Source organism: Necator americanus, chromosome IV (genome assembly GCF_031761385.1).
Source record: "Necator americanus strain Aroian chromosome IV, whole genome shotgun sequence".
Taxonomy (NCBI): domain Eukaryota; kingdom Metazoa; phylum Nematoda; class Chromadorea; order Rhabditida; family Ancylostomatidae; genus Necator; species Necator americanus.
In genome coordinates, this window is record NC_087374.1 from 1219847 (window position 1) to 1364025 (window position 144179).

At 37.1% G+C, this 144179-nt stretch overlaps 10 protein-coding genes across 20 annotated transcripts; 4 read left to right on the plus strand and 6 right to left on the minus strand.

Moving 5' to 3' along the window:
• Positions 1 to 2394: 2394 nt before the first annotated feature.
• Positions 2395 to 15382, minus strand: RB195_000113 (uncharacterized protein; the record flags this gene model as incomplete). Its single annotated transcript, XM_064196270.1, has 12 exons — positions 2395 to 2436; positions 3035 to 3128; positions 3190 to 3237; positions 6125 to 6347; positions 6435 to 6519; positions 9824 to 9981; positions 10075 to 10172; positions 10245 to 10324; positions 10666 to 10804; positions 10970 to 11089; positions 11297 to 11406; positions 15311 to 15382. 12 exons carry the CDS (start codon positions 15380 to 15382, stop codon positions 2395 to 2397), a joined length of 1269 nt encoding a protein of 422 aa, XP_064052151.1.
• A 3783-nt stretch (positions 15383 to 19165) lies between these two features.
• RB195_000114 (uncharacterized protein) lies at positions 19166 to 30413 on the minus strand (the record flags this gene model as incomplete). 3 transcript variants are annotated; one of them, XM_064196273.1, is made up of 19 exons in its annotated part: positions 19166 to 19287; positions 20093 to 20239; positions 20495 to 20602; positions 20708 to 20816; positions 22022 to 22030; positions 22110 to 22118; positions 22184 to 22186; positions 25191 to 25266; positions 25334 to 25401; positions 25596 to 25710; positions 25767 to 25836; positions 27202 to 27308; positions 27374 to 27514; positions 27576 to 27672; positions 28150 to 28238; positions 28530 to 28629; positions 28996 to 29085; positions 29142 to 29226; positions 29799 to 29849. In XM_064196273.1, 19 exons carry the CDS (start codon positions 29847 to 29849, stop codon positions 19166 to 19168), a joined length of 1596 nt encoding a protein of 531 aa, XP_064052152.1. The 3 variants fall into 3 exon arrangements, with proteins under 3 accessions (XP_064052152.1, XP_064052153.1, XP_064052154.1); XM_064196272.1 differs by lacking the exons at positions 19166 to 19287; positions 20093 to 20239; positions 20495 to 20602; ... (2 more) ...; positions 22110 to 22118; positions 22184 to 22186 and adding exons at positions 28327 to 28409; positions 30372 to 30413 and having other exon boundaries at positions 25095 to 25266; positions 28526 to 28629; positions 29799 to 29867; XM_064196271.1 differs by lacking the exons at positions 22184 to 22186; positions 25191 to 25266; positions 25334 to 25401; ... (8 more) ...; positions 29142 to 29226; positions 29799 to 29849 and having other exon boundaries at positions 22022 to 22111.
• Positions 30414 to 34353: 3940 nt separating this feature from the next.
• RB195_000115 (uncharacterized protein) lies at positions 34354 to 37072 on the plus strand (the record flags this gene model as incomplete). 3 transcript variants are annotated; one of them, XM_013443780.2, is made up of 5 exons in its annotated part: positions 34354 to 34423; positions 34479 to 34565; positions 34895 to 35028; positions 36752 to 36899; positions 36966 to 37072. In XM_013443780.2, 5 exons carry the CDS (start codon positions 34354 to 34356, stop codon positions 37070 to 37072), a joined length of 546 nt encoding a protein of 181 aa, XP_013299234.2. The 3 variants fall into 3 exon arrangements, with proteins under 3 accessions (XP_013299234.2, XP_064052155.1, XP_064052156.1); XM_064196274.1 differs by lacking the exons at positions 34354 to 34423; positions 34479 to 34565 and having other exon boundaries at positions 34897 to 35028; XM_064196275.1 differs by lacking the exons at positions 34354 to 34423; positions 34479 to 34565; positions 34895 to 35028 and having other exon boundaries at positions 36761 to 36899.
• A 1590-nt stretch (positions 37073 to 38662) lies between these two features.
• Positions 38663 to 48292, minus strand: RB195_000116 (uncharacterized protein; the record flags this gene model as incomplete). 2 transcript variants are annotated; one of them, XM_064196277.1, is made up of 12 exons in its annotated part: positions 38663 to 38826; positions 38890 to 38941; positions 39452 to 39544; positions 40165 to 40317; positions 40421 to 40546; positions 40603 to 40663; positions 40968 to 41071; positions 41681 to 41832; positions 41994 to 42076; positions 42625 to 42672; positions 46903 to 47059; positions 48163 to 48292. In XM_064196277.1, the coding sequence occupies 12 exons, from the start codon at positions 48290 to 48292 to the stop codon at positions 38663 to 38665; spliced, it is 1323 nt and encodes a 440-aa protein (XP_064052157.1). The 2 variants fall into 2 exon arrangements, with proteins under 2 accessions (XP_064052157.1, XP_064052158.1); XM_064196276.1 differs by lacking the exons at positions 42625 to 42672; positions 46903 to 47059; positions 48163 to 48292 and adding an exon at positions 45559 to 45590.
• Positions 48293 to 50522: 2230 nt separating this feature from the next.
• RB195_000117 (uncharacterized protein) lies at positions 50523 to 60135 on the plus strand (the record flags this gene model as incomplete). 2 transcript variants are annotated; one of them, XM_064196278.1, is made up of 15 exons in its annotated part: positions 50523 to 50567; positions 50730 to 50752; positions 52340 to 52408; positions 53814 to 53940; positions 54025 to 54093; positions 54271 to 54355; positions 54555 to 54644; positions 55198 to 55319; positions 56644 to 56815; positions 56919 to 57018; positions 57569 to 57709; positions 58228 to 58334; positions 58612 to 58790; positions 59832 to 59899; positions 59964 to 60135. In XM_064196278.1, the coding sequence occupies 15 exons, from the start codon at positions 50523 to 50525 to the stop codon at positions 60133 to 60135; spliced, it is 1569 nt and encodes a 522-aa protein (XP_064052159.1). The 2 variants fall into 2 exon arrangements, with proteins under 2 accessions (XP_064052159.1, XP_064052160.1); XM_064196279.1 differs by lacking the exons at positions 56644 to 56815; positions 56919 to 57018; positions 57569 to 57709; ... (2 more) ...; positions 59832 to 59899; positions 59964 to 60135 and adding an exon at positions 55659 to 55700.
• A 2555-nt stretch (positions 60136 to 62690) lies between these two features.
• On the minus strand, positions 62691 to 67024 carry RB195_000118 (uncharacterized protein; the record flags this gene model as incomplete). 2 transcript variants are annotated; one of them, XM_064196280.1, is made up of 9 exons in its annotated part: positions 62691 to 62810; positions 63453 to 63533; positions 64373 to 64484; positions 64560 to 64742; positions 66042 to 66118; positions 66190 to 66256; positions 66493 to 66673; positions 66729 to 66851; positions 66922 to 67024. In XM_064196280.1, 9 exons carry the CDS (start codon positions 67022 to 67024, stop codon positions 62691 to 62693), a joined length of 1047 nt encoding a protein of 348 aa, XP_064052162.1. The 2 variants fall into 2 exon arrangements, with proteins under 2 accessions (XP_064052162.1, XP_064052161.1); XM_064196281.1 differs by lacking the exons at positions 63453 to 63533; positions 64373 to 64484 and having other exon boundaries at positions 62691 to 62799.
• Positions 67025 to 71063: 4039 nt separating this feature from the next.
• On the plus strand, positions 71064 to 74451 carry RB195_000119 (uncharacterized protein; the record flags this gene model as incomplete). Of its 2 annotated transcripts, XM_064196282.1 has the most annotated exons (9): positions 71064 to 71163; positions 71648 to 71770; positions 71838 to 72018; positions 72102 to 72168; positions 72315 to 72376; positions 72468 to 72650; positions 72724 to 72835; positions 74224 to 74304; positions 74362 to 74451. In XM_064196282.1, 9 exons carry the CDS (start codon positions 71064 to 71066, stop codon positions 74449 to 74451), a joined length of 999 nt encoding a protein of 332 aa, XP_064052163.1. The 2 variants fall into 2 exon arrangements, with proteins under 2 accessions (XP_064052163.1, XP_064052164.1); XM_064196283.1 differs by lacking the exons at positions 72102 to 72168; positions 72315 to 72376.
• A 6556-nt stretch (positions 74452 to 81007) lies between these two features.
• On the minus strand, positions 81008 to 82954 carry RB195_000120 (uncharacterized protein; the record flags this gene model as incomplete). The annotated part of the gene is made up of 6 exons (XM_013443786.2): positions 81008 to 81064; positions 82017 to 82116; positions 82375 to 82436; positions 82530 to 82613; positions 82670 to 82735; positions 82877 to 82954. 6 exons carry the CDS (start codon positions 82952 to 82954, stop codon positions 81008 to 81010), a joined length of 447 nt encoding a protein of 148 aa, XP_013299240.2.
• A 7342-nt stretch (positions 82955 to 90296) lies between these two features.
• RB195_000121 (uncharacterized protein) lies at positions 90297 to 95852 on the plus strand (the record flags this gene model as incomplete). Of its 2 annotated transcripts, XM_064196285.1 has the most annotated exons (7): positions 90297 to 90310; positions 90411 to 90633; positions 94960 to 95003; positions 95075 to 95178; positions 95301 to 95449; positions 95522 to 95600; positions 95698 to 95852. In XM_064196285.1, the coding sequence occupies 7 exons, from the start codon at positions 90297 to 90299 to the stop codon at positions 95850 to 95852; spliced, it is 768 nt and encodes a 255-aa protein (XP_064052165.1). The 2 variants fall into 2 exon arrangements, with proteins under 2 accessions (XP_064052165.1, XP_064052166.1); XM_064196284.1 differs by lacking the exons at positions 90297 to 90310; positions 90411 to 90633; positions 94960 to 95003 and having other exon boundaries at positions 95088 to 95178.
• An 878-nt stretch (positions 95853 to 96730) lies between these two features.
• RB195_000122 (uncharacterized protein) lies at positions 96731 to 120861 on the minus strand (the record flags this gene model as incomplete). Of its 2 annotated transcripts, XM_064196287.1 has the most annotated exons (21): positions 96731 to 96868; positions 96971 to 97111; positions 97167 to 97292; positions 97422 to 97592; positions 98079 to 98195; positions 98259 to 98386; positions 98446 to 98513; positions 98587 to 98669; positions 98748 to 98841; positions 98910 to 99004; positions 99393 to 99527; positions 99595 to 99770; positions 99857 to 100001; positions 100820 to 100921; positions 101767 to 101952; positions 102723 to 102906; positions 113958 to 114034; positions 116464 to 116540; positions 116603 to 116682; positions 116774 to 116848; positions 120746 to 120861. In XM_064196287.1, the coding sequence occupies 21 exons, from the start codon at positions 120859 to 120861 to the stop codon at positions 96731 to 96733; spliced, it is 2514 nt and encodes an 837-aa protein (XP_064052167.1). The 2 variants fall into 2 exon arrangements, with proteins under 2 accessions (XP_064052167.1, XP_064052168.1); XM_064196286.1 differs by lacking the exons at positions 113958 to 114034; positions 116464 to 116540; positions 116603 to 116682; positions 116774 to 116848; positions 120746 to 120861 and adding an exon at positions 103654 to 103694.
• Positions 120862 to 144179: the final 23318 nt, after the last annotated feature.

Genomic DNA, 144179 nt, shown 5'->3' on the forward strand with positions numbered 1-144179 from the left:
TGTAGTAGAGAAAAGCTAGATAAAAGAGAGGTAAGACCAAGGTAGAGGAAAATGAGGACTAAAAAAATACCAGGAAAATGAGCGCCAGATTTTGCTGGAAACTTTGGTAAATTTACTTGAAATTTGCAACTTCTTCATTTTTAACTGTTTCTCTCCGGAAAAACTGTAAAGTTAAGCTACTGTTAGCTATTTGAAATTATTTTTTGTCTCATTTTCTGATTTTTCAAAGCTCTTGTTGTTTAATACGTCATCTACTAGAGAAATTTGTTTCGACCACAATTAGAAATTTTTCATCGTAATTCTGAGGTAAACTGTCTACGAGCGGACAAAAATTTGCTGTTAGCGGCGAACAGACGCAATGTGTCTCAACCCGGAGAGAGTAGGCACGGGTTTGCGGCACAAAGAAATTGTGTACATCAGTTGGAGAATCGAACGAATGCGAGAAGTTTAAGTAATGATAGATTGTATCACATTTCTTCACGGATTTTTCACATGAGCGGCGCCCGATCCTAGGCTCATTAATTAAATGACTTTCTTTAAAAATGTGCAAATATAGAAATGATATGAAAAATAGTGAAGCTGAATCGATTTGAATAGCAAGAACTCAGGTATACCGCCCAAAAAGACACGACACGAAGGGAAAAAATTCACAAACAATGGTTTTACGAATAAACCAATCGATCTATAGTGGGAACAAGGCACGGAGCTGTTGGACAACTGACAAAACACGGCACCTATAATGTACTTTGCGATAACAACTCACTGGCGGTCTACAATCCACCTGGTATTTGATTTAGGAACAGAACAACTGTTCCTGAATAATGTGCTAGGCGGATTGTTGGTAAAAACACGAGCCGATCGAAAAAGAATGGCTATTTGGAGCAGTAGTCAACATCTGGGCAATGCCAGTTTCTCAGACTCCTCCTTACATCCATGACAAAAACAAAGCTTCGAGTTTGAAAAAAATTAGCAGAAAATTTAAGAATAACTGAAAGTAAGATGGTTGATTTATTAATTTAAGTTTTGGAGCCTTCTGTACAATTTCATAGGAGATGTGAACACTTCATATTCCATCTAACCCATTCTGTAGGCGTGGTGACCAAATACGACGATCAACAGTGCTCACAAGTATGTACAGACGTGTGATTGTAGACATTTTAAATAATTTTATGCAGCGTACGATAAAACGAATGCAAAATGGAGAACGAATAAGCCTATGAGTTGATGTTTGGACAAGAACTGGTTCACCGATCAAAACTGTTCAAAAACTACGCCAACTGACTTCTATTTCGCAAATAATCACAGACTTCTGAACGAATTCGCTACAACTAAAGCTCCTCATCTGACCAAAACCTAATTTTGGACCAAATGATTGGTGTACATGAAAATTACTTGAAAAGTCAAGAAAAATTTGAAATCCCATGCAGAAAAAATAAAAAACGAAAAACAGACCTACTCTAATTATCAATTTAAATTTTCTTTTTTAAATTAATTTTTTTTCAAATTAAAGTAAATTTTTCCAGGGGAATCGCTAAGTTAGGGTCATTAAAATCAGTGAATTTCTTGAAATTTCAATACCAACTCAATAGTAAAACAATTTGAAACCAACAAGAAGAAGAGGAAAAAAGGGGGAAACAGGCGTAGCTTAGGCAATTTTCAACACGTACCTACTACAATACGTAGATAGTGGAAAAATAGCAAATTTTTGTCCATTATTTATTACACCAATAATTAAACCACTATTGAGCTGGTTTCCAGACAAATACATAGAGCTGCTGACTATAAGTTTTGAGATGATAAACAGTGAGAGTGTAACAAATCTAAAATCTATAAAATCCACCTATGTTGTTTGCAGTTAGGAAATAATGGTCCACAAATAAAATTGACGTAAAATTACCGTACCGGAACGCAAAGAAGCGAAGAAAGATGAGAGGAAGCGAAAAGAAGAAAATAAAGAAGTTTAACTATATAATTAATTATTAATAATAGTATGTAATTATCAACACAGAAAGTACTTCACTTAAAACAAATGTCAAACAAACAACAAAACAAACACAAACAAACAAACAACATAAAACAATCGCAATGAAAGCGGAAAGATTTGAAGGAAAAACAATTACCCTAATCATAATCGATGTCTTAGAGGTCCACTATCACATGAAAAGCAAACGATTTGTGATAACGAGGACAGGAAGAGGCTGTGCGGAGAAACTTTACGAAGAAACTGTACAACCAGTTTCCTCTGGATGGTTCGGACAACTGGATAATAAATCACAAAATTGCTGATCTGACGCAGAAATCTCTGCTCATTAATTTTACAAATGAGAAAAGTAGCAAGTTCATTTCCTGGAGATGTTTTAGCGAGCGTTCTCGAGTACAAACATTTCTCAACAGTCACTTGACCGGAAACATGACATGATCAGAAGATAACGTGAGCTACAATCGAAAAATCTAGTACATTGAAAACTTTTTTGAAAATTGATCCAAGCAAATGATTATTTCAAAAATATCTCAGCTAAAATAGCTAAAAGACTCACAGAAATTGAGTATAAGTGGAACGGAGAGAACTGAGCAAATTTTGATTAAAACAAAGGTTTGAGGGAAATTTTTAAAATTTCATTTAAATCAGAAACATCTGAAGACCCTCTATACCAAAAAACACTTTTACCTAATATATTAAAAATTTCTTTTTGCGGCGAGAACGATCTGCAGATGTATGTAACTCGCGTGATGATGAACAAGTACTGATGTCCAGAAAAAATCTCATGTTAGATTTCTGGACACAAGTCATGAAATGTGTAATATCACAGAGAAACTGAAAGATGACATCAAAGCAAGTCTAAAATACTTAATTTATAATTATTAATCTAATTTATAAGTTTAGCTCAATCTAATTAAAAAAAATAGTTTATGCGATTTATCTTTAAAAAAGCAAATAATGCTGAACAAACAAGACAGAAGCAAAAGGTTGTTTTCAAATGAAAATTCCTGAATAAGCGATCAGATCAACACTCTACGGTACAAATCTGCTTACCGTCCATATAAAATACATCCTCTGCGGTGAATTATTCCAATCACCTAAAAATCCAGAACGAAAAAAGAAAATCCCGTGAATGAAGTAAACATTGCTGGAAAATGACAAATTAATGGTTGGTGGAGGAGTTTATACTGGTGGCAGATGCGGCTGACCCGGATGTGCTTACAGCAGATGTTAGAGTCAGCTTATCGATTGAAGAGCTATGGTTAATGCATTAGGAAGAAGACGGGAACAGAGAAATCTTCAGGATTAGTTGGTATGTGAAGAGCGTACGCCCTATCTAGTACCACTAACTTCAAAGCCTGGAAATAGAGATGAGTCGTTTCTTATCTAGGTAAATAACCATTAACTTTTTCCCACTTACGCTCTACAACACTAGCAGGCGTACAAAACCTTAATAATACCGAGGAACAAACTAAGCTAAGGGAAAATTTTGGAAGTTTCCATGATTTGATGTATTTGTCGGTCACATCAACTACACACAACAGCATAATCCCGGTGGAATGACCTCCTCTATCCTCAACTGTCTGAAAACTTCGTTTGGAACACAGGGCGCGGGCGGCTTTATCTTGGTTGGGTGAGGATTTTCTTTGACCGCCTACATTACTTCTAAAGATATGGATGGTTGGCTACATCTTTATTAAATGGAAAAACTCACGCAGCAGCTTAAAGTCACATCAATAAGGACGATCGCTAAGGTTCGGAGGGAAAGCTAAGCCTAAACCTAAGCCAAAGTGCTAAGGTTGCAATTGAAAAGAAATTTCTGCAGGGGCGTGAAGCGAAACTACATAGATCTCGCGTTTTTTATATTGTTGTCATATTTATGCAGCCGCTGACACCTGTGTTGACCTGAATGTGACTGATTGGATCGAGTTGTGGCCGCCAATCGTGCCGCAAAACCAAAACTTCGGATTGGTGAGTGCGAAAGGAAATAAATAATAAAAGTACTCAGCGGCTAATGCGTTGGCGCATCCCAACGTAAGGGCGCTTCGGTCGGTCGCGTTCTAAATTACGTAGCAACGTCGCATAAGCGATCAGGGTAACAGGTCGGAAGTGATTGCAACCATATTCTTGCACTGCGCAGCCATTATATGACTTCCGCATCAAATTCGTTTTTAAGTGGAAACACCACAACCTTCTACAGAAAATCCATTGGAAGTACACCGGAAACAGCTACGAGAGAATTTTTACGTAAAAACTCCGGCTTGAAAATGCTGTTGATCTATTCGGAAACAATAATCGAAGCTTGAAATAGAAAAAAAAAACATGAACATTACAAAACTGTGTTAGCCATATCGGACAGTTAGTAACAGGGAGCACTTGACGTCACTACAAAATCTCTTTGAAATTATTTAATCTCTATAGAAATCATAAAGCATCCGCAATAAATAAACACCCACATAACGAAATCATTGAAAAACTATCCCAATCGTTATACAACACAACAATAAAATCTATGAAACGAAGATTCTCAACTGATTCAACTACAATATCACAGCGAACTTAACACATTGGAGCGAAGAAGAAGGCGTAGATGACCTTTCAAGGAAGGACATCCTTATAACGAGATAAATGGGTTCATATGTTTGATAAATTCGGATATATCCATAAGGGGAAAAAATTATCACGAGATTTCACGTGTCGTTTCAATACAAACAGATATGCGTTTCTGCGCAGAGATTGCAGGGAAAAAAAAACAGAAATTGTTGCGCGTAAAAAAAATCGAAATAAACCCAATGACACTTACATAAACAAAACAACACCAGATTAGGTAGGAAACGGAAAGGAACCAGTAGGTGGTTCACAGTTGATGATTGTTGATACCCGAAAGAGTAGCTGATACGTACATGTAAAAAATTTGAGACATTTTGGCGACCAGCCGTAGAGAACACCCCACCCCCCCCCCCTTGTTGTAATGATGCGTAGCTCTTGCCGGCGTGCGACCTGAGCTGTAAAACAACATCGTCATTTCATATAGGATATGAAATGTCGCTGCTGATCACACCCACACCCATATAACGCGAACAAATTGAAGTCAAGGGTTGTTGGGAACAATTTCAAGAGTTTAATTAGCCATTGTAAGCAGATGAAATGAGCAAAACGTGCACATATCGAGCAGTTGGAGACTTGAAAGCTGAACAATTCAAGCTCCGGCTTCTCGGAACCACAAAGCTGAACAAACACGCCTGCATGCAACAAAGCTATTGAATTTTTCGCATAGTTGGCGGGCGAATCATTCACAATGTAAACTTAACATATTTCTGATTTTACAGCTAATTAAGTTTAAAAAAGATGAAAAAGCAGAACCATTTAGTGATAGAGAGAATAAATTTCGTAGATAAATAAATTTTTGTTATAAAGTTCGTAAACGCTATGCACTAAATCTTCACCGACGAAATGTTTCCCACTTCATAGCACAGGAAATTAAAAAAAAAAACTTCCTCCAATTTGCTTACGATGTTGCGATAAAAATTCTTAGTCCTAGAAAAATGTACAAATTTGAAAAATAAGCTAGATATTAATCAGTGATAGCTTAAACTTCGTGTGCTGGAGAGCACCTTCAGAAATACAGGCTGGAAAGGGAAATTTTGAAAAAAAAAGGTGTGATAGATTAACCGAAGACATTTATTTACTGTCTATCATCAGGTTTTAGCGCAAATCCCTGTTGTGAGCGAAACTAAAGCCATTCAGTAAAGGTAGAGAACAGATTTGCTACCAATGATGGATGTAATAATGTTGTGAGCAAAGTCATTGCAGGTGAAATTTCTGTAATTTCTTTTCCCGAAAATATAAGATAGGAGGTCCACATTTGTGACCACGCGTATGTTATTCTAAGCGAAAAACCTCTAGGCAAAGGCGGAACAACTGATCGACTGGAGCAAAGTAAACAGCCGCGCCGCATGGCATAACATAAGAGATCAAAGACCCCAGAGCACTGAAGTCTGTGTTGTGCAGAGGAGAAGTCCCTGGCTGGTCGCCAATCTTGCAGTCTAAGTTTCTTTAAAACAAAAAATTAAAAAAAAGAGAAAGAAGCTAGGAAAGTCTGCTATATGGTTCTAAGAGATGGATGAGGAGGCTTAGACGAACATTTCAGTCTTTACGATCCGCCGGAAAGCTGATATCATTGACTGCGATGATGAATACATAAAGATACTAAAGATCACTAGAGCGGCTCCTAATGTGAATAAAGGTGATGGTTGGAAGTTGAAGATAACCATGGAACCGACGGTGGCGAGGATAATTGCTACAGAAGTTGCGAAGTTCTTCGCTATATTATCTGCATATTTAATGCACACAGCTACGGATAATCCTGAGAAAAGGGAAAAGAATTCACATGACGAAAGAATGTTCTTACTAAAACACAATACATAGCAAAAATATTACGTCTAACACCTACCTCCAATACAATACCAGAGAACCGTCAGCCATACAACCCAGTCGAATCCGTAAAGCAGCCCATGTTCCATTACAACTTTTCCATCCTGGAAAGAAATGTTTCTAATCAAATACCGAAATCAAGAAAACATTATGGCCTTTCATGCTTAAAAATTCAAAAATAAACACGAAAAAATAATTGGATCAAAGCGGTGCTGATTAAAAATTAAGCGCAGGAGACTGGTAAGGTTTACTTAAATGAGACTAGAACACGAAAAAATTAGATCTACATGACTTTTGGAGCAATTTCAAATTAAAGATACACGCACAACCACGAAGATGTTTCACAGATGTTGAAATCTCTGCAGGAAAAGAAGGTTAGGGGTGTAGATTACGATTTTGAGTGTGTTAACACTCAGCTCCCCTTAATCTTCCTAAAAGACTACGGGAGAAACGGTCTTTCTGTGCGATTTAGGCACCATATAACATCTTTGTATAATCGTCCACTCTCCAGCAGCCTAGCCATTTCTTTTCCTTGAATTATCCACCCTTTTCTTCGGAGCGCCAGCATGAACCCGTTGGAATGCGCACCACGTAGAATTTTGTCTCATGTGATTTTTTTTCTCAAACTGTTCCACAATTCAATTCTGAAGTTTCCACCATCACGTGAGAGAGAGAAACCGATTTTATCTCCAGAGGATGAACAGTATTAAACTACTGAGGCTCCAATAGAAAAACAGGTCTCGTAGGTCTCTATTTACTGCTTCTCCCCTCCCTCCGCTATTTACATATACTCATCGTCTTCACTAGCAACAGTAATCACTGTAGTTGAAAGCACGTATACACAGTTTGCTCAGATTTTGGTTAAAGGACTTGTTTTGATCACCAAAATCTCCAAAGAACGACGAAAAGAGCGAGAGCAATGGTTATAATCATCATGAATTTCTAATAATTCCTATAATCGACTTACTTCCATATTTTATATTTTTGTATTTAGTTTCCTCAAAAAATAATGACGCTTCAAGCCGAAAATGATAAAAATGAGGGGGATATGAAAAAAGGCAAGAGATCGAGAATGTTTTTTCTTTCTTTGCTGGAAAAAGGAGAACATTTGTAACAGATCTTTGTAAATTCATCACTAAGATTTAGAACACAAGTTCCTCAGAATTTTTCAGACTGTTTTCATCTATTCAACCAACATTTCAATCTGGTAGATCCGCGATTTTTCCAGAAATTTAAAAAAAAAACCCAATTACAGCATAGCAATCGAAGAGCGAGTGATTCTAGTTAGCGCACGTGAATTTACAATGACCTAAGCGATGTGATCCACGGATGACTAAGAAGTTCTACTGCACTGGAGAGTCTCTCGTAGATAAACAACTATTAAATCGAAATTTTGGAAGGGTTTCGTTTTTCTTGTGGGTTCCATTTTCCTAAGCTGAACTGGAAAAAATGGATAAGTAAACTCCAAACAAGGCGCGTTTATCCTAAATGCTCAGTTTTATTCTTGGTAGTACGGTTGAGCGTAGGCAACAGTTATTAATTCGTAGGCGGCTAATTCTTGAGAGATTGTGTTCCAATGTCAACATTCACGGATAGATGCAAAGAAGAGATGCGCTTATGAAATCAGGGAAGATATAGGGTAGCCGATAGTAAACCTCTAGAAGAGTATTTCGATTTGAGGAGTTATTTAATTGCTACATATAATTAAGTTATTTTTAAGACTATTATTAGAAAAACTCCTAGTCGATAACGCATCCGAATTTTGAGGCAGCATTTAGCATATTGCTTAATTTTTTTCGTATGAACACATGACTTATTCAATAAGCTCAAGATCCAGATCTAGGAAAGAATTGAGGTGGTTTATAACGAACGAAGCGAAATGGAATCTGGCCTTTCCTTAATTTACTAAGCTCCTAAAATACCAGCACGTGCTATTCTTGCGATGCGCTGATAAAACCGTAGATATGCGGGTAGTTTTACTGGTATTGAATGAAATGAGAACGCCTTTTTTCAAACACAGAACATTGTCCACAAATTGATATTTGCCTTTTCCAATAGGGCGGGTGTAGCGCAGTCGGTGAGAGGTTATGCTGTGACTACCAGCTCGTTCCATAGTTCAAAACAGCCCAGCTGCCAACCAAGTCTTTCTTCTCTTCGGGGTTGATAAATTGGTACCAGAGTTGTCTGGGAGGATAAAAACACTGACTTGAACACATCGGCTAGCCCCTGCAAGTCATTGTTTACGCCAGTTACTCGTTTGTAAACCTTAAACGATTCTGAATTGAAGTGAACGTGGTGGCGCATCCCAAGCGGATTGATTATCGTCAGAACTTTATCCTTTATCCTTATATTTTGATTAATTTAATGTTACTAAATGTTAAAATTAATGTTATTTTTTGATTGATTGAGCAAGCGGATTGATCAACGGGAGACACTTTATCCCTTTTTTCTTTCTTTTCAATAAATCTTTTCTTTTCCAGACACTCTTGAGACGGGGCTCATAAATAATGGAAATAAACCACATAAATGACGTTTATCATAATCCACGAATATGCCAGAAAGATTGCAGCACTGAGTTGCCGTAAAATGACGCCCTATTAATAACAGTCCAAATGAAAACGAGAACTACCGAAAAAGAATTGAGTACAGTCTTTCAAATAATTTTCCACATGAGTGAAATCTTGGTACGATAACTGGATTCCGTTCGCACTACGTGACCCGAAATGGAAAACACATCTTTGAAGAAAGTTTTTTTTGCACGTCAAACTGATCCTTTCAAGGCACAAATACATATTGATTCCAAACACTTTAGATAACAACGAAAAAAGTAGATAAATAATTTAAAAAGTCCCAAATTCTGTAATCAGTTCTTGTTTGGCATGAAAGACTATGCATATTTTTCAACCACCATTTCAAACTGTTTCGGAACTTTCTATTTATCACTTTAAAATTTTTTTGGACACACCAAACATTTTGAAAAAAAAAACAGAACATCTTCCAGCTTCCCCAATCCCTTGATGATTAATTAGGGGAATCGGATTAAAAATAGACTATACGGAGCTGGAAAAATCCAGCGATGCGATTATAATCGACAGGCGACATTCTCCAAATAAATCAAGAGAGCAATCCTGTTCACACGGTTCCATCATGAAAAACATTAGCTGATGATGAACTGCTCAACAAAAAAATGACATCTCCATGTAAGCGTTTCCTAATGAAGCCGATACGAATTGACAAAAATTAGTAGGAAAAAGAATCAAATAAACCGAAGTAGCGGTCTTTTTTTGCTTCTAAGGAGCAAGAGACTTTGAAGTCTTCATGTAACCTGTCATTATTATTACTTCATCAGCCATTACTACCAGTTAGCCTTCATATTATTTACCATAATACGAAATCCACTGAACTCACCTGCCACATGACACCACCGAACGATGCGGGAATAGCAAAAACACACATTTGTACATTTCGCATCCACAATGAAACGGGAGCAGAACCTTTGAGAATTTTTTCAAAGTAGATTCCAGCAAAACCAGACAGACAACATGCAATTACTACGGCGATAAACCCTAAAAAAACATAAAAAGGTAATTTAAGGAGGAAGAATAGTAAGAAGGAAGATTAAAAATGTTAAAGATAAGAACAAATATCAAATATCACACCTATAAATGGTTGTTGACCATCGATCCCATCTGAATCTGCTTTCGAACTTTGCAGTTGAACTAGGGAAACACCAACGAAGAGTACGGTCAATGCAATCCTCAAAATAAACAAATACTATTGATAACAGCTGCGATAGAAAAAAAAAATGCTATGGACGTAACAGACACACCATTGAGTCCGTGTCAAAGACCGCTTTAATATGATGACTGTGAAAATAGCTGCCGTGAATATTTTGAGTTGAGATGTAATCTAAAAGGGAAGAAATCAAATTTCAAGGAGTAGTAAACGATAAGCAACATTTAAAAGAAAAGCTACCGCAGCAAGAAGACTGTGTCACCAAAAAAAAAAAACTGTCTTTAGTAAGTGAAGAGGATTTCGCTACGAGACGAGCAGAAACGATTAGAATATTTATGTATCAGACGCTCGATTACAGTCTCCATTAGTTTAATATGGAACAATATCAAGTGTACTGGCAAAACAAAAAGATAAAGAAAACGAAGATGGAAAATTTCAAGAGGGTTATTGTTTTCTCGAGCTCAACATCCAGAATTTTTATTCTTGACTCAAATAATGTGGCAAAGAAAAGTTACCATAAAAGTGGCAGCATCCAAATGCGAGGCAGCAACATAGAACAAGTTGTTTTGAACTATGTACACCATTGCCGGAATACAGACCTTTAACGTATCATAAGGTTGTCGAACCACTTGATTCATTAACGCCGGAAAGAATCTAAAAAGAAGTTGTCCAGGGTACTCGATAAACCGAACTCTAACGTTGATTTTCAACGCCTTCCTTACTTTTATTCGGAGATGTACTCCTATTTGTACCATTTGGGATAATGAATAATAAAAAATAATCGTAGGAAGTAAAGCATGAAATGCTGCAAACGCTAACCCTTTCATAGACTCGTCGTGTAGAACCACTCCTAGGCACACCACGCACTTCATAACCTCGGTAAAAAACACGGCTACCGTCGATAAGAACATGTGTTCAACCTCTCTAGCTCGAGAGTACCTGAATACAATTTCGCTAGCAGACATTCTAACAAGCAGTAACCACGAATATGATAAAAAACGACTTTAAACCTATAATATTCCGGGAGGAGGTGGAGCAAATTCAATCAAAATTAGAATGATGGCTGGCTAAGGTGATAAAAAGTTGATTTTTAAGGCAAACCACAAATTTGTGAATTTCGAAACAGAAAAAAAGCAATAATCTCACCGAATTAACAGAGTGTGGATACTATTTTGTAATGTTAGCCACACAAGTATTGCCGTTCGCATTCCGCTAGTTGATTGAGGTCTCTCGTGGGAAATCGTAATACGGGATGCCTAAAAGTGTAATATTCTAGAAGTAGCCATCGCAAATAATTACGGAGATTTAAAAAACCTTTTTTATTGGTACATCTACAAACATTTAAAACGTGATAGTTATAAATTTCGTTTTTATTTTTTAAAATTTTTCTTTGGTAAGAACGAAAGCTGAAAAGATCTTAAGTCTTCAATCCTAGAGTCGAAATGGAAATCGACAAAAGGGTAGTATTAATGGCGCACATAAAGAGTAGTACAGCAGAATAGAAAGGACAGAAAACAGAAAGAACAAAATTTGTAACTGATTGGAGCGTTTATAGCGATTTGGTTAACGCTGTTACCGTTGGTACAGCTTCTGGATGAAAAAAGGCATTATATATCGGAAATTCTCTTTCTTTTTACGTCAAAAGAAAACCTAACTTTTCTGAGGGTTTAGACAAAGTGGCCTCGTAGGCTAGTCTGTGAACAAAAGTTAGTATTGTTATTCCTAATCATATACGAATTTGATGAGTGTAGAATGGGATAATAGGAATTTATTTATTTCAAGAACTGACAGAACTGAAATACGCGCATATGTGAAAGATCAGATTGGGAGAAGAGCGGACGAACCGGGAGTGGTGCTCCATCCTGAATTCGCGCTATCGTACCCCTGCATCTTTTCCGAACATACGGATGCGTTGCTAAAGCGGCAGAAAAGGTTCGCATAAAACTTAGACCTTTCAAAATTTTCAGATAAACTACGCGGAGATCGTATCAAAAAAGTGAACGATATCCTCAAGCAAACAAAAAAAATTCGAAAAAGAATCAAAGAAACGAGAAGTAGCAAAAAGAGCAGAGTTCCTACGTCAAAAGCTACTACAATTAAAAATTCCCTTGCTCCTTTTAATTTTAAAAAATCAAATAAAGAAATTCATCAAACAGTGAAACAGATGCAAACATTTAGTCAATAGTGCTCTGACGCAATACGTTATCATTTTCATAAAAACATGGAAATCAAATCAAAAAAACAGAAATCCTAGCATAAATTAGGATCCACAGTACAACGTAAAAAGTAGATTTCAAAGAAGGGCGGCGAAGACTTATAAAATGATGTATGGGAATACTTGTTCTTCTTATAAATATAATTCCAAAGAGAACCGGTGCTCTTGGAAACGAAAGTCATAGAAACTAGAAGAAAATTGTATTCACTGTAGCAATTATTAATATAAATATGTTTGTAGATACGATCAAACCCAATCAAATTTTTACTACCAAGAGCGAACGTAATTTACAAAGATTGATGTTAAAAACAAGGCCAAGAAACGAATTTATCGTTAAAAAAATATTTTGCATTCATTTTTGTCTGATGTTTAGTTACACTTGCATTTTCATTTAAAAGTGGCAGCAAACAATTAATTGATAAAAGTAGTGATTTGGATGGCTCTACTGGAGATAACGGTGAATAGGAATATTGTCACGTGTAGTAACATAAGCAGCAGATGCTCAGTAAAGCTTTTCCCCCACAGATTGCCGCGGATTGCGCGAACAGATGGTAATAGTAAACAATGGGAGAATGTTAAAAAGTGAGGGGTATTCCGATGAATGGAAACGATAAACAAGCAGCAGCTATGAACTGGTTCTACGAAGCTTGTAAGTCATCGTATTGTTCATAGATTAAAATCTTATAGCACGATAGAATAATAACTTTTCATTTACATAAAATCTTGTCATAGTTATCAGTTCATGTACATTATTAGCATCGAGAAGTGGCCAGCATTATCTCAAATGGAAGTAATCCGTGAAATAACAACAAATTTGAGAGATAAAGACAGTAAATAGGAATCTAATAAAACATCACGGTTACTAATTGATGGAAAAAAAATGTTTTCAAAGTGTTTTCCGACAAAAAGAGTTAGTTGCGAGGAGAGAACTAACTCTTTTCTTTTTCTTTTTGCTTTGTTTGTTTTTTGAAATGTCTACAGAATGCTAGCGCCCCGTGCGTAGTGAAACAAAGTATAAACTTCAAATTGCACAAGAGAGCTCACAAAAACCCAAATCACGGTAATAATCAAACATACCAAATAGGCAAGGAACATAAAAGAAAGGTTAGAAGAATTCTCGCCTCTGTCACTCTTTTAAATGTCATTGTGATTTCGATGAAGCTCACAAAATTCGAAATTCCACCATTAAATCCTAGCAAATCTGCTCAACACGTCCGATAATTCTAGAAGAATAATTTCTAACTCTAATAAAACATGATTATTACTGCGAAAAGAATATTGAATAGAATAAACGAGGAAGTGCAGTTGCCGGTGAAAAGGGTGAAACATTGTTTTAAAGTACCGCAACAAATGTACCCTTTGACGAAACTGGTTTCACTCGGGTTTCATCGTTGAAACGGCATAACTGGGGAAACACCATGTACAGGCTCATAACGAGCCAAAATGAGGCTATTCGAAACAACTTTTTATTTTCCGCGAAAATTTCAAGGTTTGTCGTTAAAGAATGTTGTTAGTTGTTCTGCGCCATGACCATTGGAATACTAAAGAATCCGAAAGAAATTTCAACGTTTCTCATTCTCGTCAACTTAGAAAACAAGGTATTTTTTCAACATGGAAATTAAGCTCAAATTTGGAATTCAAAATAAAAGGCACGAGAGGCCAGGTGTCTGTAGATATATAGATATCTGTAGATATATGTATGTAGACCTAATTCACTATTTTATGACCTCAATGTTTCAAACAGTTTTAAACACTTCTGTGACCTTACAACATCATAAATTTGAAAACTTTCTGTTTCATCGAAATGCGTTTTCACAGCAACTTGCATTTCTTCTGGAAAAACGTTGAATTAAGGAAAGATTCAAGAGAATTACGATATGTATTCAGGAAGCACTAGAGCAGTACAACTTGCCATAAAAATCCTATAGTTACACGAAGACATTAAGACACTGTAATGAGGAGGGAAAATTTATTACTTCATAGTTACAGTATTTCAGAATCATACTACTATGTCGGGAGTAAAATTGGATTTTCATTCACTTTCAACGATTATATTGCATCTGACTGAGAAACAACTATGTAACATCAAGAAACCGGTCTCAAAATTCAGCAATTCCGGTTTGTTGCGTAGTATCGGAGAGAAGAACATGGAAAGAGTGCATCAAAGTAGACATCTCAATATTGGTGGTAGGCAAATTTCAACGACTCATTAATTTTATAGTTTTCAAACAATTTTTGATGCATGTTCATGTCACATTTGGGGTGAACACAAAATTAAACATCCTCGTTAATATTTAGATAGAGCCGTTCTTCTTTTCATCAAATGCTGACGTTCTTAACAGTTTCAAAAGCGAAGAACGAAAGAAAGAAAGAAAGAATTCGGCTTGACTCGGACTATTTCCCCGATGGTTCTAGTCACCCTCTAAAATGACAATAGAGGGAGTTTCAAGAGTAGTACAGAACCTAATGCATTTCAAATTCAATTTTGAAAAATTTGAACTCATTTCTCAAAACTGATAATTCAGTTTGAACCTGAACGCCTATGAATACAGGAATGAAGTGATATAACATATGCACCGATGTGCAAAGAACTATATTATGCAAAATATGCAAAAAAAAAGTGAAGTGGACGGAAAAAAGTGAAATCCGAGGAAGGAACAACTGAAAATTAGTGCTAAATCAATGGGCTAAGGAACACTTAAAGGAAATATGAAAAAGTGAGAGAATTACAGCCTTTTGTAGATTTGAAAGAAACTTCAATAAATATTTGAACAGTGTTCAAAAACAATGACATAGACGGCAGATACGTCTGGGAAACCGCATAGAACTCAATCAATTCAGCACATACACCTACTAAAGAGGTGATTTGTGCGAAACAATGTGAGATTATTCGAGAAATACGTCGAAAAAAAAACAATGACGCGTAAATAACTAAAAGTACTCACTGGTATTTTAGCCGGACCCGTTTGAGCATGGAGCAACGGCACATTGTCAGGATCATCTCTTCTGTTTGCCATGAAGAAGAAAATAAAATGTCAACCGAAGGAATGTTGACCTTGCTGAGCAAGTCTGTATTCCAGAAAAAAAATTCATTAGTTTTATGAACAACTAGGCTGATTCAAGAACAGAAATGGATATTATAAAACGATTGGCTCGATAAAGCGACAATAACAACGTTCCATTCTACTTAAAAAGGAACCTCTACATGTGTATAGGACCAGTATTCTTCAATATTTAACCACGGACGTGCCGATAACAATCTGTACGAAAGCGAAGATTGTAAACTGCGAGGGCGTTAAATTTGTCCCAGTTTTATTCATACGCATAATGAACCAAAGAAGGAAACTATGTTTAACAAAATGAAACAATCTGGAATCTGAAAAAAAAAAACAGCTGTCTAAACAGAATGATGTAAAGCCATTTTTACGCACGAATCATGTCCCATGTTAAGTTCAACGTTCAAACGGAACAAAATAAGCAACAAATTTGTCAGAACAACAACATTCACACGCACACATACCAAACACTGAGCTACGGCCGGCGCCGTCACACAGCTATACACACATTCCACGTCGGCAAAGACCATCCGAATGAAATCCATTCAAAAGGAAGTACTACGAACAAATATTGTGATCAATGATAACGAAGCACACAAGGAAAACCTTTTCACCTATTAACCGAGAAAAAAAAAACAATTAATAAAAAACCGTCGTCTGCACCCGACTTTCAAATGGTCTAAGGTCAACTTGTATCAGCTCCATATCAAGTTCCCAATGAAAAAATATTCACAAATTTATCTGATCCACAAAACGAAAACACTATAATGTCTTATTGGAGGAGGAAACAGCGGAATTTCTAAATGAGAAATGACATATGATTAGAAGAAAGACATAGGAGAAAACAATAAATAAGAAAAGTTCTCTGAAATAAAAATAAAAAAATGAAAATCTCTATGATGTATAGAAAAAAAGCATTGCACTGGTAGAACAGATCCCATCAAAAAATCAGACTACTTATAATTTCTTGAAAATATCATAACTAATACTAAGTTTCAACTCGCATAATAAGATATGTCGACAGCACTGACCGATCGGGTGACCATCAATATTTTTCATACGAGAACATCGATGTCGAAAAAGAGGGTGCTTCATTAGTAGAGTTATCAAAATCAATCGAAGACAACAGTCATATGTGCTTCATAATGAAACTTCAGAAAATCGGAAAATAATGAAGAGATATGAATTTTGGTCACGTTATCGCCTCTGACCAAAGCTATGAATTTTGAAGGGCGGGTGTAGTGTAGCGGTTAGAGGTCCCGCTTACTGCACAATCGATCGGAGGTTCGAATCCGCCCTAGTGCTCACCAAGCCTTTCATCCCTCCGGGGTCGATAAATTGGTACCAGACTTGTCTGGGAGGATAAAAGCACTGACTTGACACATCGGCTAGCCACCGCAAGTCATTGTATAGGCCAGTTACGCGTTCGTAAACCTCAAACGATTCTGAATTGAAGTGAACGTGGGGGCGCATCCCAAGCGGATTGATTAACGCCAGAAACTTTATCCTTTATCCTTTATGAATTTTGGATCCGAGCATGCCGAAGATGGCTTGCAGATATTAAAAATCACAAAACTACCTGTCAGCATCCTGTGCAACCAGTTAATGTAATCACTTTGATGAGATTCACAAATACATATTCCGGTAATCATTATGAATTGTTGCGAAAATGGTTGGCTGAATGACAGGTGAGATTAAAGGTAGCGATTGCGAACATTTTCAATGTTGGATTCGCACCAGCACTTTTTCACCGTGTAATAGCGAGAACTCAAAACATCTTTCACAAATCCAAAAAAAAAAAAAAGTTGGGATCAACAAGCTGATCAGTTTACACGTCAATGCAACTCTTCATATAACGGGAAGAAACCGTGCAAGGTGGATCTCGTTACTCAGGTGTAAAGAGTCGATTCATCGCTTAATTTCACTTTCAACATAATTTGCGAAGTTTTAGTCGGTCAGATTTAAAGATCTGTTTCGTTGTGTAAAGTGATCAGCCCCATATTCCGTGATCCTTCGTTTTCATTAATCGTAAAGAACTTCACGTCATCCACTCTGATGCTTAGGAACTTTACACTGAACTCTGATGGACAGCAGAACCCAACATCAATTACTTCTGTGAACGATGAATTTAGATGTCACTAAACATGTGGAAAGCACAAACTGCTTAAAAAAAAAGATCGATGAAATCAATGAAGATTTGTGAGGACTAAGGAAATTCCTATTTTCTCGTTGCCAAGAAGCTAAAAAGGGAACTTAAAGGCATCACCCCACGAATCTGAGGTGGTGCAGATTTCAGGTGGAGTATTCGTATACGGGATGGGAGACTATGGAGAGGGGTGATTCCGTCCATTTCTTCCTAATTGCCGTAAAAAACGGCCCGGAAGATACGGCTTCATTCGTTTTGGCGCACCATTTTGTACAAGAGGTTCGATTGGAGCGCGCCAGTCTTGTGCGGCGCCGCATATTCCGGGCCGTTTTTTACGGCAATTAGCAGGAAATGGACGGAATCACCTCCCTCTCCGTAGTCTCCCATCCGTATACGAATACTCCACCTGAAATCTGCACCACCTCAGATTCGTGGGGTGATGCCTTTAACAATGCTCTTTTTTCGTTATTTCCAAAACGAGACATGAAGGAGAAGGAAATAATTAAAGAAATTTCATAAGAGAGTAACAGAAGTAATATCTCACATGAATGTTAAAATTGTTTAGTATTTGACCAGAAAGCAATACAATTACAATATCGTGGGTTTTTTTAGAAGAAAAATACTTATAAGAGAGTCTATAAGTGTTAAATATATGTAATATATGCATTCAAGCCAATTTTTTTTCCTTTGCACAAGCCGCCAGTTGGCACTTGTTATCCTTCAAAAATCCTGCCACTGCAGATCTCTGAAGTATTGCTGGAAAACCTGCTGGAGTTCCGCTAAGTTGATTTCGGTCATCTAAGGAAAACCCGTCATATCTGTTCTCACATCTTCATAATTCAGCAGTGGAACTACAAAGCCATTCGCATCTAATTTTTATATCTCGTAATCAAATGCTCAACATAATGAGCGAGCGGCGATAAAAATGTTTCAATCAAGAACAACTCAATATGCATATACTTTCGATTTTAAGCCATTTTTTAAAAGTAGATTTTTAGTAAAAAAAAACGAAAAAAAGAAAAAAAAAATGAATTGATTAGTGGAAACAGAACTGGTTGGCGTGCCGAAATTGAAATTCCTGCTAATGGCTGTCTAACAATATGACGACAGTTCGACTTACTGGTAAGCCGCGTACTTTTCAAAGATAACTTTTTTTTTGATGTTTTGCAGATTTTCTAAAAGTTTTCCGTAGTTAATGGGTCTACTATATTCGAATAGTATCATACACAACATGGACTGCGTCAGATACGCAAAAATTACGCTGTCGTCAAATTTTTACGAAATGACAGCTTGAAGATAAATCTATAATTCGTTAATCTCAGGCAAGACCTTTCGTAAGGCCCTTATTATATTCACTGTGATAACACGCATAAACTTCTAGAAGCATCTCCCGGTAACAATGTTTAGCATCATGCAAACAAGACTTAAATGTTTGGAAATGCTTTCTTTACCGAGTGCGAGAAACCAAATTACAGAAGACGACAACAAGCAGAGAAATATCAGCAGAAACTAAAATAAATAGGGCATTTTATAACCAGAACCACTAACAAGAGAACTTGAAGCAAAATTCAATTTTGCCTAATGTCAAACCAATTAAGTTAAGTGAATTTATTCGGAACAAACGGATTGTTTGTGACGACTTCTGGTGTGATGCCCAATACTTTGACACAGGACACGTATTTCTTTCGATTTTGTTGACAAATCGGCCCGCACATTCGCCCTAACAAAACAATTTGATGTTATAATCACAACATTGCAATGAAACTTAATTTAAAATATAGAAAGGGCTGAATAGTGAAGGCAGGCATGAATTCAGGTCAAAAACGTAGGGAAAAAAGCAAATATGTGGCAAGCGCGTTTGAATACCACAATCAAAATGAAAGCCACCAGCAGAGATGAAGAGATCCAGAAAAGGCACAAAATGAATATATGAACAGAATATTTATGGAAATCGCAAATGAACTGGGCTGTGAAAATGAACCCATTAAGGATCTCGATTCATTGCTAAAGTAAGAACAGATAGAATGGATAAGATAATGCATTAAGTTTCGCAGAGGTAGTTTCATAAGTTTTAGTGATCGCTAGGGGGAAAGTTGATTAGTCAACAGATGTGAAGACTCGACATAGGGAAGGAAAGAAGGCTTCTAAGTTCCAGAAAGCGAAAGTTTTATAGTCCGTATTTTAAAAAAACCGGGCAAACGACGCAGACAAAATAAGATGAGCGGATAATTTAAATAAGCTGCAAGGATGTAAGTGAAACTCTGGGTTTGAATAATGAAAAGCGCTAAGACAAAGGAGATCAACGTTACCAAATGCAACAGAAAGGAAAGTGAAAAGAGTGAGGAGACCTCTTGTGATAATACCAAAGTATTAAACTACGTTACCACAGGAAGAAAAAAGAATGAGGCAAAATTGAAGTACGACTTTAACCAAAAACCTAAACAGGCGTTCATACGAATGGAAAAGGGACTAGAACTTCGATGAATTTGGGGATTTAGGCAGCATCAGACAGTAAGTAAACTAACCTCCACAGTTCTCACAAGGCCAGTGACATCCATGACATTCTGGGATCATGCAGTCACAAAGAGCTACGCTTTCTTCACCAGGAACTATAAGCTTCCCTTTTTTGTCATGGAATATGTTCCGTTTCTCTTGGATAGGCTCCTTATCCTCTGTAAATTCTTCGCGTTAGCAAACTAGATGAAATATCTGACTACACCTCATCAAAAATGACATTTTACACATAGGCACCGGTATTTGCTTGCCTCATGATGGGTATCCGGGTTCGGTTGGGACCGAGCACAGGGCAGGCAATGCATGACATTTAGAAAAAGAGTATGATATTCAGGATGCGTCGTGGTCCCCTGACAAACATAAGTACCGGCGACTACGGATATTTTTGCAGAAATTGTTCTACGATTACATACCGTTTATCTTTCGTCGAGAACGGCGGCTCTTAATCGGCTGAGACATAGACCCTCCAGGATTTATGAACTGTAATTTTCCTAATTCTCTCTGCATTTGTCTTTGACGACCTGGAACATATTTACATTGGTGAAGCCCAAAAAACGGCACAAACACGAAAAATTCATATCGATCCAACATCATAATAAAAATCATCATTTAAAATGTAAACTGACAAATCTCATCAGCTGTCATTGGAACACCTTCATCATTGATCTCGTCAAAGAATACAATGTTCGCCGAGCTAGCGTCATGACGTCCTGTTTCAACATCGGCACCTTCGACCTTAAAATTAGCTGAATGAACTGCGGTCAAAGCTGATGGCTCTCCCTATTTCATTACTCGGCTGATCAACAATAATAGAAAAGTGAAAAATAATAGATAGTACAAAAATGACACCAAAATTCGTTCTCAAGCAGTCGTCAAGACCATTATGGTGTTAGCTCGCTCCCTCTAGTTCCAATTGATATCCTGTTTGCAAAAATAATTGCATCAATTCACTAAGTGAAATGAGAACCGTCTAAACCGATTTTCCCTCTCATCCTTTTTCTTGTCACTGTTTTGTTCCTGTTCCACGACAAAAGCGTTCTGTAGTTGCAATGCTTTTCTTAGTTGCTAACGTGAAATGTTATCGATCAGTGGGATTTTCGCAATGCGACTACTCGAAGACCCAAAACATTTACTAAGGACTACAAATAGCTTTGGTTGTGATCTGACAACAAAACAATGCCAATTTTTCGTTCAGCAGTCGCATATGATCCCATGTTCATGTATGAACGTCGAAAAAACAGGTATTTAATTCAAGAAAAGAAAAATTTCACCTGAAGAAGCATGTAAAAGATGGTATCGTGCAGAAAGTGTGAAAAAAAAAACAAACAACCCACAAAAGTCAAAAACATAGTTTTCAAAAGTAGGATGAACATCAAAACAGGCATCGTTTCATAAAATACTCAAAAAGTGCCTTACTACTCGCTCAAACAAACTAAGAGGAACGAAATTACCAATGAAATGTACTTCAGGCACACCAACGTTGCAAACGCATACATTAACGAAGCGCTTCTTTTCGATGACCTTATGTATTTACGCAGGAACCCCAACCGAGCTGTTACTGTTCTTTTGAGAAGCACACGTGCTGTTAGCATCGTATGGTTTTCTTTCGAAATGTGGCGAAAAAACAATTCTGGAACAGAACGCCTTTCTTTAGCAATGAAACAAGAGAATTGAAAGAATATTGTAGAAATGAACAACGTTTACAGTGTTTTTTTTAATGTAGTGAAGCTTCAATCTTACACCGTACCCATGGAAACTAGAAGCGCTGAAAATTTTCGCAGTGATCAGAGACCAACCCGTGCTTTGCGCACCTGAACGTAATTCGTATCTGTTTAATACAGTTTGTGGGATTTTCAATTACTCAAATAAATACTCCTATTCTTCAGTTTTTTTCAGAAAAAAGTTTGGTAGCAAGTTCTGGAAAGCAGAGGAGGACTAACATGATGCTCCTGTGTCAAATTGGAATTGGCGGCCGCTCTAGCGTGTGCAAGCCCGACCAAAAGAGAAAGCGCATCGTTGGTAGATGACATTATTCACCTGTATGAAAAAAAACATTAGTACTTACAACCTAACCTAGAATCATATTGCGCTATGGCCATTACCTGCTGGAGCAACTATCAACGATCTACTAGGGTTCTTCAGGTAGGAGCATTCGACGCACTTAACCTATTCCTAGAAGTGAGAAATAGAAATATGACGGTTCAAAATCAGTTTTTAAGAAAAAGAAAACAAAATCCGAGGTGGAACAAGATAGCACCAGAAAAATACATATAGAAATTTTGTTAAAAGTGGAAACATTATGAAAGGGAAGACAGAACAAGCGCAATGTTGATGGTTCAACTGGAACTAATGGATGGACTAGGAACTGAATAAGAAAGGGGTGGTGAGCCACTTAAATGCGCTATTATTTCCGAAAGTAAATAACTAGATTAGTGAAACTAAGAAAAGTGAAAGTGAACTGAGACCTAAAAACTAGTTTCTTGGATGACAGCATGTAAACTAAAGTTACTAAGAGAAAAAAAGTAAGATAGAGCTTCCAGAAATAAAGGCGCGGTTCGCTCCCCTCATCAACTACGTTTTCCGCAATCAACGGCGTCAAACCTCCTAGCAGAGAAAGTTAGGGCTACCGAGTAAAGCAAACTCTCAAATAACTGCAATTCAATAAGTAAAATTCCATGAAAACTCCTTCAAAATTCTGAAAATCAAACGAAACAGGGTGGATCCGCACACGATTCAATGCACGGTATCTTCACTGAGATGCACGCCAACGTGTTTTGTCTATTGGATTGTCGTACAGAAAAATAGATCCTACTGCGGGGCAACGTTCCGTGTTTTATGTGATTGTTAGTGAAGGCTGTGGTTTTTTTCTTGGACTTCTGTCCCAGGTTACGTCAGTAAAATAAAAAACAAAAGCGGATAAAAGATTCCACATCAATAATTGTCCGAATTTGTTCGTTTCAAACCGAAATAAGTGATATTTTCGAAACAAAAGCGGATGAGAGATGGACGGACTCTCAGTCTATGAATTAGACTGATTGTAGTTTATAGGTTTCTTCACAAAGCGCGTGTTTTATCTCATCATCTTTAAAATGTTTTTTAAAACCGATTTTGTCTTTAGGTGGAAAGGGGAGGGTGGGGGAAGTGGGGAGAGGGGAGGTGAAGAGAGTTGACACCAGTTGAAAACGATCATATCTCTTACATGTCCTTTATACTCTACTAAACAACCAGAACTTTTCGAAGAAGAAAATGATGAACATACTTGGGACTCAGAAATGGTAAGATTGTTCCGGTAATAATAGGATTAGTTTAAAGGCATCACCCCACGAATCTAAGGTGGTACGGATTTCAGATGGAGTTTTCGAATACGGGATAGTAAATTATGGAGAGAGGGGTGATTCCGTCCATATGTTCCTAAGAAAATAGAAAAAAAAAACGGCACGGAAGATGCGGCGTCACACAGGGCTGGCGCGCTCCAATCGAACTCCTTGTAGAAAATACCGTGCCGGAACGCTCGAAGCTGTATCTTCCGCGCCGTTTTCTACGGCAATTAGTAAGAAATGGACGGAATCTTGTGTCGTTACCTTCTGAAAACCCTTAAAGCCCTCATCCACAGCGATCCGGATGAACTGCCAGCCAGTTTAGGCTGGCTTAGGCTTATTTTGCCCTGGGGGAGGCCGCCTCTCTACAGATTGCTCATTTTCGGTCCGGTTGAGGGAAAATTGTGAAAGTCGCGCAATTTTCCTTTCGAAAACGTTCAAACCCCTCATCCACAGCGATCTGGATGGACTGCCAGCCAGCTTAGGCTTATTAAGCCTAAGCTTAAGCTTATTTAGCCTATTCTGACACCTACAGAAAAGAAATCCACTACTGATGTTATGTCCCGTCTTATACATTCTCCTTTTTCCATGATTTAAAACTACGGGACGAGCGCTACCAGACCTCGCTTGACCTTAAGCGATTCTGAATTGAGTTCGGACGCGTGGGCTCATCATTACAGAAGGAATTCTCCTAATTCGGTTAAAAAAAGAGACTGGATATCACGAAAAAAGGAAAGCTACCAAAAAGAAGAGGAAAACTTAATACAGAAGTATCGCCACTGAGAAAATACTGATGGTCATAGGTTGGAGTTTTAAAAAAAAATCGCTCTGATCGTATATCACGAAAACTGAAGAGCACGCGATTATCAGTGAGTTAATGGTGTTTACACTGAATGAATTCGAGTATGCATGCAAAGAAATTTTGTCGGATAGGGACCACACAAAGTGGTGTCAATGCTAAAAAAAAAATGTGTAGAAATTAATAGGGGAGCTGGATTGGCCTGGAAAACGACATAATTCGTACTACTCAGCTTCTCAGCTGTATTTAGACGAGCATAACCATATAATGTACATAGTATTTTTATAATGTATTTAATTTGAATACAATTTCAACAGTGAATACAATCTCAATTCTTTATTTTGCCTCCTTAAAATTGAAAAGAGCAACTATTTTTTTCAGTCAAATATAATTTTGTACACAGAATTTTCAATGAAATTAAGCATGGCCGCTAGGAGGTATTTTCTCCGGAGCTTTAGAAGAGGATTAGTTTCGGGATTCGGAACAAATATTCACTTATGGAAACTACAGGAAGATACAGTGAACTGAAACTGTGACCAACGTGAAACGAATTCCCTACTGTTCCTATACGATATTTATCAGTTTATATGATTATTCCTTGTTGGTTATCCGGAAAATTTTTGTTTGTCCTCTGTTAGTAGTCGCGATTCAAGTGCTAAAATACTACAAATTCGTATGACAATACTTCATTTGAGTATAAAGTAAGATGTAATTTTCTTTTTTTTCCAAACATATTTTCTATTTATTCTGAAATATCACTACATAGAGAAGAAAAGCATTTCTTCATTTCTTCAAACTTTTTTGATTTGTCGCTACTCATTTGAAACGAGTAGTACACAACCTTATAGCTCTTCAAAGCAGTAGAGCAATATACAACAACCAACGATTCAACGATTTTCACATTCTGTAGAACGTCCCCCGTTTATACTTTGTCGCCTTGCCAGCTGTCGGTACAAGTTCGAGTGGGACGAGTCTTTTCCGTAGCATGAGTACCATGAAAAATGCTAGCGCAATAACACAAAGATGATAGACCATGATATATTTGTAGCCTGATGATTCGAAAAGTGCCCTAAAAAATTTCTATTAATAAGTTTTGATGAGGTCCCAAAATGAACAAAAATTGTTAATGAACTCACGTGGAAAAAATAGGCACTACAAACTGTGCCATACTACCGGTAAAAGCAAAAAGACCTTGTATGGTGCCCTGAAAATCTACGAAAAGGTGAGGTATTCTGTTAATAAATGTATAAATGAGTGGGTGGAGTGGGATACTACATAGATTATTACTGTTTACTACTACTTTTTACTATAATTATTACTATTACTCAATGAGGCGATGAAAAAAAATGTTAATAACCGCGCTCTATAGTTTCAGTGGCCTGGAAATTATAGAAGAACCTGTTTTCTTGGCCCAAGGATTTCGGACAGCAGAGTGTTGCAAGGTGCAGAAATGAACGGGTAGGATACTCCTTGAATGATTCCAAAGTTGAACAAGTACAAAAACATGGGAACTCTACAAAAAAAAATCGTATTTGAAGGAGAAATTGACGAGAAAAACCACCAATGTACCTGGGTGTATAGTCGCACCAATCGTATTCATAAGAACAGCCACCAACATCCTTTGAAACCGTGCCATTCACTTAAATATATGGAGTTATTATGTATTCGGTGTTGTTTGTTAATTCCTTTAAGATACACCGGCGATTCTAACTTCAAAATTATAGAAGTTAATAAACGCATATACGATTTCCACATTCAATAACTTTCGGATGTAAGTTTTGAGTTTGTTTTTACTTCCCGTCCCTTTTCCCACCAGTTTTGGTGTTTATTTGCACCTAACATTTTATATTGTTTGATTTTTTTATTTAATTTTTAATTTTTATTTTCTAATTTTTAATTTTTTTAATTTTTTTTTTAATTTTTTGAATTTAATTTTTTAAATTTAATAATAATTTTTAAATTTTTTAAAATTTCTGCCTCATTTTTGTCTATTGAGTACGATCCGGACCTTTCATAGCCATGATACTGAGAACATCAAATGTTCTTGTGTCTTGAAACCTCGGCACACTTCTCTCTATGTTATCCACTGATGTCCCAATGAGGTTTTAAGAGGTGGGACCTTTATTCGCCTAAATTTTCCGCTTTTTAGAAGTGTTCAGAGGCTTTATATAGGGTTTTATTGGAACAATCCTTGCATCATATACCACACTGCAGCGGTGAAAACTGAGTCAAGTGAATAATGCCAGGGAGTTCCTTGTAAAAACCTCATAGGCGCTCTAGTGAAAAACGAAAGGGAACGTTTTTTTGTTTCTTGCTTAAAAGTTTTTTTTACTGATGCTAGGACATCGCTTCACAGGCTTCAGTTTGTAGCATTTGGATTTCTGACTTATTTTTCGGATTACTGTGAAATATTTGTGGCACTTTGCAGTTAATGGGAAGAGTTTTACGTGGAAATGAATTATGTGAAGATGGATGAAATTCAAGCAACCTTTCTTAACGTTCTTCAAGAAGACGGATGTTGGTGTTTTACTAGGACAACGAGCACAGAAAAGGGAGGACAGGGACTGTTCGACAAGGAAATGGAGAAGAAATTCAGTCTGTAGATATCTAAAGATCTCAGTGACGAGTGATCTGGCACCAATACAAGCGATAGAAAAGGAGCTTCGTACTGTGCCCAACACAGGTCCCAGTTTTAGCAAGGAGATAAGAAATAAGTCATTTCTTATAACTTGTCGATCAAGATTTAATTTTTCTTCCCTCAGTCCTCTCCACACACACAAATTCACCGGTGTCATTGTGATCTTTCCCGTGAATGCAGAATGGAAAATCCCCGGCTGTGCTGCTGATTATTTAATCGAATAATGGGAAGATTTTTAGATGAAATTTTTGAGATTTTGGAGATGAATTATGTGAAATTGGATGAAATTCAAGCAACCTTAAGCTCTTAAGCTCTGGTATAACATTTTGTTGCTGAAAATAAGATTGATCTCAATCGCTAATTTACCTAAAGGAGGCCTTGTAAGTGGTCCTTCATAGAATGGTAGAGGATAATGACAGAAATGAAAGAAAAAGAATCCGGTGAGTCCTAAGACAAAAACAAAGCGTCGATCCCTGTAAAACAACCTCACACATTAGATTAGTACTAATTACACGTTCCTAAAGATATTCAAATGTACCATTTTTTAATTCTTGTGGATCCTATCAGAGCGTACGTTACTGTCGACACTCCACAAGAAGCGATTTGTACAATTCCATTATAAAGAATAGCTTCTTCATTATTCCAATTGTACATAGCAATGGTAATTGGCGCAGCAAGCCTGGAATATTGATTTTGATAACAAAAAAATTATGTAATTAAATAATCAATTGTATTGTTACCCTTCGGTGCTGGCAACACCACATAACATCCACCACGTGTAGAATAAGAAGAGAACTGCTATTCGGTCGAATTTCGGGATCACTAGGAAAGGATCTCCTGAAATGACGAGTTTATAGAATGAAAAGAAATGATGAGAGCACCAATACATTTTATAACATAAAACAGAACTGAGAAGTAGTCAAAATAGAAGGAAATAAATAAAATATACTCTAAAGTCTGCTAGTAATAAAATAGAAATAGCCGAAATAGAAAGAAATAGATAAAATATACTCTAAAGTCTGCTAATAATGATGATAACATGATAATGATTACAAAGATTAGGTGTACTGAAAAAAAAACTAAAGGGAGGTTAAAGCCGAGAGAAATTAATGAAATTTTCCGTCAATGTACATATAAGTTTCTCTTTTTAAAAAAAGAGTTAAAGAAACTTCGTTTTCAGAAAAACAGCTCTAATTGTACATGGCAGAAATTCAAACTCAGACTGATTATTAAATATTACGAGTGTCGATATCGAGGAATTTTCTAAGTCTTGAAAAATCTTCCATTAAAATAAATTAAATTCATTAAATTTACCCTTCTTCTCATCATCGCTGATAATACCCACATAATTTTCAACGAAAAACACCTGGACAAGAAGAATGGAAAAAATACTGACAGCAAACCTGAAAAGAAGAATTTTTGCCCTATTAGAGTCGAGTTTCGTTTCAAAATCAGTTCTTTTAGCTGTCATATAACGTTTCTAACACTAACATAAAAAAAGCTGCAGATGTGTACATGTTGAAAATCACGGATCCGATGAGAAATCCTTCGCTACCCAACGGAACAAAGCATATCTGCAAAAACCGACTCTATTTCCACCATTAATTCATCATTTAATTCCTCTTTTTTTCAGAGGATCATCAGAATTCGAATCGAGCATCGCGAAACTTCCCTGAACAGCTGGGCCTACGCACAATCCAGAAGTGAAACCAGCCGTTCCGAATGATACGGCCCGAATGCGACTTTTTCGAGTACTTGATGTAGCAACGAAACTTCGTAACACTCCAAGGGTTCCTTAATAGAAAACACTTTCGAAAGGTGATCTTGTGAATCTCATCCAGTTACCTGTATGTAGTTCCGGGAATTCTTCTAAAAATCCACTAGCGCGTAAGTTTACTCCAATAAGAGCGAGTGCTAACTTTTTTAAAGTTGCTTCTCTGATGTTTTCTTTCAAAAAGAAGTGCCACATATGATTAAATAACAACTAATTCTACTTGCACTATTTTATTTTGGTGGAATCCATTCGGTGCAATCGATGCAATTTATGAAAATCCAAAAAAAAAATCCTTACTGGAGTTTCTATTTCATATGCGGTCGATTAGAATTAAAATCTCAAATCTCTTAAAAAATTAAAATCTCAAGTATAAACATTCCGTTAACCTGCACCAAAACCTGTCGCGAATCGTGCGATCAACATTGCCCATTTCACATTTGACGTTAGAGAAGGAAGTAGAGCGTAGACAAGATTCCCTAGAAATTTTATTTCTTTTTTTTTCAGTATAATCTTCCTCTGTAATTATTCTCACCCACTGCACTGATGGCGAAACCGAAACAAACAGGTGTTTTAGTGCTGCCAGTTTTCTGATTCCAAAATCCGAAAAGAGGATTTGCCTAAATCAGTGCCTGGGTGAAAAGAAGCGGCTAAAACAGCGTTAATGTTTCTCCGAAAAAGAAACCATCAAAAAAGTTCTGTACATTAATAGTTCTACCACTAATATCTACTAGATTGCACATCATATCCAAGAAACTTTAATGGTTTGAATGCTTGGATTTCTTTGTTTAATAACAAAGTTTTAATTTTCAAATAGTTTCAGTTCCAGTTCCAAAGTTTCAAATATGTGGAATGAGTGTTTCCAGCTGAGTTCGCTGTGCTCCTCTTCGCGTTATACATGGAAAAGAACCCTTGGTACAATTTTTATATTGAGCTCAATTGAAGTAAATGAAATGAAATGTAAATGTGAAGGTCCAATAACAATTAGTAGCATTAGTCGATTATTACTTCTATTTTTTTCCAGAGACAAAAGCATTGGAGACAGACTTTATTAAAGTTTTTAAAAGCAAATAAAAAATTAATTAAACGAGAAAAATAAAAAATAAATTGAATTCGATTAAAAAAAAGATTTTAAATGTGTTCATCCAAGAAATACTGCGTGGTAGATACAAATATGTATTGTGCAACCAACCAGAGCACATCCCAAACTCCCAGCTGCCGCAACCCATCCAAAAAATTCCATTGTAGCCGTCTCGTCCACCTGTAAAGAACGTTTTTTTAAAGTAAATTTTTTTGAGAAATTTATTCCTGTTACTACCTTTCTTCTGTGATTGGAGAAGCAATCTAAATCAATTTTTTTCTAGAATTTTACATTCCGGACTTTGTTTCTTTTTGTTCTTGTGGTTTACTTTTTTTTGAATAATAGTGCATAAGTAGAGCTATATAAATTCAGTAATGTCTTTTTTTCATAATTTTCTTTTCGTTTCGTTGATTTTTTTTCGTTTTTTTTTTCAGAATTTTCCTTCCGTTTGTTTTCTTCTTCCACCACAGTATAAGGCTAAAACATGTCTGTCTGACGGGTTCTTCTACGGGCAGTCAATGATTAAAGACACCTCAAATCTGAGTTACTGAACCGATATCTACAGGAGAATTGAGGTTCAACAAAATGATAAAACAAGGGAGTAAGAAATTGTAAAAAAAGTAAAATATAAAATAAATTTAGTGCATGACTTTCGGTAAAACACTGCAAAAAAAAACCTCGAACCTCGCTAAGGTACTGCCAAGTGGACATGAAGTAAATGCTCATTTGTACACCGGTCAAACAGTGAACAAATGTACATGCATAGATTGCGTTCCATGGTGTTTTACGTGATTCCAATCCCTCGTGAATTTTTGCATTACTGCTGTTGTTATGGGAATTTTTGATGGTACCATTGGTACTCTGTTCCTTTTTTGTAGAGAGTGATGAATCCCTGAAATAGCGTGAACTGTGCATAAATTAAAAAAAAATCCAATCAAACCGTAGTGGCAGAGAGCAAATAGCAGAGAGTGATTACAATCTTATCGAATTCTTCCTACGTAAGTGGAAAAATAAAGGAAAAAAAAATAAAAATGGGAGAAGTAACGATCTCCTCTTCGCAATTTGAAGGGATTTATGTTCACTGCGTTAGCCGACCAGATAATTAATTAAATAATTAATTAAGCGATTTTCAATGACCAGCTCACTAAAGGGCAGCTTATCACGATTTTGACGAGCTGCGGAAGGAGTAGCGAAAGCGCATAGTTCGCATTGCAGGTTGCGGAACCCAGGCTCGCGATTGAATGCTGCGTGAGATTAGGAAAAGATGAGCGGGACCGCGCTAGGATTCGGCTAGGATTATTATGCGAACTCCATGCTTTCGGTGTGGGTTCCGCATCACGTGCTATCAAAATCATGATTCGCTGCCTTTAAAGGCACCACCCCACGAATCTGACGTGATAATTTCACGATGGATTTGGATTTCCGATGGTCAAAGACTATACGGGTGCGTAGATTGCAAAAACAGGTGGGATTCCGCTCATTTCTTTCTAATGGCCGTGAAAAAGGGCCAGGAAGAAGCGGCTTCAAGCGTTTTGGGGCGCTGTTTTCCACAACGAGTTCGATTGAAGCGCGCCAGCCCTGTGCACACGCCGCATCTTCTAGGCCATTTTTTACGGCAGTTAGGAAGAAATGGGCGGAATCGCCCTCTTCCCCATAATCTACGACCCCGTCTAGGCATAACCCACCTGAAACCCGTACCATCCCTGATTCGCGGGGCTGATGCCTTTAAATCTGTTGTTGTTTACATGCATGAGATATTCTCTCTATGTGGCTTTTGTCTAATAAACAAGGATTATCCTCTCTATTTTTTCGTTTTTTTTTTTCGCACTATTTCGATCTTGGCTACTATATCTCACTATTCATTCAAACTCAGACATAGAGGAGTGGTTTTCTGGAAAAGAGGAGTACAGTTTCCATTTGCATGCCTACTAGTGCATTTATCATTTTCAGTGCATTAGAAGTATTAAGGTCAAATCCCTGTTTCTGACGAACTCGTCCTGAAATTTACATCTGTCATGACAGTTCCGAGCCGATCGCTGTCCTCACATTAAACACCTAAACGTACTCTTCTACTCAGTATGCAATTCACTCTGAAATAATTCCAATATTTCCTCTATCGAGTAGATTGAGAGCATTAAACTTTTGAAATTTTGAAAATGCTCAGAACTAGAACACGGGTTGCAAGTTAACGAATACTTGGAATATACACTCGAGATTCTTATTCAAACAACTGGAGTGAAACAATGTTTAAAAAACGTAAAAGTACCGTAACCGAAAACGGCGTATTTACAGCCAAACCTCGATATTGAATGGTTGAAGAAAAGGAAAGTGATAATCAAAGGTATGTCAAACCAATAAGAAGGCAATGTTTATATAATAATTTTTTATATAATTTATAATTATATAAAAAATATAATAATATAAAAAATAAAAATAAATAAATAAAAATAAATACAATAATATAAAAAAATATAATTTATATAATTCTATAATTTATATGTTTATTAATATGTTTATATAATGGGAAAAGCACAGCGTTCGCCTACTTGCTTAATAAATTGAAACTTTTCAAATAATCCGCCATCTAAGAACAAATAAATCTTTTGATTTATTAAAACAACAAAAGCAAAGTAAGTAATACACAGCGAAAAAAAAACAATAAAAAGCGAAAACAAGTAATAAAAAGAAGTAAAGTCAATGAACAAAAGCCATGTAGTTGTCGAAGGTACCAGTTTTTTTTTCATTTTCACATCCACAAATCTTTTAAAGTACTCACCTTGGTGTTGTTTTGGGAGAATTCATGAGAGAGGAGTTCGAATAAATGAATGACCAAATTTTCTGTGCAAATTCCCAAGGATTACATCGGTATGTCGCCGCTTTGCGTATTACCATAAAAGTTCAGCATTGATTCTGATAAGGTAAGGGAAAATTCTCTGAGTACAATCTGGAAAAGGCGAATAGTACATGATTTTCAATTTTGGAATTTAAACGTTTCTAAAACCTGAAACATTGTCACAAGTTGTATTCCACGGGGTGCCACAGATTCTTATCTACGTCTTATCGTTGGAATATTTTGCCTGTACCTCCGGTTTTTTCACGCTTCCCTGTCCCTGTTTTTTTTTTGAGGAAATGAGGGAAATATATTCGCACAGCGGTTTATTTAATGTGATCTAGTGTGCCCTTCTGTATTAGTATGGTAATGATATTCAGAACATCCTAAGTTAGGGTATTTTAAGAATAAGTGGCTAACTTTGTCCTCTGAATCCAACACCATTTTTGGAGCGTGGAAAATCACCTTCAGGTCATTTTGGACTGTGATATTGTATTTTTGGATTTGAAAAAAAAAGTTGGAAGACTTGCACCAAGGCGGAAATTTTTGTGAGAGGCAACCATAGATAGTGTTGGCTGTTGTGATTCTTTACAAGAAAATGCCATGAGGTGATGGGTCCTTCTTCTTGATAAAGGACCCACGTCATCATCATAATACGAGAAAAACAAGAGTAATAAAAAATCTGATAATCCGGTGTGACTGGTTTTTAATAATCACGGTAATAAGCCGTAAGAACGTGATCTTTTGATCACCTCTGTGGTACTTCATACGTCAAACGCAACAAAACCTGATTTTTCGCTGGACAATCGAAAAATGATGACACCAAAATTCTCAGAAATTTAATGTTTTGGTGTTCCTAACCAAGTAAATTTTTCCTGCTAGTTTTGGATTTTTTCCAGCTCGCTCTGGAACGATATGGAATTAAAACTTTTGCGATCAGGAGTTTCCCTTGATGGCCTATCAAAAAACAGAATTTTCTAATCGTACCGCCGAAATCGCGCCGTGAAAAAATGTGAGAATAAATTCAGATTTTTGACTTTGCTCGAAAATGTGTGCCCTCGAACAAAGTGCAACAGTTCAGCTCATATCTTACAGAAATTGATTCAGCTTGGAATATTTGATAGGAAAGGAGCCTCTCTAAAGAGAGTTCTTTTATTTTTTCGGATTATCTTTCCTTCTCTTAATATCTTTTTGAGAAAAAATTGGAGAAATTTGTTAAAAATTCCCAACTTTTTCCGAATTAATTTCCAGAAAATGAACAAGAATACTTCAAAAAGGGTAGTTCGACTATTCTGGAGCGCACTTCTTAATCTATAAAATACACTCCCTTCTTCCCACTAAATCTCTTTTGCACCAAGACATAAATGCTTATTTAATCTGTCAAAATTCTTCCAGAACTTCCAACATTCTTCGATTCCTGTGCTGATTACTGTAAATTTATTTTTATTCATCTTATTTATTTTACTCATCGTTCATCAATTCATTATATTTTAATTCATCAATTTATTTTTTTAAATTTTATTATATTTAATTATTAATTGCTACATAAGCTGATTATACTAGAGGGGTTGAGAGGAAAGAGGGAGGTGGAGTGGTTTTTTGGAGCATCGTATTCCAAATACACGCTTGTCGCTGGGAAATCTCGTTATTGAATCCACCTGGTCCATTTTCATACTACTGTAGGAGACTGTATGCTTGTCAAACACTATTCTCGAATTTGCATAAGCAGCGTGACATTGATGACCAGTAAAGTAAACAGCATGGCCTCATTAGAATACAATCATACAGATTCGAGGTCAATCCACAATCGCTCTTCTTGCCGCAACAAACACGTCCATGAAGTCCATTGTTATTCTTTTCCTGTTGTTCACTATGGAATCAAGTGCTTGGAGTAGTCCTGGTCCTGGTATGTGCTGTGGATTTTTTTTTCTGGCAGATATTATTTTAGAGGTTCTGTTTAGGAAGCGTGAACACCACTCTCTCATGTGCATGTGTGCTACGCGATGCGTTAATGGAGTTGAATCTGAAGGCGGCAGAAACGTCAAGAAGTATTTTATTTAATGTTCAATTTTTAATTTTTCTTCAAAAAAAATTTCCGAAAAATTTCTTGACGTGTGACAGATAAAAGGACCTATTTGTAAAGGAGTTGATTTTTATTTATTATTATGTTTTATATAATATCATCAAATGTTATTACGTTAATGTTTTCTCGAATTTAATAATTTTTAATTTAAGTTAATAATAAATTAAAAAATCAGGTTTTGTGCGAATAGTTCATTTACGTCATTTTCATTTTATTTTTCAATTCATTTTAAAAATCCTACAGGTTTTTTTACCCACATCTTTTCAATTCAAAATAAAATCACAAAGTGTTAAGGCATGACAACAACTCAGTCTCCAACGACCATTGCTGATGTAGAAGGAGACGATGAAGAGACGAACAAAAAATTCATTCCTTCAAAGTATTGGACCCTATACAAAAGCAACATCCTCAGAGCCAAGAAAAATCCCGTGAGTTCACCATGATCACCTTTACTCCCGTTTCTCCTCGAACTGGTCAAGCAGGTGTCAGTAATTTTTCCACTTCTATCGATCGTGCGCCAAAATCGCCCAATAGTTTCTCCTTTCGCGTGGGATAAGAAGAGCGTAAAATTTTGCCCTCTGAGGACCTTGTGAACCATCGGGTCGGGGGTCATCCTGTAATGCGTTTGACATCATGTTTTCCTAGTTTTTCTTAGTTTCCCCTAACCAATATATGATCTTATAGGCATCACACAAAAATCAGAGGTGGTACGGATTTCAGGTGGAGTATTCGGATAGTAGATTACGGAGAGGAGGGTGATTCCGTCCATTTTTTTCTAATTACCATAAAAAACGGCCCAGAAGATGCGGCACGTGCACAAGGCTGGCGCGCTCCAGTCGAACTCCTTGTAGAAAATAGTGCGCCAGAACGCCCAAAGCCGTATCTTCCGGGCCGGTTTTTACGGCAATTAGGAAGGAATGGACGGAATCACCCTTCTCTCCATAATCTACTATCCCTTATAAGAATACACCACCTGAAATCCGTACCACCTCAGATTCGTGGAGTGATGCTTTTAAACTTTTCGAACATACGATTTCGGCTAAATAACTTCGAAAAATGCGTGAAAATGGACGAAAACATATAAGAGAAATGAAATAGTCTATATTTAACCGGCAGAAATGATTGATTTTGAAAATCAGAAATGTGCGATGTTTGATTTCTCGAACAAAACACACTTAGATAATTTTCGACGTTCACAACACCACCCTAAGGAAAAAGAGGCCATTTTCGCAAGCCTTGCTACCTTGAAAATACATCCGTGAAGTGTTTTCAAATAACGTCAACATCTTCTCACTTCTCACTTCGCATTTCGCGTATGCGACTGGTTTCATACATTTATGATCTTGCAAATAGCCGTTCTCGGATGTGCCGCCCCAGCGCGTTACGTTTTTGACGAAGCACCAGTAAATTGAATACATGCAAATTTCAATTGTAGTAAATACTACCAAATTTTAATTATAATTACTCAGCTACGGTGGCTATCCCCGGCCATAGTTACACACAAAATTGTCAACTTTCTCAATTTTGTGCCTGTTCACGGCGGCACTGCTTGTAATTAAAGGCATCACCGCACGAATCTGGGGTGGTACGGGTTTCACGTGAGTAATGCCTATACGATATCGTATAGGGACTACTTGTCCATTTGGTCGAAAACCCATTCGGACGAATCGCAGGCGGGGGCGGAGCGCAATGGCTGCGCAGTGCGTCAGAAGCCATCGTAAGAAACAACGTTCCGCGGTCGTCCGTTCACATTGGTAAAAGGAGAGATGAAGGGAATCACCCTCTTCCCCACAATCTACGACCCCGTACAGGCATTACCCGCCTGAAACCCATACTGCCCAGATTCGTGGGGTGACGCCTTTAAATTACTAGTAATTACTCGAATGCGCCCAGGCATTCAAGTATACGCTCCGGAGATACGAAGCTATATAATATGAGACAAAGTCATTCACATGCTAATCAGGAATATCAGCAAGATTTTACCAAGCCATGAAAGGAGAAGAAAAAAAAAACTAACAAATCAATAAATCGAAAAATCGCTGTGGTCCATGATGAGGGTGGAAGAAATGCCTTGAGCCCTAATATGCAAAATATCAGGCGAAACATTTTCTATTGAAAGACTTGGATATAGCAAATATTCCTGATTTTTAGGGGTCCTACATGGATCGCTTCCTGGCATTGTTCCGCAAAAGATCAACGACACCTTCTCCTTCTTTCCTTGTTCAAGAGGATTCTCCATTACAATCCACTATTACCAATTTCGGGAAGACGATGATCAGCAAATATTTGAACAAACTTAGTATGTAACACTACAGGAACGGGCTGGAAATTCGAAAAATTCTAAACTTATAATGAATCCGTTTAGAATCTCAATGGAATCTCCTGGATCGTTTCGTATGTAGCTGTGATGGTGATGTGCTTCCAGTACTGAATGCGAAGACGTACATAACGATGAGCCTCATGCACGATTAGTATCGTCTCCTTCAAGGCATCACCCCACGAATCTGAGGTGGTACGGATTTCAGGTGGAGTATTGGTATACGGGATCGTAGATTATGGAGAGAGAGCATATTCCGTCCATTTCTTCCTAATTGCCGTAAAAAACGGCACGGAAGATGCGGCTCTGCACAAGGCTGGCGCGCTCCAGTCGAACTCCTTGCAGAAAATAGTGCGCCAGAATGCTCGAAGCCGTATCTTCCGTGCCGTTTTTTACGGCAATTAGGAAGAAATGGACGGAATCACCCTCCTCTCCATAATCTACTATCCCTTATGAGAATACTCCACCTGAAATCCGTACCACCTCAGATTCATGGAGTGATGCCTTCAACATATATACTATTGTAAAAGCATTTGTTTTTTTTTGCGAATAATCTAGTCACGAAGTGTATTTTACTGTTTTCTAGTCTTCAATATTTTTAAAGATTCATGTGTACCCACTTAATCTTTTCGTCCAACTCTCATTTGTTTCTTCAAATTAACCAACTAATCATTTGTGTGATATTAGATTAAATTAATTATTAATGTCAATTATTATTGAGTTGTGGATATTAGGTGTGGATCTCCTTGGGTGTTATTGGTTTCCGTTCATTCCGCAGTAAATCCTCATAACCTTTTGTGCAATACATAAATTATGTAGGAATAAACGTAATCAGAAGCGAGAAATCCAGTGAAAAGTGTTGAAATACTAAGCGCTCGGATACTAGGTAACAACTTTCTGTTAAAGGACTATTCTTCCCGGAGTGGCTAAAAAAGAACTTTAGAAATTGTTCGCTAAAAAGTTATGGTAGCTTTGGACCTTTCAGTGGTAGCATACTACGAAATGGAATCGTTGTTGGAATCTCTCCAGGAAAAGATAACGTTAGGGTGTAGGTGTGACGGTTACCCCACGAATCTGAAGTGGTATGGATTTCCGAAGGCCAAAGACTATACGGAGGCGTAGATCGCAAAAACGGGTGGAATCTCGCTCATCGCTCCCTGCATCACTGTAAACAGACCGCGAATGGAATGTGGTTCCTTACGACGTCCCCAATTGCAACGCGCCACCCCTGCCTCCCGCCCCCTCCTGCGATTCGTCGAATGAAAAGAATTGCCTATTGGGGCACCCGAATGGATTTTCGACGAATCGCAGGCGGAGGCGAGGCGCGTATACAGTGATGCGGGGGAGATGAGCGAGATCCCATCCGTTTTTGCAATCTAAGCCCCCCCCCCCTATAGTCTATGGCGCTTGGAAATCCATATCACAATTATTATTACTAATTACAATTATTATTTTACAAATCCATTTAATCATATCATCATCATTCATCTTAATTGTCCTAAAAACGATGCAAAAGCCACGCTAAGGAACAGATGTAGAAGCTATGTAGAACAACCTATTTGCCGAATAGCCATGAAACATGACGAACGAAATTCTTCCTGGATACCCCCTCTGGTGTTTGTAACGCACAGTAATCCACAGGTAATAGTTCCTAATCGTAATCATCGTTTATTCCAAGCAAACACAAAAATTCCGTCCGGACCGTTTTTGTAGACAAAAATCGTGTTTATCGCCTTCTTTCACTTTCAGGGGTGAATGGTCGTTCCAGAAGTTGACAGTGTAAGAGTTATTTCAGCCTCGATGCAACCATTAGATCCATACTGGCTCACGTCTACATCAAAGTAGTGCAGGTGGTCGTAAATTGACAGAGCGAGGTAGAAACGATCGCTGCACTCGGAGCTCTCATCAGCTGAAAAATTGCATAGTCTTGTTATCTTGTGTATCTTAAACAATTTTATTAACTGGCATTTACCATCACATACGGTAAAATTTGAACCTTTTCCCATACCGTATTGGTAGAATACCTTAAATAGCTCAGCTTAATTGATATATAATTTGCAAACGGAGGAAAGGATGCAAAGTTTTGTACTATTTTTGCGTTTTCATCGATATTTTCGCTCATTTACTTTAACGAAAAACTGATGAGTTAAAGGCATCACCCCATGAATCTGGCGTGGTATGGTTGGAGTATACCTATAGTGAAATGACATCGAATAAAATAAATTCCCCATCGAGGCGCCCGAATGGATTTTCGACGAATCGCAGACGGAGGCGGGGCGCAAGGGTGGTGCGTTGCAATTGGGGACATCATAAGGAACCGCATTCCGAAGCCGTCTCCTTACAGTGATGCGAGGAGAGATGAACGGATATTCCCCTGTACTCATAATCTACGACCCGCTATTGGTATACTTCAACGAAAATCCATACCACGCCAAATTCGTGGATGCCTTTAAAGCAAATTAAGGTGTAATTTTTATACATCGCTATGTATGTGCATTATACTAGATATTAAAAAATAATGCTACTAGAAGTACCTCGCTCTTATGATGCCAATAACCTTCGAAATCCTTCATGAGAATATGTGGAACAATATCGCGCCAATGTACCACACGAAACGAATAAGGGATCTTGAACGATATGATATCAATTGTTAGAAAAAAGATTAAAGGAAAGTTGTTAAGTTAGTTAATTGAAAAGTGAGTAAGAGTACCAGTAATAATCGCTATTTTCCTCTGTGGACTAATTTTCGCCACCTATTTACAGTAGTGAAATGATGAAAATTAATTGGCTTTGAACGCTAATTATGAACTCTACGAAAAAGATCTAGGATACTTAAGATCATGTAATGCGATTTCTTTCGCAGTTCACTGGGATAAATCCAACCTGGATCTAAAAGATCTAAAATCTAAAATGAATTCGATACATACACAAAAGATAAATGATAAAATATCTGGCGTCAATCAATCCCGGTTGGGATCTGCCACCGCGTTACCTCAACTCAGAATCGTATGAGGTTTATGAACAGGTGTCTAGCCTCAGAGTGACTAGCGGAGGCTAGCGCCAGAGTGCCAAGCTTTTATTCTTTCACACCAGCTTGGTATCAATTTATCGACTCCAGAAGGATGAAAGGCTCAGTTGGCACTAGGGCGGATTCGAACCTTCAATCGATCGTGCAGCCACGGCAAAATCTCCTGTCGACTGCGCTACGTCCGCCCATATCAAGCATAAAAGAACTATTATCACTCACTTGGTTGTTATGAACAGTGGCAAAGGTAAAATCGCCTGTCCTTGGTTGACCATATGTTATTAGTCTCACTCTATCACCGTTTATACTTCCACTAGTGACTATGTACGATGCCGCTAACGATGCCATCGATGCTCCCAATGAATGTCCAGTAACCTGCGAATCTGCTTTTGATCTATGAATTGTAAAAAAAGAAAACCATTGAGACATTTTCTGCTAAACGTAGGTGATCCTTTTTTACAGTTTCCTGGATATTTACCCATATTTGATATGTCGGATAAATTTGCTGCAATTTTGCAAGGCTTTCCCCAATTCCTCCATTCCAAACGGCAAGGAAAGCTTCGTGGAAGTAAGCGGATACATATCCGCCAGCAACCCATGACATCTTAATTTGGAGTTTTTATTACATTTTTCAAAAATTTTATAAAAAAAATTAAGCACCTTTCTGTGAAAGGCACTTAGACGTGTTTCCTCGAGCAACTGCACAAATCTGTTTGTCCCTCTACAACACGAATTATTTTTGATATTTAAGAAAACATTCGCATAGAATTCCAATAATGGGGTTATTGATTAGATCAATTCATTCTTTCTTCCAAAAAGTATTTTTTTTCCTTCAAGTGATTTGGCTAATTCAAGCGATGTTAGTGCTTAGTTTTTTTTTCAAACGAGGTTCTCAACACAAAACAATTTGTAAAGTAATTTTTAACTGACACTGTTGAGGGAAAACCATTAGTTTGCACAAAAATTAGTTTTCAATAAAAAAAACGTGAATAAACTGAAAAATTCACTTACTTCAGTTTACATACCTGAAACTGATAACAATCGCATTATCATCATGAAGTAGAGCAATGAAACCAGCGCACGAATCGTATGGATCAGGATCACAGATACCGACGAAACGATCCACTAACTAAATGACAAAAATTTTTAAAAAATTAAAAATAAAAATAATGAAGTGACAAAATTTTCAAAAGAGATAAATCCAGAAAAAAATGCAAGTGAAACATCGGAACGTCTTTCTCTATTCAGTTTTTTAAAGGCATCACCCAACGAATCTGGCGGAGTGGTGCGGATTTCAGGTGGAGAGTTCCTATACGGGTCGTAGATTATGGAGAGGAAGAAGGTGTCTATTTCTTTCTAATCGCCGCAAAAAAAAACGGCCCGGATGATGCGGCGCGCGTGCACAAGACTGGCACGCTCCAATCGAACTCGTTGTAGAAAATAGCGCCCCGGAACGCTCGGAGCCGTATCTTCCAGTCCTTTTTTTAATAGACGGAATCAACGTTTTTAATTTTAACGGAATTTTTTAATTTTTAACAAATTTTTTAATAGACGGAAATAGACGGAATCACCCCATCCCTCCCTAATCTACGACTCCGTATAGACATAACCCACCTGAAACTCGCACCGTCCCCAGATTCTGGGATGATGCCTTTAAGGAAGACGGAATCTTTGAAAGCATAGCGGTGAGTTCTATTCCATGACATTTTGTTAATTTGGGTTGTAAATTATCACTCACGGATGCGTTTCTGAATTTATTACTGATACAGTCTTGAGGTGTAGCAGAGTAAGCAGCTGCAGCCAATGGGAAAAATTTCCCTCGTCCTATATCATCAGTGTATTCACCGGAATCAGTTCCAGCCGAGCAATTCTTTGCTAGGAGGATGAGAACTGAAAATTCTGCTCTCGATTACTTGACATTGCTCGAAATAATGGGTTTCCTCCCAGCTCCTCGATACCTCAAAAAATATAATTTGCGTGGAAAAATAGTTGTGAAAAAAACGAGTTCTATTCCTATTTTCAGTGTGAACCTAGTAGAAGATTAGTTTTACCTGCACACTGCAAGACTGCACGCTCCTTGCTACATATCCATGATAGACCAGGATTCATCCTCGTTGCGTCTCCAAGGTTCAACCTAAATAAAATTCTCGATGAAAAGTTTCAAAATTCAACGTCAGCGTTCAAAGATTAGAGAATTCAGAACAAAAAATTCTAAAAAAAATAAAAATGAGGGTCCCTGATGTGAGGTCGGACATATTTTTCCTCTTTCTAACTGTCGTTAGCTGCTTACAGTAGCACTTCTATTTCTGCTTCATCCAGATATTTTGGCAAATTCGCTAGAAAATCAAATCGGTATGGGACACAATATTACTAAAATGCATTTTTGGACGTTTTCGTTCATCCTGAGTAACTGTAGTTTCGAAAAATCATTTATTCTGTTCCTGACCGAAGGTCAAAAGTGTAATTTCAAATATGTTCGTTATCCTTATTCCCTTATCTCTTTTCTTCATGTTTACAAACATCGGCGTGAACTAGCCGGACTATGATTTTGAATGAATTATGACAACATTTTATCTGATTTCATAGAGAGGAGCTTGCAGGGATTCCTAAGAATGCTCCTTCTTTTTAAACTTCTTTAAGGTTATTGAAAAGAAATTTCAAAAAAGAATTAAGCGAAGTCACCTCAAAATGCTGCGAAAACCACAAACTGCCAATGGAGGTTGCCTGCTCCTGACTTATATCATAAGGACCATAAGGAAAAAATGGTATTATGGTAAACAGGGGTTGTTGTGAGCCGATTTGGACGACTAAAAAAAACTGACTTAAAAAAAGATGACTAAAAAATGGCACCCTTGAAATATTCCTGAAACTCCACACTGGTAGTAAAATTCGGTTCCCAACTAAACCTGGACAGGAGAGTGTTCATGTGGAACGGGTTTTCGATTCACGCTCAAAGTAAGGAATAAACCTGAGTCAGGATCAAGTCTACGTGAGAGACAGCGGGAATTTTCCCAACAAAAGGCGGTAAGAAATGGTTGGGGAGCAGGAAACAGGTCATATGGAGACATATTCGATAGTTGTCTTTGAAGTAAAATCGTGGAATCTTTCAATAACTCAATAACTTTGAGGATGCGAGTTCGTATTGAGTCCGTGAAAGATCGTAAGCGGAAAAATTCTTTTCCTGCGTAGCTTGCACATTCCTTTGTCGGACCTCCGTTACGGCTATTTCGATATTTTGACGATCCGCCCATTTACTAAAGTAGCTAATATACATTTTGGTATGACTTCCAGTGACAAACAGTGGCGTGACCCAATATAGCGCCGTTTTTTTTCTGTCGGAAAGGTTGGGGATAAATCCCTGAGAGAAATAAGTTTTTGCATTTTTTTTTGTGTTTGTTCGTTAATATGCGAAAAAAACACGAGCAACGAAAACAAAGGGTAAAATTAGTACAAGGTAGGCTGAACACGAATCGGTGGACAACGATGCTCACAGTGAATCAGAGGCAGTGCAAATTGTCGGGATTGTAGAGACTGATTTTTGCTATATTACTGTGCAAAATTTGTTTTTTTTTCCATCTTCCCTAAGTTCTTTCGAACCGAATTGAGAAAATAGTAATTTTTTACTACTGTTTTTGCGTTTGGAGTAGGTGTAGCCGGAGTCGGCCGGAGGTCTGCTGCAGCCGCAAGCTCGATGGATCGAAGCCGCCCTAGTGGAAACCAAGCTTTTCGGGATCCCCTCCGGGATCGATAGATTAGTACCAGACTTGTCTGGTTGGATAAAAACACTGATTTGATCATGAGCTGGCCCTCACAGGCGTCATTGTAGATGCCTGTACGCGTTCCAAAACCTCAACAGCTACGAATTCTAGTAAAACCCAGTTGACACAACCGGAGTGAATTGATACGCCAGTGACTTTATCCTTTATCCTTTAATTTTGAATTTAGGGGTGGTTCCGCTCATCTCTCCGTGCATCACTGTAAACAGACGGCTTCAAAATGCGGTTCCTTACGACGTCCCCAATTGCAACGTGCCACCCCTGCTTCCCGCCCGCTCCTGCGATTCGTCGAATGAAAAGAATCGCCTATTAGTGCGTCCGAATGGATTTTCGACGAATCGGAGACTTTATCCTTTATCCTTTAGTTACTTTACCCTTTATACTTCTCCCAACTACTTTTAGAGAGAAGCAGGTCACTACAGGAACCAAAATTTACAGTCAGGGATTCTCTTTGATGCCCTGTTAGAGGAATGCGGCAGATTTTTTTTAAATTGCACTACAGTTGTGCAACCAGCAAGGAAGAAAAGTGCGAAAGTTTGGATTTTTGGTGAACTTGGCGTCAAAATGTGTGTCACTTTTAACAACGTTCAGTAACTCTTATAGTAAGTTTATATTCAATAAAAAAACTTATTCGTTTCCCAAATATGTTATTGAAAAGGATTTTTTCTGGCAGGACCCTGTTTTACTTTTTCTGTGTTCCTTTCCGTTCTTTCGAATGTTAGTTGAAAAAAATTTTCTGAAATTCCCATCCTTTCTCCAATTAACTTCCAAAAAATCCAAACGACCTCTGAGAAATGTACTTCAATTATTTCGGAGCGCAAGCCTATCCCTAAAGGATGCATCTTTACTATTCTTTCTAGGTTTTCTTGGCGCAAAGTTATGAATGTTTAGTTCCTTCTACCGCAATCTGCCTCAGAACTGCATTTGTTCATATTCAGGGTCAGTATTCATCGCTAAATCAGATCCGAATTGTGTGTAAACTTGCTGTAAACCTTTTTTTACCTGTATTTACCTTAGTGTTGTTCAATGCGTTGTTTTGTTTTTATATTAATTTATTTATCAGTTCTATAACATGCTTTCTTGAATTTTACTTATTATATTTAATTTTCAGTTGCTACCTCAACTACATTAGAGAATGTAGTTGATAATAAGTAATACAATGAGGAGCACGGAGAGTAAAAGGAACCCCAGGAATCTGAGGTGGATTTCAGATGGAGTATTCTTATACGGGAGAGTAGATTATGGAGAGGGGTGTGATTCCGCCCATTTCTTCCTAATTCCCGTAAAAAAAGGCCCGGAAGATGCGGCGCCGCATAGGGCTGGCGCGCTCCAATCGAACTCCTTGTAGAAAATAGTGCGCCGGACCCTCGAAGCCGTATCTTCCGGGCCGTTTTCTACGGCAATTAGGAAGAAATGAACGGAATCACCCTTCTGTCCATAATCTACTATCCTGTATACGAATGCTCCGCCGAAAATCCGTACCATTCCAGATTCGTGGGGTGATGCCTTTACATGGTGGACGACCTGATCTCCGGTCTGGGCAGGAGGAAACGTACTGTCTGCCAGGCATACAAGAACATCGAGGACTTTTTTCGAGCAGCGGAAAAGTGCAATCAGAGTCATGGAATGCCTATTCATTAGAGTGATGCTGGAAGTACATACACACCTTTCCTAAGTGAGAGAGGAGATCTACTCCTACGTCAGCGGTCCGAGATCACGGATGCTACCGCGTATGTCGTAAAGTAAGTAAAATTAGGGGGGTCGAACACTGGTGGATTTCAACGAGATTCGTTGGACCAGAGCTAAGAGCGGCTTGCGACAAGATGCGGATGAAACGAACCGCATAACGACCGCCAATCCTGTAAACTTCATTACTCCTTTACCTAAAAATATTTACGATGACTATTCGAGCCTCTCGCAAGAAGAGAAGCTACTCGACAATCCTAGCGCGTGATCGAAACAAATAGGAGTATTTTTGGCGTCTAGTCGAAAAAATCGACAAACAACGTCGGCACAGGTGATGCAGGTGTTAAAACTTATTTTAGTACGCCACCAAGCTTTTCAAACTCTTTTCTGCGTACATCGCCGTCGGCGTTGAATTTAACGCCTACGCCTTTTTTCCCCTTAATTTTCACTCGATTGTTTGCTTGTTTTTTTTTTGTGGATTCAATTTTCAACTGATAATTCAAAGACGCCACGGAACGGCTACGGTTTCGAAAGAGGAACAGGTACAGAGCACGTAGACCTAGATCAATTTTATGGTCCATTTTTTAATAGCGAAAAAAAATACTGCAAAAACTGAATCGAACAAAAAAAAACTAAAATTAATGTACAGTATATCTTTAGATATGAATCGATAGCGTTTATTCACGAGAGCGTCATAATTAATTAGAATAAAAACGCCATTGTTGTGATAAGGAGAGTACAAAATAAATTCGAACAATGATAACGACCACCACACCTTCTCTTAGCGTCTAGCATCCGTCTGATAAGCTGTCTGTCTGATGCCTCTCCCTTCTCCATCTTCCCAAAATTAACTCCCTTACCGCTTACGTAAGCGTAGTGTGTCGCAGTGGCGTGTAGGGAAGTACATACTAGGATTCTCTTGATGTGTTATTCTAGACTTTTTGCTGAGTACACATTTTTACTGTGATTAGTTAGAGCCAATGAAGCTAACATATCATTTTGAATCTTACTGATTTTTCTTCAGCTTTTTCAGCTGTTACAAATTCTGAATCAATATGTGAGTTGTGACAACACCAGTGTGGATCATACGTGAGAGGGGGTTTAGAAAAAATTCATCTTCGCAAATGTTCATTGCCCGCGAAACTATCCTGATGTTTGCTTCGTAGTGCACGGCTTAAAAACAAAAGGATACGATGAGGAAAATCGCAGGCTCAAGATTTCGAGGGAAATCGTGTTTTGATGTGAGATCGCTGTGGAAGCTACCAGAAGAGGGACATCGACCTATTCGGTCATTAAATGCAGCGAGCGTATCACGAAATTAGGCAGTGAGAGACAATGCCAGGAATAGTTTTTTCTTCAAATCTGGCCACACTAGCTTGTAGGATAATCCAACAAGAGGGCGCCCATCGGACTTCGACGATCAGGCACTTCTGGGAGCCGTGGATAGAGATGAAAGCATAACAACCCGAATGTTGGCCGAAACCTTTAATGCAATCACACATCAACGGCGACGTCTACCCATCTCACCTTAACTGTCTTCATGTTGCAATCGAGAAAAGACCGTCCAGGAAGAGCCATGTCATCTTCCATCAGGAAGATGGGCATCCGTTTGTCATGAAAAGAGGTTCCTAGAGGTGCTGGAACATTGTCTGGATCTGGAGCATAGCGCGATTATGTGTCACGAAAGCGCTCCCTGCCGCAGGTCCTGAGCAGAATCTCTGTGGCTCCTGGACAGCGAGAGCCTCTTTCTCACGTTCTCCACGAAATGAGCGATGCTGCATTCTCTCCACGGTACGGGTTGGGGTTCAGTTCACAACGACTACGAGCGTGATCGTGCTCACACTCGTGGACTACACCTTTACCGCTTCCATTCTTAGAGCGACACTAAATCGTCAACTTCGCGGTGTACCGCCTTAAAGGCATCACCTCACAAATCTGAGGTGATACGAATTTCAGGTGGAGTTTTCTTAGAAGGGATAGTAGATTATGGAGAGGAGGGTGAATCCGTCCATTTCTTCCTAATTTCCGTAGAAAACGGCCCGGAAGATACGGCTTCGAGCGTTTCGGTGCGCTATTTTATACAACGAGTCCGATTGGAGCGCGCTAGCCGTGTGCACACGCCCCATTTCCGGGCCGTTTTTAACGGCAATCACGAAGAAATGGACGGAATCACTCTCCTCTCCATAATCTACTATCCTTAATAAGAATACTCCACCAGAAATCTGCACCACCTCAGATTCGCGGGGGTGATGTTTTTAAGATATGTGTTCGATTCGACCTCAAGAGTTCAATTTGACGCTTTCAAAACTTCGACAGTTTCCGAAGCTTTGGCAGTTCTTTGTTTTTTCTTCCAATATTTGCTAAGGTATTCACGTTATCAGCTGCAGTGTCAAAGGTGTGTTTCTTCTGAAATATCTGTCAAACTAGCTTTTAGCGTGCAACATTTTGGAAACCATGAATAGATCAAGATGTTGCTCTTAGGGGTTTAAGGTGTCATGTAAGTGTTTGGCGAGGATATAGCTATTGGATGCATAATAAAAATAAAATTAAATTAAAGGTGTGAAAAGTACCGGCAATTTGGCAATTTTGATCTCCAAAATGAACTTTTGGGCAAAGTGGACTGTATGTTGAGCTCACAAGTGCAGCGGAAGCGGATCAATCTCAAGCTAGGATCGTATTAACATTGATTAACAGAATTTGAGATTACGGTACGATGTTAAAACACTTGTAACAATTCGGAAGGGTTAAGAAAGTGGACCTCCACAACGATTTACCGCCTCATAGTGGCGTGGAGTTGACTCTGGGCGTCGTCGAACTTCGAAGCACAGCGGAGGTTCGCCTTCCGGCAGGGTCTCCCAAGCTGAGACCGAGTTCGACACATCCGACATTCCGACTTCTCGGAATTGGAAGCCTAGCTAAGAGTAAACCTCTGCTAAGATTCACCATCGTCTTAGCAAAATGTCGTAAGGTGGCTCCCTGATCCATATAGGTTGGGCGACCACCTGTGTATCTCTTGTATCAATTCACTATTTTTATCCTTCCAGAGAGCTCTGGTACCAATTTTGTTAACCTGAAATTTTGCTTGACGCTCATACGGTACCGAACCGTCAAACCGACCGTGTAGGTGTAACGAATCTCTTACCACTACGTTACACTAGCCTTCAATAAATTATTATGCTGTTTAATTTTCACTTCAAATTTAACGTTTTTCGGCTCAGTCACTGAAAACAAGTGGAATATTCTTCAGATAAAAGTTTATGTAGTTTTTTTTTTAGCAGTTTTGTCATAAAAATACAACACTTTACAAAAAAAAAATAATTTGTACATTTCCATGAAGCACAAATTATTCAGGGTATTAGAAGTTTTTCTAGTTGTCCTGATAACGTTGGGACGGCCTCCTTGGAAAGGGTCTGCGGTCTCTGTGCGGATGGAAACTGTTTCAGCAATTGCTGATAAACATCGAAAAATTCGACAAAAATCGAAAAGCAGCGAAAAGTTGAACGATCCTACTCTTAATTATTTATCTTGAATGTGGTGCTCACGCTTAGGATGTTGATGAAAATTTATTTCATTCTCATTTAGCCATATTTGAGCCGACAAACCAGAAAAGAAGTGTGTTCCGTTGTGTTCAAGACTTGAAAAAAGGATAAAGGATAAAGTACCAGGCGTTTATGGATGCGCCCCCCACGTTCACTTCAATTCAGAATCGTTTGAGATTTATGGATGGGTAGCTAGCTTTAACAATGCCTTAACAATGATGGCTAACAGATGTATCAAATCAGTGTTTTTATCCTCCCAGATAATTCTGACACCACTTTATCAATCCATGAGAGATGGAAGCCTTCGTTTGCTCTGGATCGATGGTTCCGAACCATCGATCGATGGTTGAGTCAAAGCGGAACTTCTTAGCAACCGCGCTTGTGACATACATTAGATTTTCTGGAATCACTCAATGCATTGGAAGAGATGTACATGCGAGCCAGAAGTAAACACGTATTTCTCAAAATCAAAGAAGTTGAACTAATAAAATATGGATTCTCCTTGGCTGCACCTGAAGATATTCCACGTACCGTTCATTTACAACACAACAAAAAGCGGGAACTGTAACAGGATCGCTGTGGTGCAGATAAACAACTGTCAAGATAAAATCAGTGAAATGTTGGCGAATTATCACTCCACCAACAGGGAATATCAAAAATCAATATAGTATATTTGAAACCTTTATTGGGTACGTATGAGAACAGCATCTCTGTTCCAGAGATGAACAGGAAAAAAAACATGAGTGGTAGTGTGTGAAGGAGCGGTAAGACATTAAATCAAAAGGACGTGGTATCCCTATGATCGTCCGGAATATAGTATACGATATGGTCGATCAGCCGTAATAAAGAATTAGAAATGGCAGGAAGATTAGATGCGGGAAATCGATGATAGGTCAAAAACGATGGAAAGATGGCCATTGCAAGACGGTAAAGCGACAATCCTTAAAGGCTTCATTCAACGAATCTGGGGAGGTGCGGATTTCAGGTGAAGTATTCGTATACGGGATCGTAGATTATGAGTAAGAGGGTGGTCCCGTCCATTTCTTCCTAATTGCCGTAAAAAAACGGCCTGGAAGATGCGGCACGCGTGCGCAAGGCTGACGCGCTCCAATCGAACTCGTTGTAGAAAATAGCGCCCCAGAACGCTCAAAGCCGGATCTTTCGGGCCGTTTTTCACTGCAACTAGGAAGAAATTGACGGAATCACTCTTCTCCCCATAATCTACGACCCCGTATAGGCATAACCCACCTGGAACCCTCACCACCTCAAATTCGTGAGGTGATGCCTTTAAGGATGTCCTCAGCTCAGACGACCACGGAGCTCGCTGACGGTGGTGGAGATCACGTCCACCTGTGACCCGCATTGAGTGCGGTCTCTTCCTCTCACCGGATCGATCCGTTCGTGACATTTTTGCTGCCGAAGAGTATTTGAATTTATTATTGTTATTATTATTTGAATTATTCGTTATTTTAATTATTTAGGTATTGACAAGACCCTCCAGGTCCTCATTTTTTTTATTCTTACCGCTGAGTCTCTAAGTCCATCATCGTATGTTTGTTAACTGAACCTCGACAACACAATGAGAGAATTTGAAAATGGTTTTCGACAGCAATCCGACGAAAAGGTAAAGGTTAAGTTTGAAACGTTCTAGTTTTTAATTGATTTTCTTCTTTTTTTTCTTGAACTGTAGCCAAGATTAGTATTGATTTTCTTTAAATTTGACGTTTTTCTTGTAATTGAAATCGGTTTCGTATTGTTTCGACAGATTTTAAACCACATTTTTCAGGATCGAGTTTCGGAGACGAAAGGGCAAGTTCCTCTTCTATACTACAATCATCACATGCATATTTTTGCAACATAGCAAGAGTTAAGATTAGAAACTATCCAGAAAATGAGTAAATTTCTTGAATTCCCTACAAAATAAACAATTTACTTTATATATTCTGTTTGATATTGAGTTTAAACAGGATATGGGACGTATATAAGGCTAATTTGAGAAGAATTAAGGATAAATGCGGAAATCAAAGAGCGCGCTGTTGTTGGTTTGCGTCATCGGAACTTCCTTTTCCCCTTTTTCTGGAAAAATTCATCTCCTTTCTTTATTATAGAAAACAACGCATTTCCGCTACGTTCAGCGTCGCTTTTACATTTTTTCCGGACGAAATGAGCCAAGAATCAGCAGCATACGTATTTTCTTTAGTCGGTTTGCTTCTGTTTGGAATTGCACTACCGAAAAATGAAGGAATCTCTCCTAAAAACCCAGAATTTTCTTCAATCCCTGAATGTTTTCAGTGAGTGAAACTGTCTTTTTGATGAACTCTATCAGATCATTTCATTTTCATCTGAAGCACGGTGTTTTTAAGTATGGTAAATTTGAATTGAAAGAAAAAGCACCTCAGTTCTCGGGATCAGATTTCCCTACCTCTCTAACTCGTTTTTCGCCAGCATTGTCCTTAGATTTGGATTATTCTGCTGAATTTTCCATTAGGACATGTCTTTTCTAAATTTTTCCATTATGATAGTCATATATTATAAGTAAATAAGTATGGTAGGGCTATATATGTGTGGATTTCAAAAAAATGCGAGACCTCTTCTGCAAAAGTATCCACCATATGATATTCAATATCGGAATTCATTTTTTTTCCGCATTTCACTCTCTATCCTTGCTTTTCCAGCGAAAATGGGAGCAATTTTTTCCCCGTCAAAATTCGAAATCAATTTTAGTTGTATTAGGACTCGAATGGGTCTCGACAGCCGTTCCATAGTCAGAAGGAGCATATTTGGATGCAAAGCTCAGGCTAGTTTAAAAAAAAAAACTGGGAAAAATCGAGTTTCTCTTGCGTTAATGTGAATAAATTATGTTTTTTTCTCCTAAAATTACTCTCACGGCTAAGTATTCATTGCACGCTACCTGATGCTTTTTATAATTTAACGAAATCACAAATTATCTTCTGGAGAAGATTTATTCTAGATAATTAGATACACTGTTTCTATCGTCTCCTTTATTACAGCGCTACTAACTATGAAATCCTTAAAAAGAGAGAATAATTTGCTTTTCAGGACGTCTAGCCTTATTCTAGAAGCTTTTAAATAAACAAAATGAATGAAATATAAAAATAAATATAAAATAAAGATAAAAAATAATAAACGAATGCATAAAAATATATAATAAATAAAATGATAAATATCTTTTTTTCGTGTCGTTACGAAAGCTATCATAATAATTATATTAGGTTGAGTCGAAAGTTCTTGGAAAAATTGACAATATTTTTATTTATTTTGCAATTTCCAAACGACAGCTGTAAATCATTTGAAGTATGCCCTAAATTCTCTTAGGAATTACTTAGCTGGTTGTTTTAATTAAATTTAATATTATTTGAGTACTATTCCTTTTAGACATGGTAACAAAATCGATGATGGAACTCGTGCAGTTGAAAAGTCGGAGAATGAAAAGGACGGTGCCAAGTAATGTTTTTTTCTTTTCCTTTCATTTTTCCTTTTTTCTTCTAAGATTGTGAATAATTCTATTTTCTACTCAGAAAACTACATAAGTAACATCATTTTCCTCAAAATGTATTCGCTTTCGGATACATGCAATATCCTTAAGTGGTTAATGCGAATATAAATCTTATTTCCTCTGAAATCCTTATGCCCTCATCGATCCAGACACTGCTTCACATTCGCGATATTCTTAGACTGGACATCATTCCACCGTATTATTTTCGCTAGTCAACCATAACATCTCACTGGAAAGCAATTTGATCTCCTCTAGTAACTGTTTTTACCTCACAGAGCAGTGAGAACTGAAAATTCTGAGGGATGGATGCTCAAATGAGGTCAGTGTAGGTCACGACACCAGCGTGTAACTCTTTGTAGGGCTAGTCGGTGTGTTAGGGCAGAGTCCTTATCCTCCCAAACAAGTCTGGTACCAATCTATCAACTTCGGAGGAATGAAAGGCTTGATTGGCAGTAGAGCGGATCCGAACCTCCGATCGATCATGCACACAGTGGAACCTATTACCGACTTCGCTACATCCGCCCATCACTCTATGATATTTCTTTAATGTTATTTAATTATTAATTTAATTAATTTAATTTATTTAATTTATTTATCTACTCAGTTATTTATTTATTTAATTATTCTTTATATTTTACGATTTATATCCTTGAATTGGATAGGATCTACTTCTTCTGTCCAATTCAAAGAGGTGGGTGTGGCGCAGCCGTTAAGAGATCTGGCTGTGACTACACGCTCGATGGTTCGAAACCGCTCCAGTGCCTACCAGGTCCTTCCTTTAATGTTATTTAATTATCATCATCTCTCCGGGGTCGTTAACTCGGTACCAGATTTGTCTTGAAGAGTAAAACACTGACTTAATCCTCGGCTAGCCCCTGGAAGTCATTGCAAAGGCCAGCACGCGTTCCAAAATCCTCAACTATTACGAATTACAGTAAGACGCGTTGGCGCATCCCAAGCGGATTGATACGCCAAAGATTTTTCTTCCTGAGATTCCTTCTCCTTATTTTCCGATAATATACTCTCAACTCGCCATATTCCTCACTCTCCCCCTTCCTAATTCCCAGTTCCCATCCGTGTGTCCCGACGCGAAGGTCGCGCGTGGCTTTGGTTGGATGACAAGGGGTTGGGGCGGGGTTTAGGTGGTGTCTGGTGTGGTCCTCGTGGCGGAGATGCGCATCGCTCCATGCCCTACAGCCGCGGTCAGCTGATTTTCACTGGTACCTATTCTCCTGTACCTAGGGATTAGTTATAATTTTTCTTTTTAAACAATTGAAAATTTTGTGCTTAAGATGTAGAAAAGGGGAATTAGGTTTTAAAAAAAGATTCTGAATTTGTTCATTGTATTTCCAGCTATATGGATGTACTAGATCAACGTTCTTCACCGTGGAGATCCATATGGATTTCAATAGGAATGCAATTTATTGTAGGAATTCAAACTTCTATATATTATATGTCTATGTGGCCATACCTCAGCTTGGTAGGTACAGAGGATATTATATTTAAATGTGAAAATCAGAAGGAAACAATTGAGAAATTCATGAGCATCATCAAAAATTTTAAGATTGATAAAACGGCAACTGTGGATTTCTTAGGATGGGTGATCGCAGCTTGCAGCTTAGGATGTTCTATTGTGAGAAGTTCTTTTCTTTATTTTTTTTTCAAAATGTCTGCTAAAATGCTGTGTATAGTTGACGTCAGACGTGTTCAACCCAGCGACCGCAGCGCATCCGCGTCGCACCCATCCTCTTGAACGCATTCGGCGTCAACTGTACATTCTTCTAGAAGCCAGTTCATCGAATAGTTTTAGGCAAATCCTCTATTTGGTTTCTGGAACCAAAAAACCCTATCAATTAAAGCGCCTGTGATTGTGGGAATGATAATGATGGCTGCAGGCAAGTTTAGAAGAGAATTCAAGTTTGAAAATCAAATCAATTACGGATATTTTCTTTTATCCATTATCAATTAGGTCAGAATTAAATTACCATGTGCAGTATTCTAAAAAAAATAAATTTAATCAAAGAATAGTCCCGGAATAGCGGCTTATAACCAAGACCTATATATCCAAGTCCAGGATAAAGTTACAGTTTCTAGGTCAATGCGTATTCGGTCTACTTCCGCTTCTCAACTCATACCAAAAATGGATTATGATGGCAGCAAGATTAATGACAGGATTCGGCGCTGGTAGTTACCGTAGTAGTTTTAAATTTTCGTTAAATCACGTAACGTTCTTTTTTTAAAAAAAAAACATGAAATTTGTTAGACGACAACATTTTGCATGTGACATTTGGGAGAAAAAACGCAAATTTTCCTGAAAACTGAATTATCCAGGAGCGCTAGAATAGTGCGAGAGAGGGGACTTTTCCAAAATATTATATTCTTCAAAACATTTAAGAAAATTTAGAAATTTTGGAAAAATCCCTTATTTTATCCTTGTGTTCACTGCAACCAATTGATTGGATTTTTTTTTGCTTCGTTGGATCTATTCAATTCCATCCTATGAACAATATATGTACAAAGTTCACTTTGGTAATCCTAGCTGCCTCACGCATAATCGAAATATTCTGGAAACCTCTAACTAAGCGATTTAAGCCGTACATTTTCTCCATGGTTGCTTGTTCCTAAGTTCGATACTGCGTTTGGTGGGATCAGGCAGTGAGCCATGGTCACTAAACCCATCTATACTCAGTCCATACAATTTACCATCTCGTTCCATCATTCAAATTTTGAAATCTAGGAACTCTTTCGGTCTTGAGAGCTTACGCAGCTACCGCATCTGTACCTCGTGATCGTCTTCGTGCAGTTTCATTTGGAACCGCTGGCTACGTCCTGGGGCTTTCATTCGGGCCTGCGATACAGGTAGGAGGAAGCCGATAAGTGTTCATAACTAAATTTACTTTTTAAATTATTACATTTAGAAAGTCGGAGGAAGATTTATTCGAAAAAAAAGAGCTACTTCAAAGATTCTATTTGCATTTGAGAAAAAAAAATCTATGTAATTTTCTTGGCCACATGATAGTGTGCTTCGGTGTCGTAATATATAATTTTGTTCTATTTTATTATTTATTTATTCATTTTTACGTTTATTTATATTCTTATTACTATCGCTTTCTTGATCAAGCTTACCTTTATGAAACTATAAGCACTAGGAAATACTATGTTTTCCTGAATCTTTTGATTTTTATGAGTTATTTTCAGATTAGCATCGACACTACTGCTGCGTTTAACTATTTATATTAAGAATTTATATCCCTCCTTTTTTGTTCTTCTTACAAACTGCTGTCGGAAACTATAAGCACCAGGAGATAGTGACTTTTCCTGAATCTTATTGGTTTTTATGAGTTATATTGGTTTTAGTTAATAGTTGATAGACTTTTTTCCAATTCAGTGCTACAAAGTGAGAAACGAAATAGTGGAATATTGTACTTTATACGTGTTTGTCACGGATGTATTTTATGGAAAGATAAGGTGGTGTCAAACTGATTCAATTATTTTCTTCCATTGTTTTAGTTGTAAAGTGAAGAATAAATTTGTGGGAAAAGTTCACAACGGTCACGCGTCCATAAAAAAACCCATCCATGACAAATAGTCATCTTTGAATTTTGTTCAACTGGACGACTACTACGATGCCCCTTCCATTGCGTTGGTAGGAGATAGAACAAGACAGTGAATTGACGTACGGCAGAGAATTGACGTACGTAACGGTGCGCAGTAGAAGCGTTACGCTCACACGGTTGAACATATTCGGCACTGATAACATGCATTTTAATTCGTCTATGAAATATCCTCAGGAAATTCCTCAATTTTTTTTTTGCCGCCAGGAATCTGGGGTGGTGCGGGTTTCAGGTGGGTTATGTCTATACGGGAATTATGGCTAGGAGGATGATTCCGTCCATCTCTCCCTAATTGCCGCAAAAAACGGTCCAGAAGATGCGGCGCGTGCACAAGGCTAGTGCGCTCCAATCGAACTCGTTGTAGGAAATAGCGCCCCGGAATGCTTGAAACCGCATCTTCTGGGCCGTTTTTTACGGCAATCAGGAAGAAATAGACGGAAACACCCTCCTCCGCGCAATCTACGATCCCGTAGAGGCATAACCCGCCTGAAACCCGCACCACCCCAAATTCGTGGGGTGATGGATTTAGGTCAAACATAAGTATCACCGCTTATTTGTCATTTTTTCAGGCAGTGTTCACACCAGTCGGATTGAATGGATTTAAAATTGGCCGAATAATATTTAACATGTACACATTACCGGCATTTTTTATGGTGTTATTATCTGTAATCTGTTGTATTATTGTACAAATTCTTTTTAAAGAAGAGTACGCTGGAATAATTAAAAAGGAGGACAAAGAAGGTGATTAGAGTAATTTTTGGAAAAATTACTGAGGAATTTGAATACTACATCAAATTCTGTTAGCAATTTCATTTTCCTACTCCTAATTGAAGTGATCATTTAGATGATCCGAATATAATAATTCCCAAATTCGACGTGATCCCGGCGTTAATTTGTATTTATTTATGGGTTGTGTCATGTATGGTCGCCACTAACATCGAAGTGTAAGTCTTTGATTTTAATTTCTTCGAACTTTTTTTATAATTTAATAAATTTTATTTTTTTATTATTTTATTTATTTTATTTCTTATTTATTTATCTTTAATTTCTAATTTTTTTTATAATTTTATAATAATTTAAATAATTTTAATTTTTTCGAGTTTTTAATTGGTACACAAATCGATGCCTCACAGTCAGTGCTGAAATTTTAATACTGAAAATTTTTGGCAAAATTTTTGCTGAAATTTTAGTGCTGTTAATCCAGAAAAAAAACAATTCTTCACTTTAAAACTAACAATGAACCAACAACCAACAATTATTATAGGAATTTAACAGCTCTATCATTCTATATAACGAAGAATTGTAAAATATTTATCCAGGAATAGGATAATATTGTTTTGAAGGATTTATACGGATTCCCTGTACAGTATACAGTTTCTTTTGTGGTTCATATCTCTGGCTTTTATGAACTTTTGTATCTATGTACTAATGAAATAATCGAAATACTCAGAATTCCATTTTTTTTAATAAGTTGCACTTTAGTAAGTATTCCAGAATTTCGACGCCATGGTCAGTTGTTATGTATAACTGGAAAGATTCGGATGCAGTTTTGTACAATGGGATTTTCCAGACAGCATCATGCCTTGTATCATCTGGAAATAGTTTTTTAATTGGATATACTCGTATAGGACAGATGTGAGCAACAAATTTAATTCTGTTTTTCCTAATTTTATTAATTTTTCTTAATAATTTCTAGTTATAATTTTTAATTTTTCTTCCTTTTATTAATTTTTCTTTTTATTGATTTTTTTAAAAAATAATTTGTTTAGTTTCTCTATTTTTTTTTTGTTTTATTTGATTTTGTTTTTATTATAGCACTGTAGGCATATCTTAGATTATAAGAGCAATTGTATTTTCACTTCAACTACGTAGATATCTAGTTTTTAAATATAAAAAACTCGCTAGTACTAATTTCATGTGAGAGAGCATGGATTTTTATCCTTAATTGAATATTTTTATCCTTAATTGGAATCTCTACAGCCATAAACAACGGAAACTGAAATAAAATTGCGCTTGTATAGAATTAACGGATTGAATCATATTTCAAGGATATTTTTCTATTTGCGCTACTTTCAGTTGTGAACCGCTCTACAGTTCCAAAATAGTTTTTTTGGTACACAATATTCGATATCAACTTTGTGTATTTTTTTTAGCGAAAAACGAAAACAAATAATATTTGGTGTCACTGTGTTCCTACTGTTTCATGTTTTCAATTTTCCCTGGCCATTCTATCCGGGCCCATTGGATTATATTCCTGAAGGTGGGCGCTATTTCTCCAGAAAAAAAAAAACTCTGTGTAATCGATTTCAATGGAAATTAGCTGCATTCCTTCTTAGTACATAGTTTTTTTATTGATTTGTTTGAGTTGTAGCTGATATTGGTATTGATTTTTCTTTATTCATAACAACTCACGTTTCGGCGTTATCACGTCCCCGGTTTTCATCCTTTTATTTTTTTTTTGTTCTCCGCAATGTTCCAATTCTACTGAACAGTGAATATTGTTGCAATGATATGGGGCAAAAATATTTTTTTTGTAGGAAAAAGCACCACCGAAATTGGAGGATGCCTTCCAGCATATAAATGGTGCGCAGAAACCGTTCGAGTACCATTTCCGATCTATTTGATCTGTTTCGTTTTCTTCTTTGGTGTCTCGTTCCCATTCACTGGATCACCCTCAGCAACACTCTTTTCTCAAATACTCGGACCTCGTAAACAGGTACATACATCCACAAGTAGGGTTCCGTAGAATGTGTCCAGGATGAGCTCGAATTACGCAGATCGGAAGGAACAGGAAGTATAGTACGGTCAAAACGGCTTCAAGCACGGTGCAGCTGCGTAAGCGGTTGCGCTCGAAGCGATGCTGTGGAGCGTTCCGGTTAGGATCGAGGAAGTACCCTTGGTAAGTAGCAGTTGCCATCGAGGTGGGACCATCGCAAATTGCAATGAAGAATCGTGCTAGCAAGCATACTCCCTCTGGGCTAACCGCTACGCTCCACCGCGTCGCTTCAAGAGCAACCGCCTACGCAACCGCGTGCCGTGTTTTATACTATTTGACCACGCTACAGTTCAGATAACGGGTAAAGAAACCCTCTGAGATGCGCAAAATTTCAAATCTTCCTTTAGAAAATTAGGTAATCTAACAGTTGCATGTGAAAACGTTTAATTTAAGAAATTCTTACTATATTTGCAGAGAAAATGCGTACAATCCGGTAGCGCCGTGCCGGACTCGTTCGGTTGAACATATTCCATCTTAAAGGCATCACTACACGAATCTGGGGTGGTGCGGATTTCAGCTGGAGAATTCTTATACGAGGTCGTAGATTATGGGGACGTGGGTGATTCCGTCCATTTCTTCCTAACTGCCGTAAAAAACGGCACGGAGGATGCGACGCGTGCGCGCAAGGCTGGGGCGCTCCAACCGAACTCGTTGTAGAAAATAGCGCCCCGGAATGCTCGAAGCTGCAGCCACCTTCCTGGCCGTTTTTTACGGGAATTAGGAGGAAATTTACGGAATCATCCTCCTTCTCACAATCTACGACCCAGTATAGGCAGAACCCACCTGAAACTCGCACCACCCCAGACTCGTGGGGTGATGCCTTTGAGTAAATCTGAGTATACTTATGTTTTTCTTTCGTTTATATTTGTTTATATTTTTCTTTCTTTTTTCCTATTTGTTGTATTATTGATAGTACTATTCATCATTCTGCATGTGCATCGTATTCCTCCATTTCTATCTTGGATCAAAATTGAATTTAAGGGGATGATGCAAGGTATGCATTCGTTCGGTGGAAGCGTTTCTCAATTTGTCGCACCTATTCTTACAACGTGAGCGTCTTCATGCTCTGGATTTTTTTTTCTCGAATTTTCCCTAACCACTTGATATTTTCAGATACTTATTTCAAATATCAGGATACAAATATGTAATGGTTACTCAGATATGTACTTTGGGACTTGCTCTGATCCTTACTGTAGTTTTCTATAAGCGACTAGTGCCACTGAAAGTTATTAGCACACAAGAAACTGATGTGAAGAAAGACGACGGTGTATTCACCAAAATGTAGCTTTAAATTCTTTTTGTTTTATTTATAGTCATATTTCTAAGTCATGTTCTCTTAAATGTGCGGAAAAAAATAATAAAATAAATATAGAAAAGTGTAATATACAGTTAAAAGAAAGTTGAATTGGTCACCAAATAATTCGGATTTGTTGCAATCCTTCGATCTTATTCTTAGTGAAGTTATCAGATCCTTGACAAGAAATGGATGATAAGCCCCAGAATAATACTTTGTTATTTTTTTGGAGCAATTTTATGTTTCTACAACAAACTACATACATGCATACCGTATCCGTTTCTCAGTACCCACGTAATTTATTACCAAAAAAAAAAACTGCGGGAACACACATGATCGAAAATTATTAGTCATTTTTAGAATAATGGAGCTTTTTCAGTTGTACCAGACGAATATTTTTTTCTTAGTCATAGAGAAATTGATTTTGAAAGGTGACTACCAAAAAAGTAGAAGAGATATTCGAAAAATAATTTAGAGGGCATGTTAGACTTGAAAAAAGTCGCTGTTCACCCTTTAGAAATTTTTGATTTTAGAAAGTGAAGGAGGTCAGAATTTGACTATCGCATTATTTATGGGATAACTTTATTTAAGAGTACTTTTTTCCTTGATATGCCTTACTTTAAAGGATTTCAACAAAAAAAAAACATGCTCTTTCGATATTTACCATCAGAAGTGATAGTTTCTTTGCAAAGATTTTATCAGTTGGCTGGTGCAGACCATTTTCTCTTTTTTTTTTTGCTCAACAAGCACTTTTGCTCTTTATTAATACCCGGGGAGTATTTGCTTATTTCCGCTGTTTAGTCACTTTGAAAAATCATGCAGGGCCAAAATTACAAAATTGTAGAACCTACGATCACTCACGAATCATTGAGCTTGTAACAATACTGTTCTTAAATCTACCGTGCAAGTTTCTTTTGTCACCTTCTAGAATTTTCAATTTTTTTTTTGATTTTTTTATTTGAAAATAGTACAAGTTGTCAACCACGTTTTTCAGGGGAAGTTTCTCTCTGCAAAGAAATACAAATAATTCTCTAAGAGTTTGTTGCCAGAGATCAGAAATGAGGCAAAAAAAAAGAGAAATGTTCCTTATTGCCTAATATTTACACATGAAAATCTCCAGTATTGTGGCTGGTTGACTGATACGAGATAAACACATGGATTTAGGTCAAAATTGTACTTTCGGGGTTAGTTGTAGGTATTGTTGTGGATTAACTTCTATCCTTTTGTTTTTAATACTACACGATTATGACTACACGATTTAATACTACACGAGTGCGCCGGCACGTGTGGTCACGTGGATTCATCAGTAATAATCACTTTTTACGATGCGTTTGACGTGCGTGGAAAATTACACGATCAGGTTAAATGTTCTTTGAGTTTCAGTACTGATCAAGTAATCATTTGAGTATTACCGTAGTATTACCGTAGTAACATAAAATTTGTAAAAAAAAGGTTTCTAGCCATCAATCCTAGAAAAAGGAAAAGAAATGAGAAGATGCCCTTTTGGTATGTCCTTTCAGCAACGTCTAAGAACATTTTTTTTGTGATAATCAATGATTTCTCTACATTAAAATGACACAAACCTGAAATGGCACAGGTGCTGAAAAAAGTAATCGAATTATCCCCTAATCACAATTTAAACGGTTCCCACTTTCCCGGAGAAAACTTTTCAAAATGCTCTTTATACCGGTTTATGGAATCAAATCTATTTCACGTGAAATCAACGGCAAAGAAGACGGGGAAAGCGACAACGGAGACTTCATGGAATTAGTTCCAGAAACTGCTTTAGAATCCAGTATTCTACAGTTTCTTCGCTCAACTCTATTGCTAAAAATAAATTGAGAATATTTTTAGGATAATAATGACCAAAAACTTCAAATGAACTTTTCCTTGTTAATAAAAAGCGATCAATTCTAATCTTGACCTCAGCTCAAAGAATTCAATGAAAAACAATTTTTTAATTATTTTTCAAAAACTTCTGTTAGGTCTGTACTAATAAATTACAGTTAAACACGCTAAATATCCTGAAAAAAAATAGAAAAATTAAATACGCACCAGTAAAACCACGTGACATATTCTGAGTAACTTTTATTTGATAAGAGATAGAGGACTGGAAACTAAGCCAATTCCTAATCAAAACAGTAAAACAGATAGTAAAAATCATAATAATAAAAGTAAATGATGTAATAAAATTGGTGATAAATAATGTATTAATTCATAATAAAACAAAGCTCTTCGATAATTCGAGTCCGCGACGTTACATATATGATTTACATAATAAATAATTAAACTATGAATGAAAATTGATTTTTTTTAACTCCTCGAACCACACTCAAAATGTATTAGTGGTTGGTTTCGTCGTTCATCCTGGACACTGATTGGAATTTCCTGCTCTGCATAGTTTTTCTCTGTTAATTTTAGGAAATCTTATCAATCTTTTATTTAAATAAATAAATAAATAAATATGAATCCTGAAACTCGTATCGACTGAACAAACTTCTGCTGAGGCTTGGAAATAGTAGTAAGAAAAAAAAATTAGGTTCCATTCACTTGAACACAGCTGCCAAGCTACAGTCGTTCGATACCGCCTGAGCTGGTCCGGATTTTTCCATTCCGGAATCTTCCATGGCAATTAATGACTCTTTTAACGTAACACTTGAATAACACTCAATTTTTGATTACTCTCATACTACTGTTAAGTAAAACAAGGATAGAAGGATCTGGTGCATTAAAGTGATCTTTTTAGTCCCGTTTCATAACTTGAACTTCATTCTATGAATCCATGATACATGTAGATCAAACTTCGTGGCAAGAAAAAAAAACTGTTTATCTTTATTTACAAACAATGCAAATCAAACAATGCAGTGCAGTGATGTGTTTAATATAATTTCACTTTTGAAATCGTGATTAATGTGATCCCGACAACTGTGACACAGATGCCAGCAATTAAATGCAGAACGTCCCAACGTCCCTTAAATAACTACGTTAAACACAATGAACAACTACTTAACAATTTTGTAATTTGCTGTAAATATGAACTTGTAAGGGAAATATTGAAGACAAAAATCCGAACATCCTCGGAATTCAGGAATAAAGAATTTCACTGCCAGGATTCATCAATGAATGTCAATGAATGAATTCAATGAAGTCAATGAATTGTCTTCTTGATTGATCAATATTTATCCTCGGAAATATGAAAATATTAAAATTTCCCCTATTTGCGAAACTGTTTACGTCTATCATTCTTCGTGGATGATTTATTTTCCAAAAAAAAAGTTCAAAAAAAATCCTACAATGTTCTCACTTACTTTGATTTCCTTAAAAAGTAGGATAGCCCAAATAGCGCAGACAATACCGGGTGCTTTGGCTAGGATTGGATAAGCGACTATCTGGAATGAGGCGTTATTCAAAAAAAGGACGATTTTGGCCCGAAGTCAATGATTCTACAGGAAACTTCGATACATCTTCACCTTTGTTACTACAAAAACATGAAAATCTAAAAAGAATCATAAATAAGAAATTCGAAAAGGATAGAAAGAAAAGGATCGAGAAGAAAGAAAGGATATGAAATCTCAATAAAATAACACATTTTAAGACATGTAGTGAATAGTAGTGGATACTCTTTTGAAAGTGTGTTTACTTTTGTATCCTAGAAATCTCTACTCTTACTATTTACATTAAAGAGTTCTCTGCTATTTACTACATAGATTAAAATGTTTTATTTTATTGATATTTGTTATCTTTCCTTGATACCATCTTTTTTATATTATTTTTTGATCGTATCTAATTTCAGCTCACGTCACTGTTATGATCCATTTCCATCTCACTGAAGGAAGAATAAAGGACCAGATTAATCGAAAACTTTCATGTCTCGAAACTATATCTGACAAGGTTCTTATAAAAATTCTGCCAGCGGTACTAACAAGTCAGAGTGATCGGATAAAATCGTTCACAAAAAGCTTTGTCTTAGTTTTATTTTATTTTTATTTATTTTTATTTGTTTTTATTCTTTTAGAAAGTTCATAAAATTTTTAAGAAACAATAACAGCAATGAAGTTTCTTGGAATAGTGTCTATTTCTTTACTTGAGAATCGTCTGGCCTCGGTTGCTGATGTTCCGTTCAGGAATGAAAAAATTCATTGCTAGGATTCATCAATGAACGGTTTCTAATTTATTTTCCTATTGACTGATCAATATTTATTGATTGATCGAGAAAATAGGAACTTACTGGGTCCAGATGCTCACTGGCCATAAAGAAACAGCACGTTGCGGCTCCATACATTAGACCAGAGATCAACGACGGGAGGGTTAACTCTGGATTTATGAATGGACGATTTCGCCTAATTATATCAAATTTACATCAAAAAATCCTATTCTGACACAAAGCTGGTTTATTTTAAAAAGTTTGGACGAACCTGTAAGCTGAGTAGATCATAAAAATAATCGTAGATGTAAGTATTGCTCCAATACAAAACGAAAAGAAATACGTAGTATAGTGCATCTGATTCCCTTCGCTTCCATTTTTCGTAATCAAATAACTAACAGGAGTTAGCATATTTCCGTATAGGAATCCAACGAATACGGTACATAATATGGCACTAAATATCGATAAATTGAGTAAACACAAAAGAAAGGCAAAGAAAAAAAACAGTGAAATATTTTTTATGTTATTTGCACTAGTGCTACTGAATCCTATATAATGGATCCTAGGCCAATTTCTACGCCTAAAAATGGTAAGAAAACTCGTGGGACCCTACATACAGTAACACTCAGCACAACGTTCAACACAAATATTGTGAAAAAAAGTTGCTATTCTTCTTTAAACCCATATCTTTGCATAAATAAAGATATTTGATATAATCATTCTTCTACTATAAGTAAATGTGTGTGAACTTTTAGGGATAAGAGGATAAAGTCCCTAACGCTCCAATCCGCTTGGGATACATCAAGGGGATTTGACTGTATTTCGAAATAGTTGAGGTCTTATGAACTCGTGTTGGCCTATACAATGACTTGCGGGGGCTAAAGGGGATGTGTCAACTCAAGGTTTTAACCTCCCAGACAAGTCTGGTACCAAGTCATCGACTTCGGAGGGATGAAAGGAGGCTTGGTTGGCACTAGCGCGGTTTCGAACCATCGATAGTGCAGTCGCAGTCAGACCCCTCACCGATTCTGCCACACTCACAAGCTTGCAATTTAAATCTTCGTATTTCTTATTTATTTACTCATTTTTTACTTAGTTTATTTAATTTAAAAGTGTTTTAAATGATTAAGCGAGGTTTTGATTTATATGAGCTGTAACAGAGTCGAGATTGGTGCTCATCTTTCTTTATTAATTATCAGCTAACGTTTCGGCGTTATTGCCTTAGTCAGAGCCTGGAAAAATCAAATCCATTAGTAACTTATCCTCTGAAACGCTTCACCAACCTACAGAAAGCATTCGAAAGATGGGGGAACTCAAAAGACAGCACTAGTGCTCACCTCATTCGCAGAATTTCAATAAAGCAAGGGTTTACTTTAAAGGCATCACCCCACAAATCTGAAGTGGTACGGATTTAAGGTGGAGTCTTCGTATACGGGATCGTAGATTATGGAGAAAAAGGTGATTCCGTCCATTTCTTCCTAATTGCCGTAAAAAACGACCCGGACGATACGGTTTTCGATTCGGCGCACTATTTTCTACAACGAGTTCGATTGGAGCGCAAGCCTTGTGCACTCGCCGCATCTTCCGGATCGTTTTTTACGGCAATTAGGAGGAGATGGACTGAATTATCCCCTTCCCATATTCTACTATGGCGTGTACGAATATTCCGCCTGAAATCCGTACCACCTCAGATTCGTGGGGTGATTCTTTTAAAATGAACATGTCTCCATATCAAAAATTAATTATAACTTACATAAGTCGAGTTGTGTTCGAAACCTTTAATTCCTCTACTTTCTTGACTCTTTCTGAGTGACTCCTCGGGAGCGCTGGCTTAAAAGATTTTCTTCATTTAAGGTCCTTGCTCCTATCCTCGATTAATAATTGAAGACTGTTAGGCGTACCTTTATCTGCCATGGAGCTGGTCGAACCTTCATTGGATGGTGTTTTAATGTAGCGAAAAAACATCCTCTTAAGAGATTTCCATAATATTTCAACATTTAAAAAAAATTCTTTGTTACAGATGTTGATAGTATAAATAACTATGTTGAAGTAAAATTTTTGAATCAAGTCCCGTGTAAAACTGAACAGAATATTTCGTAAGAATTTAAAAAGAATTTTTGATGCAGGAAAATTCTCAATTCCATAAATCCAGCAAAAAATCTGAGAAATTTCTCATACTTATTTTATCCATGAATTCCACTCACCCAACACAAACCACTACCACTCCAATTATATTCATCACGTTATCATAGGGGACTTTTTTAAGGCTCCCGAATAATCCGAATCGGGATACTGCCCAACCAACTATACATGTTACTGTATTCCACAGTAACGATCCCACGGCCATACCAATTCCATCCATTATGGTTATTGTTAACGCATTTCCTGTAAGAAGGTGGTGGTCACAGAAACCGTTATGGATTTCTTCATAATCGCCTACCTATGGCGAAAAAAGCTCCTCCGATCATCGCCAAAGGGAAGATTGGTGGCCAATCGACAAATGCAAGCACAAAAACTCCACTGATAAGTTGACCAACGCACATCATCCATTGAAAATATAATCCTGAACACAAGGCGGGGAAATTCTGGATACTTGCATGACGTAAAAACTCGAGCACTTCCATTTTTCTTACCATCACCCGCTTCGAACCATCTTACAGGAACATAGCATGATCCGTAAAGCACAGTGGCTAGAAAGGCTGCAATAAGGCCTAGGGTGTTGTTTTGTTCCGCCATCGTACTTTATTAGGTTTCTAAATTGTAAAAATTTTGTAACTTTTTATGTCGTTTTTATTTTTATTTTTGTTTTTTTCTTTTTTTTATTTTATAAATATAAAAAAGAACTTCTGGAAAGTAGAATATGAGAAAATAGACTAAGAACTGAAAAGAAGAAAAGAATAGAAAATAAAATATGAGAAGTACGTCTGCAAATACAGCAAGAGAATTCAACCAGTAGAAAACAATTTAGGCCGCTATGGCCCCCATCTGGCCCTTTATATGATCATTCCGTTTAACTCCTGCTGGTTTAACTGGTAATGTAAAATAAGTTGTTGAAATTTCATTGAATTTCGATGTCAGCAACGAGAGCCCGAAAATATGTACTTGGGTTCACGCTGATACCTATTAAAATATTCATAGTTCGGTGTTCATAGTTCATCGCATGGATACCCGTACCTATGGATGTTTCCGGGTAGAATTTTTATCATGAAAACATGCACAAAAAATATTTTAATGAAAATATGTTTTAAAAAAAGCGATGGGTTTACTATTACCTTTACTGTTTCATTTTTCTTCTTTTTTTAATTACTACTAATACTACTTTAATACTACTTACTTATCAATACCATTTTTTACTACTTTTTTAAAATTACTAATGATACTACTTCATTACAACTTACTTATTAACAGTACTTTTTAATACTACTTACTTACTGATAATAATTAATTATTTTTGTCACTAAGATTGTTTGGGAGAAAGCATACAAAACTCGTACATACTTTGTGGAAAAAAGTGTTTTTGCTTTAAAATTCTTCAAAAAAGTAGTAGAGTAGTAGTATAAAAAGAATAAAGCTCAGCTTATGTCTTCTTTCATTTTTATCTCTCAGCCAGTTCACTATGACACCGCTAAAAAAAAATCAAAAAAGGAAATTGAATATTCTGGATTCTGGAAAATTCATTCAATGTCTTAATATCTGCAGGATTCTGTTCCGCTTATCCGCTGAATTCAAATCAAGTGGGTTTGGTCTCATGGAACGGTATATGGATCATTTTGCAAGTGTTTTTCTCGGAAAAAATGACAATCGCTGCAAATGCTGGATGAACTAATTCAATGCTGCCCAGTTCCTGTAATTGGCTCACCTACGCCAGTCAAAGTCATCGATTTTCAAAAAAAAAATTAATTAATCAATAATTGGGCTCTAAAATGTTACATAAGTTCTACAGAGGTACAAAAAATGGAACATGACTGGGTCAGTAAGAATTTCTCACTATTTCTTTCTCATAAATTTTCTTTTCTAGAATCGACATCTACAATTTTACTTCTCTTGCAAGTTCTACATAACCAGTAGCGCTCCAAACGAACTTCATTTCATTAAATCTCACATCTAAACAGGGATTAGGGAATCCAGGAACTATTGCCACACATATGTATTTAAATTCAGGCACGTCACAACCATTGCAAAGTACGATTGTTGTTGACGAATTCATTTGCTGGTGTGTTACGATGCACTTTGAGAATCGTATTCTAGTAAAACAAAAAAATAGGTAGACCTTAATCCGGAACAAATCCTCGAAAACAACCAGGAATACACAACCTTGTACAACCAGGCCAGGAATGCACAACACTGACCTGAATCCATGCATCAGTCTCGTGTCAGTCGGTACAGCAGTTCAAAAACTTCTAAACGCTCTCCTAAATTTCAAATTGATCATTTTTTGTTACCTGCAGCTATGATCAGCTCCTACATATGTGATCGGTCCTTGCTCAATTTCCTTTCCTTCTTTTTCCATCTTTCTAATTATTTATTTATTGAACTGAAGAATAAAGTCATTTTTCTAAAAATAAAATGCACGAAGAAATAAAAAGTTCCAACAAAATGTTCACTACACAATATATATATATATATATATATGCTTCACAGAAAATTTCTTCTACTCTTCTTTGTCCAATTTCTTCTCTTCTTTACTTTCTATTGTGCAGTAGTTATTTGATTTTTTAAAATTAACCGGTCGTTTTTTTTTTCAGATCATTAAAATGAAATTCCGAGGGATAAAAAGAAACATTTTCGACACCACATCGAGACGACAAGTCAGCTAACGGTTGGAACTGCTGCGAAGAAAGAGGAATTGTCGTCATTGTACCGAAAAACATTGGTATTCGTGACTCAAATTAGGAAAACCCTTTGACCTCAAAGACAAATTACACAGCTGTCGAACATTTGTTGAGGATTAACAAAAAATGTTTTTTTTCGGAATATTAAGCCAGAAATCTGCGCTAAATTAGTCATAAACCTCACTACTGTTCCTGTCATCGTTCCCAAGGACTAATTTTTATTGTTCAAAAAGCTCTTATAAAACAACTGACATAGTTCCTCAATTCGACTTTTTCGTTATTTTCCACTGTTTTCCCACATTTTTTATTCTTATTCTTTCCTAGGTTTTTCGTTCCTCGAATGATGCCCTTCATGTACAGCCCACGGCAGATTTATTTGGAATACAACAGGAGCAAAATAAGACAGAACTTCAGTTCTTCGTTTCGCTTCTTCCTTTACCGAGACGGAAGAGGAATGGTTAGAAATATGGATGCAACAGGAAGTGGAAGTACATAATAATTCAGTCCTGATCCTGCTCACCAACGAGGAGTGGCTGTAGAAGAAGCATGTCAGAGAAAGAAAGATGGTTTCATACAATATTAAAAAGGCGGTAAGATAGAAGATGAATGAAAAATAAACAAATAAATCAATAAGCCACCATGAAGTGAACGTATATTATATCGGATGGATGTCAAAGAGTTAGATTACAGACTCGGTGAATTTGTTAAATTTTTTTTATGTATTGTAGTTCAAGATGTTAGTAATATGTTTATTACTCTTTGAAATTTGAAAACAGCATCGTTAGTGATCCCATTACCGTACTGTAGTTTAGGGAAAAATTTAAGGATGCAATCTATTTGATCTACGACGGGTGTAGCGCAGTGCATAAGAAATTCCACTTCGACTAGACGATCGACTATGGTTCGAAACCGCTCCAGTGCCAGCAAACCGATTCATCCCTCGGCTTCATCAATAGATTGGTACAAGACTTGTCTGGAAGAATAAAAGCTCTGATCACCTGACACTTCGACTGGCTTTGATATTTGTATTTGGTATTGATATTTGGTGAATAATGTGTAAAAAAAATGTGCTCAGGATGAGCAAAATATTAAAAAAAATCTACATGAAATTATGAAATGAATTGAAATTAAATAATTCAGATTATCAGAAGCCTACTATAGTAGAAATATTGTAAAAAAGCAAATTTATTTAAGTTTTCTCAACGCTCCTTAGAACGTTTTCTTCGCACACAAAAGCTAATAAACAAGAAGATGATTCTGCAATGTCCAGTAATTTCCTAACTATTCTTGGCTGCATCAGGATCGAAGCTGGATCTTAGTGAACAATATGTAGTAATAATATTTAGTATTTAATCTATTATTTATTATTTATTTATTTATTTATTATTAGTTTATTTAATATTTAATAGAAAAATCACGTTAATGTCTTTCGAAGCAGTGATTCTGTTAGTTTCTTCGGTAGTTCTCCTCACGCAATTTGAATAATATATTTATTTATTTATTTATAATGTATTTACTCGGACCATCTATTTGTTTATTTATTTTACATTTTATTAAAGCGTTTATGACCTTAATCATTACTTCCAATTCACAGCTCTTCCCTCTTGAGTTGTCCTGTCAAACCACTCTTGTTGTTGTTTACGTTTCAATTCTTACGCAACCTTAAAAAAACAAACAAATAAACAACTCAAACAGTGCGATTTTCGTCGCTTGACTCCGTGTGCTGAGGATGATTCCCATGTATGTACCGATTATTCAAATTGCGTGAGGACGACTGTAAAATAAACTAACAGAACCTCTCCCCGACACACGACTTCATTACCGCACCATCCTTGTCACACAGGAAAACTTGCGATTTCAAAGTACCTGTCGCATTTATTTATTTATTTTAAATTCAATTCAAATGATTATGACCCTAATTACATCCAATTCACAGCTGATCCATGCAGCAAGATATTGTTGTCGGAATTGCGGCCACTGTGGTATCGGCGATCACTTACGGCTCAACTTGGGTCCCAGTACGATGGTTTGACACAGGCGATGGTAAGGTATTTCTTTTTCGTAACTTATAAGGATTCATTATCTGCAAGTTAGGAAAAACATATGTTGTGCTGCTACAATTCATCATTTGTTTCTCTATCTTAAAATGATTACGTAAAAAAAAAGTGGATGATTAAAGGCATCACCCCACAAATCTGGAGTGGTACGGATTTCCGGTGGAGTATTCGTATACGGGGTCGTAGATTATGGGGAAGAGGGTGATTCCGTCCATTTCTTCCTAATTCCCGTAAAAAAAGCAGCTTCGGGCGTTCCGGCGCACTATTTTCTATAAGGAGTTCGATTGGAGCGCTAAAGCTCTGTGTCACGCTGCATCTTCCGTTTTTTACGGCAATTAGGAAGAAATGGACAGAATCACCCCCCCCCCCCCCTCTCCATAATCTGCTATGCCGCATACGAATACTCCACTTGAAATCTGCACCACCTCAGATTCGGGGTGATGCCTTCAATTCGTAGATTAATTATTCAGGTCTCTACTTTCAATGGCTTATGTGTATTGGTCAAACGTTATTTGGTACAGTCGTACTGGGACTCTCATCTTGGCCGCCTGTGTTCCCACTGGCAATGTTGTCAGGAGTATTTTTTGCCGTTGGTAGAATTTAAGGACATTTTTTTTTATGACAAATGCCACGATTTAAAAGATTTCATTAATTATTCAGGGAATGCACTAACAATCTATATTATGGACGGAATTGGTATGGCTGTCGGATCATTACTATGGAATACGATAACATGCGTGGTAGGATGGGCTGTAACACGATTCGGTCTTCTCTGGAATCCTCAACAACTTCCTCGTGATAATATTTTGAATTTTTTTGGAGTTGTTGTCGTTTGTGCTGGGTAAGAATTAACCTCAGCTTTTTTTTTCTCTTTTTTACGAACCCAATGCAAAGTTTCAAAAAAAAATTTTTGCCTCGTAATAGAGGATGCTTTTTCGCCACGATAAAGCATCATCCAATGCCTGTTCGACCTGCACCATGGCAAAGAAAGGTATGTTTATTCAAAAAAAAACATTCCAATAAGACGGTTCAGTCCATATTCTGTATTTTTTTAGTATTTTATTTTATTATATTTTGTTTTATTTTTTATTTATTCATTTATTATATTTTATTTATTTTTTCAGTACTTTTTTTTAGACGGACAAAAGTTTGTCATTTAAAGACAACACAAAAGTAGTCTCCACTTCGAAGAGAATAACGTAGGTGTTGGTTTTTTTTTCGCATTTTTTAGCGGAAACGAATTATTTTTCCATTTCCCGTTGTCTTATGGAGTTCAAATGGATTTTACAGAGCAACACTACTCACATTATTCGTTGGTTCATTATACGGTAATATGCTTACACCTATAAATTATTTGGTTGCGCACAGTTCGGAAACGGGGAACCCAGCTAACGTCTCATCGTATTTCTTCTCGTTTTGTATCGGTGCTTTGCTAACATCGACCATAATTTTTATGATCTACTCAGCTGTAAAGTGAGTTTCTTCCTCTCTCTCCCTCTCAAAATTTTGAACTTTAAATATACGCTGAGTTGAAAAAAATTCGCAGATTGAACCGCCCACTAATCAATCCTGAAATAACTCTGCCTTCTCTCACTTCTGGCCTCATCTATTCCGTTGCCACCTATTGCTTCTTCCTTGCAAATCAACACCTGGATCAGGTTCGGGATCTCTCCAAAGTCACCTTCATAGAAATCTTTGGTGTTCACTTCTCTCTAGCACAGCTCTCTCGGATATGGAATTCGAGAAAAAATTTCGAGCATCACAACAGAAACAAAGTTCTTCGCAGATCCAGAATCCAAGCGGTTCAAAAGTTCCATGCTCGTCATTTCACCCGATGTAGCACCTTTTTATAAGTGAACGATGAATAAAAAGGTCCAGGGTAGATTAGTAGCCCTCTAAAAGTGAACGTAATGACTCATACGTGAATGAAGAATGAGATAAAGTGTTCGGGATTCGTCAATTCTTTTGTGATAAAGCAACCAAGACGCTCACCTTTACATCAGAATCATCTGACGTCTACGAGCGCCTATGAAGCTTATGCATGGGTCGCGTGGGTTGAATGATTGATAAGCGAATTTCCTACCCTTCCAGATAGGACTGATATCCAATTTATCGGCCCAGAGGGACGGGAGAGTTGATTGGCTCGAACTAACTTGACTGCACCTCTACAGTCGATAGGCCGAAGCGGTTCAAGCGGCTGGTTGACTCTTTATTCGTTCTGAGGTCAGTAAATCCGTGCCAGGACCTCGATTCATGGACTGGATCTTTTCAAATCCTCGTATATGACACGTACATATTCAGTAACCTCAAACGATTCTGAAATGATGTAGAACTCGTTGACTCTTCCCAAAATTTTGTATTTTATTTCGGTGTTATTTACCATCCTATATTTTGGTTCTGAGAACTTTACGTATTCGTAAACCTAACTATATTCTAAAATGATGTAGAACTCGTTGGCACTCCCCTAAATCTTTATATTCTATTTTATCCTTTATCAATGTGAGTTCAGGGAATTCCTCTGTTTAGTAGACATCGCGCAGTGGAAACAGCTCTCTATTTAAGGACTGGATAACTCTTACCTCTAGCTTAGTCGTCTTTTCTACAGGTAGTATCCCGGCTAAGTTCGGGCTTGACGTCGCTGTCTCTGGTGTTGGACGAGTTGTGCTGTGTGTCCTTGCGCAGGCGGTAACGAGCGGGTAGGGGTCTCATGGGAGCTCTAGACATGGGCTCCTATGAGTCCAGCCGTGAGGTTGTTTCACCCCCAAGAGGGGCTGTAAGAGGGGTCTGCCCTGAAGGGAACTGTTACTGCATCGATCCGCTAGCCTGAAAAACCCATTACTTTACAGTTTGGTAAAAGGATTCCATTTGCACACCACTGACAGCTGATATGTGATTTCTGGATCGAGTTTTGGGCTTTCGTTGTGATGCTTGCAAATTACATCTCGATTTCGGTTCAATACTGGAGAGGAATCAGAGAAACATCAAAGATTTTCTCACTGACAATGCCATTAATCGTTTTCTCATTTAATATGACCTCTATCTGCAGACGATTGCTTACCCGATCCTATCAAAGGCGCCTGGAATTGTTGTATCGCTTTGGGCAGTTTTCCTCTTCAATGAAATAAAAGTTTGTATTTTGGACTAAATTCGTTTTTATAATATTTCATCAAATGTTTGTTTTTAGGGCTGCAGAGATTTGACTACTTTGGTTGCAGGAATATGTACGACAATGAGCGGGATTGCTTTGATATCAGCTTCGAAAATTCACTTCTAATAAATACGAACTTTTAATTGTTTACTAAGTCCTTCTGTTAAAAGACAAGATATTAAAGGATAAAGGTTAAAGTGTCCGGCGTTAATCAATCCGCTCGGGATCCGCGCCACCACGTTCACTTCAATTCAGAATATTTTAAGGTTTACGAACGTGTAACTGGCCCATATAATGATTATTACTTGCGTACACTCGAGCTAATCGATGAACTATATGATCGCAGGTAAATCATATGATATTCTAAGGAAGGTAAACTTGCTTAAAGGCAGCATACCACGAATCTGGGGTCGCTTTCAGGTGGAGTATCCGTACACGAAGTCGTAGATTATGGAGACCGAGGTGGTTCCGCCCATCTCCCTGAATCATTGCAAGCAGCCGGCCCCTGAATGCTGTTTTGTACGATGCCTTCTATTTGAACGCGCCACCCTTGCACGCGTAGCGTCCGTTACCGCCCATCGGGGCAGTCCGAGTTGATTTCCGACGAATCGCAGGACGGAGGCGGCGCAAGGGGCGGAGCGTTGCAATAGATGGCGTCGTACAAAACAGCATTCTGGAGGCGGCTGTTTGCAATGATGCAGGGAGAGATGAGCGGAACCACCCCGTCTCCATAATCTACGACCCCTTATACAAGTACTCCACCTGAAATTCGCGCCACACCATGTTCGTGGTATGCTGCCTTTAAATAAGCTACTTACTGGAAGAAACTGAACCTTTGAAAAGGATTCCGGAAGTGAATGCAAGAACTTTATTTGCAAGAAACCCTAAACAAATCAACAAGTTAATTTAGGCCTCGCATATCCGCTTCTACTATGGCATCGAGTATTTTTTGCTTCATACTCTGGGAAGTTCATTCTTTGCCTAAAAGAAATATTGTTTGGATTTCATATTGTAGCTCCATTGATCAACGTTTCTAAAAGGCCAAAAAAAAATCATTTTTATGGAAAAACAACTAATGCCCACTTCTGAGACGTCCACGTTGTCAGTGAAAACCTTTGCATCATCAAAACTAGATCTCCTCGTTCGCTTCTGAAATGTTCCATGTTCCATTTTTGATAAAAGGAAATAGGAAGATCGATGTTCACATATGGTAGGAAAAGTCTTATGAAAACACTATTGCGAGAAACCACACCCTATTTTGGTAGCATAGCAGGAGATCACTTACGACGTTGAGATCACTCCACGAAAAGACAGAGTTAGGGAGAGGTAAGAGCGAGGTAGAGCTTATGGAGAGCTTAGGGACGAGCGTGCGAGCGCGATCACGTTTAGCTTTCCCATGGAAAAACGGGATGGGAAACCGTACTGGTAATTTCCCTACTAGGGACTACCACATCTGCGATACAACCGCCCACTGAGTGCCCTATTGCTAGCGCTACGTACGTCTGCGCGTTAAGGCACGCTGCTAGATATATCCTAAGAAACCACCACTTTTCAGGACAATTAGGAGGGAATGAGCGCACTCGTGATCCACTTCCCTAACCCCTTCGTAGAAAGATCTCAATATCGTCAACTTCATAGTATGTTGCCCTTAAACAGAAGAAACAGATGTACTACGGGGGAAATCACTAATAAATTACACTACCGACGTACCCAATTCAAAACTTACGGAAAACAGGTTTGTCAGCTTTCCCAGCACCGAATTCGCCGCCTCTGTAGCAAAATCTATGGGTTAGCTTTGTCAGTAAAAACACCGCAACCAATCAAGTGGAGATATAGTGGAAGTGTTGTTTTTTTGGAACAGTTTAATTTAATGTAACAATTTAATTTAAGAATTTAATTTTTTGTATACTTGACTTAAAGGAATTTCTTTGAAAGGGCACTCCTTTGAGAACCTGCCTGAGTCAAAGATATGAGGAAAACAATTCAATCATTCTGTTCACCTTTTGTTGAATTCTTCGTTCCAGAAAGTATTTCTTTGATTGATGACAATCCGGTAAAACCCTAAAAGACAGAGCGTTATTAGGGTGATGATATTTTTGAGATTTTTCCACACTGTTAGCAAAGAATGGTAGAAAAGCTGATATCTGCATGTATTCTCATTCATTAGGAGTTAAATGAACGTTGACGATGAATCGCTAGTGGAAGGAGTGGAAGAATTTTTGTGGAAGGTGTTGGATCGAAATGATCTCATTAAAAGAGCATACATCTCATAAACAGGGACTGAATAATCTCCTCAGATCCCCCTGTGCTGAAGATTTGTTCCTGCCAAGATTAGCGTCATGAATGTCCGCAAGGCTACCTGGCAGCACGGAAAAACGAATCGTCGAAAAAAATCCGTTCTTTCCAGTTAAAAAACGTCTACCTTCGATTGAAAAATGTCTGGCAGTGTCTACAACATGATAAATTTTTTTACATGACCTTAGCGCTAATCTTGCAGATGTTGGAACTCGAAAGAAAAAGTGTGATGGACCATCCGAACATTTTCGTTTCAAAATTGCATCGAATCACTTTGAGAATATTTATTTTCAGGGATTTCGCTATTCAACTCCGCTAAGAATATATATCACAACTTAAAGGAAAATCTTTAAAACCCCTTCTTTTCCGTTCACAGTTTCCGCTGTCTCTAGGGCTGGTGCAACCAAGTTGCATGGCGGCGATCCTATGACAAAAATAGCTGACGGCAACATTGTATCTGCTGCACAACAATTCCTTTCTTATTTCATTTTCTCTTCAATTTTTTTTTCAAATATACAGCTAATATGCAAATAAATAAATACACAACCGCATCACAAAAGCACCATTCACATAGCATTCATCATCAAGCTCAAAACAAAGAATATGAACTTGGACGAGTTCAGAAGGTAAGGATTCCGAGAGGTCAATCCATAAAATAATGGGAATATAAAAAAAGTAAAATAAAATTAAATATAGAAATATTTTCAAAATTCCTCTATTTTCCAGTTCCACTTTCCGTTTATATTCAATTCACAGTCATTCGTGCTTCTGCTCACGTTTTTGTGAGTTTAAAAAAATTCTACTGCATAAAAAAACAACTGTTGGCCAAATCATACCCTCAATAGCATCCTACCTCACCTCGAACGGGTTCACCTTCCCGCTGCACAGTTTCACCAGGCGACACGCATTTTGCTCACCGGTAAATTTGAGTGCTCCAGTGAACAGCTTTACTGTTCCGCTACATGTATCACCAAGACCGAATAACTTACAAAATAGAGTAGCCATCTGAAATTTTTTTTAAAGTAAGTTTTCCAATCATTTGAAAAAACTTCAAGGAGAACAGACTGATTCGAATGGTTGTGGAAAAAGTCGAATAATTTTTGCTCCGTAAATGCAAGGCGTGCATAGTATCGAATCCTCGGTTTTCGAATCTTGTGCTAAACTTGAGAGATCATTATGTCCTGAGTGAATAATTCTTCATTATGCGATTGCTGAGAGAGCTACCTATCAATTATTTTCTTAATTCCCAGATAAACTGGAAAGGTCCAACATATCACGCTCAAGACTCCCCTAGTTGTTCCGAAAAATGGCGTGGGACACGGCCTTGTTGATCGAATTTTCCAACAAGGCACCGAGCAACGTGTCACGAGTGCTGGTGGAGGCAAGCACACCATGTCTGCCAGGAGGAGCGACAGGGTCAGCAGCGCATTGATTGCCCACACGCTAGCAGACGTGGCGCGTATTCCTGCTTCCGCATATGTGATTTGTTGTTAGGTGCCTCGTAGGAAAATTTCCTCTTCCTCAGGGGCTGGGGCGAAATTCAGTGTGGTAGCAGCCATACTCGTGATCCACACTTCTAAGCCATCCATCGTAGAAGGATCTCAACATCGTCAATTTCTTAATGTGCTGCCCTTAAAGAAAATTACGGGAAACGCGTAGGTATAAAGGGAATAATTTTCATTTCTGCGCTAGTAGAAAGTAGAATCACAGCATTTCAAAACACCTGGAACTTCGGTATGCGTAAGCGAGCATATTTCACTAATAATCCAGATATCCTTGCCAAAATTCCACCGGGTGAAGAAGTAAAATTAAGAGCACCTACCGTAACTTGACGCCACGACGACACCAAGAAGCGCGATTACGCTAGTGAATTTCATCACTGTTTTAGTTGTGATAGTGGACGGGATTTTTATAGATTGGGACTTCGTCAATTTGAAGTACATATCCTTTTCAACAGTACGGTAGACGTTTCTAAATAATTTAATTATTCAGCACCCCTTCTGGTGCAATTGCACTAAGAATTTCGGGAGATGGTGTATGAAAGTTTACTCGTTAGCGGACAGCTGTATGAACAAATAATATTTTTGCCGTCTCATTCGCCGGTCGGGAACAGTTCGAGTGGCTGTAAGGTGCAAAAAATTATCTCCTCATAGCCTAATCCAGGTTTTGAGGATTCTGCTTTGACAAATTCGATCGTAACTCAAAAATTTTCCCTGATAGATGCGATAGAAGTTCTTATCGGCTTTTTCCATTCCAACAGTCTGATTCCGCAGGTGATTGGTGAATTTTTTTAAGATTTCCTTATGGGGTTCCTAATGCCTGCTGAAATCCTCACAATCATTTCCAGAGAGTGATGTGGTCAAGTGATGTGAAAAATGTTGGAATGAGAAAAAAAAAAGAAAAATGTTCTATTAATTGCCCAAGTTCGGCTGTCTTTGAATCTCGGAATGTTGAAACGCAGTTTTTAATTGATTTTTTTGAGCTGTAGCCAAGATTATTCAATAATATCAATTGATTGATCAATAACATTATAAAACATATAAAGATAAATAATAAGATAAATAATATTATAAAACATATTATAAAACGTATAACATTAACATATAAAGACGATCAATAACAATCTTGGCTACAGCTCATGAAAATCAATTAAAAACTATGTTCTATTAATGTTTTTTTTTTCATTCCTTCCCTTCTTCTCTTTTCTCTTGTACTATTGTAGACGTAAACAGTAACACTTTTCCAACCAGATTTGTTGACGTTTTCATCCCAGGACGTTCAGAGCCGCTCTTTGTGTTTTGGGTTCGGGGCCACACTCGATAGTTCTCTACTCTTCGCTCTGTAATATTCGTCAACACTGTATGTTTAAATAGTCTGAGTTACCAAACGCCGACATTCGTCATTCCGCCACAACGTAGGACCGTACGCTTCACGATAAAGTTTAAAATTATTCTCTTACAACAGTAGGTCGTTACTCCCCAATTGGCTTTTTTTTTCTACCACACTTTCAAAACGTAACACATTTACTAAAATTTTTTACTTTATCATTATCACACATTTATCTTTATTTTTATTAAATTTTAATCTTCAGACCCATTTTTTTACTTTATCTTTATCACTTATTTAATTTTAATTGATTTATTTTAATTATTCCTTTAATTAGTTTTTTTTTTCAATTTATTTTTATATTCACTTATACGCATTTACTACGTCGTGCGGAAATACAGCATCCATTTAAAGTTTAAGCTTCATTTCCTAGACTAAAGTACGCTTGAAACCACTGGAAACTTGTCGAAAGAAGCACAACCGCTCTTCAAGTCAGGAACATGATGTGGAAACTGGGAAGCAATTCAAGAAGTTTTTATTTTTTTAAACAAATATCTAGAGAAGCTGGAGGAACTAGAATTTTCATGTAGTACCTAGTAAGCTGTGTTAAATTAACACCAGTTCATCGAGACCAACGCATAAATGTTGTGGACGGCTGTGGAAATTATTTTCCATTAAAAAAAAAGATGAAAAACGATGGAGGGGAGGGGGACGGGGGCACCCTCTCATTGTAATATTTCAATTATTTCCTCATTCTTTTTTTTTACTTTATCACTTTTATTTTTTCTACTTACTTTTCGTTTTTTTTGTCTATATTTTCATTTCAGTAAGAGTGATTTGATGTTAAGAAATGGAAAAAAATTAAATGTAGATCTAATTGATAGTAATCGGAAAGTTTGAGTTCCAATGAACCTCGGCATAATAGGATGTCGCATTGATTTTTAATTAGCTGTACACGAGCTTATTAAATAAATTTATTGACTAACTTTTTGGCAAAATCGCCTTCTTCAGAGACTAAAATGGAATGGGCGATTCAATTCACAATCTAAACGGGCAAATCCCTTCGCGATAATATAATATTATACAGTGTTATATAGTGTAATATAATATATATTACATCGTATTAATACAGCATATTATTAATTGTTGTATTATAATATTATAATAAATAATATACTCCCCGAATATATAATGAATAGTATTGAGTCCTTCAAAGTATTGGCTGAAAATTTTTATTAGAAAATTAAAATAAATCAAATTAAAATTAAATTAGAACTAATTTTAAGATAAACGTAGGAGAAAATATATAATACTTTAGATGGAGTCAAATGACGCGTCAATCGGTATTTATCTCCTCCGATGGTTTCTTTTTTTAACAGAACGAAAATTGAGAATACAAAAGGATAGAAAGAACAATAATATCGTAATTTATATCCATGAATTATGAAACTACAAAAAGCGACAATAATTTACCGACAAGGCAACTATTATTTCAAAAAAAAACTTTGCAAACAAATTGTAACAAAAAAAACACATACACACAGTTACACATAGATTATTTTCACAACTGCGCTTTCCATTCCTCGAAAAGTTTCACGGGATCATCACGTCCTTTCTCCTGAAAAAAAAATCCTACTGAGTTATCTGCCGTTGGCGATATCCAACAATTCCCACACAGACACACAATCGGAATAAGAAATGGCATAAGTAATGAGCGCAAAACGGTGAACATATCGCAAAATTGGAGCTACAGTATTAAGTACAGCGGAACTAGTAAAGAAGTTTACTAAAATCCAATAAGACTAAGATGAGCATCTTCTATAGTAGCGAAGCCAAGCAGAGACAGGTTTTGAAGTCCCGATTAGCTTGAAGAAGTGGAAAATTACGGTATTTCTCCAATATACTGCACCGAGAAACGTTTAATTAACTGAAATATTATTCCTGAATTTTTCTCGTAGAAAAACATTATTGACACTTCACTAAAACAAAATCTGGAAGGATATTTAAAATACTTTTCCGCAAATGTGATCCCTAGTACGTCTCTTGATATTTCCTACCATCAACTATCTTCCAAGCACTTTATAGATAGAACTCAATTCTCTTTTCTTTAAGAACTTCTGTCAAATTGTAACACTGTAGCGTTTCTTGCGAGAAATATGGAAGAAATGCAACTAGTGTCTAAAAACTGTAACTGAAAATGGGAAAATAGGACTTCTTAAATTTGGAAAAATGAATACGAATTTCATTGGAAAGTTCGTTGTAGGATGAGTGTCAGCTCTTCTCGGGTTCTTCTACTACTTTAAGGTTTGAACGGATTCCCTGTATCTCTACTGGATGCTGAAATTACACCAAATGTCCTAAATCTAACCAAGGCGAGCAAACAGATATCAAATCGGAACTGAAAACCCCGTACTGCCATCGTTAACGCTCATAAAACCAGTCCTCTCTGATGATCCCATTTTTAATAGAAGAAAAATTTGAGTTTTGTATTTCCTTGCAAAAATCCAAGGAAATACGCTTTCTTTATATTTTTTAGTACCTAAGGGAGCAAGAAATGAATGCATATTTACCTGTACTTGATTGCGGGCGTCCGCAACTAGTATAGATCCATCCGCCTTTAATACCTTCAAAGCAGGAATAGTTGGAACTTCATATTTTGCAAGAAACTCCCTAAAAAAAAACATGTCCTTTCAAAATCTAGGGAGCTAAAATCAAATTTCTAAAACAACTAAGGGAGCTGTAGGCCGAATTTGTGAGCTGCCAATAGAAGCGACTTAAAAATTCGGCTTGGATTGCCGACCGTAGAAGGAGGAAGGTCAGCTTACATCAAGAATAAATTTTAATGGGAACAAAAAGCCTTTGGGCGACGAAATTTAGTGGCAAATCAAGAAATCGAGCAAATCTGGCTGGTAGAAGTTCTGCACTCACTGAATTCGTGGATCTCCAAAAGGAATGGCTATCCAACCGCCACAATGTTCTGTGAGATATTCCTAAACATTTTTTTAAAAAATTAAGAGTGGGGGCTCAATGCAGAGTCATTTACATAGTGAATACTTTAGAACAGAAAGTTCAGTAGTTAGGACCTTCAAGTCTTCATCCTCTCGATCACGCGAAACTAAGATAATTTCAAGATTTTTTCCAGCCTCCTTCAGTTCGTTGTAGAACCGCTGAAATAAAATCATTGTAATAATCGTAGTTATTTCTCTGGAAAAAAAGTGATTACCACTAGCTTCGGCGTGAATTGGCGACACGACGGGCACCACATAGCCGAGAAGTACAGTGCGATCACCTGAAATCGGTCTTAGCAGAATCTCGACACTCTCAAAGACGGAATCCGATCTGTTCTAGGAATTATATCTGGATTTTTAGTTGTTGTTGTTGTAGTATTTTTTCTGTGATTGTTACGTTCCAAGGAAATAAAATCCCTAACCTTCCCTTCTAGAGCACTCTTAACGTCGCATTCGGAACCATCAGGTCCGAGAAGTGGTTTTCCAACGAACAGCTCCATCTGAAAAATCAAAATCTCTACTTTATTTTGATTCACACTTGGTTCTGTCGAAAACGATCTACGATCGAACATATCTCCGGAATCATTCTCAGGAGTTCTATAATGGAATAATAATAAAAAATTGGTAATCGCCTGAACATGAAAAGGATAATCACATGCACACTAATGATACACTAAGAAGTTTACTAAAAAAAAATCAACTATTCCAAAGAATTTTATACATTTTGTAAATTCCTACCAACATACAAGAACCTTCTCCCTACATTCTTCCGCAGAAAAACATCTTTGCTCTCTTACATATTGTAAAATTATGATTTCCTTTCTTTCAAACTTCTTCTAGAACTATTCATGGAAGAAAGTGTACATTTCCGGAAAAAAAAGAAAAGAGAGAAAAAAGAAAAGAGAAGAAGAAGGAAAGCATCCTCAACGTTCCATCTCACCTACTGTTCATTTAATGGTCTCTCCTAATCTTTAATTCTACTAACGATTAAGTCGATTAACGTTCAGAAGTGAAAATTTCTCACGTAATTTCCTACCCATCGCAAAAAAAAAAGTTGTTAAAGTAGAGGTTACTTTCGAAATCAAATTTGTACTGTTCTCTTTTTTCTGTAGAAAAAAGAGAAATAAAACAAGTTTAGATGAAGAAAAAATGGTCAATTTACGAAAAATCACCGATTATAGCCGTGGGGAATAGGGGCCGGAGCAGCAACAGACATATCACAGTTAAGAAACATGTCCGGGGAAAAGTGTAATTAACTGGATTGGCGGATAAAATAAATTGGGACTGGTCGCATTCTCTCCGATTTCTCCAGTTTTTGCTTGGCACAGTGAAATCCCATGTGGTATGTTACTTGTGTTTCCAATTATATAGCCTTCGAAGTATGTAGATGGCCATAAATTTTCCCAACTTCCACTGTGTGCCCAATGTGAAGGATTTTTGAAGAAAGTAGAAAACAGAAAGTAAAAAATAGGAAAGAAGAAAGTAGAAAATACAAAGTTTTGTAAGAATATCACAGAGGATGAAAGTGTATTTGAGATTTTCGAAAGGCGATTTTCTAGCTGATCCTCGGGATTTTTTGAAATCATTAGTTTCAGTTTCAAAGCTGCGTCTCAAAAATGTTTGTTTGTGGGGTTTTCGAGCAAACCTCAGAGGATATCGGAGATAGCCCAATATAGCTGGAAGATGAAGTGCTGATCATACAAATTTCGTAAAAGGCAGTGTTGTTAAATTTTTGTTGGAAATTTAAAAAAAAAATGAAAATGAAAATGGAAATAAAAAAAGGAAATTGTTGAGATCTCTCCGGGAAAAGTTAGAGTTCCGGCAAACGGCCTTATTGACCCTTTTTTTTTTGTTCACTGCGAGGCACGCTAGTACGGAAGAGGCCCGGAATCCGCCAAGATACGAGTTTAAGATAGTAAATGAGGTTTCGTCAGCAGTGAAACCAACGGATAGGTTGTTGAGGGGACCAGTGAATACACAAAAATGTCGTTCTAACGTCTCCGTTCCATGAAAAAAACGACCAGTGAGACCCTTCCGAGAGCCGGTTTTCAGGACAATAAGAAGAAATTGAATAGAAGAAATTGAGTGTAGTCACACACATACTCGTAATCCTCGTTCCTAACCGTATCTTTATCCTTAGAGAGACCCCTGCACCGTCAATTTCGTGGTATGATGGCCTCAGAAGATTGGATTTACGTATTTGATATAAGAACTTGGAAGGGAAAAGGCCGGTTTTTGATCTGGGGTGTCCTCACTCATTAATTAAATTATTTATTTAATTACATATTCCTACGCGCAAAAGGTCCATCAAAAGAAGAAAGAAAATCCCGCTGAAGTTAAAATTTCTACAAATTTCAATTCCTTCGAGTTTGTAGAAAACTGATGTTCAATATTAAGTCTAAAAACTCCAACAGTACAAGTATACGAGAAAAGTCACATTAAAGTATGGAGCATTAATTTCCCCTTCCCGACGTGACTTGCTAGCCCTCCATACGCTCGCATCGTAATCTAATAGGCAGAAAATCAGGATAGAACGCACAATTAAAGGCATCGCTCCAGGAATCTGGAGTGGTGGGGGTTTCAGGTGGGTTATGCTTATACGGGGTCGTAGATTATGAGGATGAATTCCTCTTTTCCTTTTTTCCGGGGAAAAAGGACCAAAAAATGCAGCTTTGGGGCTTTCCGGGGCACTAAATGCACTTCTCCGACGAGGTACTGATTGCGGATGATTGCGGCCAACAGCCTAGTGCACGCGCCACATCTTCCGGACCGTTTCTTACGGGGATTAGGAAGAAGTGGACGGAATCACCCTCTTCCCCATAATCTACAACCCCGTCTAGGCATAACCCACCTGAAACCCGTACCATCCCAGATTCGTGGGGTGATGGCTTTAAATTTGAGAAAGAACATTTGAACGAGGTGGCGGAGTAACATGTTCATCGCTGCTGTAGCGGCCGATGTTGAGAAGCGAAGCAAAGTGAAGAAGATGTGGAAGACATTGCTTGAGGCAAGGATACAGTTTATCTTTTTATAACGTATTGAATTGGACGGAACTTGACAGTGCGAGATAATCGACTATAGTGATCACCAGTATCCAAGGTCTGTGGACGACATCTTCTAGCAATTATCGATCACGTCGGCGTTTTCTATCAGTGTATCTACGATGTTCTCAGATGGAGCCTTTAGACTGAGGCTACGACTGTTTCGCCGTCTTCAGAGGCCTAAATAGGGGTTGATTGGAACGATCCTGCGTTTATTCCGTCGAGGGTCACACTATCCTGAGTCAGTGTTTCGATAGCCGCTCAAGTTAGCTCATAAACAAGTCATATAAATTGAAACTAGTTCATTTTTTAATAAGAAAATAGTTGCTATGTCCGGAATAATTAATAAAGAGAGAATTAATAAAGAATCCAGGCTTGGAATAATTGTTCAAATCCGATCAATCCCTATCTAGGTCTCGGAACATGGCGAAAAACCCGAAACGTCAGACTAGTCAACTTAGACAAGGTAGTAAAAGTCCCGTTTAGAAACCTCGCAAACACCCTGATAGTAAACATAAACAAAAAGTATGCCGAAGTTCCACGACACGAGGACATTTGATCTTGTCGTTTGATCATCGATTTTGATGATCATTTGATCCACAAATCTACGATTTAAGGTTTAGAATGCGAAGAAAATTTCTCCGCAAGGTATCTGATTGCGGATATTGGCACTTCACGCACATGAAATTATTAGTATAATTAATTTTTACCTTCTCCTGCTATACAGGTGGTGGAAATCTGTCAGCAGAACTTTTGACACGCATTGATTACAATTTCTGGGGCTGTGCGGTGATCGCCCGGTCGGTATAGTTGAGGTAGGGCCTAATCAGACCTTCACTATGCTTTCGGGAAAAAAAAATCCTGTATTAAGGATGGAAGAAAAGATGGCCAAAATAGAGCAGTAGAAGAAATCATAACTAAATAAACAGTGCACAACAAAGTTTGTAAAATATATGAGAGCAAAAAAGCTGTTCCGTTCTCTTTTGGATCCAAAATCACATTTAAAACATTTTAAAGAAGGTAAAAAAAGAGAAAAAGAAGAAACGAGTAAACAAATAAGACAGAATAGGACGTAAATAAGATAATCTTTTCAATCAAATCTCATCAACTGTTCACCTAATGCCGTCATTAAATTAAATAGCACCAATTAATTAAATTAAATTAAATTAAATTAAATTTAGGTTAATTTATTTAAATCACATCTCCTTTGACTTGTGCACATGAGAGCTGCCTGCCTCACGATGAATTTGCTCCTCAAAACGATAAAAGGGTTCCATGGACAATGCTCAAACATAAATACAAAGGAAAAGGCATGACTGTGATTTATTTAGTTTCGTCAGCTTCATAGATAATGTAAAAAAATGTATTTAAAAGAAAATGTATTAAGGGAAGAAAATTTATTAAGGGAATATATAGATATTGCTAAGTGACCTTCCATTTTCAGCCACTTTGAGGATTTGTTGTTTAGTACTAAGTAATTTTTCTCCTCTATTTTGGGCACTTTTCTTTTTTTAATTTTTTTTTTCGAAAGTTTGCTGTCTTATCCGAATATCCGGGCCGTGTGTTTGCCAGAAGGCCTAGCGCTTAGCCCGATTACCCTGGACCACCTACAATGCTTACCTGACAAGCAGCTACCCAATACTATTAAATATATCCAGAATCCCAATACTACATATATCCAGAATCAAAAATGCTAGGAATATATAGAAAATAAAGAGAAAATATATAGAAAAAAAATAGAAACGGACAAGAATGTTTGTTATTTATGTGGATGAGAAATAATAGGCTAAAGGCCAACAATAATTCCCTTGACATCTTATCAATACGTAGTCGGATCCTACTTTACTTCAGAATCAGTAGACGATAGATAACTACTGCTTGAACTTGGATATTTATCTATGGCTTCAATGAAGGGCTCCAGGATCTTTTCCAGATGTTTCCACATGCAAACAGGGGCCATGTAAACACATGTAAACAAATACGATACATAGTGAAGTATTTACTGGTCATGAACCAAAATTCCAGTATTCGTAGACATGGAAAGAATATATGGTGAAGTTCATTATGGATAAATCCTAACGTCTACGTATTTTATTGAAAGATTTGTAGAACTTGAAGAGATTGAGGAATATTCAAAGAACTTGAAACAACGCGCAGCCAAATGCATTCAGGGCCGACCCGTTTGTGTTTATCGGATGGCAATCAGCCGCCGTCACCGCAAGAACCAAAATCCTATGAGGTGACCAGAAACGGAATCCATATGGACTACTCAATGGTCCTTCGTGAGGCGAATAAACAATACTATCAATAATATGAACATAAATATATAAATATGTGTAATACACAATAAATATACATTAATATAAACAAACAATACTACCAATATTCAATGTGAATGCTATCGTTTTCCCATTGTGTCATTGATTTCTAGAGATCATTTTTCCCCGCCTTGCAGTACGATTTTCCACAAACGCTGATGTAAAGAGAACGTTTTCGAAGGAACACAGTTAACAAAAAAACAAGAACACAACAAAAAAAACAACAGAAATAGAACAAATTATGAAGTGACTTTAATTTGAAAATAAAATGAAAGATTAATTTGAATCCAAAGTGTTGGTCCGTAACATGGTTATTGAACCTATACGGCTGTGAATTAATTAGTGAACTATGAAGTTCGATCAAAACATGCACTTCAGTAAAATAAAAAGTTTTTTAAACAGATTTGCAATGGTTCTGATGTGAAATTGAAGAATTTCTGCCCGTTCGATCTTCCGAACGATTTTCCGGTAATGAACATAGTTATACAGGAGCATTATTTCTAGTACATAGCTAATATTAAACCGAAGAAAGTGGAGAAAGATGAGCTTCATCTATCGTACCAATATGAAAATGAATATGAATATAAAAGAGACGCAAATACGCTTTCGGAGAAAAAAAAATCCATTGGAATTCATAAGAATTCTGGGAAAAAGGCAGCTATTCCTCATCTAAAGATCTACCACAGGATCAATAAATCTAATAACAAGATTTGCGTCTAGAGAACTAATTTGGAAAATCGAGGTTGGTCAATCGTAAAGAAATATTTTTTTGGGGGGCGGGGAGGCACATGGGAGGTTCGCGAGTTCCCGAGTTAATTGGGTGCATCCGACGAAATAAGAGAAAGCAAGTTAAAGGCATCACCGCATGAATCTGATGTGATATGGATTTCCGATGGTCAAAGACTATATGGGAAATAGGTGCTATCTCGCTCATTTCTTCCTAATTGCCATAAAAAACGGCCTGGAAGGCTTTGGACTTCCTTCGGGCGTTCTGGCGCACTATTTCCCACAAGGAGTTCGATCGGAGCGCGCCAGCCTTGTGCATGCGCCGCCGCATCTTCCGTGCCGTTTTTACGGCAATTAGAAAGAAATGGACGGAATCAGCATCTTCCCCGTAGTCTACGACCCAGTGTAGGCATAAGCCACTTGAAACCCGTACCACCCCAGATTCGTGGGGTGATGCCTTTAAGATTAACTTTACTATCCCTAAGTCTTCAGTGAGTGACAACACTTTTTCATTAACAAGGCTGGCTCGGATTACTCAATTATGAGCAGAAAAATTCCCACTCCCAGCTCTAAGCTTTCAGCATTTAAGAAAGATGTTAGCAGATTCGTTAAGCAAGCGGCTGCATCCAACTAGCTCGGATTAGCTCGGACCTCTTGATGTGCATCAATAAATTTCTGGTTCCGATGCTCTTTCTGTGTTATATGTTTGTTGTGAAGATAAACAATGAGACATCTTCAACACAAACAATGAAAATTCAGTTCAGAAGATACAAAACATGAGTAAAACGTGAGAAAAAAGAAGATTTTCAAAGACTGAAAGGGAAATTTCTGACCCTATCTTTCTGTTTGGTAAGTTTCTAGCCATTGTAACAGCTATTTTCGTTCAATTTTCGTTTTGTATGTACTTATCACTGCTCCATTTTTTCTAATTCAATAAAAATCATGTAACATTAATATTATTAATAATAATAGTCGTCAGGAAATCCTGGAATAAAGGCAACGATCAAAAAATAAGGCGTATATTTCGGTATCGAGCAATAGCAACCTGTCAATAACCACCAGAAATCGGACGATATCTTTAGATGGGTGACTGGGCCAAAACATCAGAAATCACTTGATCGTTCCATTAAAAAATGACCAAATTTCAAAAGAAAAAGAAACGAAATAAAATAAAATAAACATTTCAAGAAAGGATGTTGTATAAGTGAATCCTATGACAAAAAGAAAACGAGGAATATTTTGATTTGGATGAGAATTCAACAGGAATTGTAATAGAGAATGAAAAAGAAGTGTGACAGTTGTTCCACTGACATCACATCACAATAAAAGTTCTGGCACTAAAGGATTGAGTCAGCAAGAATTTCTCATTTTGAGAATAATAAATGACAGTCTACGAAATGAGGAATGAAAAAGTCTGGAACACTCTCAGGATTTTTGCGGGTACGAGCCGTGTGGACCAGAAAGATCGGAGAATCGCCGATAATAAGCAAACTGATGACCAGTTTCTCGGTATCGACACTTCTTTATCAAACCGAGCGTTCTGGAGCGTAGTCGCCTGCGCCAATCGATCAATGATCCGTTCTAATTCGTTTGCGGTTATTCGAGAACTTATTTCAACATAAAAAATTTCGTAGGTAAAATTAAACTCGAAGAAAATCATTCATAACGAGATGTTCTCATGGAAAGGATCAGGATTTAGGAAAAAATCCTGGAAACGACTGGCTAAAGATTCCTCGCCTACGCCTAACGTTCAGAGAATGAATGGTTACTGGTGAACGAATGCGCACTTGGTGTGGATCGATATTTTCGCAAGATCCACAGAGAACGAGCACTGCAAATAGAGGATTCATAAATACGTACTAGATTCGTAGGATATTACTATCATTATTATTATTATTATTATTATTATTATTATTATTATTATTATTATTATTATTACTATTATTATTATTATTATTATTATTATTATTATTATTATTATTATTATTATTATTATTATTATTATTATTGCTCTTATCATTAACATTATTATTATTATTGCTATTATTACTATTATTAACATCATTATTATTGTTGCTACTATTATTTTTACTAGTTATTTTCTTTTATTTTTAGTTTTTTTCTATAATCAACATTATTATTGTTATTGTTATTATTATTAACATTATTATCACTATTATTATTATTATTATTATTATTATTATTATTATTATTATTATTATTATTATTATTATTATTATTATTATTATCATTATTATCATCACTTTTATTATTATTATCATCACTTTTATTATTATTATTATTATTATTATTATTATTATGATTATTATTATTATTATTATTATTATTATTATTATTATTATTATTATTATTATTATTATTATTATTATTTCTCTACCATAGATGTATATTTGCATATCTGGAATAGCTCAGCATGGAATTTCTGATTAGAACGACGGAATGGAAAAATTAAGAAGTTTTTCTCTGATGCATAGCAGCTGTGCGGATTTTACCGTCGTTTCTAAAGATAGACATATCGTTCGAATAAGATATAATATAGTAATAATAATTTATTTTATAAATACGTTCCCAGAAGATCAAAGCGCTACCGATAGTAAACAAACAAGACAGTTTTCTGCACTTTTTCTCCGTATCCTAGCATCATTCGCAATCGAAAAAGAATAATTCGATAGTCGATTGAGTCAGATCCCGTGGATCTGAATAATAGGATTTTAAAGGACGGAAGAGAGACAAACTTCGTTTTCATCGTCAGTAACCACGAAATAACTCTCTATGAGGTGCAGCAAAATCACCATAATGTAAATTATGAAGTAGAACAGGTTCAATTATAACGAAACCAGTAAATTAACAATACCAGATGTATATTCATGCACTATAGCAACGTTTTATTACATAACGGTATAATTACATACTTACCGTATCTTTCAATTACACGTAATTAGAATTTTATTTTTCCGTTTTTTTTTTCTCATCATTTGCATCATGCATTTGTTCAGAATGCTTGTTAACATATCAGTTTCATGTAATTTCCCATGTATTTCACAATTACCCTAATAAATATTAGGGATAAAGGATAAAGTCACTGACGTATCCATCCACTTGGGATGCGCCAACGCGTTTTGCTGAAATTCGTCATCGCTGAGGTTTTAGAACGCATGTTGGCCCCCATGCAATGACTTGAGGGGGGCCAGCCGATCATAATGTCAGCGTTTTTATCCTCTCGGACAAGTCTGGTACCAATTTATCGACCACGGAGGGATGAAAGGTTTTGTTTACACTAGAGCGGTTTCGAACCATCGATCATGTGGCTACAACGGAGCCTAATAAATATACTCGACTCAAAACGACACGAATCACGAGTGTAGTTGGGGTGCATTTGCGTACGCGCTCAAAACGCCGTAGTGGTGGTACCGCCAGCAGTTGGGACCGAAGTGGGACCGTCACAAAGTGCAGCAATGCGTGGTGCCAGCAAGGAAGGATCGACCCAACTATAAGATAACTCGTCTGGATTTCTCGGAGACGAAAATCAGACTTTAGATTTGGACACATCAATTTATTATCTCACCACGTCTGTAAGTTTGTCGTTGTTAACGAATTGTCATAGCCTAACAGAGGCTCACTAGACGGAAAAGTCGAGAAATCGATTTGTGAAAATTCAAGACGTGTGAAATAATTTAGGAGAACGAGAACGAAAAATATTCATGAAGATGTTCTAATTGATGGTAGATTCAAGATGTTAAATAACAACAGTTATTAAGATATAAAAACCATTTTACAGTCGCTAAGAACCGGTTTCGTTCACAAGTTCTGTCATCACATCGTCGCTCACCAATGAAATATTTTGCTTAAGGAGAGAAAATTACGGGAGAAAAGAGAGCCACCCCGAGAGAGATCTCTTCCCGCAGACTTTCGTTCCTGTCTGAAGGTGATTTCTAAAGAAATCCATTCGACGAGTGAGATCCAGCGTCAACTATCAAATGAAGATCCAGGCTTAAAGGCAGGAATTTCTCTTTTTTTTCTGTCAGAAATTTCAGCAACAGTTTGATGACTTCGAGATCCCTCAACGAATAGATGGATGTAGTTTGAATGAGTGGCCAATTCTCTCTAGTTATCCAGAAGAAGAATAATAGTAGGTCCGCGTAAACGCATCTCTTCAGCGATGCAACGTATTGTGCGATTGAGCTACTTAGCTACTTTGTCCTCGTCAATTGTCTCCAATTAATAAAGCCCAAATAAGTAGCAGAAGCTGTCGCGTCCAAACAATCGTGAACATGTTACGGATTGTCATCGTTTTGTTACCCGTAGCAAGCTGCATCGTTGGAGAGACCGGATCACACGAGGTTGTTTCACACTTATCTTAGTGGATTAATAGAAGAAATTTTGTGTGACTGACCACGCAGGAAAAACAACAGAAAATAACAGGAGCACTACTTTAAGAAAAAGTTAAAAGGGAGCTTGTCAACGCCGTCGTTCCGCTGACTTTCGGGTGCGGAGAGGTAAGAGCTGTGAGCTCCTCGATCCAGAATGTCAGCTCGAACAGTTCGAGCAGTTCGGCAGTCACTGTGTGTGCAGCCGAAATGAGGGACCACACCGACAGACGTGTCGCCCATTCGTTTGAACGTTGAATTCAGCACCGATCGTCGATGCACCTTAATATGACAATTGAGCAATGCCCAAAATTCTTCTTCTAGATTTTTCCGGCACGCATTTCCCCCGTAAATTCTTGCAAATTTCCTGCACATAGTCGTTTTTCAGATATCTCAGCATTTATTCCGTTATTTTTCACTTAATATAAGCGCTAAAAATATTACTATGTACACAACCATAAACTATACAATTATACTAATAATACTATGCAGTATATAAGTATAAAATATTTCCTTCAAGTAATTTACAATAACGGTGAAAGACTTCCAATGCCCCCTTCACCTGAGAAACGTGCTTCCAGATTAATTGCTCCTGTAATGTAAATATGATTTAAATAAAGAGGGACAATGTTTACTGAGGTTCTGTGAAACGAAACTAATCGAGGTCGAAGATTTTGATCGCCACAATGCCTTGGTTGAAGTAGGATGGTGGTAAGTAGAAAATTATTTGACGTTGACCCTAAAGATCGAATCTTCTTGGATAAAAGCTATATATTTATTATTTTCTGCTCAGCAGACAGACACTCGAGCATCTCTAACCTCACAGTTGTGATAAACAGTGAGAATGAGGAATCTGCTACTACCACCACCATTTCATTGTGAACCATTTATTATTTCGTATTATTATTATTTAGTATTTCTGCCTTCACAAAAAAAAACTTCCTGCAATATCAGTGAACTTTTCCTCGTAGATGAATAGAGTTCCAATCCCTAGAGATAAGAGTTGGAAAGTTAGGTAAAGAAGGAGTTTTTTGGTAAAACACAATGGAACCGTGGTTCGGACCTCTTCTTTCCCAAAGCGATATCCGAGCTCCTTCGACTCCTTGAATTCCGCATACAAAACGACCTCTCACATAATAACTATACGTCCACTACCAAAAACGCTGAAATAAAGTGGTAAAAGCCTAAAAAACAAGAGCCTCCTTCAAGTTGTTTTAAGCATTACCCTAAGGTAGGATATCCTCCATAATAGATTTCCTGGTTGGGCAACTAAACATCAAAATTTTTTCTCCATATCATCCGTTATGAACGTTTTATTTTTTTAACATTTAGGAGAAAGAATTACGTCCGTTTCCTGGAAATTGTACCAGTATGAGGCACATAATAAGCGGTAAACGAAAAAGCAAATCCATGCGTTGCGTACGGTGCGTTCTTTAGGATTAATCCTCTACTGTTCTTGAGTCACTTCTTAGCCCCTCTCTATATAGGTTGCTTCTCGAAGTTTTACATAGGTTATACGTCCAATTTAAGGTAATAAGGTGACCTTTCAGGCGCTAGGAGTATGTCCTGAGGGCTTCCTTTTCTCGGAATCACCTAAGCGCCTGTGGACACAGAATTTTGATAATTTATGAGGTGTGAGAGGTCAGAATTATCTCTATGACCTTACCTTCGGGAAGGCATATCGACACGAAATGCGTAATCTGCCGACGGTGTCACCGTGGGCGAATAATATCACTTTCTCACGACCTAAATTCAACGCGTATCAATGGTAACACATCGATCATCCGCCTATATAAACAAGAACGTTGCACCGAAACGGATAACGGTGCTAGTATCCTTTAAAGATCAGCGTTCCGAATGAAATCATTCTTCTACTTTCTGTGCGTTTTGCCTTTTACTCTGGCGCAGTTTCCAGGACTTGGATGTGAGAAATTTTTTTATTTCTTGTAAACAATAAGATAATAACAGTTTGTCGTAATTCTAGGATGTTTATTAATTTTTTTTTCATTTACTTCTAAGCGGAAGATTCCAGAATGGGAATGGAAACTATGGTGGCGGATTTGGTGGGAATCAAGGGTAAGGTTTGCTAAGCTGTTTAATTACTCTGATTTTAATTACATTTATTTTAACTAACATATGTCTTCTAGCTCATTCACAAATATGAATGAACGTAGTTACTACGTACGAGGTCGTTTGGTTTGTGGAATTCAAGGAGCTGATGGGGCACGAGTATCGCTATGGGAGAAGCGAGGTACATTATCTTTATTTTCTTTTATTCAGGTTAAAATGTGAAACAAAAATTTAAATGTAATATGTGGAACTTATGAGGAAAAATTGTGAAAAATTGCGAAGATTTATAAAGTGAATTTCTAGGTGCTGGCACACCTTTTGTGTATGAAGAGAAACAGATCGATGCTTCTGGAAGTTTCTATGTGAAAGCAGAGATTCGTAACGGTGGTGGAGGTTGGAACGGTGGCAATTCCAATGGCTACCTGACTCTTACTATTAACCATAACTGCGGGGTAAGTGAATTGTTCGTTGTTTTTCTTTAAGTGATATTGAAGTGAAACCATGAGTGAAAATTTAATTTCCAGGGTCAACGTCAAATGAGCGTCGAATTACCGCCGTCGTATTTTAATCAAGGCATAGTTGCGATCAAAACCTTCGATCTAGGTACCTATCGGACAAATCATAACTAGTAAAAAAATAAAAAAAAACATAAATATAAAAAAAAACTAAAATAGTATATTCACCTTACGAATCGTTACAGGAACAATCAACTTGGAAGGACGTTTCTCAGGTGAAGAAACAAATGCTTTCATGGGTGGCGGTAATCGACGAGGAAACTACGGCGGCAGATTCGGCAGTGGGTCAGGCGGCGGTTTCGGTTCTGGCGGATTTGGTGGAGGTCCAGTACCTATCTAATGTTGAAACACAATTATCGCACTATTATTCTACATTAATCAATATATTGTTTTATGTTTATTATTTTAAAATATTGAATAAAGAATAACATCAGGTAAATCACAGTGAAAATTGCCTGTATGTGGTACACAAATGCAAGACAGGGCTATAGAATTTCAAGAAAAATGCTTATTACTAAGAATAATAGAAGTTTTGTCTCGACGAAAAAAGAAAGAAGGATTTAGAAAGCGGCGATACAAATAAGTGAGAAAAAGTGTACTAGCAGGGATTTCATGTATCGGTAATATAAGAATTTTTGAGGGACGTGCAGATATAAAATAGGTGAAAAATGCTATCCGAACTAAATACTGCAAAGTTAAGGATCACATGAAATGAATCTACTGAAATGATGCGATGAAATTAAGATGAACAACTAATAATGCTATGATGCGCTATGATACTATAAAATTTGCTTCGCGAGCACGCAAAACCTGTGAAGGGCATAGTCGAAGTTAGAAAATACCGTTTGAGGCACTTTAATTGCATGAATTGCATAGGTTCGATTCGAAACAAATACAAAACAAAACGAAATTTCCAAACTTCTTGAAAAAAAAATTACAAAGGAACTCACAGGGATGAACTCCAATAGGCCACCCGTAATAGAAGGGACACAGCGGGTAAAAAGACTCACGAATTTGAGAAAAGAGAAGAAATGAGCGTCATTTCAAAGAACATGTCCAACATTATTACTACTACTATTTAAAAAGTATTCATACAAAGTAAAACGATACTTGACTATATCAGACCATCAGGGTTACATGTTCAGAGAAAATGTGGGAGATATTCGAGAGATGCTACCAATGTTAGAGGTAATGCAAAAATAGAATAATGCATTCGATTTAATTGAGTTTGGTATACATCTTAGATAATTCGGCAGCAAAATATGCCTTTAACTTGGGCCTTTTGCTTTTCAACGTCGGCGTAAGAAGATCATTTTCAACAGTAAACATATCTGGACAGAGGTAGATGTCTTTCACCTGAAACAAAAACTCAGATGGAAGGCATTGATAAAGTCCATACCCATCAAGAAAATAATAATAATAAACAAAATACTAAGAGAAATAAATTCGCGTGCATACCTGCTCAAATGAGAACAATCCGCTCTTCTTTCCTACTGCAATCATATCGTCTAGAACCATCTTGACAACATCTTTGTTTCTGCACAACTCTTCAAGTGTTCCGCTTAAGTTCAGCTCTTTCTTGCAAGCATGGACCAATTCCTGTAAAACAATTTTCAAGTTACTTCATCATTTAGATGTAAATATTGATGCCAACCTCTGCATCGGGGACGACGATGGCAATTAGACACGTTTTGAGGGATTCTCCGTATACAAACGATTGTGCTACATACCTCGATCGAGCGTAAATGTTTTCAATCTTTTCAGGAGCCACATATTCACCCTAAACCTTAGCAAAATTAAAATAACAAAAAAACTTTTAAATTTAAACTTGGCATCGAGCTGTATATGAAGCATGCAGAACCTTAGCTCTTGTAACAGTGATTGTAAAAAAATATAGAAAAGAAAATACCTGCGCTAGCTTGAAAATATGCTTCTTTCGATCAACAATCTTCAGTGTTCCTTCTTTTGTCCACCTGCCAATATCACCAGTGTGTACCCAACCGTCGTTGTCTAGAACCTCCTTCGTCTGCTCTTCGTTCTTATAGTAACCACGGAAAACAATAGGTCCTTTTACGCACACCTGAAATACACAAATTGGAAAAGTTTTTTAGTCCGAAACTTTGCTAATCGGATGTCGTAGTTCAAAAACAATTTCGAGATAATAGCCATTGAAAGATAAGGGAGTGTTTAGACTGAAGAATTGTGGCTGCCAGATCTAATCAGATTATTACTTCGCCAGGGAAAACACAGAAATGATAAGCTGCTACGATATGATAGGGTGTAAACCGATTAACACTTATGGGAATAGTACTACTAATCTTTAAGGGATCTAAAAATTACCGCGAAACACTTTGTAGGTTATAGTAAGTTTATACGACAAGGAAATTTGAAAATAACAAATAAAAAATAAAATAAATTGATGAATTCAGTCAAAGAACGCATCTGAAATAAATCAGGGAAATCCGTCACTATTATTTGAATCGACGTTAGATCTGTTTTAGAATAAACCTCATCAACTAGTTAACTATACACAAGTGCACTTGCGATCATAGCTTCGGGTCCTCACCTCACCAGCTTCATCCTTTGAAAAATATCCTAACTCTGGGACATCAACCAATTTGATTTTAGCTGAAGGTATAACCATTCCAACATGTCCAGCATTTGAATCGCCTTCCATTGAGACCTGTAAATGAAAACATCGTATTAAAGGTAATACCGTATATAATTATCATAATATCAAACTAACCGTACAGGCTGCTACACATTCTGTTTGACCATAACCTTCCACAACTACACATCCCATCGCTGCCCGGACAAAGGTGAGGACATTTTCGGCGAGAGGTGCAGATCCAGTCACCATAAGTCGTACACGACCTATTACGTATAATTCAGCACGAAACATAACGTACATGAACGGACAAAAATGGACAAACCTCCCATGCTCTCCCGCACTTTCTTAAACACTAGATTATCGAAGAAACCATTGTTGCGAATGACAAAGCTTAAAATGCAGGATGAAGAAGATAAAACAACAAAAAGGAAACGCCAACAACACAAGAGTAGGAAACACTAACTTTTGCATTTCCCGAGTTTTGTATGCGATGGCCAGATTGAAAAGAGCCTTCTTTATATAGGATTTGTTAACTTCAGACATTACCTATAAGAATATATTTTGAAAAATTTGGACGGATTGAGGAATATTTTGCGCAATGATCCAAATAGCAATGTTCCGTACCTTATCATAAAGTCGGTTCAGTACACGTGGAACAACTGGAACAATAGTCGGTCGAAGTTCTTTGATGTCATCAACCAGAAGACGAATATCCCCTCTAAAGCACAAAACACGAATTCCTTTGAGATCCATAGACCTGTATAAAATAAAAACAAGCAAACATACCTGTAGAAACCAACTCGACCTCCCTTAGTAAAACATACACTTTCGATCACACGTTCGAGCATATGTGCTAGTGGAAGGAAACTAATCATCACATCCTTAAAACAAAAAGAAATAAATAGTTCGTAAGCCACTAAAAATAAAAATGTAAGCAATGATTATGACTCTATACCCAATCAGTGGGTTACTTATTGAAACGACGACGTTAAAGTAGGAAAGTCTTGCTGTACAACGCAAGTTTTTAACTAAATGGTAAAGTGATGTTTATTCACTAACCAAAAATTAGAATCTCATCGGAAACACTCAATTAAACACGGAAAAATCATTAGTCACTATAACGACATAAGGACAAAATATTGAATGCTCGATGGGTATACGTCTATCAAAGGATAACGTCAAGTTAAGGATATTATGTTGGCGGAAAGCAAAAAGAATGGAGTTTAAATAAAAGGAAATATCGCAAGGTAAAACAGAAAGGCTACTAACCGTCGAGTAGAAGCCGGTATATTTGAAAAATTCGAGACAAACACCGTCAGCAATAACGTTTGCGTGGGTCAGCATAACACCTTTAGGAGTGCCTGTCGTGCCAGAGGTATAACAAATCGTTGCCAGGTCTTCAGGCTAAAGATGATCGATACGGATAAAATAATGGTGCTTAGAAAGAAAAAAGCAGGAATATAAACCCCACCCTTGATGGCTGATGTGCAGGCTTATTGCTTGCCTCGCGACCGATCTTTTCTAGCTCATCCATAGTTAACACTCGAACACCTTGGGCTTCAGAAGCAGCTCGCAATTCATTAGTAATCGGTTCCATCACCACCAAGAATTTCAGATAAGGACAATTAGGTTTTTGTTCGAGGAGACCTGGAAAATACAAAACAGTGCGAATTAATTGAAGACTCAAGTATAATTTAAAAGTTATTATAAGAATTGGTATAGAAACTACGTACCCATCGCTTTTGACACTGTATCACAGACGACCAACTGCATCTCTGTTTGGTTGAGTATGAAAACGCAGGCTTCGAAACCAAGTGTTTCGTAAATGGGAACGATAACATTAGAGAAATTATAGGTGGCTAACTCCGTTATGACCCACTGAAAAGGAAAATTAGATAGCTAGGTCATTTCAATTAATATTTGGTGTTAAAATATCAAATTTTTAACAAGATATTATAGCAAATTCACCACCTAACACGTTTAAAAACGTGAAAATGCAACAAAGATTAAATGCTTGTCTTTTTTCAGCTAACTATCAGACAGCCATACACAAAGTTACTAGTTAGTTGAATCTGCAGCTAACACAGATGCATTATGCGCCAAATTTTCACCGAAATAACTTGTAAATAGTCCAGACTTTTATGAAGTTATAGAGACGGGGTATTAGAAAAGCGGTTAGGACAAAGAAGTTGCCTGACCAAATTCATAACAGAGCGGAATTAAATGTGAATACGATGCCAATAATTTGCCACGGCAGTGAACAACGGGAGGCGATATAACACCTCAGTACTGAGAAAGTATTGGACGCAAAAGTATTGAAAATAGCATTGAAGTAAAATACTCTATCGCTTGCATAGAGAAAAGTGCGGAAACGGTAGATACTGATGTGAAAAGAAAATATAGAGTCAGAAAGCGGATTTCTCTTTTGAAAAAATGGTTGGAAACAGCATTCTGCGTTTTCAATTAAGTAGCTATCCTTGTCATCTGAACTTAGGAAAAAAAAATTCAGGAAATATTGAGATCGTTTTTTGCATGCCAAGATCTCCTACTCTTGTGTATAATATGTATGAAAAAAGAAAAAATCATCAGAGAGAACAAAAATAGATTATTGGACTATAAAAAAGATGCAGGTCAGGGTGATTAGAGAAATAAACTGAGAAATCAAATAATATTTGGCAGGAAATGCTGAAAAATACCTCTGGTCGATTCTTGCAGTAAATCCCTATATTTGTGTCATTTCCCACCGGGATCCCCAGCTCTCGAAATGCGATCGAAACGTCATTTGAGCGTTCAATAACCTGGAAAATAGAAATGATGTCTAATGTTGATGTTCATTAAAATTGAATCAATTCATCAGTGATCATCGGTATACCACACTAACGAAAGTGTAAACTTCAGGAGAGTTGATACAATCACGTGCAAAAATGATCGAATGCAGGACAAAGTTCCAAAAAGTTGACTATGTTTTCGGGCCAAAAATGGAGGAGTCATAAATCTTACTGAGTTAAGGTGACTGAAGATTTAGTGTCGCAAACCTTCCTTTATTTCAAACTAATCGCGCTTGAAAGCAACGTTCGAGAAGTTTTCGTCGTTAACTTCTCTTTAAAGTAGATGGGGTTCAGAATGTAGTTTGTAAGTATAACAGCAAAAATTCAAAACACCCCTTCCAAGTCTTGGAGGTGTCAACAATTTACCCTTCGACACAACCATTTACAACCTTATTATCGTTCAAAGGAAACGGAGTAAAGTGAACCCATGTAGGACTGAAAGAAACAGCTTTGTCGGATAGTCTCATCACTATTCCACAACGCGCATCCAACTATCCCAATGAAAGTCAATAAAAGAAGTGAACTGATGCCTCTGACTCTTAGGCTTCTAAGGACGTGACCTTTGTCAGTTAAGACCCAAACGTTTCCTATCACAGCAGATTTATTTCTTTTCTGAAACGCTAGGGACTATAGAGAAAGTAGCATCGAAAATTTCGCCAAACGCTATCTTTAACTAGTTGTGATTGTTATGGATCCGTTCTTTTTAAATCAACGTTTCGATTAATCAACCAACCTTGACTCTAGTGTATCAGGAGAGAAATGCATGAAATAACAGTAACAAAACAAATATTATGATGCCTAACTACGGAACAAACCTCATTGTAGGTGTGCCACTCATACGGTTCAGTGCCATCTGGTTTTTTTACTCGACGACCAAGCATTGGGCCGTTGTTAGAGACACGTGCACCCCGACGTACACCTTGATAAAGAGTTCGCGCATCCTCATAGATGTAACACTGCAGCTTGCCATCTTTAAGATACGCGGTTATACGCGATCCGTCCTTAAATAGTTGAATGATTAATAGTTTACTCTACGCTCTGAACAGTGCCATAGCTACGTTCAGCATCAAATGAAATCATAGGGTTTTTGTAGTGCTCGACCAAGAAACAGATTTGCTACGAACAGCTCAAAATAGTTGGCCAAAGAGTGATTCCATTGGTAGATTATTCCATCTATCACCGTGCGAGCGCCTATTACAACGCGATAACAGAGAAAAAAAAAACTCGCAACAACAAAAGATTAACTCTTTGAACCATAAGAACAGCATAGAATAAAACTGGAAATGAGTCCCATTCTAGCGATTTTATTTTACTAAAGCAAACAATAAATAGTTGTTTCTAAAATGAACAGCAATGCTAACAAATAAACTATTACACTACGTTATGTGATGAAGTGTGAATAAAAATAGCACCGTTCAAAGCATTCTCGAACTAACGCCATAGTGAGACGATGATGGGTGATGTGGATTATCCAGAGGGCAAAGGAGCTTTTCTTTCAAAAACAAAATCCTTTCATGCAAACTGAAAACTGTTTTCCTCACTGACATGACATTCGCGAGTGAGCAGAACTAGCTTCACTGTTGATGTTGGCGGAGAATTCAAATGGTAACTACATATGGCTGTTCTGCTCCACAGAACATGAACAATGGAAAGAAAATCACAATTTGGGCAAATTCAGTTATGCATGGTATATTAAGATATGAACTTCCCGATTTGCAAAGGCTAATGAAATGAGAGGAGAGCAAAGTTTTCAGTAAAAAGTCACACGAACCTTCTGCTTGACGGTCTGGTTTAAAGGATCCACCAGTGGCGTGATCTTGCCATTGCTATTGGTTTTTGTGAGGTAGTAGCCAAGACCCATAGTTACAGCACCAGCAGCAGCAAGTGATAGGTAGGAGGAAAACGAAGATCCAGATGTTCCAACAAAAAAATGGTCGATGAGATCAACGAAGCCCCTAAAATTTACATAAGTTAAAGAACAAGTGATGCGGTCAGCACAAATGTATTACTTGCTTCAAAAGAAGCTGAAACATGGGCGTAAACAAAAAACAAAAACATCACATCACAACACTTATGCTAACTTGGATACAGGGGCCAAGTATACAGCCGAACCAAACAGGACCTAATAATAGTGCATAAGCCGAGCAGCATAAAAACCGTAAATGATAACTGCTAGGGGCGAGTGTAGAGGGGAATATAAGAACCCATTAATATTGAGTACATCAGTGACAATCTCATTTCTCTGTCAATCAACTTCAGAGGCGTTCAGGAGCTTAACAGTAAGTAACAAAACACTAGTTTTGGAGATGTTTTCGATGGAAACCGTCTTAGAAGATCACCGAGGGGATAAGAACGATAAAATCTATTGAAAAGTACTTTATGATTGTGACTTATCAACCTGTCTAGAAGCGGTTTAAATGGAGCGCGCAATAGATGTGAAAAAATTAAGTTAAAAAGAAAAACCAGGAACATTATACGAGCTAAACTTTCGCCTGAATGCCGCTACTATGAGTCCAACACTAGAAGCATGTTAGCTATAGAAGCCAAAAAAACAGGGGAAATCGGAGCGATAAAGTAGACCGGCTACATTGTTGCTAGATCCAAGCAGATATCATGACAATAAGGAAACGAGGGACACAAACAAGTTGTTGTATATAACTCGTTTCTGTGAGGCACATCCAATGGGCACAAAGCGAACTCACCTGCCCTGTGAATGCATCCATACAGCGGTGTCCTTCATCATAGTGTAAGCACGTTTGACCCGCTGATGATTTAAGTGAGGTGAAAATCGCTCAAGTTCACTTTTCTAAATTATCCAGTACAGGCTAACGGGAACTGGGTAAAAGAGGCCCAGCTCAATTCAACGGTATGTAAGTCCAAACACGAACAGGAGTACGAAATCTTGAGAAGACCGATCTTTCGTAGGACTGCTTTTCTTAAGATGCTGTTCTTATAATGATTGAAAATTGTAGTTATGTAGCACAATGACGACAAGAATCCATGGAAGCTTACAAATATTAAAAAAAACATGAGGCAGATCACTTTAATGCATGATCACATGTCTATGTAAAACAGTTTTCAAAACTTTAATACAGAATGGATGAAGTCTATTTGTAGTTTTAGGAAAACAAATGAAATGAAGAAGGCATTAATCCTGGGAAGTGATGGATTTCAGACTTTCCTATCTCCGAAGAAATTCCTACGTTTTTTTTTTTGCGGTCAAATCCAAACCACAAGTGTTAGAAAAGACGATAAGCTGGCGATTGGACGACTTCTAATATGGATAAATGAGCAGCACAGCTGATGGGAAATTGTGCTGGAGTGTCTTGAAGAAAAGGACGATCGAAGATGAAGAAGATGCAGCTACAACATAGCAGAATGATCACACCGTCCTTCAAATAAGTAATAAAACGTAGCGAAAGGTCAAAACCGAGATAGCGAAACAATCAGACCACCGCTGCACCCGTGTCTTCATCTGAAACTGCCGTATCGCCTGTCTTAAACAGACACGCCGGGGCAAAGTTCGCCCTCGTGGCTAAATCACGCCCAAATTACACTAGTATCATTCCAAACATCTTCTCGTTAATGTAAACAAACCCAGTAAAAAAAGAAAAACAAATGTGAGCTAAGTACAAATGACAATTGTCATAGGTTTTTCCTATGTTCTTTTTAGTTTCTAGACGAATCCATACTGAAAAAAGAACGGCTGAGTTCGTTGTTGGCGATAAAAATTGAAGAAACTGGTTCTAGTTCCTCGTTTGGGCACAACACATTACTAAGAACTTCAGGACCAGTTAACATTTTACTAGTCATAAATACATGGGAATCTGTTAATCCTAAATAAAAATAAATGATACTGTAATTGAAGAAACTTAGTCTGTCAGCTTAGAAGAGCTGAACGAAGCGTTTTAAGGAACCACAGACAAATAGCCTCAACAAATAGAAAGAAAAAGTAGTGATTAGTGGCCATAAGCCTTAAAAGAGGTGTGGTTATGCGTCTTACTTCTAACATGGAAACAGCACATAATTTGCAATGGTACTTGTACTGAAATGCTTCAGCTTCAAAAGAGAATAACCCACTCCCGTGCTTTGCTCAAAAAAAGGATATCTCCACAAAATATTAGGAACTCTCAACCTCAATGTACAGCCCGCAGAACTAAAGTGTCCCCGGACGCATCGATTTGCCCTCTTTTATCGATACAGTATTTCAGTACCATCATCTGGCATTAGAGGATTGATGAGAATGACATTTCCTTGCGACATAGTTTAGTAACGTAGTACATAAATAACTACAAATAAATGTATTATGAAATATATAAATAAATAATAACAATGATAAAAACGTAAATACGAATTCTGAGAGCGCTTCATAATTGTAAATGCGTAGAATATTTCGCAGCGTCAGAAAAAAAAACGAAAAATCCAAATGATCAGAAATCTTTTCTAACGCAGATTCTTAGGAAACTTTTAAAACCCTTCATTATTGCGCCTGACGTCTAACGAATTCCAATACCTCAAACTTTGAGCTGTTCAAATCGGGACTGAATGCAATTAAAATACTACCAATGCCTAGGTCTTCAGATATTTCACTCTGCGAAATGATGTGCCACCGATTTCACTTTTAACAAGCAAAAGATTAACGAAATGGAACCACCTGAAGTGAATTTCATTACTAGAGGAGGGTAGAATTCCACAATGAGGTAATCAATCCACTTCATGCGGTTTTTGAGTAAATTGATGCCATTGGTCGAAAAATATCCGCTTGTACAAAGAACACCACATCAAGAAGTTCTCCGTACGCTGTCCTTAAAGAAAGATGTTGCATAAACTAACACAACCTGTTTCTCGTACTAATATGATCGTATATTCGATATGCGAGACCATTACGGAGAAATCGCATCAATCATCATGGCAGCTAACTAGCCACACCCGTCATGTTGCGGTCACAAAGAAAAAAAAAATCCTGAGTATATTCACACCCTATTAACAGCAAAAAATCAGAGTGACATAGATGGTAAACCGCAAGCTTTTCACAGCATAGAACTTACGCAAAATCGTTTACTGTTTCGTTTGCACTAATTTCAGTCCAAAGCATGTGATTCGGATCCTGGATTTGTTACTAATAGTTTGTCTGCTTCCCAATAACAAATGACAATGTGCGTCAAACGTGTGGTGCCCGGTTCAATGCCAATTGCTGGGCAAAGAACACGTTGCGAGGTAACGATGACATCAGAAGCGTGCAGGAATCGAAAACAACGTAGTGGCGATCAGATTACTAGCGTAACTCCAACGTATTCTTACACAACAAACTATTTCAAAGATAGGTGTTTACTAGAATAAGTTATCATTCAAATAATTAATTTGAAAAATTTGCCCATTAGAATATGCTACTATTCAATAATTTATTTAAAAACATATGCTAGGATTATGCTACGCTAGTAATAAATAATAACGTCATTCCGTTGTTTTCAACGTCAGCATACTTATGACGTCATTGATACTTACCTCATAATGTGTCCACTGCCCGGACAGCTGGTACACAACTAGAACCAGCACCACAAGTGCTAAACCCCAGGTAATAAACTGTAAAACCAGTTGTTACATCAGTTGAAAGCATGTTTAACGAAATTGAGAGAACATTTAAAGTGGAGTTCAGAAATACTAAGCACAAAAGAAAATAATGTTGATTTTTTCTCTCGACAAAATAAAGTAAATAAAATCATACGATTCGAATCTCTCAAACCATCCTTCACATTTAGGAAGATCCGGTATCACTGGATAAACATCACTCCTATTTTTTATAGTTTTTTTTTGCGACCAGCACTTTCTCGAATCGAATAGCAAATTGTATGAAAAATTTATATTATATTAATTTATAAAACGTGGAGAAAGATATTTATAAACGTAGAGATAAATATAACTATTTATAAATATAATAGGCTATTTATAAAACAAACGTAGAAAAAGCAATTTCACTTGCAAAAATATCCTGCACTTCTGTTGGGTATGAAGTCGTAGTTGAACAGAATTAGTCAAATACTGACAAGCTTAGAAATGACATTACATTCCGGAATTTCTAGCAAGTAACTGAGTGGCATTTGTTTATTATTTGACCATATCTTCATTATTTTTTCTTCCTACATGTGAGGACGAACAATATTCTACCAGTACTTTGCAGTGGATTCCCAGAAAAGTACAGTAAAATGATTCATTCTAATTTAGTATTAAGGGTTATCATGTTACGCTAACGGTACATTAAAAAAATCCTAAATATCCATTTGTTTGATGAGACATCACTATTTTCTTGCGTGGAATAAATTTCAGTTTGAGAATTAGAGCTCTCACTTTCTTTCTTCTTTTTTTTTGAATATACATATGTAATTCCAACCGATGAAATCATTTCAGCTTGAAGAAAGGTATGAGAACAAAAGAAAAACTGTAGCACAGTCGTGAAGTGCATGGATACAAACACGTACAAACGTCAACACAGTGACAGTTATTTGTACTAATGGCACTAAACACTATTAAATATTGCTTGAACAGTAATTTTGCTGATTCTTATCACTCTCCTTATCTTTTTTGGCTCCGCAAGAAAAACATGTCCTATGAAAGAAAACTAAAACCGCTTAGTGAACAAGCTCCGCTAAGGAGCCGGAAAGGAGACTAGGTTTAGGTTTCTTAAGTCAATCAGGTCGGGGTAGCTTGTCATAAATAAGGGACAAATAAGGTAAGTTTACAGAAAACTAAGCTTGTTAATAGTGAAGAGAACAGAGTCGTGATGAACTGGTGATTACGAAGGTTATAAACACTTCTAGATCTGCGACTATACACTGAATCAGGGTAGACGCCAGCAATATCTTTTGCAGGTCGCCTTCCATAAAATTTCTCCTTAAAAAAGACGGCTAAAAATCAATATAGAATGAGGTGCGAAAAAAGGGAAGAGAAAAACAATGTGATGCAAACATGTGAACACTGCCGATATCAAAATTACGTCCACCTGTGATTTATTAGTCAGAGTTATCGCGGTCTTCTTTTCGACCCGATAAAACTCTTAAGTGAAATTCTCATGGGATTAAACTTTTGTTGAATCTGCTGAATAGATGTGAAATTAATTGCATGAAATCAATAAGATAGTTCGAAGCCAATTTCGTTTCGTTCAGCTGAAATGAGTGTCGTCATAAACAAAAACAAATGCACATTAAATGAAAACGGCTGTGCAAATCTGCCCATGCTATGAAACAATTACGAGATTTTCACACGGATTAGCTCTAAAAGGGGTTTTAAAAACATTAACATGTCTTAAAACTTGGTGGAACTTCGAAAAGATTTTCATTTTCTATTATATAAAAAAAAATTCGGGAATGATCAAACGGATAATTATATACATGTATATATATAATGTATATATATATATATATATATATATAATATCTCATGAGAATGATTTTTTTTGCCGCAAACACTCGAATGGATACAGATGTAGCCCTAAAAAGCATGATTGAACGGGGGTCGAATTGAAATATGAAATGATCGCCGATTTGTTTAAGTTTTGTTTGTTTTGTTTAAGATGTTCAATGTCATCCAGCGAAATTGATACAAAAAAAAATGCAATAAAAATAAGTTGAAAAGAACGGAAGGGACTTGAGCAAACAAAGAAATAAAGGACGACGAAATTATTGGGCCTCTCTCTCAAAAAAAAAAAAAAAAAAAAAAGAAGAGAAAAACTCGAAATTAAAACACATCGATGTTATGGGGAAACGGCTTCGTCCTCAAAAATAAAGAAAAAATATCGACAACCAGATCCCTCCGCTTAATTACGGCGAAGCTAAGCGTTATACGACGTAGGGAAATAGTTACAAATGTAATTATCGAACATGACGATCACAACACTCTGTCCTCCAATGGAAATCAGTAGAAAAGACCAGGAACTTTTCTTTTTTCGACCACATATAATATAATAAGAAGTGTTGAATCAATCAAAACTAATAATGTCAGCCCTCGAAAAGACTGCAGCCACAAACGGATGAGGAAACTACATGTGTGGCCTCCGAAAGCGGGGTAAACATGGCCGAGTGCCAGTCGGAGTGTCTGCGCGCGCGCTGCCTCAATCGCTTTAGGACCCAGTGCGGCCAGCCACGAATAGCCGCCAGCCTCACACAACACAAGAGGACGAGAATGCATGGATATGCGAGTCATGGACGAAAATCAAAGGCTAGGAGTGAGGCGAGCTCTGAACTCTATAATTAACTTCTTCAACAGCGATTGTCTAGTTTGTCGGAATCGGAATGAAAAGAAGGCTAAGCGATCACGTGAGCGTCGTCCAGAAACTGTCTACTGAATAAATATTCGATGTTTATCATTTCTATGAATGATGGGAGACGGCAAAGTTGCTGGTGAAGGTGAAGAGGTGGTTGATATCCAGTTTTGATGGCGCTGCACTACCGGACACCACTGTACGGGAGTCTGCCGTGAGTCACGAAATTGATCAAAGATATGGACGTCGCTGGTGTCGAGGAATACAGATTCGGATGAGTCATACTACATCGATCATTGATCGATACACACCTTGAATACCGAATAATTTAATTCATCGATTACGTCGATTTTAATACATAATAATAGTAATAATAATAAATAAGTATAGATAAATAATAGTAATAGTTACGTCGATTTTAATACATAATAATTTTAATACATAATTAATAGTAAGCAAATAAGTAATCGATTTACGTCGATTAATTATTTGCTTACTTACATAGTCAAATGAACTAAATCGATAACACAAAGTGGTTGGTTAGGGATTGATCGATACAAAAGGGGTGGGGTTTAAACTGTTAGAATTATTAAAACCATTTCATGAGGATTCTGAGAAGGAGACCTCTCGAAATTCCGACAAATCTTGGGCTTGTTGATTGAATGATTCGAAATATTCGAATTCATAATGAAAGTGGTCGGGAGAAACTTCGAGAAAAATGTACTTGGTGGGGGGGGGCTCTAACTTAGTTTTTTCTCATAGTAACTTTAGTTTACTGCTCTTACTTTTTTCTCCTAGTAACTTTAGTTTAAATGTCGTAGATCCTCTAAGACTAATACTTAGGCCTTAGGGCGCCGATTGATTTGATTATTTATTTAGAAACTTAGAAATAAGGGTGTCACTGAATGGGCCCTACCCCAACTACATTAATCCAGAAACTTCTCGATCTAAATATTCTGGACCAACAATTACTTACTTTGGAACTATGTAGAGGGCTAAATTTGTGCAAATAACGAGTAGTTAGCCCCCCCCCCCTTCCCTAATGGTCCCATATTTTTTATTTGTAAAACATTAGTAAGAATAGATATTTTCTTGTTGCAGATGGATGTAAATATCCCAGTTGGAACCGCGGCGAGTCCGGAAAACGGAAAATTTGTTCAAATAGAAGAATACGCTTGTTCGGCTGCACTTCGTTTCGATCTTGCCTGAACAAACGATGCTTTCATGCACAGCCGCCGCCCACGCAAGCACTCTCGGTCAATAGCGCAAAACGTTTTCGAAACGAGAAAGCAACGGACAACAACTATCGACAACGATGCGCTTCAGTTGTTGAATACATAATGGCGTCAAAAATTCCTAATAAAAATCGCCGAGAACCAGACGATTTTACCGGAAAAAACACAGGAATGCAGCGTTCACTTCAAGCGTAGTTGTTTGTCTTTTTTTTTTCTTTCAGGGAAATATTGACGAATACTGCGGCGACCCGCCTAAATAACACAGCATTAGTCCGAGGTGTGAGGATAAGATTAACTCGCATGCTACTATTCAATAAGGGCTGAGAACGTTGCAGAAATGATCGAAATTCCACGTAAAGGAAGAGGAATTATAACTATAGTCTCGGAAATAAAAAAAAAGCCCGGAAGATGTGCCGCGTGCACAAGGCTGGCGCGCTCCAATCGAACTCGTTGTAGAAAATAACGCCCCGAAACGCTCGAAGCCGCATCTTCTGGCCGTTTTTTTTACGGCAGTTAGGAAGAAATGGACGGAATCACCCTCCTCCCGATAAACTACGACCCCGTGTAGGCATAACCCACCTGAAACCCGTACCACCCCAGATTCGTGGGGTGATGCCTTTACACGCAGTACGCCACGGATCTGACGTCGTCAGGAAATCCGTAGGAAAGATATATGGAGATGGGGTTGCAGGTCCCCTTCGGGATGGGTCCTCTCATCTCTTCCTACCCTTCATAAGAAGGGCGTGGAAACCGCTTCAGTTCCTACGAGGTACGTTAGAACTCTTCTCTATATATGCGTTCCGTTCCCCTCAGCATCCTATTCATTGGTTTTACTTGAATAGGTTGGTGAGAAGACCTCATTGATCTTCGACCGCTCGCAAGTAGATGCGGCGCGCGTACAACGGTGGCGCAGCTGAAATCCTCGTAAAGGACCGTAATTTTCACGCCGTCTTCTACGACGATTAGGAAGATGTGAGTGGAAGAGCAACCAATCCTGCAACTTACAACCACATCTCTAGCTTTTCCTGCGGATTCCCTCACCACGTCAGATTCGTGGTACAGTCGGGTTAAAACGGCATGAAGTACGGTGCTGCTGCATAATCGGTTGCGTTCGACGTGTCCCGGTAAGGATAGCGGTTGGAATCGAGGTGGGACCATCGCGAACTACAGAGATGGGTGGAGGTAGCGAGGATCCTTACACGATTCTAACCGCTACGCTCCGCCGCTCCGCTTTGAGCGCAGCCGCTTGCGCAAACGTCCGTGTTTCATGTCGTTTTGGTTCTACTATATGCTCTCTTTAAATAGTCCTTGAAGCAGCCACATCAGTGTTTCGAAAGCTATGTTGCACTGTAATTTTCAAGATGGGATCACCAATCAATTGAAAAAAGGTTTCGTTGAAAAAAGAACGATATATATATATATAAAATATATACAATGCAAAATGTTACTGAAATGAGGTTTTGGTTAACTAGGATAATCCCATATTTGTTTACAGGAATAGATTATTTGCCCGTGTAATATATTCATGGAAGTAAAAGTATTATTCGATAAAAATTCTCATTGAAATAAAATAGTCCTATAATATGTATACTATAAGGTAGTCCTAAAGTAGCCCTTCTTAAGAAGTCAGCAATATTTTGGAGGAAATATTATACTTCTTATTCTCTTTGCTTTTTGTTTTCTTGCGAGAAAACGCCCCCAACACATCCTCTTTGCCAAAGAACACTTCACAATTTTTTTTTTTTGCATATATTTCCCATTGATTGAGTCGTTTACTGTAGCGAACTGGTTGTGAAAGTGGCTCTTCCAAGTGATTTCCCCATGAGATGCCATGATAAATTACGGCGAAAAGACAAACTGTACAGATTTGAAAGCGGCATCGTCAAGAGTTTTGGTCGAAAAGAAGGTTTTTTTCTATCCTGAACAGCATAACCTGATCTTTGATTTGTTACCATAGTAACAATAACGAATGCGCCACTTTTGCGCCCCGTCCCTGCCTGCGATTCGTCGAAAACCCATTCGGAGGCCCGGTAGGCAATTCTATTATTCGACGAATCGCAGGAGGGGGCGGGAGGCGAGGGTGGTGCGTTGGAATAGAAGACGTCGTAGGGAACCGCATTCCGAAGCCGTGTGTTTAACAGTGATGCAGGGAGAAATGAGCGGAACCACCCCTGTATCCATAATCAACGAACCGATATAGGTATACTCCAACGAAAATCCATACCACGCCAGATTCGTGGGGTGATGCCTTTAATGATGAGATTTCTCAGTTGAAGAGGAAAAATGAACAGTTCTTCTTGTCTTTTTCCACACTTTGAGTCATCTTCGACTATTCTTTAACACTAGATCATTCGCGGTAACGCCAGCAGGGGAATTTTCACAGATCTTCTTTTTTTTTAGTTTAGAAAAAAGAAATTTCGAGAAAAACAAAACAACTCCGAATAATCCACGATAATTCTAAAGTATTGCTTTCGAGAATTATAAACACGGAAAAGGTCAAGCGCTTTCAATTTCACTGGCTAGTCTTTCTTAAGTCTAAGAGGCTGAGAAATTGGCAAATAGAGAAAAAAAAATTGGAAAAATTGGAAAATACAGCCTATAATGTATGCGTTTTTGAAGCTTGTGGCTGGTTATGCTTAAAAGAAAGTAAGAGAAATTTTAGATGTACGAAAGATTCATTTTCTTAGCAGATTTTCAAGAGAAAAAGCGAAAATTGAATTACTTTATAAATCAGGGCTTTTGCGTAGCACAATGTTATTCCCTTAGAAAAAATCGGGATTATGTCCACGTTCCAGTGGAATTTCAGTGCCGAATGTCTGAATATGGAAGCGAGTGGACATTGCCCTGTGAAGTGCCGTAACGATGCCTCAAAATAATTCTGTTATTCCTGACAATGCCGTTTGTCTAACGTCAGACTCAATAGTAATATACGTTAGCGTAACCGCAATATTTTCGATGAGCACATCCCAGTATTACCTACTTATCACATCAAACTGAAAGGATTTCTCCAGATTTTCACACTCCTGGCCCCCCAAGGATTCTCTTTTTTGATTCGTTGTGATTAAGGTTGGTTTTCTTTCCATTTCTCATCTCCTGTGAGAACCATTCGAATTCGAATCGATTCTTTTTGTGTAGGAAACTGAAAACTGCTGAATCGTTTAGCCAGCTCAAGGTCAAATTGATTCGGTCATTGAACAATGCGATAAGTACAAGTGAACTAAGCGCGAGTGTTTTCTTTTTCTTCTGAACAAAGTAACAGGATGTTGTGGATTTCTTTAATGTTTGACCTTACTGTATTTTCCCTCACATTTTCTTTTCATGACTCATTCTATTATATTTTTCGCAAAATAACATCATCAACGTCAATTTTGGAGTACACCCTGAGCTCGGACTTCGCTTAGATGGTCTCCTAAATTTTTCAAGCAATTCATTAACGTATTCTGAGTTCAATGTACATAACACATGAACATTATACTCTATCACTCAGCCATCGATCAATATCGGTTGGGGACAGTACCTTGTAGGACACCAGAACGAAGACGAGACCAGAGAATGCTTTGACCTGTAGGAGAGAGGCGTGAACCTGGCGGTTTGCTGGAATGCTTATGGAAGCGGGCCTCAATATTCTACTAAAAAAAAAGATTTTAAAGTTTTATCCTGGAGAAAAGGAACGTGTTCAAGCTTACAATTCGATGTATATTACCAATTCTATCGTCTAGTTGACCTTCAATGACTGCGTCATTCACACTAGCCAGGAATTCTTAGCTTTAGAACTTTTTCGTTTAAGCAAGTGACTCAAAAACTGAACTTAGAAACTTTTGTTCTAGAGCAGTTGGAACCTTTTGTTGAGCAAATCACACCAGACTTTTTTTTTACTCAGGCTTTTAATGAGGCACGCTCCGAAAAAAAAAACCAGGAATACTAGATCCTAAAAATCTTTTGTGCTCCTCAGGTTAATAGCACAAGTACTGGATCACAGCTTCCATTGAAGGTTGAACCAGACGACGAAGAAAATATTTGGAAATAAAATGAATATGCAACACGAAATTAGAGAGAGAGAAAATTCCAAGAAATTGTAGGAAACTCTATCATTCAACGAAATCGAGCAATGGGTATACTTTTGCTGAAACACTAGAACGGTTTTGGGAGTGTGGATTAATTAATGGTGCTGACGATCTGGGAAAAATGATGCTGGAATCAGCACCAGGAATTCACTATAAACTAATGATGAGCGCTATTTTTTGTTTTTTTAAGATTCCCAGCCGTGTAATGAGATTCTTAGCATTCATTACATTCCTGGTGAAGCGTTTCGGTAATATTCTGGAGCTAAACTGTGCAGGATGGAGAATCTGAGGATAGTTCAAGATAGAATTTCTTCGGAATGATAGGAAATGATGTCGCTACAAAGTGGAGTGAAAAAAAAAGGATTTTAGCAAGGTTTGTGGCCACCTCAACCACTGACACTGACACTGACACTGGCTACTGAGAAAGGAAATAGGATTGGCAGAAGAGCCGATGAAACAGATCGATGGTGGATTGTAGATCGAACAATGAGATCATTTTAAAAGGAGATTATCACAAAATTGACGTTGTACGAAAGCTCGAGGGAAAACATAGAGTTCGGGTTGTAGATCAAGCGGAAACGAGCGTATCTCGCTCCATTCTTCCGAGTCCTCGTCCTAAGAAACGCCGATTGGGAACCGATTTAGTTCCTACGAGGAGTACGTTAGAACGCGCGCACTTACACGTACACGCTCCGATCCCCTCAGCATCGTATCCGTTGGTATTCTTGGTTTTCAATTGAATAAAAAGGTGAAGGCCTCATCTTCGACTGCTCGCTCGTGGACACGGCACGTGCATAAGTGTGGCGCGTTGATTTCGTAGGAAAGAACGCCATCTTCCGTTTTTTTTTTCCCAAGACTATTAGGGGAAGGTGAGGGGAGTCAAGGTCGCTTCCGTAATCTGGAATCCAAACTCTAGGTTTCGCCTGAGGTTTCCGCACCACTAAGTTAATTTTATGATACGTTGGCTTTAAGTTGTGAATCATACCAGGAATGAGTGAAAGTTCAAGCAGATGAGCTGGAGCTGTTCCATATCTTTTTTATTCCGCTTTCTAGTCGTCAGTGTGTTTATAAATGTAAACTAGGGTTTCATAGAGGATTCTTCACCTTCAAGAGTAGGAGAATGACGTGCTGGACATGCTGGACTTGTAATCCGCCGCAAAAAAAGACAACGCCAGTCTTCTCTGACAATAAATTGGGTCCCGGTTTTAGTGAAGTTTGCAATTTTTCGTTCGTAAGATTCTCTGACTCAAACAAAGTGTGTTCCACTTTTTTATCTTTCTTTTCTGGTGCAGCATTGGTGTATGTGAATAAATAAATAAATAAATAAATAAATAAATAGAGGCGCATAGTGCTTAGTGCTTCGTACTCATTTCGGTTGTTCTGTGAGAGAGGGTGGTTAGGTTATCCTTGACTAAGTAACAGACACTACGTAAATAACAGCAGATTCCATTAGTTCCTGGACGGAATGAAGTTTTAGGACCTAACACCTTACCACAGCGGATCCACTAGAATATCTGCAATACCGATTAGGGTTCTCGGACGTAGGAGGTATGCTTTATCAACTTTTATCACGCAAACATCAATGTAAAATTTTCCTTTTTTTTCATTTTCATTTTTTTTTCACCCCAATCATTTTCCTGATTCTACTTTTTTTTTGCTCATGGGCAGTAGCGTATGACGGTGTTGAAAGGATTCCGTGGCAAGGATGCTAAGTTACAGTTACAGTTACAGTTACAGTTACTACTAAGTTGTACTTGTGTACTACGTCAATAAGATATGAAGTGCAGCTCTTTATCACATCTCATGTCATCATCATTTGGATTTGTACTCAAACCAAAAAAAAAAATAGAGAAATAGCTAATTATCGCTATCGTATTGTATTCGATTCGATGTATTCGAAAAAACAATGCGATTCTTAAACAAGACATGTCAAAAAGAGGAAAAAAACCCCGTACTGACCACATTAAAAAAGCATGATAAAGTATCCTGTGCAAAATGACACCAGCGAAGAATAAAACACTGAGTATCATATTTTCCTGGAAGCATTTTTTTTTTAAACAGAATAATGTTCGTGAACAGAAAGAAACAGTTCCCATACCTCGTCTGTCGTTTTTGTCGGTTTTCGTATCAAGTCTACAAATGTGACAACCCCCGATACAGCTATTTCGAGCTAATTTTCTGGAATAATTTGTTAATAAATTTGTAATTTGTTGCATATAAATATAAAACAATTTTAGAAGAACAAATTGTACCCAAGGAAATCGTGTACCTTGTCAAAATCTCGGTTTTGTTACAAATCCTGACTGCTGACTTCGGAGTGATGATGGCAAATGAGTAGTGCTTTCTTTGAAACAATAACTAGATGATCTATGTTTTGAAGTCTCTCATCTGATAAGGGCTTGGAACAATGATAAGGATTTCCTGTTGAGTTTAGAAAGAGGCTGAATAATCTTAGGAAATGAAAAAGAAAATAAAAGCAGTGAAAAGAAGAAAAGGAAGAATCATAAGCATCCCATATGTACGTACTTCCTCTGATTTTATTTTCTAGTGCTTTTCGATCAAAATTCACCTCCCCTTTAAAAATGTTTTTTTTTAATTGAGAGCACTAAAACGTTCCGGAAGTCTTTTCACAAGGAATCTGCATGAATAATGGAGTATTTGTTGCAGATTTAAGGTAAAAAATAGAACGTCGCATGAGAATTGGAGATGAACAGCTGTTATGATTTTTTTCTATTAAAAATATCCGCGATCCGCTAGACGCATTCACTGTTTTCTGCACCATTTCCTTGGATATTGAATATTTTGATTGATTATTGATTATTATTGATTTGTGGGCTAGTAGCTTGGGGTTTTTCGTAAACTTCCACAAAACTCCCTTCACTTCATCTACGGGAATGTTAATTAACAGTGAAAAACCAGTAAGCCCGTGTTCTTGTGGAAAAAGATAGATGACAATGGCAATTATCGTCCAATTTTCTGGCTATTTGTCATCCAGAAACTCATACCTAAAGTGATCTAAAACAGGATTTAAATTTGGTAAAGACAAACAGATCTTCTAGCAACTGAAGGAAAAAAAATCGCAAGCTTGAAATTTCCAATGGACGGGGCCTTGAAACCCCTAATGAAAAGCAGGTATTGATGTCACTCATCCGGAGCAAATCAATGAGCAACCGGAACGCAGGAAATCCAGAGTTTAATCTTTCTGACCAGGTTTTGTAGGGGCGATTTCTTCGTATTTGTGGCCTAAAGGTTATAATTCGTTTCTTTCAACTAATAAATGATTCAACTTCAAAAAATCGTATGCTGATGTTTTTTTTGCATGCCTTGGGGGGAAGTAAGGTGAGTGGAAAATTTCTTTTTCTTGCATCATGTCATGTGCAATCGCATTGCGCATATTTTACATTCATACAATGAATTCGTGCGAATTCGCTTGGATGATTCCAGAGCGGCTTTCACTATCAAAGGCACATATTTTTTCAAAATAAATGTAGTAGTAGCGGAAGTAAATGCTTCAACCTTCAATCATCCCATATAAATCCAAGAATCGGATGGATCAAAGGCACCAGACCACCTACCAAACGAAAGCTCTTTCCATACGATTACGAATGAGAAAATCCGCTTTCATTTCATAAGAGCGGGAGTGTAAAGTGTTGCTTCTTTGGGTAAACTGATCGATCTGCTGCTTCTGATCAACGATTCTGGATTTGTGGGAGTGTTTTACGCTTTTGATGTGATCCTTGCAAATCCTTTCCTTATTCTTAAGCCTATCCAATTCCTTATTTCTTAAGCCCTATTTATTCTACTACCTCAATATCAAAAATTCCTCTGTAATTTGTCTTTAAGCTGATTTCTGCGCGTACAATAAAATAGCAATGCCTCCTTCTCCCCTGTCATCTTGGATTCTAGGGACGTTTGCATGTAAAAAGAGATGTGGAGAACCGAGAAGAGAGAAAAAAATGTGTCCTTCGAAGTTGCCTTTGAAAAATATGCGAGAGACGTTGGAGACGTGTTCCTACATATTTTCTGGCATAGACTGAGTTCCTTACAGGAAGCTGGAAAACGTTTTTACGTCATTTATCTGGAAAAACATCACTTAATTCGTTCAGCAAAAACATTCTTCCTCATATGAATGCTTTTAATGATTCCATGATATTATCCGTAACGCAGATGCGGCTCAAAAAATTCCCTAATCACTACTCTGCTCATATTGATATGTGTCTTTAAAATAAATTTGCAAATACATTCCTTTCAATTTCTTTTTTTTGCTATCTTCTTTTATCACGACAAGAACTTGAATTTAGTTTTGTTCACCTATACTTCTTCTGCATCTGCTTCTCAATACTTTTTTCTGGATTTTTTAATCTGAAAGAACACACTCCCTCCCTTCTTTTTATTCTTTCTTGCTTTCTTTTCTCTTGTTTTCTTTCTTTTATTCCTCTCAAACTCCACTGATTATTATTTTGTTTGAGCTGGATACGGATTCTTTATAATTATAATATATTATATTTATATTATACATTATATATCATATATTATAATATTATATATTATATATTATATATTACATATTATAAATAACACAGCTATCTTCTTTTATGAGGACGAGAACTTGGATTTAGTTTTGTCCACCTATGCTTCTTCTGCATCTCAATATTTTTATTTGGAATTTTTAATCTGAAAGAACACGCTTCCTCTCCTTCTTTTTATTCTTTCTTGTTTCAAGCGTATCGTCTCACTTTCTTTCATTTCCTTTAAAATCGTTTCTTATTTACTACTGCAAATTATACGCGTGAATACTTGTTTCCTGGTTTTTCTGTCATTAAATGTGGCTAGAATACGTTTTCTATAATGGGGTAATTTTTTAAAGTTCAATTTAGGGCACAGAAAAAAGAATTTAGCTTTACGTGACAAGTGATCTGATGGAGTTTTTTATCTCTACAAGATTGTGCCTTCAGTTATTTTTTTATAATGATATAATTTCTGTTAATTTTTAGATCAATAAAATGAGGTGATCAAGCCGACAAAAATGTGCTCATTCGACAACATCTTCAACTTTTAAACTTTTTCCATCCTAGTTCCATTGGATGCCAAGTGCCGAACTGCTGTCGATTGATCACAGTCCTTCTTTTTGGTGAATTCCTTGTCGTTTGATGCGGATTTTCGTTTAAAAAAAGTTGATTCAATCTCTCTTCATTAGATTCGATAGAGAATCCTGACCTAGCCGCGACTTTTGAAGTCGAGATTACCTTCTTTGAATTGCTTAAACCAATTCTGCGCCGTTTTTACTAGCACTTAGTATCTCTCAAGTCTCATGTGCAGCCTCCATAGCCGCTGCGCCTCTATTAAAAGCAAAAAGTCCGTTGTCTTGATACTCTTTTTGATCTGATAACTAACAAAAAATTATTCCTAAAGCCAACAAAAAAAGGCTTAAAACTAGGAAAAAATCGCTAAAAAAACCACTAAACCCTCTTGTAGGAATGCTCTTTCAAATCACATGTTAAGTATTGCTGTACTCCTTTTTTGTGTGAGTAAGTTTAAATTTGAAAAAGTCATTGCTTATGCATCATTGCACCAAACATTTTACCGTCAGTATTTTCCTTCTTTGAAGGATATTTGATGAAACGTGTCAACTAACTGCGAGCTGTCCATCCGGATGCCCGTCTCATATGTGATCTAATGTGCACCAGCGTAAATTCGATGACTTCCTCCTTGTCTCTTCTCGTCACGTATCGCTTGTGCTCACTTTCTCGACTGTTTTGCTTGAATCTACCATATTTTATGTTCAAGTCTGTAAAACTGTAACTGATGCCATGGAGCCACTTTGCTCTCTGTTTACTTAGGTTTTGTCACAAGATTTACTGTGCCTTCAGGAGATCCTGATAATTTCGTCCTTCAATGGATGAAAGGATTTCCTCAGTTTGATAGATTTAGAGAGTAAAGGAGGATTGTTTGCCACTGAACTGCGGATATTTTAAAGATCTGGTGACCATTCATCCTCCACAACGGTTTACCGCCTCATAGTGGCGTGAAAGTCACAGATCCACCACCAGATCTATGAGGCGGTAAACCGTTGTGGAACTCGTCGAACTGGGATGCATAGAAGTAGCATCGTTTGTCGTGCCCCTGTTCCGCTCCAAGGAGGAGCGGCAGGCAACGATGTGCAGGACTCGGAGCTGACTGCTCGATTCCGGAGGGGCTCGCGCTGGGCTAGCAATGACGTGGCGGTCTCGCCCCTCCGAACCGTGCGTAGTCGTCCCTAGGGTCTCGTCTCCCCGCCTCGATTCCCCCTTCAGGGACCACAGGGGTGTATTTGCCTTCTTGATCCTCTACCCCAACCCTTGTGGTATGTGGTATCATGTGCTAAAATGGTACTATGGATGTGGTTTATCCTTAAAACACTAATACACGGCAACAACATATATACACGACATAACCGATCGATATTAGTATTGATAGGGTCCTGTCAAGATGGTTATGTGGTTCTCGGCCTCAAGTGGTATGCAGTATGCAGTTCGGAGCAGTGGCAGCCAGCCGTGGTATTGAGATTTTAGATGGTAAGTGGTGAACGCCCGAATGCGACGTCATACCAAAACGTTCACAGCAAAGGAAGGTGGACCCCTAGTGCTTTGAGCCAGCCCTTATATATGCAGGTGACGCGGGAAAGCCACCGTAATACTTCGCCATTGGCAATGTTTTGCGCGCACAGCCTGAGAAAGTGGTGCCGGGTACGACATCGTCACAGTATCGTCCGGTCGGGTCTCCTAAGCTGAGTAGGATTTCGACATGTCTCACGTTCCTGACAGCTCGGGATAAAAAGCCTAGACCAGAATGAGGCACTATTAAGATACCCCACCTTCTTGACAAAAGATGTTGCGAGGTCCCTGATCCATATATGTTGACGACGACCTGTGGTGAAAGCTAAGTTTGTCATGACAATGACGCGTGTCTAGCCTCAGTAAGTGAGAATAATCTACTTGTTAGCCCGGCACACAAACTACGTCAGTGCCTGCTGTTTCAAAGGTCGAACTGTCACCTTTGAAACAGCTGGTCAACGTCACTCATAAGACCAGTAGACATCTTTGATGGGTAATGCATGGGAAAGGAGCGACTAGAAAAGATAGCTGAGACCAGCACCTTCAGTGGATACTTGCAGTTGGTACTCTGCGTATTCTATCTGGAACATAGCGAAGCAGAGTAATGGAAAAAGAATATGAAGACAACAAACAGTTCACTCACGGCATGTTCGAAAATTGGCGAACAACAAATTTTGCAGAATCTAGAATCAGAAATACAGTAAAAAATCGTCAGAAAAATTTCTCACGATTTTTCACTCTATTTTTCATAGTTTATATGCGCCTTTCTTGCTTCTCTTACCAGCGGATTTTTCCACCTTTCCAATATTTTATTAAAAGACTATCTTGCACTGCTCGGGCTGAACGTATTTAATCTATGTTCATGGATCTGCCACTAGATGACCCGGTTGGCTCAACTAAACCAACTCGCAGCTTCTCTCTGCTACATATGAACTTATCTGAGGCAAATATAGTTACAGATAACATAACTTTTTTTTTTACAAATGCCACAATATGTGGAATTGCTGTACAGTCACCCTAAAACTAGAAAATATTTTTGCCGGGGGCTGACAAGAAAACACGCATGCATGCGAAACAAATCCGCATAACTAAATGTATATATGCATGGATGCATGTGTGAGTTGGATGAACTCGAATAGCATTAGCATGAAATAATACACATATAAGTAATATATGACAAGTAATTATTTTTTTTTTGCCAAAGGGTGAAAATAACAAAAAAAAACATAGAAATTGTTTTAAACTTCAATTAAGAATGTTATACTGTAAACGGTTTTGTGCTGAAAGTTAGTCTCTGGGAAAATAACTGCCCATAGCAGCTGTTTTAGCACATGAATTTTTTTTTCAGGAGAAGATACCAAAGGTCATGAACACTTTCATTAGATCTAGATCAGTTTTAGGACATCTTCGGAATTCTTGGATTTTATTACAGTATTTTCTTCACAGTTTTGTCGGTGATATAGAATGATGCCAAAATTTTTAGATCTTTCTTTCCATTCGAATCTGACCACGGCGACAGGTCATGATTATTCAATTTATTGAGCTATTCAAAATTTTTTAAATACATTCTTGGGACAAATTTGGCAGACGGCTTCTGGAAGAAAAAAAATCCGGTTGAAAGTTTCGTAGGTAAGTTTTCGTAGGTTCGATTTGACTTAATTCATCTGGCGCATACACGAGGACATCACTCAACAACCTCTCATTCCGTCTGAACCTAGAAAAAACAAAAACAAAACACCAATAACTGATAGTATCATGTGGATCATACGAGCCTGAATAAGAATAAGAATATTGTTTCTACATCGCTTAAATCCCCGAATTTTATCGCAAATTCTAGTCCTTTGCAAGTTTCATGAGATTCTCTCCCGTCGCATTGTCGCATCACCTATGAAAATATTCTTCTGCCTTCAGAAAATGCTCGCGCAGCGATATAACGTACCTAGTACGAACAAACCCCGTTCCCAAGCCTTTTTTCACGATGATTGGGGGGGAGAGGGGGAAATGAGTGGGCCTGCTCATTTCCCCCCAATCATCGTGAAAAATCCCCTCCCCAATAGCTGACTTTTAAAGGAACACCCCATGAATCTGAGGTGGTACGGATTTCAGGTGGAGTATTCGTATACGGGATGGGAGACTGTGGAGAGAAGGGTGGTTTCGTCCGTTTCTTCCTAATTGCCGTAAAAAAACAGCCCGGAAGATGTGGCGCGCTCAAATCGAACTCGTTGTAGAAAATAGCGCGTCGGAACTCTCGAAGCCGTATCTTCCGGGCAGTTTTTTTTACGGCAATTAGGAAGAAATGGACGGAATCACCCACTTCTCCATAATTTAAGATCCCGTATACGAATACTCCACCTAAAATCAGTAGCACCTCAGATTGATGTCTTTAATCAATCTGAGGTGGGGTGATGTCTTTAAACACACTCACGGTAACCACTGCGAGTCAAATTTACCTCTTCTAGTGTTTACTGTTAGTTTTTTTTGAAGTTCTCTAACCGTTTTTATTGTAGCCTTTCTCATATGTATGTATCGATGCGAGAAGACAATTTTCACATAAATTTTCTAAAAAACTAGTAATTAAAATTGTGAATCTAGTTACTATTCTTTTCGGCAAAAAGTCCTCAATGGTATGAACTTTTCTCTCTAATTAAAAAAAAACAACTTCTGAAAACTGACTCTCCATTATCTCCTTGAGGTGGAGTTCGGTTTCATTTTTCTTCTTTTTGAAAGAATGGATGAAGAAATAGAGATTTGAGGACGTAAAAGCATGGTTTAATGCAAAAGAGAGAAAAAGAAGTAAATCTCTTTCTTGGATAGCGTTAGATTCACCTACATGTCCTGGGATTCGTCAACGCTAATGAGTTCCCTTCGTGAAAATTGATCCTTGAAATGTATAGTGAGATTGTGAAGGTCGCCTACTGTATGTGACATCTGATTCGTAATCCTTCTGCCTGTTGACATTTAATCTCTTTCGCAGATACTAAATGATTCTAAGGTTATTTTAAGAGCATATCTTATAATATATTTTATTTATATTTTATTATTTATTTTAATAATTTTTTATTATTTTTATTATTATTTTTTGAATTTTTTACTTATTTATATTTTTAGGTCATATCTAGATGGGAGAATTTGAAAGAAACAATTGTTCTTGAACAGATGTTTAAAAATGAAATTCACATCGGATCTGACTATCTAATTAGAACTGAAAACTAGGACTTTTTCCGGATTTTGTGTCGTCCTGCAGCAAATAAATTCCAAACAGCAGTGCTTTTGACTCCAGTATTTTTCCGTAAAAAATTTTGAACCTTGTAAATCCTTGAAATCACCATTTACCCCGTCAACAAAACATCGTAACCAAGATTAAGGGGAAAATGAGGAGCAGATGTTGAGGTATGCGGATAAATTTGGAAGTTTTGCCTCATACGAGTTCTTTTGCACTGTACTAACTATTACTATAGCACATTTCATAATCTGAGCAGGTTTTCCAGTTTATTTTTTATTTTATTTCATTATTATTATATTATTATTTTTTATTTTTTATTCACTAGTTTCAGATAGGATTCTAATTTCACTGAACTCACTGAATTCATAGTTGACGTAGACCCGAAAATAAGCGGCCATTTATCCCCGTATCTTTGTTTTAGGAAGTCACCTTATTTCTATACAAATTCTTTTTTTTCAAAATACAATACTCTACAATTTCTCAGGATATCTTACCAATTTTTTCCACTCCAGCTTCACTGCTGGGCTGTGATATTCGAGAAGTTGTTTTTGATGTGAAGGTATTGGTTCCAGAAAGAAGCTGGACTAACGCAACAAATTATTTCATAGTAACTATGAGGTAGTGTTGCACACCTCATTAAGTGCCCTCAGAGACTCCACGCCTACATTTATTTTATTGATTGTTTTTTCTTGGGAATACTTTTATCTTCACACTTCTTCTTCACAGAGCACAGAGCTCAAAAATGAGGTCGTTTCATTCATGGATGAATTGACTTAATTTTTGTTCTTTTTTTTGATTTAGATTAATTTCGATTTGGATGTAGGCATTTTTTTGATGGCATTTTATTTGATTTTTTTGATTTTTTTTTACGGGGCGGGCGTAGTGTAGCGGTTAGAGGTTTCACTTACTGCACAATCGATCGGAGGTTCGAATCCGCCCTAGCCCTAGTGCTCACCAAGCCTTTCATCTCTCCGGGGTCGATAAATTGGTACCAGACTTGTCTGGGAGGACAAGAACACTGACTTGACACATCGGCGCAACCCAGGCGGATTGATTAACGCCAGAAACTTTATCCTTTATTTTTTTTACAGCTGCTTCACTTAGCAATGTGATTGTTCAACAGAAAAGGAGAAGTGTTTTTCTCCGTCCTTATCCATATCTGCTTTCATTTTATTTTTCACTACTCTAAAATATCTATCAATCGATTTGTGTGGGCGAGTCCTATTGTGATTCTGTCGACATCAAACGTTCGAAAAAAGATGGGACGAGAGGATTCACCTATTGAAATAATCTGCTGCTACGAAATCGTCAGCAATACGATCAGCTGATTTATGGAAACTTTCCAAAAATGAAATAACACTCTATAATGCTCATGCAGTTGTAACGTAAAATTTTTTACACAGTTTTATTAGGATGGAGGTATCTACCTGTATTGTTCCTACGTTTTTTTTTTTGTTAAAAAAAATTTCATGAGAGAGGCTTGGATTTCACAACAAAGGGTTCTTTTGAAAATTTCGCAGGAAGTCTATCGTTTTGCCATCGAATCAGTTGAATGTCTTTTATTCTTAGTTTTTAATTTTAAGGTAATTAGTAAGTAGAGTAATTAACTTTAAAGTTTTAATGTTATATTTACGATCTCGTTACATTTCATAGTTTATACTAATAAAATAAATATATTTGCACTAATATGCATACATATTGATTTTCGGCACATTACCTATGATCACCGGAAAGAACCACAGTACTTAGACATTCTGCCGATTTCCACTTTTTGTAATAAAAGCTGTGTCAACAGCCTCTTGTTTCCAGGCAACAAAAACGAGTGGATATTTTATTTCTAGTAATCGGATACGAATTTTAAACGAACGGATATTTTTTGGAAATTCTATTGAATGAACTCATGACTTTTTTTAAAATGAATTCTCATATAATCCATCCCATTATGATTTTCATTATGAGGGCTAATCCACAATTATTTCCCGCGATTAAAGAGTGCGTGTGGATGGAGTTTTTTTTTTGTTATGCTATTTGTTGATACTATCTTTCATCGCTTTACTCTTTCCTGGAGATTATGATCGATTGACTATACTATAGCAGGTAATTTTAAAAATTGTTAAAAACGGAATTTCGCGGAATTTTTTTTCCGCCACCGGGTTCTTGCCACCGTCTAGAACGATTCGGAGTGTACTTATCAAAAGACGCGACAATTTCATGGAACTCAAGCTTTATGAGCACTCAGAAGCCTCAATTCACCGACGGAACTTCTTATTTTTGGATTTTCAGTGGATTTTTTGCAATTTCCCCGGCATCCTTAAAAGTGCATTTCGTACACTAGTAGCAATGGCAAAAGAAAACATTCTAAATTCAAAAATTTCCACAAACGCTAACTTTGCAGGGTGATCTTATCAAGTTTCCGTGATAGGAAAAACGGGAGAAAACCTTGGTATTTTTGACAACAAAAAAAGTTTCAGGAAAAGGACAGGAGAAGGACAAAAAAAGTTTCAGGAAAAGGGCAAAGTTTTTTTTCTCCTTCTGAATTCCGTGTGTGCTGTCATGGCGGCTTTATTGATTACACAACCTAAATGTTGTTAACAATCCATTAAGTTCTTTTTTTTTAAAACGCACTCTTAGAATGTCGCTAAATTCAGTCTGTTCCACAAAACAAAACTCCGTACTTTTGGAATTTTTAGTATCCGTATTTATCACGCTAAACTAAAAAAGATAATAGTTGTTTTTCATCGAATGGACTGATAATTCTGGTGTCTGGATAGAATTTTAATTTTTTTTTGAATGCGTGTTTGTTTAAGAAATCGCTTGTTAATGCATTTTGGATGCCGAAGAATAACAAGAGAGAGGTGACGTTCTGGATTTTTGCGGAAATGTTCCCGTTGTTCGTCTCTTTCTCCTTCCCTCTCCCTCTCACTCCCCCCTCTCTCTCTCTCTTCCTCTTTTGCAAGCCTCAACGAGGATCTTCGTTAGTTACAACGTTAGAAGAACTTTAATTAGAACCTTTTAAGAGTTGATATTTGCCTGAATCACCGTCTCTTTTTCGTAGTCATTATTTTTTTTTGCTCTGTGGAAAAAATGAGATAATGTGGGCGGTATATAAGAAGCAGCTAATGCTTAATGCTACCCCACTATTATGGATTTCCTGTCCTATGACGTCTTTCTCGTCATTTCTTCTTTTGCAGTAACCAAATTCCAATAACCAGTCACTATGCTGTATCATAAAATATCTTTTCTTTTCCTTTCTCTTAGTTCCCTTCTTGAATTTTAATTTTTTTAATCCTTTCTCTCAGTTCCCTTTTTAAATTTTATTTTTTTTTAATTTCTAATTTTTTAAAATTAATTTGTTTTTAATTTATTTTTAATTTTTAGGTCTTCTTTGTCCTTGTCCCTAGGATAAATAATAAAAGGTCTAGAATAGCAGTTGTTAATTTATTTATTAAATATTTGACATTTGTTGTTTAAATATTTGGGATAAAGACCAAATATCACTACTACTTTCTTGTTTGTTTTTATTACCAAGTATGTAAATTTAAAATATGTACATAACAATGCTCCCAACTCCTTCATAGCTGGAAATAAGCAACTAATGCTTTTTTTAGATCTGTTGACTTTTGTACCATAAAATATCCTTACCTTCCTTTCGTAGACTATTACGCAGGTTTTCAATTTTCATTTTATCATAATTTATGTATCATTATTTTTATTTTTGTGTCATAATTTTTATCATAATATCGCAATTTTTCCTTTCGCAGACTATTACTCGGATTTTTAAGTCTCATTTTATTCTTGTTCTTCAAGGAAAAATCCAGAACTCTTTTCCTTTTCATTACGATGATATCCAGGTCTGCGTGTTTCTGATTCATCTACTCGCAAATTAGTTTTATTGGCCGGAAATGAAGCGAATTGCAGCGATTAGATTCGTGGTCGTAGTGAATCGCGATACGTATGGAGATAGGAGTTGGTTATGATGCTGATCAATGGCTATACACCTAGTCATGTTCATAGAATCCTATTATTTCGCTATTATTTTTTTTTCTGGAATTGTAAAATTGATTAGAGGAATGTCTGTAATGTTTTCTTTCTTCCGGAATTTTCTCCCACACGATTTTATTTTGTTTTTTCTTTGCTGATCATTCAATCTCTAAAAAGATTTTCCACCTTCACACGATTTCATTTTTGTCTCTTAATATTGCACATGACTGTATGCCAGGAAAGGATGAGACTGTGAGGTGATTCTGACCTCAACTGAACTCACTACAACGATTCTCAGCAATAAGATCCGTTCTCTAGCCGAATATACAGTTTTTTTTTTCCAGAAATTTTTTCTTCATACTTATTATTTCCATCTCTCGGATGAGCTGGAAACGAAATCGTATTCCGTAGTCGTCATCTTCACTCATATCTCTGTAATATACCTCTCTACCTCTCCGTATGCCCACGTTCGAGTGTCGTTGAATCTTGGTATGTTGAAACGTAGTTTTTGATTGATTCTAATTGATTTTTCCAAAATTGATTTTAATCGAAAAATCGTTAGCCGTTGTTTAATAAAGACGATCAATACCAATCTTGGCTACAGCTCAAGGAAATCAATTAAAAACCTCTCTGTTTGCTTTTTTTGTGTTAATTTTTTTCTTACAGTGATGGATCTAATAAAAGTGCAATTTCAATAACAGGTTAATCCTTTAAATTACGCTAAAAAAAAGTCTCGTGTCCAAGATATCCATTCGTTTACTGGAGACTCCGCTGTAAAATCTGTAAAATCTTCTTTGCTCCTCTATTTTCTCATAAAGACGTGATTGAGTTAAGTGCAGTCTCTTTGGGATGATTCACTTCGCTTTACACAATAAGATTAATTGACAATTCATTGGCTTTACGAATTTCTTGGGAAAAAATCAATAAATTATCTCATTTCTTTTCATCAGCAATATTGTAGTGGAGGAAATGGTTAAAGTATTGGTTTATGTTCAAATATTTATGTAACGTGAATCCGTTGAAATCCGATTTTGAACTTATTAATTTTTGAAACTTCTCTTTTTCCTTAATTTTTTTTTCTTCTGAAACATTGAGGAATTGTATGGCACTTTTGTATCCTATCAAAAGTACAAAATTTTTCTGATAACTGAAACAGATGGAGAAATTTTCCTCATTTCATCCTCAGAAACCTATGGAATCTAAGAGAAGAGGAAGAAGACTGTAAAGACACTGATGGATTGTCTCTGTAGGATTTTCAGGATCGGTTGGTATGAGAGAAAAAAAACCATGATCATACACAACTATCATCAAATTCTATGAAATCGGTTAACAAGAGAGTTAAATAATAAAATAAATATAAATAAGGTGTAAAAATCCAATTAAATTACTTGAATTACTTGGAATTACTTTTGTGTTTCTTCCTTTCTTCAGTTATTATTAATTATGATCTATTACGTTATTCTTATTGAATCAGGTTATTATTATCACGATAATATTATTATATTATTATCGTGTTATTTTGATTGATAATTATGAATTATGTTTTTAATCTTCTTGAAAAAAGAAATCTACAGGATTAGTATAAACGAGACAAACACGTTCCAGCTCGTTGTTTTCGCCGTATCTGTTTTCGGATTGCGGACGGAAAGGACAGTGCCTTTTTTCCCCCACTCTCCGCAAAAAACTCCTAGAACACCTCTCTTTTCCTCGAAAGAATAATGTGTCGGCTGTTTTTTTTTCCTTCAAACAAAGTATCTGCATTATGCACGTTCCGCGTAATGTTATTGGATACATAGTTATCCGTGAATTTGTGAAAAGTGCAAAATTCGTTCGTCTGCACTTATGTTCGTGAATAATCGTAATAACTAACTTCGTTTATAAGGAATTATTGAGTGTGTTCCGGGAAGAACGGATATCTGTTTTTTGCTCGGATAATGCTATGCGATTATAGGGCATAATTTCTTCTGACTTGTGATTATGTAGGTTAGTTCCACTCTTCACGCTTTCCGTCACCTTCCGTCATTTTCCGTCACTTTCCGTCACTTTCCGTGTCTGCTTCGTTAGCACAGGTTCGGAGAAAATTACGGAAAATGTTCAGGATTCAATTAGAAACAGATTTTTGTCAGTTCATTTCTGGAGAATTTATTATGTTTATTATTATTATTATTATTATTATTATTATTATTATTATTATTATTATTATTATTATTATTATTATTATTATTATTATTGTTACTATTATTATTATTATTATTATTATTATCATTATTATTATTATTACCATTACTATTATTGTTATTTTATTTATTGTTCATCTTCGGAAAAATTTTTAAGGTTAATTAATTAAGGTTAATTAATTATTAAGGTGTTCTAAGGTTTTTTGGATTATTTTGTATTTATATATATTTCTCTGCGTTCAAAGCTGCTTCTCTGTTCTGCTGCGCTATCGAAATCCAGGAACCGCTTTAAAGCCTTTTGATTTTGTATTCAATAGGATTTGTGTGCCTGTACACAAATAAACGTGAATCTTGCTGAAAGCGTGTATTGATTGATAGTAAACCTTCAATCCATACTGATCTTGCGCTTGGCGCATAGGCAGTTTGGTCAGAATTTTCACCGTCATCGTCCTACTCTACGTCGTTCTTCTAACGGATCTACAGTGGAACGATGCTCTCGTTTCACAAATCCTGGGCTAAGAGACAAGCACCTGCTGCTACGTTAAAATGAAATATTCTCTTGGTTGCCGGCGAGCGCTTCAAAATATTTCCGTTTGCGACTTTGGCATTTTGAAGAAGAGGAAAAGATCATATCGTAATTTGCAGGAACGTCCGGATCCGGATTTGAATATAGGATGAAACCACTGTGGTGAATTCTGCAATAATAGCTCTTTTTGAACACAAATCCAACGAAGACAAAATTTTTTAGTTATTTATTTTTTATTTTTTTATTTTTTGTCTTTTTAGCGATTTGCAGCTATTTTAACCTTTATTTGTTTTTATTTCTCTATAGTTAATTAATCAATTTATTATTATTATTTTATGATCTATATTTATTTATAATTATTTATTTTTCGCGGCGTTTTCTTGAGAGAGGCGTATGTTTTCCCCGAATTCGAAAATTTTTCAAAAATAACAAACCCTTACATCTTCACACGCCACCACATCTACACCCACACATCTTCGATGGAGAAGAGATTTGGGGCCGATGATTTTTTTTTAATATTTTGAATTTTTCCTTCTAGTTTGGACTTGTGGGCTGCGTTTTCTGGAATTTGCATTTATTTGGATGGAGGAACAAATGTGATCAAAGTTTTAATGTTTACAATCTTTTGAACACACGTATACCTATGGCTACAGTAATAGGCACGGTAATTCGTCGGAGAAAACGAAAATAACAGTGGATCCGCTTTTTTTCTCCGTTTTTCTCTGTAATTTGATTAATTTTGCTGTATGTGACTGGACATGAACATGATCCGACTGAAATTTTACAGATTACAGCACAGAATATAGTGCTTATTTTCTCATATTATTATTATTATCTATTTTCTATTACTATATGGAATTTCTGTATTCTTTCTTGGTTATTTCTTTATGTATTTCTATGACTACATTTTCTATTACCCTATTAGAATGTAATGTCAAAAAGTTCGATATTTTGGAAGTTAAGCTTAATAATTACGTTTGCCGTACATTAAACACCAATTGCAGTTTATAAGCTATGAAAAAAGTGCTATCTTCAATCTTTTCATCTTCTCCTTGCAGGAATATGAAAATATCTTGAAAAACTTTAAGAAAGTGCAGAATTCGTTCGGGTTTTCCCGAAGTGCTTGGAATTGAGTGTTTCTTTTTTTTTAATCGCTGACTTTTAACTGCCCTTCGCTCAAATTACCTCAAATTCAATACACAACGAACAAAATCGCATAAATGCGTTTAAAAAGTATAACAAACCAACAATTTCGTGTGCGTTTTGCTCTAACAATTTCTTGATGTTCGGACCAAATGCGAAAGTTTGAGTCTTTGAACACTTTTTCAACTATAACCTTAGGCTATGTTATTGCTTTTTGACGCATATTTGACATCATTTTGCTCCTTTCTCAACTCCCTCTATGGCAGTTTTAGATAGATCTCAGAGAGAGGAATTTAATTATATTTAATTATATTTAATTATATAAATTGTTCTCAAATTTCTATTTTATGACAAGTTACGAGCAAGCAACGGTGCCCGCACCGTCACTCACCGTCGGTTTTTCAATGTTCATGCATTGTATTGTACTCTAGTACTACAAATGGAGGCATGATCAATTTTCTTTTTTTTTAAATCTCACTTTGACGAACCCTCACTATTTAGCCGTTGTTCATTCCACAAATATTTGTTCTTTTTTTTCAAAAGTTTTCGTTTTTGAAAGTGTTTTTTTTTCAAGTTTTTAAGACTTTTTTTTTGAATGTGTCCTGGCTGTGATCGATTGATACTTGGCGGTAGCTCTTCCCCTCTTATCAAGATAAAAAGATGCCTTTTCAAATGTATTTGTCGATCTGTTTATTTATTTGTCAATATATACTAACCAAGCTCGTGCAAGCTATTGAAAAGCAAAATATTCATCAATAGAAAAAAAAAGAAACTAAAAAAAATTTTTTGCCTTTGGGTAGATGTTTTTGGCGGTTCTAATTTTACCGGAACTACTTTGAACGAAGCCAATGTGCCGAAGGAGTTTGGAGAAGTTCAACAAGTAGATTTGGAAGTTAAGACGATATTTTGGACAATAAATAGTTAGGATCAACGGTATGAGTGAAAAAATACAGTTCTTTTGTCGCATTTACTCTTTAACTCTAGTTAAGAAAGGACTTTTTTCAAAGACTATTTTTCAAAAGTCCAAATAGTCTTTTTGTTTGAACCTAAAAATATACACAGAAATAAAATGTCAATATCAAAAAAAAAATAATAAGAAAATAAAAAGTGCAAGGCAAAAGTTGTAGACCATTTGGAAGCAAATTTCGTACTTTACTCAAAAGCAGTATTTTTTTTTGAATGGTCCGATTCTTGTTCTTTCAGATAAGTAATAGAGTGTCCAATCAAGATAACTAAACAACTTTGTAACCTTATTTTGTATTTGAATGGTAAGGAATCCCTGGAGAATTCCTATAACCAAATCCTTCATCCCTTGAAGTCGGCTAAATGGAAACGTACAGTTCGACTGAGAGATCGGCAGTGAATAAACTGCCGGCTATATGGCTGATGAAATCAAAACTAACGGAGATAAATGCTAGGACGTCCACATGCGAGAGCAACTAAGGATTTTTGTTGGAGTATACCAATATCGGGTCGTAAGTTATGAATACAGGGATGGTTCCGCTTATCTCTCCCTGTATCACCATATCACCATGAAGACACGGCTTCGGAATGCGTTTCCTTACGGCGTCCTCCATTCCAACGCACCACCCTTGCTCCCCGCCCCCGCCTGTGATTCGTCGAAAACCCACTCGGGCGCCCCGAGAGGCAATTCTTCTCATTCGACCAACCACAGGTGGGGGCGGGGCGCTAGGGTAGATAGAGATTGCAATAGAGGACATCTTAAAGAACCGCATTCCTACGCCGTCTGTTTACAGCGATGAAGGTAAACTCCAACGAAAATCCATACCACGTTATCGTAGGGTGATGACGTTAAATTTATTGTATTCTACTGTGAAAGCAAAAGTGTATTCTCACTAATGAGGCCAAGAAAATGGGAATAAGTTGAGAAACCGTTATGGATTTACAATAATTATAAAACATAACAGGACATACTTCTAACACTAGAATTCTCATTGAAAAAAAAGATTGTGAACTGTAACTGAGGGTTCACAACAGAACCGTACTCTGTTCGGCATTGTTAGCACAGAAAATATTGGTAATAGATTATTTTTCCCTACGGGACCTTCTGTGTTTTCGATATAAGGACCTCAGTCCACATTTGAATAGAGATATTTTCGGCGAATATCCCGTCGACAATGGTTATCAATGGTTTATTCGTTTTTGGAATATGCAAGGAAAATATGTTTATAGCTAACTCAATTAGTTCTGTACACATAACACAGCATGCTCCATTTTTTCCCCCTCATCCGGCCAAACCAATTTTCTCTAATGCTCTAATTTTTCTAGAATCATTAAGTTTGTGACGTTTTCATTAATTGACGTTATTCCGAGCCTGTAAATGATCCTTTTCTTCTTTTTATCGAAATCTCTGCGAAAAAATCAAGAGGTCCTTATCAAATAGATGAGCACTGCGAGAGTACATAGTTTCAGATGTCTCCGCACTCTGCACTCATCACTAGAGCACTTTTGCTTAATGAAGCCTTACTTCAAGTTCTTCTTGAAGGATTTTCTACTCTAAAACTAAACTAATTTGTACTTTCTTGACGTTAAGCTCGTTTTTTTCAGTTGCTTTCTCTCGCCGTTTCCTTGTTTCTTTTTTACTTCATACATATTCGTGGTATTGGATTGTGCAAACTTCAAAGACATATTTTTATAGTAAGTTGGAAAAAAAAGTTCATACGGTTTTTAAGACCATGTTTTTTTGTAGCAAGGAGCGTACTATGTATAAGTAGGCAGCAAGCTTGAGAGTTTTACGAGTTAATATTTTATTTCTCCCCCAAAAATTAAGAGATCAATGCAGCATCAGATCGATAAAATCAATCACATTCCACGACCTGTTCTCTTCGAGTTTAATCGCAGCAAAAGTGCCCATGTTAGAAATTAAATGCCTTTGAGGTTTTAAAAGGTTTTACTGGTGAGAAAACAGCTCAAACATATATTTCGAGAGAGAGAGAAAGAGAAAGAGAAGAGAGAGTGAGAGATAAGGAAAGAGAGCCAATTTGATATAAGATATTCGTCTAACCATAGACGTCTCTGTGAGTTAAAGGCATCACCCCACGAATCTGGCGTGGTATGGATTTTCGTGGTGTACATCTATATCGGATCATAGATTACGAATACAAGGTTGGTTCCGCTCGTCTCTCTCTCTCTGCATCATTGTTAACCGACTGGTCTGGAATGCGGTTCCTTACGAGGTCCCATATTGCAGCGCCACTCTTGCGCACCTGCCCGCCTACGCCTGCGATTCGACGAAAATCTTGGAAGGTATGCTCCGGTAGGCAATTCGTTTTATTCGACGAATCGTAGGAGGGGGCGGGGCGCAAGGGTGGCGCGCTGCAGTAGAGGACGTCGTAAGAAATGACGTTCCGGAGCTGTCTACAGTGTTTACAGTAATGCAGGTGTACTCCAACGAAAATCCATACCACGCCAGATTCGTGGGATGATGTCTTTAATCGAAAAACGGCTGGTAGTGGTACTCCGAGATGATTATCGCTACACACAGCGCTCGAATTAGCTAAGCAAATTGACCACAGGGTATTCTTGAACCTTCTGTATTAAGCACATTAACCAAGAAGAAAAATACCACGATCTCGTTGTCAGCCTAAGATTTCTATTATTATTTTTTCGTCTTCTTTATTCCCTCATTTTTAGACGTTTATTGATGGAAATACCGTGCAGTTTCTGTCCACCATTTCTTTTTTAAACGATATTTTGATGGGTTGGATGAAAGTTGACGTTTTCAGGGTCCGTTTGCAAATTCATCGCTACTGCTTCGCCGCGATGTATTCATCAATTCGGAAAATTAAATCTTCTTATGGGAATCAATTAACCATTCCACGTATAGAAGTGAGTTTGCTTTTAAAAAAATTTGTTCTACCTTTCTCGTATTCGATGAATCGGATTCTTTGTAAGATTTTCCAACTGAACGAGTAGGAGTATCAGCAGTTAATGATCGATGAGCTCTAGTGATTTGTGTGCAAAGGATCTTGGATGAGTGGGGCTGTAAACAGTGCTCAGAGTACATGTTCTATCCATCTGACTGATTAGAACTGCTTAGCGTTCGATAAAATCCGTTCTCTTTCAAATTCTTGACGTAAAAATTTATTCCAAATTCATTATTTCAGAGCCTTTGAAACCCCCGTTTCTTTTTTTTTTATTTCTTCTCTTCTCTTTTTGTTTTCTACTTCTTCGCTGCTTCTTTTTTCTCTTTTTTCACTTTTTTAACTTCATATAAAAAGTCTCTAGTCCTTTTCCTTCGCTTTGAAATAAAAAGCCGTCCGCTTCCAGTAAAATTCAATTTGCAGAAAAAATAACCGAGAATCATCGTAAAATTTAAATCGTAAGATCAAGAAAAAATATCTTTCAGAGGAAATTCCGATTAAATTCAAAGTCTATGACTGACGCTCAAAAAGTTTGAAAAAAAGCTATCAATTTAGCCTGCAGCCTATCAATTCAGCCTTATAATTGGATAGAAGAAAGGTAGAATTGAACGCTGAGAATGTGTTGAAAAAAATAAAATTATAAATTCAGATAATTGAATGTAAGGAAGTCATTTATTCGTAAGGTTTAATCCCGATAACACCCGGATGCATAAGAAAAAGGATTATTCTCTTTGTAACGTTGATAAAGTCAATTACAAAAAAGCTAATCCTGTACAATCCCTATTGCAACGTTGTTTACAATGATGGCAAAGATGCATTAAAAACACGCTAGCTGTTCAGTTTATGCATTTGCTCGACTGAACTAATAGTTCTCATTCTTCCTGGATTTTTCTCCTTAGATAGCTGCAGTGTGGCTCTTATACATTTCTAAATAGCATACATTTCTTGTGTATCTACATCTACTTCTTGTGTGTTTTTTATTTATTTCTACTTTTTTTTTGCAATTTTTGAATGACTGAAGTTCCCTAAAGTGCTTGACCTTCGTTTTTCTCACTGTTCTCCTTTTTTTGCTGAATCTTTGGCGGTTTTATACGTATTTTATTAGAATTGAGCGACTAATCGTTTCGTTTGTTCAAATCTTTCAAAATCTCGCAAATTTTTTTACGTATTTTCTCGACCATTTCTCTTTTCTCTTCTTTTCGTTTCATTTTTTTTTCTGAACAATAAACATTTCTACTACGTCCGAGTACCTTCTTTTCACTTGTTTCGCTCAATTTTTCCAAACATTTTCGCGCTTCTATTCCTCGAAATTTTTATCAAGTTGAAATATGACGTTGATAGAAAATGACCTGAGGCGGCCATATTAATTTTTCCATAAATTTTCAGAACAGAAAACCCTTAAGAGCACTCCAAATGCGAAACATGCGACACCCATACAGCCGTCGTTGAGAGTAATGTGGTGAAGTTGTAGTGTTCCGGATCCTATTCGAGCAGCTACGGTTACTGTAAGACCCCAGCCGCTAGTGTTTCCCTCCGTAGAGGCTAGTTCTGATCACTTACGATTAGGCCCAGACTTCTTTAAAACCTTCTTGGGGCCAGCACAAAGGTCAAAGTCTCAAAAGTCCCTATTTGAGGATCACGGAGCTCGCTCTTCCTCATCCCTCATCACTTCTCGGTCCATACATTCCATACATGGTTAAAACGAATAATGCTATTATAATGAATCATTTCAGCCAGCAAGATACGCAGACGGTACCATATCGCTTACGAATTTATTTCATTTCTATTTTTGTTATTTTTTATTTATTTTTATTTCTGCCTACCGCACCTAAGAGGACCACTAAGAAATAAACCAAACTTTCCTCATTATCTTCGTCCACATACTCAAAATGTTGAGTACTGCTGTCGACCTTTCAAGTGAGTTGCACTTTCTCGTTCGTTCTCCGAAGTTTTCGACGTTTTCTCAGGCGCATTGTTCGTTTTTCTTCGGATGCACATCGATGAGCGACAAAATTCCTAAAAGAATTAAGTGCACGCTTATCTGATTAAGCTTTAAATTAGTTGCAGCGAGGTGAAATGCGGATACGATTGTAGCTATTTATTGATTATGAGAAAGTGATCGTTTCGTTCCTGTTTGTACTCTTTCGAGGAGGAAGAAATACTCATCACACTTTCTTTGCTTTTTTCTCTACGTATGTAACAATCACCTGAACTTAGTCGATACCTGGCAGTGTTGTTTTTGAGTGTTTGGGATTAGGAGGGCTGTCAATCGTCAAATCTGTTCCATATAACAAGGAGAAGAGGGTGATTCCGTCATTTCTTCCTAATCGCCGTAAAAAAAAGGCCTGGAAGATGCGGCACGTGCACACGGCTGGCGCGCTCCAATCGAACTCTTTGTAGAAAATAGCGCGCCAGGACGCCCAGAGCCGTATCTTTCGGGCCGTTTTTTACGGTAATTAGGAAGAAATGGACGGAATCACCCATCTCTCTATAATCTACGACTCCGCATAGGCATAATCCACCTGAAACCCGCACCAGTCCAGATTCGTGGGTGCGTTTAAAGGCATTACCCCACGAATCTGAGGTGGTGCAGATTTCAGGTGGAGTATTCGTATACAGGATGGGAGACTACGGAGAGGGGGTGATTCCGTCCATTTCTTCCTAATTGCCGTAAAAAAACGGCCCGGAAGATACGACTTCATTCGTTTCGGCGCACCATTTTGTACAAGAGGTTCGATTGGAGCGCACCAGTCTTGTGCGGCGCCGCATCTTCCGGGCCGTTTTTTACGGCAATTAGCAAGGAATAGACGGAATCACCTCCCCCTCCGTAGTCTCCCATCCTGTACACGAATACTCCACCTGAAATCTGCTCCACCTCAGATTCGGGGGATGATGCCTTTAAGATACCCAGCTCCACGCAATTCGAGTAATTGAGGTTTGGTTATCAATGGATTACTTTTATAATTAAAAAAAGCCTACAATAAGTGAGTCTAATGATGTAGTACACTCTCCAAGATCCTCCAGTCTTTTCTTAACGTCGATTTCGTTAAAGTTAATGGAACCGCAACCAAGAAAATCCTGGTTAGATGTTGTGAAAGTTCAACAGTACTATGTAAAATGTATAAAAATACATATTTATTGTATTTTTGACATCTACTCTTTGTCCTTTTTTATCCGAAAGGAAAGAAGAGGAAGAGAGGTGTCTGAAAAAAAAGTGCGCCTTCAACGAAAGGGAACTTCACACCTCTCGGGAATGGTCTGGAAAGCTCAGAAATAGCAGTATCGATGAGGGTGATTCTCCTCAAAACGGTATCAAAGTATTTGTGGAGAGGCGAGAGAAGGTAGCTGACAACAATCCAAGCAACAATCTTAAAGTAGGTTCGCTTCTTGTCTGCCTGAAATGTCCTCTTCAATCTACCGTAATCGAGTGCACCTCATGCTCATCTTCATTAACATATTCAACTTTTGGCTATATGCATAATTCCATAATTAATATCTAGGAATCAACCGACAAAAGACTGGTATTAATATTAATAATACCGGAAACCATGGAAGATTTTCCTTATGTTTTACTTTTAATCATAACTAGACTGACGAGAAGCGGTTTTCCTGAAAATAAACTATGACTAGTGTCATTTAGACGGAATATAAACAAACAAAACTCCTCAGATTTTCTTTTGCTTTTCTTCATATGCCCTGATGAAGTCATATTCAACAAGTAAGGAGCCAAATAATACCTTTAAGAGAGTTGGGATTAATTTTTTAATGGTTGCTTTAGCAGATAAAATAGAAAATAATAAAAAAACAAAAGAAAATAGAATGAAATAAGAGAAAAAATAGTATAAATAGAGTAAAAGAAAATAGAATAGAATAAGAAAAGATAGAAGAATTGATAAGTAGACTAAAGTATTTATATTTTTTAATGACATATGTAGTCTATGGAAAAAGTGATTTGATTTAAACCATTGACTTTTTATGGGGATTTAACTATCTATTAAGTTTTTAACAAGATTTATAAAAGCCTTTTTTCATTGAGCTCAGCACGGCTTCGTGTTTCATTAAAGAAGTGATCTAAGAGAAATCTGGAATACGTTTTTCCAGCTGATTGTGTTCTGTTTGTGTTTAGTGCTATATTTAGAGCTGCAGAAAAATCCCAGAATGTTGTGTTTTTCTTCCTGTACATGTTTTCATTAACAACTTGTAGACACCTACCTGTTTTGCTTCAAATTATTCCTTCATTCTTGTGAAAAATCTTTCTGTTTGTTCCCTCAGAACTCATTGTTTGTCTCTATTTTTTCCTAAGTTAAAAAACATTTTTTTATATATTTTTATCATTTATTATTTATTATTATTCTCATCATTAATCATTTTTTTTTATTTTTATCATTTATTATTTATTTTTATCTTCATCATCTATTATTTTTCAATATTTTTCTTAAATTAAGACTCGCTTATATTAAGATCATGTTTCTTAGCTTGTAGCTTATTTAATTGATTTCTAAGAGCTCGACTGTAAGATTGAAACACTCGGAAAAATTCGAGGACTTTTTGGAATACTTGAAAGCTCTCCCGCTTCGATGTTTCCTACCGAGATACTGAGAAGGAACTAGAATCAGTGTCTATGTCTCTGGAAAGGTCCCATGCGAGAAACGAAAACTTCTTTTTATTTTTTCTTTCTTTTTTATTTCTTTTTCTATTTTTTTTTGTTTTTTATCACAGTACTTATTTTCTTTTAACTTTAGTATTTCAATTAATTATTAATTATTACTTTAGTATTTCAATTAATTATTATTATTATTATTAACTTCTAATTTATTATTTTGGCGACATTTTCTAAAATTTTCATAAAAAAATTTGTAATTAATCTCTTTTGTGAAAGTAATAGGAAATAGCCAAGTATGTTCAACCTTGAAGACTCGAAGCGTACATCGCAACTTGTATTTTTCTTCTGTTTGTGGCAGAAAAGCAGACAAATAAATAGACAAACAAACAGACACACATATACACATATACACATATATACACTCCTTCGTTACTCCGCTTAATTTGAATTCGGATCACGCTCGCTTTCTGGAACGCACTCGGCGCCCAATTACATTTTGTCGCAAATGACTGGGCCTACCTAGTTATTTTTCCGGAAAAAAAGAAAATTCATTCAGGCATCACCGTATAATCTTCTTTATCAAATAATAGTAATAAAAAATAACACGACTAGATATGCACCGTCAAACTATTTCCCTTGCTTTTATTCCTTTTATTTGCTTAGGGACGGTATCCTTTACAATATTTGAACTATTTTGTCACATTCTGTTATTGTCAGTGTTTCATATTTCTTTATACTTATATTTATTTCAAATTTTTTCATTTATAATTTCTAAACTCTTTATTAATCTTTTAATTTTTTTGTTTATTTAGCATTCAAACTTGCTTTTGTTTGTTTATACTTTTATTTTCTACAGTGGAAAGACGGTTGTTTTGCATTTTCCTTAACAACGATGTGAATACTAACTTTTTCGAGTAGTTGGCAAGGAGAATAACTGATCTGAGGAAATTCCTAAAGGATAGGGAATCAAAAGTGGAAAAATTGGGTAGGAGAGAAAGTCAGAAATTAATTTTTGAAAATGTATGTGCTAGGTTACCTTCGATATTTTGATTACGAAAAAGAGAGACAGAGATTGACATCTTTGAGTGACTAGAGAAAGTTTAATTAAGCAGTTTTCCGTTTTTTTTTCTGCGAAAGGAAGAAAAACATGTATTTCCGGAAAGGTTCGAAGATTCGGGATTATTTTGTGGGGATATTATGGAAGGGAATTCTAATCACATTGTTCTATCAACGGTGTTTATCGTTCAGCGGAAGCGAACGACGATAGTCAGATCACTTTAAAAGGTCATGCACGTTTTTAAAATTGATAATAATCCAAAAAATCCTGAAAGATGGTTTCGGAAAAAAATATTATCACAACTTTGGCTTTCTCTAAAACCTCCTTCACTTGGAAAATCCCGAAAAAGGATGTGCATTTCACTTTGCACTTGCTTAAATCCTAACGGAATAGACCTCAAAACCCTTGTTATGTAAGATTTTTACTTCAAACAGCCGTGCCGTTGATTTAGTGATGTGCAAAACTTCACATTTTCACGTTTTCACGTTTTTTATGACAATTTTTTCCGACGCGAACGTTTCTTCCTGAAAACGCCACTCTACTAATTGCACTTGTCAATCATCTTTCTTCCTGCCAAGCACAAGTTTTCCAGAAATATTTATGTCTGGGTGAGAAGAACTCTACCAACGATTCAGTGATCTAAGGCTGTGTTCTTCGGGATTTTTTTTTCGTTTTTTTCTCTTGCTATAATTTTTGATCACCTCAACTTCTCATTATTGCCTGCAGTTAGTCTAGTAGACCTCGTTCGGATATTCATAACACATCAAGGATCCGTAACAATAGCGAAATGTCTCCGACCGACCGACCGACGTGGTGGAAAACAACGGAGTTTGAGTCGAGTTTATTATGCGCATGTGGACGTCAGACGGCCAGTACTAATGTCTGAGGGTTGAGGAGACGTTTAAACATGTTCCTAGCTCTTCCCAGAATTTACTCTACCTAATTCCTTAATTTCTTTGTTTTTCCTGTGTCCCTTAAATAAACTATGTCATCAGTTTCTGTTTTATGTACCGTTATTCCCCGTTGAGCATCTTCGCTTGCTTTTTGTTGTATTTCTTTACGAAAAAACTCAGAAATGAGGAAAATTTTCCTTGTTTTTTTGCCGTATTTTCTTACGAAAGAAACTCAGAAATGAGGAAAATGAACGAGTCTATTTTCACCATTGACCCGTAACCGTTGTGTTTGTTGTTGTTTGAAGTACAGAATAGATAACGCTATCAAATTCAAAGGAAACTTTTTAATTCAACAATTTTTTATTTTCTTTTTTCTAAATTATTTTTATTATATTATAGTTTGTTATATTATATATTATTGTATATTATATTATTATATTACATTTTATTTTCTTTTTTTAGTTTACATTTTGTATTTTGTAAATTACTTTCTATATTTATCGTATGTTTTATTGTTTTATTTATTTTTCATCCAACAATTTCTTCTCACCGTTCAGCTTGATGCTTGGTGACGGGCGCATGTTTCATTCAAGAATATAAAATTTAGTTTAGAAGTTGAGATGAAAATGTTTCTACCATAAGAACTAACGTACAGCTGATGAGTTGCCTTAATTTTTCTTTTCCAGGGATTTTCCACATGTTTTCTTCGTTCCAGAGTATTAGGGAAAGGAATGCGTGGAGCTATGCCGATGTTAGGAGAATATGTGCCAGACAATAGTGATAAATAATAAGTGACATACAAAAACGATAGTGAGAATAATGAATTTTTCAGAAAATCCATCAGAAGTTTGTGTGAAATTCTCTTAGAATTCAGTTGCAATAATTATTTTCAATTCTAAGCGGTATAGAAGTTTAGATTCAGATATGTGTTTGGAACTTTTATATGATTTCTAGAAATAATTACTGTAGAAAAATCAAGCTGTTTTGCGAAATTTCTGATGGAATTTCTCAGGAATAAACTTTTATACAGACTGTTTGGTTTTTTTTTAAAGCAGTGCATCACCAAGTTCTTTGGTACGTAAAGTACCAAAGAAAACGTAACGTACGTTTTGTAGATTACGGAAGTAGGCGTGGATCCACTCAATTCCCCCTAGTCGTCCTTAGGAAACGGCATGGGTCCACTTTAATTCTTACAAGGTACGGTAGCACCCATACCTTTGTGCCGCTTTGATCCTCTCAGCAGTCTATCGATTGGGTTTATTTGAATAGGTTGCTGAGGAGACCTCATCGATCTTTGACCGCTCGCACGTGGATGCGGCGCATGCGGAAGGATGGCGTGTTGCGGCTGATTTCGTAGGAAAGGACGGCGTCTTCCGCGTCGTTTTTTTTACGACGATTAGGGAAAGTTGTGTGTAGCGCTCGTTTCCATAATTTACAACCCGAACTCTACGTTTTCCATAGGATTTCCACGTACCACGTCAATTTCCTGATATGCTGCCTTTAAACAGGCGCCACGAGATGTTCATACAAATAAAATGGGTTTTCATCAACGAAAAAGAGAATTCTGACAAAACTTTGTCCTACTGAAAAACAAA